The sequence below is a fragment of the Xenopus laevis genome, chromosome 6L (genome assembly GCF_017654675.1).
Source record: "Xenopus laevis strain J_2021 chromosome 6L, Xenopus_laevis_v10.1, whole genome shotgun sequence".
Lineage (NCBI taxonomy): Eukaryota > Metazoa > Chordata > Amphibia > Anura > Pipidae > Xenopus > Xenopus laevis.
In genome coordinates, this window is record NC_054381.1 from 68,462,593 (window position 1) to 68,606,771 (window position 144,179).

General features: G+C 38.3%; 4 protein-coding genes across 4 annotated transcripts; 3 read left to right on the forward strand and 1 right to left on the reverse strand.

Moving 5' to 3' along the window:
* The first annotated feature begins 9,815 nt into the window (after positions 1–9,815).
* Positions 9,816–14,401, forward strand: yae1.L (YAE1, ABCE1 maturation factor L homeolog). The gene is made up of 3 exons (XM_018267604.2): positions 9,816–10,112; positions 12,374–12,495; positions 13,373–14,401. Exons 1-3 carry the CDS (start codon positions 9,984–9,986, stop codon positions 13,794–13,796), a joined length of 675 nt encoding a protein of 224 aa, XP_018123093.1. The 5' UTR covers positions 9,816–9,983; the 3' UTR covers positions 13,797–14,401.
* A 5,312-nt stretch (positions 14,402–19,713) lies between these two features.
* On the reverse strand, positions 19,714–59,592 carry med1l.L (mediator complex subunit 1 like L homeolog). Its single transcript, XM_041566143.1, has 17 exons — positions 59,426–59,592; positions 56,144–56,244; positions 55,035–55,119; positions 54,354–54,408; positions 53,350–53,482; positions 49,017–49,045; positions 42,107–42,178; positions 39,232–39,306; positions 37,877–37,950; positions 35,128–35,193; positions 32,667–32,772; positions 31,470–31,594; positions 30,364–30,473; positions 28,468–28,666; positions 26,828–26,923; positions 23,594–23,702; positions 19,714–20,390 (listed from the first exon to the last, which is right to left on the reverse strand). Exons 1-17 carry the CDS (start codon positions 59,475–59,477, stop codon positions 19,799–19,801), a joined length of 2,079 nt encoding a protein of 692 aa, XP_041422077.1. The 5' UTR covers positions 59,478–59,592; the 3' UTR covers positions 19,714–19,798.
* A 2,987-nt stretch (positions 59,593–62,579) lies between these two features.
* On the forward strand, positions 62,580–82,472 carry rala.L (v-ral simian leukemia viral oncogene homolog A (ras related) L homeolog). The gene is given in 5 exon segments (NM_001090769.1): positions 62,580–62,719; positions 70,889–71,023; positions 72,924–73,132; positions 78,782–78,956; positions 80,730–82,472. Coding segments are annotated over 4 exon segments (621 nt in total). The 5' UTR covers positions 62,580–62,719; positions 70,889–70,909; the 3' UTR covers positions 80,853–82,472.
* Positions 82,473–106,250: 23,778 nt separating this feature from the next.
* cdk13.L (cyclin-dependent kinase 13 L homeolog) lies at positions 106,251–140,865 on the forward strand. The gene is made up of 14 exons (XM_018267606.2): positions 106,251–108,325; positions 110,517–111,095; positions 115,992–116,162; positions 116,726–116,865; positions 120,295–120,465; positions 121,330–121,519; positions 123,216–123,272; positions 124,533–124,634; positions 131,068–131,145; positions 131,722–131,838; positions 134,113–134,244; positions 135,021–135,226; positions 136,807–137,247; positions 139,429–140,865. The coding sequence occupies exons 1-14, from the start codon at positions 107,355–107,357 to the stop codon at positions 140,247–140,249; spliced, it is 4,176 nt and encodes a 1,391-aa protein (XP_018123095.1). The 5' UTR covers positions 106,251–107,354; the 3' UTR covers positions 140,250–140,865.
* Positions 140,866–144,179: the final 3,314 nt, after the last annotated feature.

A 144,179-nucleotide genomic window follows, 5' to 3' on the forward strand; every position in this document is an offset into this window, starting at 1 on the left:
CAGCCTAAGGGTAAAGAAGAATACTATTTATTCCCCTTAGAAAATAATTCTTAATTCATAAAGGAAGTAAATAAAATTTTGGGAAATAAAGAAGCACCATCCTTCATCTGATAAGCAGGAACTTTTATTCTTCTCTGAGAAAAAAGCCTCAAATTTTTCCATACATCAAACGTCTCATTAAGCAAGAATTGCAAAATCCGGGAAAAAACTTGATTGCTCTAAGAAATTTAAATTGATGTTTCCTATGGAAGCTAAGAAGGCGCCTTGGGAAGAAACACCTTAAGGTGGATGTTTTCAGACAACAATTCCAGTAGAAGAATCAGCCATAAAAGATCCGATGGATAAGAGAGCTGGTTGTGCTTTACTTTACTTTAGCTCTCATATAACAGGGGCAGCTCTATAGCAGCTGTCTCGGTGTCAGCATCATTAAAATACTGGACTAACTCATTAGAGGAAGATATTGATACCGGCACCTCTAGAGATGATATTTTGGATATGTTATCACCAATTGACTTATCAATTGACAAATTAAGATTTGGAAATTGTACCATGGCCTTATCCAATCACATTCTCTACATCTGTTGTTTTCCTTCCCATCATTTGGAGCTTTCTGTATAACAGATCCCATACCAGTACTAATAAAACACAGCAGCAGCGGCTCTGTTATCCAGAAAGCTCCAAATTATGGGAAGGAACACAGCAGCAGCAGAGAATGTGGATGGAGAGAATGAAAGTGTTTTACATAGACATGTGACCAACAATAAACTGTAAAATATGGGTTTTACTCATTAGTACAGGTATGGGATCTGTTATCCAGAAAGCTCCAAATTATGGAAAGGAATAGAGCAGCAGCAGAGAATTTGGATGGAGAGAGAATGAGAGTGTTTTACATAGACAGGGGACCAGAGATAAACTTTTAAATGTGTGGTTTACTCATTATTACAGGTATGGGACCTGTTATCCAGAAAGCTCCAAATTATGGGAATGAAACAGCAGCAGCAGACAATGTGGATCGAGAATGAGAGTGTTTTACATAGACAGGACTCCAGAGATAAACTGTAAAATGTGGGTTTTACTCATTATTACAGGTATGAAATCTGTTATCCAGAAAGCTCCAAATTATGGGAAGGAACACAGTAGCAGCAGAGAATGTGAATGGAAAGAGAATGAGAGTGTTTTATATAGACAGGGGACTAGCGATAAATTGTAAAATGTGGGTTTTACTCTTTAGTACAGGTTTGGGATCTGTTATCCAGAAAGCTCCAAATTATGGAAAGGAACACAGCAGCAGCAGCAGTGAATGTGAATAGAGAGAGAATGAGAGTGTTTTACATAGACAGGGAACCAGCGATAAACTGTAAAATGTGGGTTTTACTCATTAGTACAGATATAGATCTGTTATCCAGAAAGCTCCAAATTATGGGAAGGAACACAGCAGCAGCAGAGAATGTGGATGGAGAGAATGAAAGTGTTTTACATAGACAGGGGACCAACAATAAACTGTAAAATATGGGTTTTACTCATTAGTACAGGTATGGGATCTGTTATCCAGAAAGCTCCTAATTATGGAAAGGAATACAGCAGCAGCAGAGAATTTGGATGGAGAGAGAATGACAGTGTTTTACATAGACAGGGGACCAGAGATAAACTTTTAAATGTGGGGTTTACTCATTATTACAGGTATGGGATCTGTTATCCAGAAAGCTCCAAATTATGGGAATGAACACAGCAGCAGCAGACAATGTGGATGGAGAATGAGAGTGTTTTACATAGACAGGACTCCAGAGATAAACTGTAAAATGTGGGTTTTACTCATTATTAAAGGTATGAAATCTGTTATCCAGAAAGCTCCAAATTATGGGAAGGAACACAGTAGCAGCAGAGAATGTGAATGGAAAGAGAATGAGAGTGTTTTATATAGACAGGGGACCAGCGATAAATTGTAAAATGTGGGTTTTACTCTTTAGTACAGGTTTGGGATCTGTTATCCAGAAAGCTCCAAATTATGGAAAGGAACACAGCAGCAGCAGTGAATGTGAATAGAGAGAGAATGAGAGTGTTTTACATAGACAGGGAACCAGCGATAAACTGTAAAATGTGGGTTTTACTCATTAGTACAGATATAGATCTGTTATCCAGAAAGCTCCAAATTATGGAAAGGAACACAGCAGCAGCAGAGAATGTGGATGGAGAGAATGAAAGTGTTTTACATAGACAGGGGACCAATAATAAACTGTAAAATATGGGTTTTACTCATTAGTACAGGTATGGGATCTGTTATCCAGAAAGCTCCTAATTATGGAAAGGAATACAGCAGCAGCAGCAGAGAATTTGGATGGAGAGAGAATGAGAGTGTTTTACATAGACAGGGGACCAGAGATAAACTTTTAAATGTGTGGTTTACTCATTATTACAGGTATGGGACCTGTTATCCAGAAAGCTCCAAATTATGGGAATGAAACAGCAGCAGCAGACAATGTGGATCGAGAATGAGAGTGTTTTACATAGACAGGACTCCAGAGATAAACTGTAAAATGTGGGTTTTACTCATTATTACAGGTATGAAATCTGTTATCCAGAAAGCTCCAAATTATGGGAAGGAACACAGTAGCAGCAGAGAATGTGAATGGAAAGAGAATGAGAGTGTTTTATATAGACAGGGGACCAGCGATAAATTGTAAAATGTGGGTTTTACTCTTTAGTACAGGTTTGGGATCTGTTATCCAGAAAGCTCCAAATTATGGAAAGGAACACAGCAGCAGCAGTGAATGTGAATAGAGAGAGAATGAGAGTGTTTTACATAGACAGGGAACCAGCGATAAACTGTAAAATGTGGGTTTTACTCATTAGTACAGATATAGATCTGTTATCCAGAAAGCTCCAAATTATGGGAAGGAACACAGCAGCAGCAAAGAATGTGGATGGAGAATGAGAGTGTTTTACATAGACAGGGGACCAGCGATAAATTGTAAAATGTGGGTTTTACTCAATAGTACAGGTACGGGATCTGTTGTCCAGAAAACCCCAAATTATGGGAAGGAACACAGCAGCAGAGAATGTGAAAGGAGAGAAAATGAGAGTGTTTTATGTAGATAGGGAACCAGCAATAAACTGTAAAATGTGGGTTTTACTCATTAATACAGGTATAGGATCTGTTATCCAGAAAGCTCGAAATTATGAAAAGGAACACAGCAGCAGCAGAAAATGTGGATAAAGAGACAATTGGAGTGTTTTACATAGACAGGGGACAAGCGAGAAACTAAAATGTGGGTTTTACTCATTAATACAGGTATGGGATCTGTTATCCAGAAAAGCTCCAAATTTTGGGAAGGCAGTCTCCCATAGACTCTATTTTAACCAAATAATCCAAATATTTTAAATTATTAAATTTTTCTCTGTAATAATAAAACAGTAGCTTGTACTTGATCCCAACTAAAGGTGGCCATACATGCAGAGATCCGCTCATTTGGCGATGTCGCCAAACGAGCGGATCTCCCTCCGATATGCCCACCTTGAGGTGGGCAATATCGGGCTGATCGTGGGCCCTAGGGCCCAACTATCGGATCCTAGCGAACGCAGACAGGAGGTCGGATCGCGGGACCGCAACAACGAACAGATGCGGCCGCGATCCGACGGGATTTTTAGTCCCATCCGATCGAGATCTGGCCGACTTTCGGCCAGATCTCGATAGGGGAAGCCTGTCGGGGGCCCCCATACACGGGCCAATAAGCTGCTGACTTGGTCTGTTGGCAGCTTTTATCGGCCCGTGTATGGCCACCTTAAGATACAATTAATCCTTATTGGAAGCAAAATAAACCTATTGGGTTTATTTAATGTTGGTTTTCTAGTAGACTTAAGGTATGAAGATCCAAATCTTGGAAAGATTCAAAATCTAGAAAACCCCAAGTCCTGAACATTGTAGATAACAGGTCCCATACTAGTAACATTTCATGACAGGGTTTACATGTACCCCCTGAGGGCCAACAGGGCAAAAGGGGGAGAGCAGAAGAAAGGAAGAAGGGAAAAAGAAATGGAGGAGAAAGATGAAGACTAAAAGAAAGAAGTGAATGGGGAGGTCTGGAGTGGAGAGAAAAATGTGGAAAGAGGGATGGAAAAGAGGATTGAGAGAATCACATGGATAGGCATTTGAAGAATATAAAGGGGTAGAATAAGATAAAGAATTGGAGAGAAAGGAAGAAGATTAAAGAGAAAAACAGAAAGACTGGAAAGAGAATAGTAGAGAACATGGCACAGAAGAAGAGAATGTGAGATCACTTTACTCTGTGCCCCCTGTACATACTGTATCTAGTGGGATAATGTAATATTCTGAATCCGTTTTCTGCAGTGATCTAATGCAGTACTCAATATTCTGCAGTGATCTTACCAGTTGCAGGCTCGTAAGGATAATGTACCCCCTACTGTAAATGCTAAGGATATTAGAAGTCACTGATGGGTTCTGTGACCATATAAAGGCACAATGCTGCAGGCTGAATTATATAGGGAATTCTGAGTATCACATGTATATAAGTGATAATGTAACCCCTACTCAAAATGCTAAGGATATTAGAAGTCACTGAGGGGTTCTGTAGCCATATAAAGGCACAAGACTGCAGGCTGAGTTATACAGGGAATTCTGAGTATCACCTGTATTATAAGGGATAATGTACCCCTACTGTAAATGCTCAGGATATTAGAAGTCACTGAGGGGTTCTGTGAACATACAGTATAAAGACACAAGACAGCAGGCTGAGTTATACAGGGAACTTTGAGTATCACTCATGTATTGTAAGGGATAATGTACCCCTACTGTAAATGATAAGGATATTAGAAGTCACTGAGGGGTTATGTGACCATATAACGGCACAAGACTGCAGGCTGAATTATATCGGGAATTCTGAGTATCACTTATAAGAGATAATGTACCTCCTACTGTAAAGAACACCCTCAGTGACTTCTAATATCCTTATCATTTACAGTAGGGGGGACATTATCACTTATAACAAACGAGTGATACTCAGCGTTCCCTGTAAAATTCAGCCTAAGGCTGCAGGCTGAGTTATACAGGGAACTCTTAGTGGGACCCGACTTAGCATGAAGTGAGTTGTGAATATAAATATGTAACTTAAGAAAATAAAAACATGACTTGATTCAGAGTTTGACACACAGGAAAGCTTTATCTTCAATTGTCTAAATCCCCTGATCTATAGTATTCAGTTCACTAGCAGCAGGCAGCAAAGTCAAACAAAATGTTCTTCATATGCCTGTTTCACCTTCTTATTCAAACAGAATTATACAAGTAAATAACTGGAGCTTTTTTCCCCAGAATATATGGCTTACTAAACAGAATCTGTAAACACAGCAGGTCTGTGTTCATCAGAATTCTATAGGGCTCCCCAATCCTGCACTCACATGTTTCCAGGAAACCACTGCCTGTGCCAGGAGACATGTGCCACTTCCTATTCATGCCAATGGAATGGAATCCACAGCGGCTATTTAATCAAAACCAGAAGTCGCAATAATCAAAGCTTGCCATGTGCCATAGCCCCTCCCATAAACAAAAGCAACAGCTTTAGCACAAACACACCTCCCAACATTTGTGACATAGAAAGAGGAACAAAAACATCTAGCGCACATAGCGAGGCGACATTTTTTGACCACCCCCCATTTTTGTGACCACACCCCCTATTTACCATGTTTATATTACAAAATTTATCAGGTTATGAAAGTCTGAACACATTTCTGTGGTTTTTATGTTATTACAGTTTGGATAATGAAGGTGAATTGCCCTTTAAGCTGAAAGCAGGCCTGGACTGGCAATCTGTGGGTTCCGGCAAATGCCAGAGGGACTGCTGTATGATGCCATAGGAAGTGACTATTAAGTGGGCTGTTTGGGCCTCTGTGTACTAGGAATGGCTGGGTCTATTTTGAATCCCAGTCCAGTCCTGGCTGCAAGTCACAATTTCTCCAAGAGACATGCTTGTCTTAAATTGTTACAGTTGTCAATTCGCTTGTCTTAAATTGTTACAAAAGTATCCAAGTGCACCTGCTACTTACTTTGGGCTTTCCAATTAAGTTAATTGAGTTTCAGAAACTTTGTATCTTTTTCTGGCTGTTCAGTTCAGTAGATTAAAGAGAAAGTCAGACTGACCCATGAAAAAAGGACAGTTGGGAGGTATGGCACAAGTGTGCCAGCACTCTAATAGAAATATCTGATTGTATTGTGTTGGAATATCGTGTTGTGTGAAGCAAGCAATGCAAACTCCTTTATACCTAGGGAGATAAACAACAAAACCTTCATGCATCGCAAGCAATAAATCACAGAGGTTTGTTACAGACATTGAGTTCCTGCTGAAACCTTTACTCATGGCCAGAACATTTCTATATTCATATACTATATATTTATAATACTGTATAATATTATACAGTGTTATAGATTGGCAGCATATTTGCAATATAACTACATTATAACCTGGTTGACTAGCACTGCAGGTTAAAGCTAGACATCTATGTTCAAATCTGTCAGTTCCCAAATGTATTGTAGAAATGTCAATCAAGTGTGACCCCCGCAAAGTAAATCCGCCAATTAAAACTGGCCCAACTGCTGCCATATTTGCTGCTGGGGTTCATCCCTATAATCCACATGTTGCATGGCTGTGGATGACATGAAATAATCCACCCACAAGGGCACATTGCACTTTCTGGTTTTGGTTTTCTATTAAAGGGGTTGTTCACCTTCAAATTAAAGGGATTCTGTCATGATTTGTATAATGTAGTTTTTATTTCTAAATTACACTGTTTACACTGCAAATAATTTTCTCTAACATATAAATTTTAATTTCTAACCCAACAAGTGTATTTTTTTGTTATTGTAATATTGGTGTGTAGACGCCATCTTAGGTCATTTTGTCTGGTCATGTGCTTTCAGAAAGAGCCAGTGCTGCACTATGGAATTGCTTTCTGGCAGGCTGTTATCCTACTCAATGTAACTGAAGAAGTCACTGTGGGACCTGGATTTTTATTATTAAGTGATGTTCTAATATCTACCAGGGAGCTAATATCTGGTTACCTTCCTATTGTTCTTCTGATGGGCTGCTTTGGGTGGGGGGGAAAAGGGAGGGGGGTGATATCACTACAACTGGCAGTATAGCAGTAAAGGGAGCATGAAGTTTATCAGAGCACAAGTCACATGACTGGGGGCACCTGGGAAAGTGACAATATGTCTAGCTATAACAAACAAGGGAAAGTTGTGCTCACCACTAATTTTTAAAAGACATTAGGTGGGGGTGCAATGAGGCTGTGACCACAAAATACAAATAGACAAATACAAGAGTCCTCTGCACTCAACCCATTATCAATATATTTAAGACAGAGACATTTTGTGCATACTGCTACTGAAAATGCCTTACCCTTTAAACAAAATAGGGATTGTTTGTCCATATATTGCAATATATTTAAGCTGGCCAACTATGTCAAAGTCATCCCATATCTGGCCAGTCCTATGCTCAATTTTATCTGATTCATTAAGAATTCTATTGCTTCATTATACATTTTACAAAGGGACTAAGTTTTACCTGCAACTTACTAGCTGCTTTCAAAGTAAAACTCCCAAACTTCGGACTAAAGAAAAGGAAGATTTCAGGTAAGTATACATTTTTGATATTCTGTTCTGTTTGATTGCAAGAACCTCCTGGTGCTAATTTCTTTGTTGGTTAAAGCACAGTAGCCTGTGGGAGTTGTAGTTTCACTACACCGCACCTTCATTTCTTCCATTTTGTGAAAGGCCCTGCTTTAAGTGTTAGAGTCCAGTGTAACCCATGCTCTAGTTTACTAGCAGGTGATAACCTCGTTGGCCTGTATAGTCCAAAAACATGTTACAATAGTATAAAGAGCATATTTTAGGCTGAATACCACAATGTTCCATTGGATCAGGGAAACATACCAACGAAACCAAAGCAACCTTCAGTGTGTAGATATAGATGGAAAATGAAAGGAAAGCATTCTTTAAATCCCACCAAGAACTAGGATAGTGGGAAGTCCTTCAGTCCTTCTCTTTTGATTTATTTTGTTTAACAGATGTTCAGAGCTTTTACATTTTTGACTAAAAAGATATCTATATTGCTTCTTTATTTGGAAGTGTGGTCTTACCCATCAAGGCATGTTAATCAAAGTGTGATACTAGTGCTCACCACAATGAAATTCCACCACTTTCTATGCATTTTTGTGGGATTTTGGAAGGCATATTTATCAATGGGTGAAAGTGAGAGTTCAACCTCACATAGAAAATTAACATAGTGCAGTGGCATTTCATTCTGACTGTGGTTTCTCTCTTTTAATAAATATGCTAGTGTATAGGGTTGCCACCTGGTCTGTATTTTACTGGTCTGGCCAGTTATAATGATGGTTGATCCCAATGTTATTAATAGGAAAAACAGATAAATATATAGTAAAGACGGTATTCTTTTCTAGAAAAGGTGGCAACCCTATCCGTTCATGAATTGTGTTTGGTAAAACCTTCTGGAGGGGCAAGTAAGGAAAAATACCACTATGTTTAACTATAAAAGGCAGGGGTAGGCAACCCGCGGCTCCGGAGCCTCATGCGGCTCTTCATCCTGCTTGCTGTGGCTCAGTCTTGCGGCTTTGCCTGTCACGTCGTCTATACAGCCCACATCTGCTGGCGGCTTCTTAAGCTAACCGCTATCTTACCGTGGTCGCACACTCAGGAAGCCGCCAGCAGGTGTGAGGGCTGTAAAGATGTTCCAGGAGTGACAGGCAAGACTGAGCCGCAGCAAGATGATTCCTCATGGACCTTACCGCGGTCACACACGCAAGACAAGAGAATGAAGATCAGCATGGAGCTTCAGAAACAAAAGTCACATTAAACAGATAAGAACACTAGCATTTAATAGGGCTATTCAGTGTTTAATTTATTTCATAGTAGGCCTACACATACACATTTCTGTTTGTTGTATTCTGTTGTTGTAACGGTTAAAATTAAAAAAAGGTTAAAACGTTTAAAAGTTTATAAGCTGTGCTATGTTTTGCGGCTCCAGACTAATTTTCTTTAGTGGAAGAGATGGCAAAATGGCTCTTTTGATAGTAAAGTTTGCTGACCCCTGATATAAGGGAACCATATAATAAACTGTCTCATGCTTTAACTGCAAGTAGGTCATTCCAGCAGACACAAAATCGTCCATACAGTTTAGAAGAAAGGAGGTTGCATCGTAAGCGGTGAAAAGGCGTGAGACAAAAATGAAGTGGTGGAATTCTCTCCCAGCATTGGTTGTACTGGGAGATACATTGTTGGACGTGTGTCTTCTCTCAAAATAAATTGCTATGTTACGATTTTTTTTGCTGGCGGTTGTTTGCCTTGTAGGTTAACTCTGGCCATTTGAAAATAACTCCTTTCTCACCAGAAACATAAGAGACTCCCTCGGACACAGATTTTGTTAGCTTTTGGTTGTGCTGGAATCAGTTGAGTGAGATCTGCTAGGAAAGGGGGCCCAGGAGGAACAAATAGTTTCCTTTGACAGATGGTAATCCTGGTTTAGAGCAAAAGTCAGGCTGCTTTTGTCTTTTGGAGTCTCTAGAATTCCCACCATTTAACATACACCTTTCTTTCTTTTCCTTTATGAAAAATGTCTTCCTAAGAATGGAAGTCCTGTCAAGCACTAATATAACACAAGATGGCGCTAACGTACCAGGAAACACTATTGGGAGCGCTTTGTGTTGCTTTTTATTCCTACACCCAAACAACCATCTTGGTTTATAAGCCGCTAACATGGCTTCAGAAAATGGCGCATAAAACAGAGTTCCCGTCTATCGATGGGGGCGGGCTTGTAACTAATTTCAACTTCCGGTGCGAAGTCAGTATCGGACATTTGCGTTTTGGGCACGGAAGAGGGGAGTATTTAGGTGTCAGCGTTAGAGCAGGCTGCTTCCTGCAGGTAGCGTATTAGAGCTGGATATCGCGCTCCGGCTGTGAAATGGCATGGCTACGCACAGCTTTGGAAAAGCAGCAGCATGGAGGGGAGGCTGAAGTGTTCGATGAAGATGGTGAAGAGATGCTCCTTTTGCAGCAGGACTGGAAGATCTCCATGGAGAAGAGAATTAAGGTATTTGCGACATAACTAAACGTAGCGATGTTGCGAACCCACAACTAATAAGTAATTTCCAGTTTTGTGCTGTTGGCAGGGCCGGACTGGTGGTAAAAAGCATGAAAGCAGCCCACATGTAAACGTATGATCTAGTAAATGGGGCCTCTTCTGTGCAGTCGGTAAAAGCCTGAGCTAAGCAGCACCTGTTACCCTACCTCCAAGCAGCATGTGCATAGAGTACCAGGGCCATGAGGAACAATGTAACATAATATATAGTAACATAGTAAGTAGAGTTGAAAAAAGACACACGTCCATCAAGTTCAACCTTTTAGGATTTTTTTGTTTTTTCTTTGACGGGGTAGGCAGGAGGAACAGGTCACAAGCCCCCAGCGGGAGTGGGGCCAGGCAGCACACAGCGGAGTACATCATATAGATATACATATAGATATACATATAGATACATATAGATATATATAGATATATAGCTATATATATAGATATAGATAGATAGATATAGATAGATATATAGATATATATATATAGATATAGATAGATAGATATAGATATATATATATATTAGTTAGAAGAACAAACCGCACCAACCAGGGCTTAATATAAAGACAAAGTGTCAAAATTTATTTTTGAAAATACATTTTGACACTTTGTCTTTATATTAAGCCCTGGTTGGTGCGGTTTGTTCTTCTAACTATTATTATTGTTTTGAACCAGCACACAGGCATGTGATCTTTTCACCGTGTGCACCAGCCACACACTGTATATATATATATATATATATATATATATATATATATATATATATATATATATATATATATATATATATATATATAAAAAAAAATGTGGAGTGAAGCCCCACTTTTCCCGTGTGAGCCACTAGCAGGGCACCTAGAAGCCTGGGCATTGAGCAGTGGCGTAAAGAAGGCACCTGGTGACTCTGCAATGCAGAGGTGATCCCGGGATCCCCTTCAGGACAGGAATGCCTCTCACCCCAATGCTGATCATGCTGGGACGCTCACACAGCAGGTAGCAGCAGCCGTAGCAGCGCGACAACGGAGGAGAGGAGTGGGAGGGGCAGAGCCAGAATGGGAGATACGACGGAGGAGCGGTCCTAAAGCCCTCAGGATGCACTGAAGCTGAAAAAACTTCGGAGGCAATTAGCGCAGTGTTCCAGGTGAGAAGCGGCCCACTTCAACAAAATATGGGCGACCCCTCGGGTATTTGCCCGAAACTACAGATTGTCAGTCCAGGCCTAGCTGATGGTAACCTACCCCTATACATACACAGGGAAGCAAATGTTCTCTGAATTAAATTACCGTAGGTCAGAGTCAGGTCTGGTATTTACAGAGTTTGCTAAACCTGGGACGCGGCTTTAACTTCAGTTTGTTATGGAGATCGTTTTGGTCTATGAATTTGCATCTAGGTTGTGATGTTTGTCGCATAAAACACCAATTGTTATAAAGATAATGTACCTGCATTGTTCTGAGCTTAACTGGTTGGATCACAAATACTTTCCCTGCGGAAATTCTTCTATCCATTATCTAGAGTCCAAAGTACCAGAAGTGATCTTTTGTTTATGGTTATGCCTTGCCTTTTTTAACAGCCTGTTTGACATTTGAAGTTTTGCAATTTGCAATGCATCCCCACATATATATCTGTTTTAGACCCAACTGACCTTTAATTGCCAATATGTATATGCCTCTGATATACTCTATTATTATGGGAAAGCCTGTCATTTCAGAGGTTCAATAAGAGATGTAAAACAGCAACTTAATTTCAAAAAAGATAAATTATTTTCAGGCATTTCAGATTGATCCATAGAAGGGAAATGCAGCCTAAAACCGTACATCAAATCAACAATATATTGATAGAATAAAGATTTACACTTCTTCACACTGTCCAGTTCTACAAGCTGCCTCAATGCCCAGCTTTGCACAGACAGTGCTATTGCAGGGCATTTTGTCACCCCAGTGGTTTTTAACTTGTGGGAAAGCAGAATGACTGTTTTCAGAACCATATGTGTCCTTACTCAAGTAGTTGTCGAGTAACTTGATTATTGATTGACCAAGTTACACTAACTACTTCCATGTCCTGACACACCTACATAACAGTAAAAATAGCAACATTATACCAAATACGCAAAAATAATATCTATTGTGGAAAGGGGATGTAGTAGGCATTACATTCTAGTTTTTATCTCTAACCTGTTTTCATTTTGTGGAATGCTTGCTCGGTTTGAATTATTTGTCTTGTATTCTTAGGAGGGCTACATTGATGGAATAGAGGCTGGGAAAGAAAATTCTTTACAGACTGGGTTTAATTTCGGATATAAAATTGGAGTGAACCTGCTAAAGCCATATGGAGAGCTTAAAGGGGCATTAAGGTAAGTTGTATAGTAATTGTTTTCAAATCACCAGCTATTTAAAGTTCACCCAGCTTGATATCTTTCCTTTAAGACAAACTTGCCCCTATGGCAATACCATATTTTCAAGCAAGTATTCTTTGTGAACCATAAACTCAAAGACAAAAAAATCTTATAGCTTGGTTGTCATTGGTTATGTAACATGTTGTCTTGACCACTGAGACAAAGTATTTGTCATACACATAACTGGAACCTTGGCAGTACTGCTGCTTTTGGGTAATAGCACTATATTAACTCCCCATGCATGAATTTGTTTAAAAAAATGCAAATGAATTAAACTCCTGTATTGTTTTCACTATTTTCGTGTATTAACTGAACATGTATGAATTATAATTCTTGTAAGTTTTATTTTACTTATATTAATGCCCTGCTATATTTTACACTACATAACTAGTAGCACCTTAAGTTAACTATTTTACCCACTTGTTTATAAAAGCCTAAAGGGAAACTATAATGCACTATATTTGTGTGTAGTTTATGACAAAGCAGTCATTGTTCACATTTCTAAATACAGCAGTAGTGTGGTTTTTATTTTATTTTTTTCTAAATTGTGTATTCTGCATTCCAAAATTACCCAGTTTGGGCATCACTGAAATTTAATTTTACTATTCATAAACTCTTAAAAATGTTTTTAAATAAATAAAATCCCTCAAAAGTAATGTTTAGTGGCTACAAACGTATTCTAGAAGAATAAGTTGAATAGAAAGCAGAAAATTTTGTCAAAGTTTAGCTGTAGCTGACAATAAACTTGATGTATCATCAGGAATTGCCAGTGCTTTTAGAAGGGTTGTCAATTATCACGGTCATTTATTTATGATGCTTTTTGTGTTTGTTGTAGTGCACTCCTGACATGGTGCCAACAGAACAAGACAAAAGATGCAGCTTCTGAAAAACTAAATGAGCTTCTGACTTCACTAGATCAGTGTGAGGAACAAATTGTAAAAGATCTGCCTTCCTTTTATAAAGGTGCACAACCATCAGATTTATTGCAATTTGTGGAGGACATGGATCTCATCAGTCATGAGCAGAAATGTGAACAGAATGAGCCAGGCTCCTGTGCAGACAACAAAAACTGTTGCAGAAGCCCTGACTTTAATGGATCATTAACTTTCAGTTGCAGGAATACCAGCTATATCAGCGATGCAACCAAAAAAGAACTTTGTAAGATTTTTAAAGAGACTCTCTTAGTGGGTGAACAGCTTGATATTTCAACAGAACTACTTTGCTATATTCAAACACTAAATAACAAACATGTCTTTTGAGTCACCTGTTACAATTTTACCAGGAAACAAAATATCTGACATTGGCATTTAAAACACAATGGAAGATGCCCATTTTTCAAAGTGACAACTTTATGGGGACATTATTAAGATATTTAAAATCAGATTTTATATTGGTTTATTTGATTAAAAGTAACAGTAACTTAACTTGTTTTTTTTTTCTTTTACTCCTGTAGTTTTGGAAATACAATATCAAAACCCTTACCTTTTTTCAGCAGTGCATTGTGTGTGCCAAAATCTGTATCATGAGTATTGTATTGGGGTTAAATCCTGTCTTCTACAAATCGAGTCTATTTTAAATTGTTACTTGGGAGGGGGAGGCAACTGTCAAAGTTCTATCCCTCTTGATGATCTCCCTGGTTTTATATATAAAAAAAAATGTCACGACGGTAGTGAGACTTTTATTTATTGCTGGTAACTTTGAATGTATCCAAGCTTTAGCGTGCATCCGCTTTACATGGCAATGGCCTTTGGTACCAAGAGACTATTTAAATGTGATTTGTATGTACTGCACTGTTTGTTTCCCTGACAAAGGTTCCGGTTAGGAACCGAAACGTAGGATTTATTAAACCTCCACTTTTGCTTCATACTGTTGCTGTGTTGTTAAAATTCCTAGGAGTGCCGTCGCTTGATGTAAATTTATTATATATATCGATCTATCTATCTCAGACATGGTGCTGAACATCTCAAGCCAGAATCAAACTCAGGCAGCACCCCACTGAACTATCATGTAATCCCTGGATATTATGCCTGTCCAAGCACTTTTTTTATTTATATTTGCACCAAAAAGATATGAAACATGCCTTACAGTCATGAGTAGGGTTACATATATAAATTGTAGTAGATCTGCACACATTTTTCGACCTACCCCACTGGTCAAATTACACAGTAATCATCTGGACCCTAAACATTTAAAGGGTTACACTTCCCTCTCCTCCTGGAGCCACTCCCATTGCATCAGAAAAACTATTAGGCCCCTCTATAGATATTCTCATTTAGTTAAGTTCCTATTGTTAAAGGGCTTCTCCCCTCCAACTCCTCAGACATATACTAAGTGGTGAACGAGAATACATATAAAATTTCTTGTTGTCTCATAGGAGATAATGTTTGCACATATTTTGACCAAGTGGCAAAAAAGGTTGTGACTTGACGTTCTCTATTAAGAGTGGTTTCCAACCAATCCATATCACATATCAAGTTTAGTGAGCTTCATTTCAACTGATGGGAGCAGATGTGATATCCAGCAATTAAATATAGATTTTCTACTGACAACAGAAACAATATTTGTTAATTTCTTATCTACCTTTGGAACTTTTGTGTTTTCTAAAAATTGCCCAAAGAGGTGTGGGATGTGTGACAGGATTATAGACAGTGGTAAATATCTGCTTTTAAAACCCCGCGCTTTGAACAGGCATCAGAATCGGACCAGAATAATTGTCAGAGTCAGAATAATTCAGTAGTTTCATTATCACCGGCTGAGGGCGGTTATCTGAAGACTTCTCCGCACCAATATGGTGGAAATGTTCAATTGTGAGAGACAAAATGTCCTCAAGGCTCAAAGCCTCTGGTAGTTGTATTGTGAAGGTGGCCATACACGGCCAATAAAAGCTGCCGACAGACCAAATCGGCAGCTTATTGGCCCGTGTATGGGTCCCCCCGATGGGCTTCCCCGATCGAGATCTGCCGCATCTGTTTGTTGATGCAGTCCTGCGATCCGACCCCCGTTTCCCATGCGTTAAGATGCGATCGTTGGGCCCTAGGGCCCATGATCGGATCAGCCCTATATTGCCCACCTCAAGGTGGGCATATCGGAGAGAGATCCACTTGTTTGGCGACATCGCCAAACGAGTGGATCTCTGTGTATGGCCATCTTTAGAAAGTGTTCCAGTTGGTTACCTTTGATTGATTCAGGAATACCAATTATCCTCAAGAGAATCAGGTAGGGGACCCTAGGATAAGTGAGTGGGGCACTAACCCATCTAAATGCAAATGCTCTGTAAGGCTTCACGTGTATTGTTATTGCTAGTTTAATTACTTATCTTTCTATTCAGGCCCTCTCCTGTTCATATTCCAGTCTTTAATCTAAGCATGCTTTCTAGGGTAATGTGGACCGTAGCAACCAGTTTCCAGAAATTGCTGGCGAGCAGCTGAATAAAAAGCTACATAACTAAAGAATCACAAATAATGAAAAACAGTTGCAAACTGACTCAAAGTATTACTCTATACAGCTTACTAAAAGTTAAAACATCATGGGAGTATCCATTCATCATGGCCACTGCACATGACTCATTTATTTGCCCCTACAAAACATGCCAATTGCATTAGTTATTTAACTTGCACAATAACATGATACCAGGGAGGAGAAGAGAATAGTGTAATTCATCAATATATGTATGATTTAAACGTAATCATAATCTACTGTGCCTACTTAATAAATTTATATATTTAGCAGCCCACTCGCACACGAATCTGTTTACAAGTGGGAAATACAGCAGTGAAAACAAGTATTGAACATGCCAATGTTTTTCTCAGTAAATATATTTCTAATGGGGCTATTGACATGAATTTTTACAAATAAATCATAACAAACAAGTCCATAAATTATGTGGAATAACCCCGGGATATAAGTATTGAACACATGAAGAAAAGGAGGTGCAAAGAGGCATGGAAAGCCAAGAACCCTGCTGAAGTTTGCTGTACAACATTTGGACAAGCCAATGAAATTGTGCGAGAATATAGTCTGGTCAAATGAGACTAAAATTTAACTCTCTGGGTGTCATTGCACACACCATGGGGCAAATGTATTATATATAACAACTCTATTTCATTTTATGAAAAAGATCCTGTCATTGGAAAACATGTTTTTTTTCAAAACACATCAGTTAATAGTGCTACTCCAGCAGAATTCTGCACTGAAATCCAATTTTCAAAAGAGCAAACAATTTTTTTATATTCAATTTTAAAATCTGACATGGGGCTAGACATTTTGTCAATTTCCCAGCTGCCCAGCATAAGGTACTGGAAGAATTCATAAAATTGAAGGAAGGATGAATGGAGAAATGTACCCAGACATTCGTCATAAGAATCTGCTGCAATCTACCAGGATCCTGAAGATGAAACAAGGGTGGACATTTCAGCAAGACAATGATTCCAGACACAAAGCCAAGGAAACTCTCAACTGGTTTCAGAGAAAGAAAATAAAGCTGCAAAAATGGCCCAGTCCAGTTGAATCCAATTGAAAATCTATGGAAAGAACTGAAGATCAGGGCCAAAATCATACCCGAGCAATGCATGCGACTAGTTTCTCCATACAGGAGGCATTTGAAGCTGTCAGTACCAACAAAGACTTTTCTAATAAGTATTAAATACATTTCAGTAAGCGTGTTCAATATTTATTCACAATGTAATTCAACTTTATTGCACATAATTTATAAACTTATTTGTTTTGATTTCTTTGTATGTGTGGATTACTTGGGTTGTTACGGACATCTGTAAATTTCAATAGCCCCATTAGATAGATATATATATATATATATATATATATATATATATATACATACTGAGAAAACCATTGACGTGTTCAATATTTATATTCTCTGCTGTATGTACAGGTATGGGATCCTTTATCTGGAAACCCACTATCCAGAAAGCTCTGATTTACACATGCCCATCTCCCATATACTATTTTACCCAAATTGAAATGTGTAAGTGAAAAGGTATGAAGATTCAAATTACAGAAAGATCAGAAACACCAGGTCCCAAGTATTCTGGATAACAGGTCCCATACCTGTATTTAAATAAATTAAATCCCACAAATTAGTGACTCCGTATACCTCATAGCAACTCCATCTTACATTACTCAACCTACAATTGTGAATAAATTGTTAAATGGGCCAAGCCACAAATAGTGCATGACTTAAAATCTTACATTAAATATATTATTTAACACTATTTGAATCTGATAGACATTTCCCTAATATAATACTTTATGTACTAGCACAGATGATAGGATCTGAACTCTACTTGATACATGTTTAAAAAACAACTCCGTGAAGAAAAATATCAAATGAATGTTTTAAAACACTACAATACAATACCATTTGGACACACGGGCAGATTTGTAAAAATGGAACCCATGTTCTTTTCATTCTTATGGGATTTTTAGAATTGGATTTATCAATGCGCGAACGTTAAAACCATTTCATAAATACAGTTCTAAAAATCTCATAAAAATTAATATAATGTGGATGAGTTTTCATTTCTTAAGCTCTAAACACTTTGATAATTCTGCCCCACAATGTTGAGCCAGTATATCCATAGTATATCTACAAATCACAAGACAGAAGCAGCCACTGCAATCCCCAATACTGCATCTTTCAATATGAAAGCATAACTGAATCTACTGATCCTCTGAAGGAATTACCTTTGACCATATATGGCACACTGATCACCCTAAAAATTGCCCACTATATCCGTATTGATCTAATCAGACCCCTAAGTTTCACCAGGTAGAACAGTGGCAACCAACATATCTCGTAAGCTGGGTGATCCTCACTCAGTATGGACCACCACTGTTCCGAGACCCATTAAGTGACCTGCCAATTACTTGATTAGTTTGTAATAAAACATATTTATTCCTGACTTCCTGGGTCCTGAAGTTCATATATTAATTGATTCTTTCTGTATGCCTGACCCTAACATGGAGGAGTACTCCCATACAAAAGTTTCAGCTTGTCTGGGTGAGGATGAAGCAATATGTAAAAGGAACACAGCACCACACTCGACTAACAAATTGTTGTATAATCAACAGAAACATCTATTATGTGTGCACCCATACACAGAATATAGATACACTGAAATGCACAGAGCACCCCCATTTGGAAAGTATGACAACAGAAATTATGTTTAAATGATATTTAGAGTAAAAGTACATTAGATTTAACTCTAGTGGACCCAGCACTGGCCCAATAATTACCCTAAAGAATCATCATTGGTTATGTAATCATAAAGCATAATATTAGCATAACCATGCATTCCAAGGTTTTTATGGGTCACAATAACCCTAGAAGATAAAAATGACATTTTATGAGAATTGTGTACCAGCAGAGGGTTTTAGCTGGTCACTTGTGAATGTGGCCTACACCAATCCAGGTGTTTGTCAACCATGAAAATCTTTATACACGGTTCATATTTTAGAGTTTCTACATGCTGCACAGTTGGATAATTTTACAGCACATGTAGCATCCAGTTATTTTAGTTAAGTTTTGCATTTTGACAAATCATTAAATCAACGAAAAATGCAAAATCTTGTATTTACTCATATGTTATTCATCAAAACCTTGTTTAAAATGTTTTGGTTTACCATTAGAAGCTTCTGCAACCCATAAAACACAGGCTTTGTGTTTTGTTTGTAAGGGTTGATGTGTCAGTCCCATAACCTGAAAATAACATGCATGATTTGTACATCTGAGTGATACTTCTGAAATTGGGTTTGTCCATCAAGAGCCAACATCTAATATAATGCAGGTTAATAGGTATGCAACCTTATTTATGGCAGAATTTGGAGAAACTGCATCCTGTTTCTTTTAATCCAAACAGGCTAGATTTGCTGAACGGTCATTGCACCATTCATGGAGCACAACAAGAATAATCCTTCTTAATAAAATCACATTTATATAATCACAATTATATGTAACAACACACAGATTTGTCATTGTGGTGCTCCGTGAATGGTGCTAGGACTGTCGAAATTTCTTGCTTGTTCTGGAGGTGTTGGTCACTAGTGGTCTGGCGATATGTTCTGGGTGAGCTCTCTTTTTGGGTTTTTCAACATAGGTTTGCTGAACTGCCACAATACATACTGGGTTGTTATAAGGAAAATAACAGCACACACAGTGTGTAACCAAAACAAAATATATTCACAGGTTTATTTTACCATTTATATTTATGAAAAGACAACAAAGAAAATATAGATTTTACAACATTCAGTAGGAGTCTTCTATTTTTTTCTCTGGAATGACTGAAGAAACCATGAAACTGGAAACATTTAGGTTGAGTTCTTCTGTAATACTTGTACTGAGGTCACCTGTAAAGCTTGAACTGTGTTCTGTCATACTAGAGCTGGGTTCCTCTGACAAGACAGGACTTTGAACTTCCAATATGATAGAACTGGGGCCATCCAACATAACCTGATCAGGCACTTCTGCCATGAGTGCCCCAGGGCCCTCTGCCATTATAGGACTGGACTCCTTGGCAAAACTGGTACTAAACCGAGCAGCAAAGCTGTAAGGCTCTATTGCAAAGGTAGAATTTTGTTCATCTGATTGCATGGCCATTTTATGACCCAAATTGTCATTTACCGTTTTATGTTTGTTTTGCCCCAAAACTTTATTTTCAGGACTGTTTATTTGCTCCATGTCGTGGTCCAAAGCCATTGAAACATCTCTTTCAAAGCCCTCTGTAGTTAAAGGATGCACCGACTTCTCAGTTGCAGAATAAGTTTCCACCTTGGAGACAGCTCCCAACTTCTTTGACCGCTTTAGAATAGCTCTCATAGTGATGGGTATGGACATGCAACTGAAAGAGGAAGGCAAAGAGAAAAAGGTTCTAGATTAGCCACTAATGTTTATGTAATTTAGATGCATTACGGTATAATTAATTTTAAAGCACAAGAAACTGTTGAATAAATGTGTTAAAGGTATGGCATCTCTTATCCAGAAACAATTTAGAGAAAGTTACAAATTATTGGCCATCTCCCACAGAGTCAATTATAAACAAATAATTTAAACTTTTTAAAATGATTTCCTTTTTCTCCTTAAAATACCTTGTACTTGATGGTAACTAATCAAGTAGGTTTTGAGGTAACAGTGAGTTAGGTTGAAAAAAAAAAAAAAACATGTCCATCAATTTCAACCTTTTAAGTCTATATAAAACCTGCATAACTGCTAGTTTTTCTTCAAATTTTTGCCCCTTTTAATATAGCTCAAACCCTTGTTTGCCCTTGAAGCTGCTGACTGGCTTTGCTTGCTACATTCAAATGTATTACCTACAACAGTGATGTCCATTTTCTATGGTATCAAGGGCTGGAATTTTTTCGGCCTACATGGTGGAGGGCCGATAATGGAAGCCAGTGTTGGCCACATTACCAAAAAACTTTTAAGTCCATGTCCACATTAATGGTGGTAGCACACCAAAAGTCCAAATGGTTGGTGCTCACTGCAGGGATATCACTCATCACTCATATGTAAAAAAATGTAAGTCATATTAAAACATACCCTTAAATCCCTATGCCTCCTCCTCCCCTGTGGATAACACAGCACCCCCAGCACATGATTGTGTGCCCTTAACAACAATTTCCAAATGCTAACAAACCCTCATAACAAAATTGTCAGTAGAAGCAGAAAAAGCATTTGAAACGGCTTTTCTTGGACAGGGTCAGACTGGGCCTGTGAAACTGTGAAAAAACCAGTGGGGCCCACCAACCCAGACCCGCTGATGACATGATAGCCACTCTCCCATACCTGCCTCGGCTGTGGCCGCAAGGAAAAATAACAAGGTACTGGTGGGGGAGTATGGGGTTTGATGCGCCAACAAGTGGAGGACTCCACAACTGAGGCAAGGGGCCTGGGGGTATGTGGGGGCACCTGAGGTGGCAGCCCCGGTACGCCCAGGACCCCTCAGTCGACTATTCTCTGAAAAATCTTTGAAACAAATGTAACAGATTAATGGGGGAATGTAATATCAGTAACAGAAAAAATATTTGTAATGTGAAAAGTTATGCCTTTGTGTGAACAAATTTTGCTTTGAGCAAATTTAATATAGCTTTTGCAAACGCGGAAACTGTTTAGCGACCACTTCCAACAGTGGAAGAAGGTTTGTGAATTTTATAGTTTGCTCCAGTGTGCAGTGAATGTAATAAAACTTCTTGCTGAAAAAGTTGTTATGTTTGCGCCAAAAGACTACAACATCTTCAAACACTTCTTAAAAGTGGGCAATTCTCAATTAAAATTCACAATGCATAATTAAAATTCGTTTAAAGGAAGTATATCACATTGCAAATACTAGTTTTTTTTCTTATTTGTGCAAATTGTTTTGCTCTTTGCGACTTTTATTACATCCGCCCATAAGTGCCCAACACAAAAATTCACAGTAAATAAAATAACAACCTGAAAAATAAACTATGGGACAAGGCAAGATTCTACACTATCTTTTCGCAATATAATGCTTGAGCAATGCAATCCAAAATATTTAGGACATATGGATCCCAAGATAGCTAGTTATGTAGACGATTCACTCTTTTTTTTTTTTTTTTAACTATATTACAAGCCACACATCTCTGTTCTCTCACACATAGGAGATGGAATGGAGGAGATGGAATGGAGGAGAGAGTGACAGAGTGGTGGAGGGGAGCAAACTCGAACTAGAGGTAGGCAGAAGTCCCATTAACAGGTAGCTGCCCAGCGCCCTAGGCAAGTGCCTCTTCTGCCTTCCCCTAGTTCAGGCCCTGGTCACCATGACGTCAATCTTGGTTACAAAGGATTAAATTAGAAAAAGTGAACAACCCTCCCCCATTCTTCTAAGCAACAATGAATAATAGATTGTGTTTGTCTCGCCCTGGACTTCAACTGATCATTAACTTAAACATTTCCCCTTTATTGGAATGCCATATAGATCTGCTATGGTACCCGTCAGTGTTTGAATTAGGATTGGGCCTGTCCGAACGGTCCCAGAAACATATTATGAGGGGGGGATAGCAAATCACAAACCTGCAGTCACACAAGCAAAGGCAGGCTTCAGTTCCCTATCAGGTCATCCTAGCTGTTCATTGGTTCCTATCTTACAGTGCAGTGTGCTGAGTTCTGACAGCTCCCCTGAACATCCAGAGAATTCAGCTAGCAGAAAGTGGAACCCATGAGTGGGACTAGTAGAGTTTGGGACAAAATGTTCAATAAATCAACCGAAAACAATACTTTCAGCATGTTCCTTTTAGATTTAGTGTATAATGCACTGGCACATTCTTGTTTTTCATACAACATGTCTCCTTTAACACTACTATCAAAATGAATGTCCAGTAACTTACCTGGTGTGCACCAGGCCCCCCTGCAAAAAAGTCACCAGCAGGGTCTGGTGTACAGAAATTCGTACCTGCCCACTTCCCAACCCCCTACTCGCTGCCTTGAGCCAGGCCTCTCCCAACCCTGCCTGTCAACAGGTCCGGATTTGTGGCAAGGCCACAAAGACCTGGCCTATGGCGGCAAGATTTTAAATTAACAATTTAATTGGAAGCACCGGGGACGCTTGTGGGGGGGGGGAGTGGGTGTTTGACTCTCCGGGCTAGGGGCAGGCCAAACAGAAATCCGGCCCTGCCTGTCAATTCAGATCCCTTCCTGTGTCCTCTCTCCCCGGAGTCCCCACTCAAAAGCAGGCATGCGGCTAAGGAGGGAGGAATTCTTCAGATCTATACAGGAAGTGGACCTAGTGATCTACTTCCTCTTTAATTAGGCCACTGTGAATGTTCTTTGGATACTTTTCTATATTTTAGATAATTCCCATTTGGATTCTAGTCTCTTAATTAAATACAATAAAAAGTATTAAATGTTAGTGATCTAAATGAAGATGCATGCAGAATAGATGCCATAAAGGTGTTGACTTACAAAATGTAAATTTTTTAACATTATATTTTGTTGAACCAAATCTTCACAAAGGGTCTGAAAACACAGGCATATATATGAAGAAAATAAAATAGTGAGTTTCATCTTTTGAATTAGTTTTATTTTTACCTTTCCAACACTTTTGTTATAAACTCGCTGTTGCAGGGAAATGAAGGGTCCACAGCATCCTTGTATAGTGTACAGTTTAATTGTCTAGAGCTCAAGACGTCAACAGCAACTAAAATAAGACAAAACAAGGACATTTCATGTAATATGAAGTGTACTAAAGAGGGACAGTTATAATGGCATTTAAGACTGAAGGTGTAGTGCGGAAAGTACAATGTTTTTTTTTAACAGAATAAAGTATCTCGCTCATAATTCCAGTGTTATTGTGGCTGCAAGAGAAAGTTGTGGTTGGCACAATTCTGTTTGATGCAATTGAATTTCGATATGAATGAGTCCAGATTATGTCATTCCTGGTACTTGTCGTCTCTTGCATGTTCTGACTCCGGCAGCAGTGGGAACTTGCCCAGTTGGCACAATTGGCACATTGAACACTATTCAGTGGAGGCGGAGCTGACTATCAGGGCACAAAGTGTGCAAGTTCATGAAGTGGTTTTGAATGCAAGTACTTTTTTTTCAAATTTGTTTTTATTAACATTTTCAATACACACACAAAAGTACAGAAAGAAACATTGAAATGTCTTACAATCGTCAATCGTGGGTATTCACATGGATACAACCAAGCACAACTGAACCGTTTACATGCATACACTTACCAGGAAACATTTCACCCAGACGTAGGAATGCAAGTACTTTTAATGAACTAGGTCAATGTGCACAACTGCATACGTTTTACCTTCACTGCAACTGCACATGTGGCTGTAATAAACCCTTCTGAAATACTTTGGAGCTTCTTAAAATTCATTTTTTATTTAAGTGTTTTCAAATGTAGAAGAAACAAAGGACTAAAACCTCATGGACTGGTTAACTAGATTCTGCAATCTGTCGAGAGCAGTTATGCAGTAAGTAAACCATAAGCAAATCAATTGGTGGTCAACTGAGATCATGCATTATATCTTTAAATAGGAGAACAACTGTAACCAGATAGTGTGTACATCTTCAGATAATAATTCAATTAATATTTTAGTGATATAGCACAACCCTACATTTTTTTCTTGCTGCAACTGGCTGTTTCATTAAAAGGAGCATGGTTTTAGTCTCTCTCTATTTTAATAAGCTAATGTCAGCATGAGTCAGGATTATTTAAAATGCCCAGCAGCTAAACAATTACTGAAGTTTTTAGTGCATTAAGTGTGTCAGGCAGTGATATCAACTAACTCCACATCATGTATAAATCCATATTCCACAAATAGTAGCATGGAATAAGGTATTAAAATGGGAACTATAACGAAAATGTAATATAATCTTTATCACACTGAAACAAGAAACTTAGTCTATTAGATTAACTAATTAAACTAAATATAACCAATTAAAAATTCTGTACTGTTTCTGAAATAATCACGTTTATCTGCACTATCCCTCTCTTAGCGTTTATCTTCATTCTGTCTTCATGCAAGAGATGAGTGTAAAATTTTTATTGACAGATCTAATATATCTTTTAGGGAGGGGGGCTCTCTTTCCTAGCAGATTTATTAGAGCTAACTAAAATAACCAACTCCAGCAAAAGCAAAATGTAACAAAATAACTGACAGGCACAAACCTTGCGTAAAGGGAAACACGATTTCTGGTAATTTTTAACAAGTTAGCCCAAATAGATCTTCTAGGCAAAATGAGCCCCCAAAAGCTGTATTGGACTAAACTTTCATTAAAAAAAAAAAAACAAATCAGACTCCCAGAATTTTTAATTGATTATATTTAGAAAATTTCTTATTTTAAAATGATAAAGCTTATAATGAATTTTCATTTTCACAAGTTCCCCTTTAAGATGTTAGAAGCAGACTTATGCAACTTATGACATGGCATTAGTCAATGACTTTGAAGAGGCACAAACTATTCAATACAATTTATAAAGGTTATGTACACATAAGAAAAAACTTTCACAGCAGTTTAGGTGACTTTTGACCTTTCAATTTATTTTGAAGTCTTTCAAATGAGCAATGGAAGACCAGACTTTCATTGCAAGTTTTACTTTGCTAATTACTATGACAAAGTCATAGTCATAAAGCCATGAGTCGGATAGGCATCTCATAAAAAACATTAGTCCACCCAAATCACTAGTGATTAAAAAGTTAGTCTAATTTAGTACATATACATCTGGCTCCCCTAAGCCCCCCCCCCCCCATTACAACCATAAAACCACTCAGAATCTCTGGTCCCTCTACTCAGTAGAAGGTATAATAGCTAATAGTTGCATAAGCCTTAAATAACTAAAGAAGTAGGCTAGAAATGTACCAACTCAAGGCAACTACAAACCTTTAGCAGGGACGATCTGTGCCCCCAGTAGCTTCCCATCTTCTTTTCTGATTCACTGCACATGCTCTGTGCTGCTGTCAGTTACTAAGCTTAGGGACTGACTCAAAATATATAGTACACGTAGAATATAAATGTCACAATATAAGGCCGATTAGTAATTATTACAGATAATTTCTACATGACAGCAAAGAAACGAGTGCAACTAGAATAAGGATTTAATAATCAGCCTTGTGTATATTGCAGGCCAGACTTATTCTCTGCTTGATAATTTGCGACAACCTCTAAGCTTAGCTTCTCAATAGCTGTTCAGAGTGTTGCAGATACTTTAAAAGATGGTGACCCCATGTGACAAGTTTGAAGTCCTGGATCATTGATGCTATTGAGATGTTAAAACTTTAGGCTGGTACAAAAAGTTCATTATATAAAATATGGCATTTTAGCCATATTAATTTTTAGGGTTTAGTGCTCCATTAAAAGGGGTTGTTCATTTTCCAGACTTAATCATTTATATGTGTGTGTATCTAAGAGTGTGTATATATGTGCACTGGTTTATTTGAAGGGCTTGATGGACCTTGGTCTTTTTTTAAACCAAACTTCACAATATAACTATGGATGTAAACAAATACAATTTTTCTTGATTCATTTTCTGATTAAATAATTTAATGTAGGTAATAGAAAGATACATAGTAAGCAGCAATACAATTATAGCCTCGCATAACAGAGGAGGTTTTTGGCTGCCAGGGTCAGTAACTGGCTAGAAAGGAGAGGAAGGCAATAAAAAAACTATGAAAAATGCTAAAAATGGGGCATTCTAGAACATATTAAAACTTAAAAGTGAACACCCTTTTAAGCCATATTAGTAGCCATCGCAAATTTAATTTTACATCTTATCCCACCAGTTTGGTTCAACGATTGTAAAGTACCTACCACATGAAAGACTGACACCACTTGGATGTTGAAATGAAATGCAGATTCTGCAGTTTCTTTGCAAGGAGATTTCAAAGTGAGTCATATCTGTATATTCTGTAAAAAAAAAAAAAAAAAAAAAAAAAGTGTTATCAGCATTATTAAAACAATTGTTTTTGCAGAGAGTAGATTTGTCTTTTAAAAGCCTATTCTACTAACTATACAATGTACTATACAAACAAAATGCAGACACTCAAATATTACACATTCATTCGTTACATATACCTGTATTCTATTATCTACAAGTGCAAATCTCTTGCTGTATAGTACATCATACTTCAGCTCTTGCAATAGTTATTAAAATATATTGGATATTCTAGTTGGTGCTTTGTATCCTTTAATACTGCATGGGCTTAGGACACATATTAAAGTGTTGTGTGCAATCACATTGGAAAAGTTTTACAAGACCATTAACATCATAGTATATAAGGTAAAAGAGGTAAAAAGTATAAAAAGAACTGCAGTGTGTGGGAAAAATAAAAAGAATCAGTATTTCCTTGTTCATGTGATGAAAAGCCACATGATCTTAAGATTCAGTTTACCCAGATACTTGGATTTGACGGATCCTGGATTTAGTGCATCCCTAGTATATACGTATAATCACGTCACCAGAGTTGCAGAACCCTATCCATGTGCCATCAAAGCTTGAAGGATTTTCAGGTATAGCAGCACAGGTCTGCACAAATAATATTATTGCTGCCATATGCAGTCATAACTGCCATACTTTATGCCTGCTTTCAGCTAGAGATGCACAGCTGGAACAGTGCACACCCAGAGGACACATAGGCCTTTAACCTATATGGTTTCTGTACAATGGAGCTTGTAAAGTTAGTTGCAAATAAAATTCAGTTTATAAATCTACCGTATATACTCGAGTATAAGCCGAGTTTTTTTAGCAGCCAAAATAAGCTGAAAAAGTCTACCTCGGCTTATACTCGGATCATTACGGTACCTAGTTGATTCACGCGACGTTCCCCCGGCAGCTCGCACACTTCCTGATTATGCGCATCATCACTCCGCCATCAGCCGCACGTCAGGGTCATTACGGTACCTAGTTGATTCACGCGACGTTCCCCCGGCAGCTCGCACACTTCCTGATTATGCGCATCATCACTGCTGGATTCATTGCAGTCATCTCCTGGAAAGCCTACACCGTGCCCTCACCTCCCTCCCTTTCCTCTACTGCATGGATGTAAGTTATTCCCCTTATTGTATTCTCCCTTGCTGTGAACTGCTGGAGCAGGCATCCTCACCCTATGGCCTATATGTACTACAACTCTCAGCACTGTGTAATCTGTCTGTGCCACTGCTTTGGCCTCAGTCTTTTGGGCTGTGTGTAGAATAAAGTGCATGGAATTGCTATTTAAATATATATGGAGAGGACTGCTTGTTTTTCCATATGGAGCATGGGATGGAAATTACCAGTAGCTGCTGCATTTCTCACCCTCGGCTTATACAAGAGTCAATAAGTTTTCCCAGTTTTTGTAGGTAAAATTAGGTACCTCGGCTTATACTCGGGACGGCTTATACACGAGTATATACGGTATTTGAGCCTATAGTTATGCTTAAAATAATATATTTCATGAATTACATTTACTTGCCTATTGTTTTTCTGGTACTGGAGATGCAGCTGTTGATAAGAGTGCTATAAGCAGCCTGATGGCGAAGCACTTCCAATGTTGCTGGAACTTGGCTTGGATGAGTAAAGGGTATTTTATCCACCAAGATACCCATAAGAGCTTGTTCATTATCGGATACACTGGTGATGGCATAGCAGTGATCTCTGCAATCTGGAATACTCTTAAAAACGAGGATATATTTACTGCTTGTTTAATTACAAAGAAAATATATATTTCATGTCTGAGTTCTGATTCTAGTAGTAAATAACAATTTATTGTAAATGAGGACTAATCTGTCGGAGCCCTAAAGTGAAGATGGCCCTTCAATAGTCAAATAGAAACAGGCGACTTCGCAAAACGAAGCAATGCGAGTGCCATCCCACTGGCGATTTTTCATTATAGCCGGTGGGAAGGCAGTTTGGGGAGATTGTCCCCCAGAAGAAGAGGTGATTAGTCGCCGGGCGACTAAATCTCTCTGTGTGACCTTACCCTAAGGAAGTTTAATTATCTTGCTCTGGTAGCAATACCCAAGGGTGGCAAACTGTTTGTAGCAAAAGCTACCAAAGAAGAGTAGAGTATAAATATCTATCTTTTAAATCCCTTGCCACTCATATAAAAACATTTACCATTCAACACAGGAAAGTCACAGAGACAAAGAACAGGAAAACTGACAGTATCTAAAGCTTCATAAACATGAGAAACTGTTCTAACAATCCACTGTAACAGAAGCTTCCATTGCCTCAAGGTAAAGCCTTTCTAATGTCTAACTCAAGGGTTATAAAACTATTCCCCCAGGCCTCATGAGAGAGTCAGTCTCTCTCTCTCCTTGATTTTTAAAACCTAAACAAAAGTGCACTAACTGGTTTCAAGACAATTCTTTATATGAAATATTACAGTTCAAACAAGTTAAAAAAAAAATAGGTTACATTAAGCTGCCCAGCAAAACAATATTCTTTCATGGTGTTAAAAAGTTCCTGCCTTTAAAGGGCCATTATACCTTCTGTTCTCATTAGAAAGGTAAAGTCATCTCTAAATATATATTACTGTGATCAATGTAATTTAAGACATTTCGCTGAATATGCCACCAATCAGGTCCGGACTGAGAATTAAAATAGGCCCTGGCATTTCAGGTACACAGATACCCAATAAGCCCACATAGAGGCCCCCTGGCATTTGCCAGAACCCACAGATTGCCAGTCCAGGCCTGCCCCCTATGCCATCCTATTCTGCAAGAACTCTCTTACTTAGCAGCAGTAGTCATGTTCTATTAGTCCAGTCATTTAGATCTGAAGTCACAGGGAGTTATGGGTATGTCCAAGCACAAAATACATATTCTGATCCTGCCTATGGCATTGTTGCAGGAGGCACAATGCACTCAGAGATTCCCTGCAGGAAATTCTATAGTTGGCAATACAATGGTGGACAGACTAGGCTGCCAGCTTATTGGACTGTATACAATTTTGTTCTTGGCCAACTCTATTGAAACATTGAATTGTATTTGGTATAACTGTCCTGCTAAAATGTTGATTTTTGCCAGGTCATTCTTTACTTAAAACTAGTTCTCTTGCAATATTTTTCCAAGATGCTCAGTGTCTGCTGGTGCAACTAGCCCCCTATTGTGAAAAAATAGGTTTAATTGCACCCCATAGAGATGCACCTTTCTCTTCTACTGTGGGACCTGCTGCTGCACAAATGATCTAACCTCAACTAAGGCCTTGGTTTATAAGTTTTCCAGCTGGTATCATCCATCCAACTAAGTTTATACATGCATGCATTCTTTTTGTCACTACTTCTGGCTAACACTCCCACCTTCCCGACTGTATAGTAAAGTTAAATAGCCCCAAAAATATTCAGCCTCTTCCAGAAAACGCTGCCTACCAATATGAACTGAGCATCTGTACTGGCGCCATCAGTCTTGCAGCAATTATTTTCTAGGTGAATAATTAGTTCATGAAATGGAGCTTGCTTGATTCCAGCAACAGGAAGCCCTTAAAAGCAAACATTTTCAATTATTTCTTCCATACAGTAATGTATATATGAAAGAGATGAAGATGTGATAATCTTTCTTAAAATAGCAAGAAGTATGTACAACAACAGTGTAACAATACCCTAAAGCTAATATGCATTAATATTTGAGCACACGTCATATTTGGAATGCCAGCATCAGTTTCCATTGCTACTTAGAGGCATTTTGACACTTACTAACTGCCCACAGCCTAGCATTAGCTGTTAACACTTATCAGTTAAGGATCAATCTGGTTTCTAACATATTGGCATACCAAAATCCTGTGAAACCGAAACACAGATATGGAGCTTTGTCACCCGTGGATGGCAAAGCGTTAAAAATATCAAAAATACCTTTCCATCTGGGTTCAGTGAAATTTTTGCATTTAAAACACTGAATGTGGGTGGAGCCCAGGTAGTCACACAAAAATTAGGAAAAAGTCATTTTTGAATGATTACCCACAATCGCTTTAGTTACTGTGTTTTACATGTAGCAATTTCAATTGAACCGAAAGGAAAGGTATTGTCATTGATGTAATTGAACCGAAAGGAAAGGTATTGTCATTGATGTAATTATCAGGATTTCTTATTCCAGACAAGCCAAAATGACTCATTTGACATCTCAAATTCATTAAAAAGCTATAGGCAATAATCATTTTTAAAAAAAAAATCCTATTAAATTTAATTAATATTAACCAATGCAGATATAGGATATATTATCTGGAACGCTTGGGACCTAGAGTTTTCATTATGTAATTCGGATCACAGTACCGTAATACCACAGACTAAAAACATCTACAAAGTTTTATTCTAAAGGCAAAGTAGGAATAAATATAAAATAGGCGTTGCCATACAGTTTAGACAGAACGCAGTTTAGACAGAACGCAGTTCCAGAGGAATCAATTAATTACACACATGAAAGTTGCTTTTTTAGAATCATTTTAAATTCCATGTTGACATTCTTAATATTTAATTCATACCTGTAATACACTGGATTTTCTGAACAAAAGGTAGAAGTAATGGTAGAGGATCAGTGAACATGAAGCAAAAGCAAGCAGGTAAATCCATGCTGCATTCATCATTAAGCAAAGAAAACAAAGGGATGCTGAAAGAATGGAAACCAGATTAAATAAAGCAAGCATAACACTGCCTATCAATTTGTACATATGTAGGATTAGTTTTTTAAACTAAATTGAAATAACCATGTACGGAGATAAACGAAAATGCTTGAGGCGCTGCCAGCATAGATTGGTACGGATTAACTGAAATAAGATTATCTAAAACTCTAAAATCCTAAAACATTTCATTTGCTGTATTGAAAAGCCTGAGATAATCCAAGTCCACTACTGCTAACATACAAAATGTTCTTTAAATTTAAAAAGAAGAGCGCCCACCTGTACACAATACCTCAATGTCGTCCTTGTAACCAGTTACTTTTGGCTGCATGCCTCCACCACTGGTACATGGACTCTGCAATAATTTTATAGTATCTTATTAAAAACTTTGAATAGTGGGAACAGCTCTATAATCCTCTATAATATTGTCATTTAGGATGTCACAATTTTTAAAAAGCGTAAAATCTTTTAGGCGCATCTTCCATAAAATCACTGTTAATATTCTTGGTGTCATTAGTTCTGGTAAAAATTTTGAATGCTACCTCTGAATTTTTCACCCACTATCGCTGTAATTCATTCTCTGTAGGAATGTACTTCCTGAAAAAGTACCTGGAATATTTTTGTAGGGATGCACCAAATCCACTATTTTGGATTCGGCCAAACTCCCAAATCCATTGTCAAAGATTCGGCTGAATATCGAACCGAATCCTAATGTGCAAATTCGGATTCAGATTCGGTTCAGCTGGGCAGAAGGATTTGGCTGAATCCTGCTGAAAAAGGCGGAATTCTGGCCGAATCCCAAACCGAATCCTGGATTCAGTGCATCCCTATATTTTTTCATTTTCTTAAATAGGTTTATTAAATATGTTAATAAGTACAATGGATACAAAGAGGGCAGTGATGAAGATTAAAATAAAGAGAAGGCTAAATGGGAGGGAAAAGGGGAGGCTTGTCAGTTATTAATTGTCAAGAGTAGTTAGATGCTGCCTTGATGTGGAGAATAAAGCAAACAGTGCCAGAGATTCTAGTGTATGACAAGATTTAACATACATAGAAACATACTTGCTATCTTGCTGAAGACCACTAAACAGTGGAGAACTTGGAAGCCGGAACCAGTTGTTTGTACCCATGATACTCAGATAAGCTTTAAATCCAACCACCAGTGATCCTGCATTTGGTTAAATAATGTACTGTTAGGCACAACCAGTGAAATAACAAATATTCCATCTAAGCTGTGCACACTACAAGTTGTGCTGCACACACAGAATTGTGTGTGACACACCATTTAATATTTATTTGGACAAAGCTGCATCTTTGCACACACAGTTAATAATGGGCATAAAGAGATTAACAACATAAATTTGAGGTAACATTGGGAGTAACTATAAAGTAGAGCATACCCTACAACCTACAGGCAACTGGCAAGAGAGGGAGGCCTAGTGAATCTGCATTGCTTATAAACCCCACCCCACTTATGCTTTCAGGGAAGGAAGGGAATCACTACTAAGACTTCGTACGGGATATTGCTTAAAATGTATTTTAAGGGAATGGCTTGATATATAGGGAGGGATCAATCAGTAATATTTGGTAAAAATTCAGTATGCAAGTAAAACCACACTAAGCTTTAAGTCTCACAAAGGCAATCTATATGAAGATAGGAAATATTTTACTCAAAGTTATCAGCTGTGCAAAATAATTCATCCCCTTGACCAGTGCTACAGGGGCTTGTGAAGATAGGGGAAGCAGAAACCCCTCTTTATCTAGAGTTCTCTTCTTTAGCAAGAATCCCTATATAGAAAATGTAGGACATTGATTATGGGCTTTTTACTGTTACTAGTATTATTTTAATGGAATATGGTCATGATTTTTATGGTGTAAATAATTCACTCCTTATACCATTTAAAATAGTTTTTCTGAACCAAGTATATATTTTTTTTTTTACTTGTAATATTGGTCATTTTGCAGGATTCTGTGCTTTCAGAAAGAGCCAGCACTTGATGACGGAATTGCTTTCAGACAGGCTATTGTTTCTCCAACTCAATTTGGTATAGCAGTGGGACTTGGATTTTTACTATCGAGTGCTATTTTCACATGTACCAAGGAGTTGTTATTTTGTGTCTGGGAGCTGTTATCTTGTCACATTCCCATTGTTCTGTTGATGGGCTGCTGGGGGGAAAGGGAGAGGGGTGATATCACTCCAACTTGCAATGCAGCAGTAAAGAGCGACTACAGTTTTTCAGAGCACAAGTGAGGAAACCTGACAACATGTCTAGCCCAATGTCAAATTTCAAAATTAAATTTAAAAAATCTGTTTGCTCTTTTGAAAAACGGATGGGTTGTTTTCCCATTACAGAATCCCTTTTGTAAACTGTAGGTTATTAAACAGTATGGTTGTATTTCAGTGAACATTAAAGTGCAACCCTACTTAAGTTGCTTCCAGCACCCCAGAAAAACAGACACCTAGGTGGTTATTTATCAAAGGTTGAATTTTAGAGCTTTTTTTTTATACCTCGAATGAACTCACAATTCGAATGGTTTCTTATTTAACAAGAAACCTGAATTGATCTTGTTTTCGAGTGAAACCCACCAAAAAAACATCATGAAGGCTATTAACATCTTCAAATATTTCATGGGACCTCTGCCATTGACTCCTACATGACCTCAACAGGTTTTAGATGGTGTATTTTCGGATTTTAACTATTTTCAGGGCTGGGGTATTATAAATGTAAAACTTGAGGGGTTTTTTTGAAACCGAAAAATAGATTTTTGATTAAAGAAAAATAACCTTGAAAATCTAATATTTTGTGGAAATCACAACTCGATCCTTAATAAATTTGCCTGTTACTGTTCTGCCTGTCAAGTTCAACATGTACAAGAAGTTAGAAACACCATCTTTGTGCTTCAATAGGATGAACAATACAAGCAATATAACACGAAAATAGCTATGTTCCTTGTATCTACGGCACTTAGCAATTGAACATGCTGACTCACCTACTATACAAAATTATTATTATAGTAGTATTACATTAAATAAATGTTTGCATTGTAGTAAAAAAGTGATATAGAATTTATGAAGTATAACATAAGAGCAACCATCTAATGTGACATTAGAAGCATCTTTCAAGGGGGTGTTCCCCCTACCACGTGTCATCTTGGAATCCAAATACTCTAACTTTCTTATATGAAATGGAACTTATTTCATTGTTTAACAAAAAAAAATATATATATATACATTCCTAAAAGCATATTGCAGAACTGAAGGCAGAATAGATTTACAACTGTAAGATTATGCCAGAATAATTGAAGTCAACTCTTCATGGTTTATACAGTAAGAAAGTGAAGCAGTTACATTTTCTTCTTACTAAAAGTAGAATAAAGACTGAAATGCAATAACAAAATACAACAGAAAAATATGAAAAAGTTAAAAAAAAAAAAAGAACACCAGTGTGGCTTAATATTCTCTCCTGATCTATTGGTTATCCACGTAACTACCAAGTTTTATATTTCAGTATTGAAACTTTACCTGGCTTTAGCTTTTCTTCTAAAAGCTGACATGGCGAAACATAATATTCAATACCCATTGGAGTTCCTAAAAGAAAAACTCTAGTTTTAATGACATAATGCATACATTATAATTATGCGCATAGGGTTAAAATTGTCTTTTCCAAATAGAAATAGAGAGAGAGGTTGTAAAGTAACAATTGTTTTTTATAAGTCATGTTAGAAAGAGAGTCTCTGATGCATAGCACTAGTTGTAGTCCTGCACTCTAGCTCATTTAGAAATTTAGCAACACTTGTAGAATAGTCAGCACATAGTTAGCTTGGTGTTTTAAAGTGCAGGCCCCACAGCAGCCAGTTTGGCTGGGTTGGAGCATGCTCTATTTTCACTCTTTAATAAATATGACCCAAAGTATCTCTACCTACAAGCTCCTATAATGTAAACGTGTTCCTGTTCAGTAAGACTGGTTACATTGTTAGTTAAATTGGGTTGAAAAAAACACCAAAGTCCATCAAGTTCAGTGCCTATTTTGTTTACTATTAGACTGGTTTCTTTGTAACAGAGGGATCTCCTTAGCTCGTGTGCCCCTGCCCTCACACCTCCCCCCTTTCTAATGCCACTGCCTAGTAGCCAGTCTTTTCCACTAGCACAGTGGACTCCGTCCTTCCATTGAGGTGCAATTCATCACAGCTATATAGATTGGGGTGACCCAATCTATATAGCTGTGTAAAGAACACCAATGGGATGTGGGAGTCCACATCTCTGATGACCTCACCTGGACCACCAACACCACCTCCATCACCAAAAAGGCTCAGCAGCGTCTTCACTTCCTAAGATGACTGAAACGGGCCAGCCTTCCGCCTCCCACCCTCACAGTGTTCTACAGGGGCACCATAGAGAGCGTCCTGACGAGCTGCATCTCCACTTGGTACAGTAGTGCCAGCTCTGCTGACCGGAAAAGTCTACAGCAGACTGTCAGAGCAGCTGGCAACATCATTGGAGCGGCTCTTCCATCACTGCAGGACATCTTCCACAAGCGCTGTGTAAGAAAGGCCTCCTGCATTGCACTGGACTCCACACACCCCTCACATGGACTGTTCACGCTGCTCCCATCCGACAGATGCTTTCGCAGTATTAAAGCCCGAACAACCAGGCTGCGCGAAAGCTTTATTCCGCAAGCTATCAGACTCCTCAACTCACTGCCTGTCCTCCCACTACATTCCAGACACACCTGAACTATGAACTTTGTGAATTGTTAATTTATTTGCACAATTCTAAAAGGTTTACACATGTATATATCCAATTTCTGCCTATATATTGCACATTTCATGTTTACATATTTATTGTGTATTTTTAAAGGTGGCCATACATGGAGAGATCCGCTCGTTTGGCGATGTCGCCAAACGAGCGGATCTCCCTCCGATATGCCCACCTTGAGGTGGGCAATATCGGACTGATCCGATCGTGGGCCCTAGGGCCCAACGATCGGATCCTAGCAAACGCAAACGGGCGGATCGCGGGACCACATCAACGAACAGATGCGGCCGCGATCCGACGGGATTTTTAGTCCCATCCGGTCGAGATCTGGCCGATCGGTCTGTCGGCAGCTTTTATCGGCCCGTGTATGGCCGTTAAGTGCCTTTTTGTGATATGTACTATCTGGAGCCTCGTCGTCTCGTCTCACTGTATATTATTATACTGCTGAGATGACAATAAAGTTTACTTTGACTTTGAAATGCCCTAATTTTAACATGGGAATATTGTAAAGTACCTATATTTGAAAAGTGTAATTTAAAAAATCTTTTAAAATGTTTTTATATTCAAAATTTATGTTTAAGGTGCATTCATACGGTGTCCCAAAGTCATCCTATAGTGGGCCTTCTGCCTCAGTTTGTTTATAGATAAGAGAACAATCCTCTGCATTAATGCTATTAACAGTGCCTTGCTGAAAAGTAACTGTTGGGTATGTAATACTTATGATGGTGGCAGCATCATGCTGTGGGGATGTTTTTCAGCAGCAGGGACTGGGAAACTGGTCCAAGTCGAGGGAAAGATGGATGGTGCTAAATACAGGGATATTTTTGAGCAAAATCTGTGTCAGTCTGCCTGTGATTTGAGACTTGGACGGAGGTTCACCTTCCAGCAAGACAATGACCCAAAGCATACTGCTAAAGCAAAACTCGGGTGGTTTAAGGGGAAACATTTATATGTGCTGAAACGGCCTAGTCAAAGTCTAGACCTCAATCCAATTGACAATCTGTGGTCAGACTTGAAGATTAGTGTTCTCAAGTTAAAACCATACAACATGAAAGAGCTGGAGCAGTTTTTTGCCTTGAGGAATGGGCAAAAATCCCAATGGCAAGCTCATAGAGACTTATTCAAAGCGACTTGCAGCTGTAATTGCCGCAAAAGGTGGCTCTACAAAGTACTGACGTTAGGGGGGTGAACAGTGAAGATTTCTGTTATTTTGTCCTATTTGTGGTTTGCTTCACTTCTTCAAAGTTGTAGGCATGTTCTGTAAATGAAATGGTACAAACTCTCAAACAATCCATTTTAATTCCAGGTTGTGAGGCAACATAACTTGAAAAATGCCAAGGGGGGGTAACGGCTTTTGCAAGGCACTGTTTATTTTGTTATACCAAGATGTAGATCATAATATGGTTTCACATTTAATATTTCTTTGTTTTTGATGCAATTTTCTCTGTTAATATTTATGCTTTCATTATTTAAAATTATACCTGCAGAGATACATTTGTTGAGAAAAAAAACTCACCTCCACATCTAGGGGAGAGAAAACCCACTTGTCCATGCAAAATTGCAGATTCCCTTTTGTCGGTACTTTTAGAGCTAAAAAACAAAATAATTGAAAGCATACATGAGTCACAGTGGCGTTATTTGCAAATAGACATAAAACTCTGTTTAAATAAACTGATAATTTAACAATAAACAAATTTAAAACATTTTAAATATTAGTTGATGTCAAAATGTTTAGTGTAAAGCAATAGTGAATGCAGTTGTTTTAAAACAGATAAAAGTAAAAGGGTCAGGTGTGGCAATGGAAAGAATAAACTTCCCCCACCGGTTATCAATCACCGATATTGCTTGTAAACAAAACACTTATTCTGAGAAGTGATGAGCGAACTTTTTGAGAAACTACAGAATAATTTATGAAAATGTCTGCATTGGAGTCAATGGAAAGGAGAAATTAAAATGCTCTGTAACATCATAAACATTGCCCTACTTTCTTAGAGAATCTTTTTTTCAACTATGCTGTTCTTCATAGAAATACATAAACTGTTCCCATGTTGTCAAATCCATCCAAACATTGTGCCTGGATAAGATTCGTAGACATATAGGGGGAGTGTTACGGAGGACTTCAATCTGAAAGGTCCATTTGGCACCAAAAGCATTTCCAGTGGCTGTATCACAGGTTTCCCCTGAGATCACCGAGATGACAGGGAAGCAGCAAGATAGTGTGATGCTGAAGTATGTGAGCAAGAGCAGATTGAAGTGTATATGATGCTTGTTGTGTGTGAGGGGGGGTAGAAAAAGAAGTCTGGTAGGTCAAGAAACTGTAATCAGTGCTATTGATATATTGTCGTTCAAAATGGTTAAATTGTACACTTTAAGATCTTTCACAATAATAATTCTTTGAATAATAGTCCCACGCCCAATTCATGTGCATAGACTACAGTCCCACAAATGAATACAAAAAGCAGCTATTACACTTTCATGAAAGAAATCAGTATGACAAATATCAAGAGGGAAACACTATTACAAGTCTAAATAGAAGCTATTTTAAGCAACATAATTACCCCCATCCAATTTCTTTTAGAGAGCACCGGTATAAAAAACAAGCTTTTAAACCCCAGTCAAACAAAGTTGTTTCACTGGTCTGGTGCTCCTCTTTGGAGAAAACTGCACCACTGTTCTGCATCAACAAAGACAAGGCACTGGCTTATATTACAGCAAAAGTTAAATCAGTCAAAAACAGGAATACCATCTTTTTATTACCTTTTATTAGTAAAGGAATACAGGAAGGGACCCACATAAATACATTTCATGTTTTATATTTTTATAGGCTAAGCATATAACTGAAATGTAGGACAACACAAACATGTATGGTACCTGAAAATATTAAATATTCCACTCAGATCTGCTTCTAAGGACCTCAAGGCAACATATACCTTAGCTTTTATTTCACTATAAAACAGAAAAGGTAAATTATATATTGAAGAAGTTTAAGATGTTAAAAAACAAAACATTCTTAAAACAAACACCCATTGTAAATAGCCCCCCCCCCCAGACTTGTGTCTCACAGACACTTTCTGAAAACAATAGTGCTTTATTGCACCCCCTGGTAGTTAGTTATGCCACTGTTCAAACAGAGTAATAGTGATAAGTTCAAAGAATTTTAGTATTAGTGGTAAGGCTGTCTGACATGTCTGTCAGCAATAAACATGCAGGCTTAATTCCGCTTGCAAGACACTCGTCCTGCTGGTTTCCCTTCAAATTGCTGAACCAGTTGCTACCTAAGTGTGTTGCTGGGTGAAAAGCAGACAGGGATGTAGTATTTGTTAAAAATCCTTTTTCCGACATCGTCACCCCAGTTTCATATGGGAATACCAAGTTCTTTAGCCTGTCCCATTTTCCACCTTCACCTGTAGTCTTGGAGTTATTGCTTCTGTTTTTAGATAGTTCACCAGAACCAAGTTTCATTAAAGGGGAACTCAGGCTTCGAAACCAAAATTTGATAAAGAGGCCCACATTACACAGAAACCCCTAATATACCCATCTATTTCTTCAAAAAGTATGAACAAATGCCATTTTCTATGCTGCATTTCTGCTGGATAACAGTTCTTCTCTTTCTTTATCATTAGAAATCCTGGCAAGGAAGGAAGGAAGGAAGGACTAAACACTGATGTTAAAAATTGTAACAACTACTCCACTGTTTACAGACAGCATGCAGGGACTACATAACCCACAATACATTGCACTATGATGTTCCCTTAATTATTGAAATCACGTGTGCAGGAATTGTGGGGTTTGGTGGATGCAGTATAATGACAGCTGGCTGTTGATACAAAGTAACAGTCAGCCAGCTCAGCAAAGTAATCAGAAAGATCAGCAGAAAAGCAGGGGGCTAGGCTTAGGGAACTGTCAGAAACCATTAAAAATCATAAAAAAGTCTGCATAATTTTTAATTGATGTATATTGCAAAGTTGCTTGAAATTATGTTATTTTCAAAAAGCTTCAGTAATGTTTTTGTGGAGTTCCCCTTTAAAGGCAGCTGTACTAATTGATAGAATAGTTGCCAATATTCCACAGATGCTGATATATGTATCAACTAATGCAGCAAATTGTAACAGTTCCAAAGAGATGATTCACGACATAGATTGAACTACGCATGCTCTTTCAAGATCCGTTTCATTGCTTTACAGAAGAGGGTCAGACGACAGACAGAAGATGGTGCCTTTGAACTCCACTGCACAACCCTGCAAATTTATAGCAGGTCAGCAGAAGGAAGATTTTTTTTTTTTTAAAATTAAGAATTTGTTCCTCTCTCCACCACAAGCATATAACGTCACAGTGGTTTGGGTATGAGAACAATATATTATAAATTAATAAAAATACAAAATTAAATAAAGTAATACTGATGCTAAAATAAATGCAGATATTCTATTTGGTCAGGTTATTCTTTACCACATCTGCATTTATAAAATATAAATTATTTCATGTAGAATGTATAATTAAACCATAGAATTCTTAATGAATCAGATGAAAATTGAGTATAGGACTGGCCAGATATGGGATGACTTTGACGTAGTTGGCCAGCTTAAATATATTGCAATATATGGACAAACAATCCCTGTTTTGTTTAAAGGGTAAGGCATTTTTCAGTAGCAGTATGCACAAAATGTCGCTGTCTTAAATATATTGATAATGGGTTGAGTACAGAGGAATCTTGTATTTGTCTATATGTATTTTGTGGTCACAGCCTCATTGCACCCCCGCCTAATGATTTTAAAAACTAGTGGTGAGCACAACTTTCCCCTGTTTGTTATAGTTATACAGGAGCAGTGACCAGCTCCATGTTGTAGCTCCCACCCCCTCCAACTATAGTCAGGTGATCCCACTGGTGTCTAATAAAAGGGCAGCCAAGTTTGGGAGTTTTACTTTGAAAGCAGCTAGTAAGTTGCAGGTAAAACGTATTCGTCCCTTTTATAAAATGTATAATTAAACCATAGAATTCTTAATGAATCAGATGAAAATTGAGCATAGGACTGGCCAGATATGGGATGACTTTGACGTAGTTGGCCAGCTTAAATATATTGCAATATATGGACAAACAATCCCTGTTTTGTTTAAAGGGTAAGGCATTTTTCAGTAGCAGTATGCACAAAATGTCGCTGTCTTAAATATATTGATAATGGGTTGAGTGCAGAGGAATCTTGTATTTGTCTATATATATATATATATATATATATATATATATATATATATATATATATATATATATATATATATATATATATATATATATATATATATATATATATATATAGTCCAGAGGTTCTTAACGCACACCGTAATGCATGATTCTGAGTCGATACCTGGGTGCTATCTTCAAGGGCAAAATTATCCAAATGTCGAACGAAAAAAAGATGCACACCAGGGTTTGTGTACAAAAGATTAAAAATCCATGTTTATTAAATTACATTAAAAAATTCGGCCAACATTTCGGTCTGCTCCTAAGACCTTTATCAAGACCATGATATATATATATATATATAAATATAACCAGTGGGGTAGTACAGCTTGGATGGACAGAGTAATAGTCGTTTTTCCCTAACTACAGACAAAATTTAAAAAACAGCTCAACAAAGAGCAACATTGAAACATTTATAGTATAGCGTAAACGTGTCTGCAGGTGTTAAAGTATACACTTGGTATGTGGGGTTCTAAGAATAAACAGCATACAAGTTTTCTATTTACACTCTACCTGTTTCCTGGAATGTTGTATAAACGTAGTAGTCCTTCCAAACTTTGACCAAAAGATTCAAAATCCTTTGCCCTGCAAAAGACATATTGAAGAATTAGAAGCAGACATTTATTCTTACATACAAGTAGTTTTGTGAAGAGTTTGAAAAGTATGCTCCATAGTGGGTAAATTACCACTCAAAGGGTTAAAAAGTTCAAAACTCTCCCCAGAGTGAAATCCGCAGTTCCCTATTGCATAAGAGTTATCCCATGGTAAACTGTTCTTTCACCCACTGATAAATATCTAACATGTATAAAAAAAAAACCCATCTCCTAGAATAGCAGTTAAACACCTTTTTTATACTAGTGATCAGTTTTCCCCCCCTTATTTTCTACCTTATATTATCAGTAGCTGGCCTGTACTAATCAGCACTTTGTCCACTCATGGATGATGCTTGGAAGAGGATGTGAGCATCAAAAGTGCTCATGGTACATTTTTCTAGATCTACAGTTAGGCCCATAAATATTTGGACAGAGATCTTCTTCCTGCTGTGAACGGCGTTTTGGCGCATGCGCAGTAGGATCATTTCGCTGGTACGGATCTACTGCGCATGCGCCAAAAGTCACGCGCATGCTCAGTAGATCGTACCGGCGAAATGATCCTACTGCGCATGCGCCGTTCACAGCAGGAAGAAGATCGCGTGGAAGAAGATGTCGTCCGTGAACTCCCTGGACTGGACCTGCGCAGAAGGGTAAGTAACAAGTTAGGGGCATTTGCCCAGCGGGACGGGTAGGCCAGGGGGTAGGAGGGAGGGTGGGCAACAAACGGGAGGGGGGGTGGGGGGTTTGCGCCAACTAGGTTTCCTTCCCCTTTAAGAATGGAAAGGCTAGATTGGACTTTGCTAAAAAATAAAAATAAAATCTAAAAAAGCCAGCAAAATTCTGGAAAAACATTCTTTGGCAAGAAAAAAGTATGAAGGAGGCGTGGAACAGCTCATGACCGTAAAGCATACCACATCTCTATAAAACATGGTGGAGCAGCGTCATGGCTTGGGCGTGCATGGCTGCCAGTGGCACTGGGAAACTAGTGTTATCGATGATGTGACACAGGACAGAAGCAGCCAAATGAATTCGGAGGTGTTCAGACACGGTCTGCTCAAATCCAGCTAAATGCAGTCAAATTTATTGGGAGGTGTTTCATAATACAGACTGACAATGACCCAAAACATACAGCCAAAGCAACCCAGGAGTTTATTAAAGCAAAGAAGTGGAATATTCTTGAATGGCCAAGTCAGTCACCTGATCTGAACCCAATTGAGCATGCATTTCACTTGAAGACTAAACTACAGACAGAAAGGCCCACAAACAAACAGCAATTGAAAGCTGCTGCAGTAAAGGCCTGGCAGAGCATTAAAAAGGAGGGAACCCTGAATCTGGTGATGTCCACAAGTTCAAGACTTTAGGCTGTCATTGCCAGCAAAGGGTTTTCAACCAAGTATTAGAAATGAACATTTTATTTTCAGTTTTTTAATTTGTCCAATTACTTGTGAGCCCCTGAAATGAAGAGATTGTGTTAAAAAAAAGGTTTTAGCTCCTCACATTTTTATGCAATCTTTGTTCAACCCACTGAATTAAAGCTGAAAGTCTGCAGTTCAACTGCATCTGAGTTGTTTTATTTAAAATTCCTCGTGGTAATGTACAGAACCAAAATTAGAAAAGTCTCTGTCCAAATATTTATGGGCCTAACTGTATACCTGGACCAAGTATGTCAAGTTGACTAGAGACTTTCCTCAGTATTGACAGTGTTGGTTATGAGTGGGCAAACATAAATGTACTGAGAAGGTTCAGTGGGCCTATCATGTAAGGTTGCATAGATAATTAAAAGACCATGGGAATGTGGGAAAACCATTCCCAGCCCTTTCGTTACATAGTTGTAATGTTAAGATATAAATCGTGCCTCGGTGCGAACTTCATGGATCAGCAGAAAGGTTGGCTGTGTCAAATAGACCCACATGAGATTTTAAATATGGAAAGTGGCCTGGACTGGCAGCAGTTGGCTGTTACTCACAGGGAAACTTTGGAAAATGTAGTGTTGCATATACTTTCCCACTGATGATTTACTTTATTGCCAGTTGGAAAGCATTTCGGGGAAATCTATTGCCTGCAGTAGCTAAGATTTAAACGTGGGCAGCTAATCTCCCCATGTGCCATTAGCCTTAACCAGAAAGGGGGAAAGCCAACTGCTGTAACAACATAATGAGACAAATGATAATATTCCACTGGGGAGGGGTAGAATTTTCTGAAGCAAAAACATAATATTCTTTCAGTGCCTGGTCAATATAGGTTATACTCCCTTTCTAGTTAATCTATTGTCCATTCTGGACAGCACTACACTTTTTAAAAAATAGTTAGAATGCCTCTATCACATCACGGCACAGACCTCAATGTTTGAGCCCTACTGAGTCAACTACAAGAGGTCCTCTGCACTCAACCCATTATCAATATATTTAAGACAGAGACATTTTGTGCATACTGCTACTAAAAAATGCCTTACCCTTTAAACAACACAGGGATTGTTTGTCCATATATTGCAATATATTTAAGCTGGCCAACTACGTCAAAGTCATCCCATATCTGGCCAGTCCTACGCTTAATTTTCATCGGATTCATTAAGAATTCAATTGCTTATACATTTTACAAAGGGACTAAGTTTTACCTGCAACTTACTAGCTGCTTTCAAAGTAAAACTCCCAAACTTGGCTGCCCTTTTATTAGACACAGTGGGATCACCTGACTATAGCTGGGAGGGGTGGGAGCTACAACATAGAGCTGGTCACTGCTCCTGTATAACTAACAAACAAGGGAAAGTTGTGCTCACCACTATTTTTTAAAACCATTAGGCGGGGGTGCAATGAGGGTGTGACCACAAAATACATATAGTCAACTACAAGAGGTCCTCTGCACTCAACCCATTATCAATATATTTAAGACAGAGACATTTTGTGCATACTGCTACTAAAAAATGCCTTACCCTTTAAACAACACAGGGATTGTTTGTCCATATATTGCAATATATTTAAGCTGGCCAACTACGTCAAAGTCATCCCATATCTGGCCAGTCCTACGCTTAATTTTCATCTGATTCATTAAGAATTTAATTGCTTATACATTTTACAAAGGGACTAAGTTTTACCTGCAACTTACTAGCTGCTTTCAAAGTAAAACTCCCAAACTTGGCTGCCCTTTTATTAGTTTAAAGGGTAAGGCATTTTTTAGTAGCAGTATGCACAAAATGTCTCTGTCTTAAATATATTGATAATGGGTTGAGTGCAGAGGACCTCTTGTAGTTGACTATATGTATTTTGTGGTCACACCCTCATTGCACCCCCGCCTAATGGTTTTAAAAAATAGTGGTGAGCACAACTTTCCCTTGTTTGTTATAGTTATACAGGAGCAGTGACCAGCTCTATGTTGTAGCTCCCACCCCTCCCAGCTATAGTCAGGTGATCCCACTGGTTTCTAATAAAAGGGCAGCCAAGTTTGGGAGTTTTACTTTGAAAGCAGCTAGTAAGTTGCAGGTAAAACTTAGTCCCTTTGTAAAATGTATAAGCAATTGAATTCTTAATGAATCAGATGAAAATTAAGCGTAGGACTGGCCAGATACGGGATGACTTTGACGTAGTTGGCCAGCTTAAATATATTGCAATATATGGACAAACAATCCCTGTGTTGTTTAAAGGGTAAGGCATTTTTTAGTAGCAGTATGCACAAAATGTCTCTGTCTTAAATATATTGATAATGGGTTGAGTGCAGAGGACGTCTTGTAGTTGACTATATGTATTTTGTGGTCACACCCTCATTGCACCCCCGCCTAATGGTTTTAAAAAATAGTGGTGAGCACAACTTTCCCTTGTCAGCCCTACTGAGCCAATCTAAGAACAAATGCTCAATTTTGCAAGATACAGTCTGGTTAACAGTGCCTCCTTATTATCATACATATAACATTTCACAAAAAAAGATTACTTAAAGTGATACTGACACAAAAAAATTATTCAAAATATCAATGTACATCAAAAGTTACCTATTGGCCATGTTGATCGTTTTTCACTCATAAGGCTGCTTTTGTAAGTAATTGTTACTTGAAGTTCCTAAACCTGACTGTTTTGCCAACCTGACTGTCCCTTCTCAACATGTCAGTTAGAGTTTCTAATGCCAAGACTGCTGAAGCTCAAATATGGCAGCACCCTCAGAGAGGAACATCGGGGGTTCAGATGGCTAATGTAAAAGCATCTGTAAATACTGTTATGGCAAAATTATAGCTAGCATGTGAAGACAATATTATGATAGATGTAAAAAAAAAGTTTAATTTCTGGTGTCAATATTACTTTAAACATGTCTGTTACATCAGGTGCAGTTGTATTACAGTTTTACTGAACAGAAGAGTAAACCTATTTTTTTTGACAAATCTTTATATTCATGGACAGGCAACCCTAACTGGAAATACAAAATAATGACAAATAGACTGGTATATCATTCCATTCACTGCATGTGGCTGCACAAGTATAGTGTCTGCAAATTGTTAGACATACCCTTTCTGAGATGTTAAATAAGTTAAATAAATGTTAAATAAGTCCCTTTAATACAATTGTAGCAACAATTGCTCATACAACATACATAAGTGCAATCTTTTGTAAAGCATGCATGCACTCAAAGTTTTTGCAGGGCCCGAAAATCTCACCAATATCTAACCCAAAGCCGACTTTACATTGAACCCAAAGAACCCATATTTCACCTTTTTTAAAGGCCATGCACAGGAGATTGTTAAATTCCTCTATGATATGCAAGTTACTAATTAAAATGGATCAATAGTTCCTTAAAATATTCAAAATGGATGCTTAACATATTATACTGATTTTAGCCTGGTTAAATTAAATAAGCAAAACTTACCTACTTATAGGTAAGCCTTTTATTTTAAAATAAAATTACAGTCTCCCAAATAACATACCTTTCTCGCTCCCTTTAGTTTATTTTGTTTTTCTAATACAAGCAGCTGTCCCTGAGCTCTCCTTATCTCTCTCCAACTAGGATGACGTCAAAGAGGTGCCTACTGGGCATGCTCACTGCCTCTGCTCTATTTGAAATAAATTAGGCATGTGCAATAGGCACTTCTTTGAAGTCTGGCAAACACATAAAAACTCAAACATATACAACCCTTTCCACCTCACCCCTCAATGATTGGTCTCATAACTTGCACATTTTAGGCAATGAAGGGGTGGGATGTGCCCCTGGAATTCTGTTGCTGGGACAGTGCCTAGAAAAGATTTCAAGTTGAGTGTTTAAGGTCTCAGTGAGGTATAATGTGGCCCTCATTTTGCATCTCTTTAGAGGAACTGACCCATAGCCATCAATTTGTGCCGGTCGTCTTCTTCCATTGGCATGGAAAAGTGAGCCCAGTAGCTTGAGGCAGGCAGGGTACTGCATGCTGTAGGCCAAGTGGATTTCTCAGAGATGACCTAGATGAACACTGTTGTTTTTGATGCAAGGATAGAATGTGGGTTTAGTGAAACTATGGTTCCTTCAAATTGTAATGAGCTATTGATAAGGGTCACATGCCCATCATGGAAATGTAGCAGCTTGAGCAGGAAAGTGGGCCCTTTCCATAATATATGAATTTTTAAATAAAGATGTTTGTACCTAGCATTTCTTTGATCCATTTTTCAATAAAGGTCTCCCATCCTCCCTTTTTGGGTAAACCCACTATGCAATTATATCAAGGAAAGGGCATCCCAGATCTCCTCTAGTGTTCTGACTAGGCCATAGTCTTGGTTCTTTTTGCAAGTGTTTTTCCACGAAAGAGATATAGAAGATATTAGTGAGGTGGATGGAGAGAAGAGAACCACAAAGCAATGCCAGACAACACATCTGGTCAGAGCACCATCTTGGACACCCTGCCACCCCACTTTAATATATGAGCCATGTGGCCAAAACTTGTGTGCAACTTTAAAAATCATTGTGTGCACAGAGGTGGTGACTCAGAAGTGGTTTATACACAAACATGATTTCCCCCTTTTTACTCCTTATGACAAGCAATAAATTAACAGTATCTGTCCTCTCTGAAAGTAGCAAAACAGCTAAATAGATCTAAACATTTACAAAAAACGGAGTCTGTCCCAGAATATTTACACAATTATAAATGTGTTCATTCACAATTCAGGGTTACTAGCCATTCTGCTTTGCAGCATGAGGTCCTGCGTTCAAATCCAGCCTTAGCACTACATGTAGGCAGATTGCATGTTCAGAAACACACAGACAGGTTAATTGGCTTCTGATTAAATGTACCCTTGTGTTGAATATCATAAGGATCTTAAATTGTAAACTCCTCAGGGCAGGGACTGATGTATTAAGCAATCTGTATAAAGCAATGTGTGTAAGGGCTCTTACTCACGAGCGTTTTTACCTGCGCTCCGTTTTTCGGCGTTCAGCCGCAGGGGAGCGCAGGAATAGACGCATTTCATTATTTCAAATGGGGCTGTACTCACACAGGCGCGTGTAGGCGCCGAACGCAGGTTGAGACGCAACATGCTGCATTTTGCCTGTGTGAGTACAGCCCCATTTGAAATAATGAAATGCATCTATTCCTGCGCTCCCCTGCGGCTGAACGCCGAAAAACGGAGCGCAGGTAAAAACGCTCTTGAGTAAAAGCCCTAAAGGTGTCAGTATTATGCAATTAACATTTATACATGAATTTCTAGTCTGCTAAATTTAACCGAGGTTATACTATATAAAAATAATACTTTTACAGCAACTGTAAGTTAGCATGTGTCACATCTCTTTTGCTTTAGAAGTATCAGAACTAGAATCCATCATAGCAGCATGCATGTAAAACAAGTGCTTTCATTAAAAAGGAAAAAAAAAAAAAAAAAACTATTTACCTGAGGAACTGGAGCAGCTCATTACAGACCTTTAAAAACAAACACATCACAAAATTAGAATTGGAAGGCCCAATTTGACAGATTTAATGCTTAATTATCAAATCTTTATTACACTGTGTACAGAGTATATATACACAATTAGGCCCATAAATCTTTAGACAGACAACTTTTTTCTAATTTTGGTTCTGTACATTACTACAATGAATTTTAAATGAAAATTCAGATGCAGTTGAACTGCAGACTTTCAGCTTTAATTCAGCTGGTTGAACAAAAAGATTGCATAAAAATGCATAAAAATGTGAGGAACTAAAGCCTTTTTTTTTTTTCTTCTCCATTTCAGGGGCTCAAAAGAAATTGGACAAATAAAAAAATGAGAATAAAATGTTCATTTCTAATACTTGGTTGAAACCCCTTTGCTGGCAATGACAGCCTGAAGTCTTAAAGGGGTTGTTCACCTTCGAGTTAACTGTTAGTATGATGTAGAGAGTGATATTCTGAGACAAATTGCAATCGGTTTCCATTTTTTTAATATTTGTGGTTTTTAAGTTATTTAGCTTTTTATTCAGCAGCTTTGCAGTTTGCAATTTCAGGCATCTGGTAGCTATGGTCCAAATTACGTTAGTAACCGTGCATTTATTTAAATAAGAGACTGGAATATGAATAGGAGAGGCCTGAATAGAAAGATGAGTAATAAGTAGTAATAACAGTAAATTTGTAGCCTTAGAAAGCATTTGTTTTTAGATAGGGTCAGTGACCCCCACTTGAAAGCTGGAAAATGATAAACTTAAAAATAATTTTAAATTATTTAAAATTAAAATAATTTAAAAACTATAAAAAATAAATGGCAACCAACTAAAAAGTTACTTAAAATTGGTTATTTTTATACTTTAAACTCATGGACATCACCAGATTCTGGGTTTCCTCCTTCCTGCCTTTACTGCAGTGGCTTTCAGTTGCTGTTTGTTTGTGGGCCTTTCTGTATGAAGTTTAGTCTTCAACAAGTGAAATGCATGCTCAATTGGGTTCAGATCAGATGACTGACTTGGCCATTCATGAATGGATTCCACTTCTTTGCTTTAATAAACTCTTGGGTTGCTTTGGCTGTATGTTGTGGGTCATTGTCCATCTGTATTATGAAACGCCTCCCAATCAATTTGGCTGCATTTAGCTGTATTTGAGCAGACAGTGTCTCTGGACACCTCAGAATTCATTTGACTGCTTCGGTCCTGTGTCACAACATTGATTCTATTCTTGATGCTTATGAGTGGTTTGCACCTTGCAGTGTACCATCTGTATTTACTTTCATGTAGTCTTCTCTTTTTGGTAAACTTGGGTATCGATACACCGACCTCCAAGTGTTGTTCACTTGTTTGGCTGTTGTGAAGGGGTTTCTCTTCACCACAGAAATGATTCTGCGATCATCCGCCACTGTTGTCTTCCAGGTCTTTTTGCGTTGCCAAGTTCACCGGTGCTTTCTTTCTCAGGATGTACCAAACTGTAGATTTTGCCACTCCTAATATTGTAGCTTTTATTTGCTTCATTGATAATGAAATAAAGGAATTGCCCACACCCCATAAAATAACCTTTGAGTCAATTGTCCAATTTCTTTTGAGCCCCTGAAATTAAGTCATTGTATTAAAAAAGGGCTTTAGTTCCTCACATTTTATGCAATCTTTTTGCTCAACCCACTGAATTAAAGCTGAAAGTCTGCAGTTCATTGTGGTAATGTACAGAACCAAAATTAGAAAAAAGTTGTCTCTGTTCAAAGATTTATGGGCCTAACTGTACAAGGAGAGGAAAAAAAGGGTACTCATGTAATATATAAAGACTGGTTATTATAACTCTGCTACATTCTGTATTTTTATTTCCTTTACCCATTTTTTCATGCTGCTTTCCTCATCTGCCTTCCACTCTTAACTTCACTCTTTTCTCAAATTCCTCACTCTCTCCTCTTGCTTCTGCAAAGCCCCTTTTATTATGCTATTATACTATTCTCCTGCACTATCTCCAGTTTGAAGAGGGCACAATCCACAGTGCTGCTGTGAATAATTTTTCCTACCAGTTTGGGGGCAAAGGGATCATTATAGCATTGCTCTCAGCTGCAGTAACACTATATTGTTTAATCCCCTTACTACAAATTAGCAGATCTGGATTGGATTGTGCACATCTCTACATGCAGCTCTAATCACTGTGGTGCTATTGGAAAATCAGCATGAAATTCAGTTTTTAACCCACCACTGACCTCCCAGTCCTGCTGCACTGCATGTGTCAGCAGCTGGGGCTTTAAAGGAGACGTGCCAGTCATATTTTTAACGTATTTTCGCTTCAATAATGTGTAGTGATCAATAAAACCACTTTTTAAAGCATTTTACTTCTTAATGTATTAAATAAAAGAGTTGCATAGATCCTGTCTCTTTAGTGTACAGGTAGAGATGGCTGGACATTTGTTAATTCTTCCACAGCAGTCATGACAATGAATGGCAGACAGATTTCTGCAGTAGCGGCTAAATCCCCAAGTGTGTCTGCTTCCAGTGTGCCCCTACCTGTTCTTATGTTGACTGCTTTTCATAGTGGAGCTGTGAACTTCTTACAATAAAGTGTAAATTTATGACCTTTCTCCATTATGTATTCTACTTCATTTTTATAAAATCATTTTTACAAAATTAATTCTGAACGAATCCCTGCTTTCATGGGTGCAACAGAAACTAGACTAAAGCTGGCCATAGACGCAAAGATCTGATCGTACGAATCGAGGATTCGTACGTTTTTCAGAACGTGTGTGGAGAGTCCCGTCATTTTTTGTCCAGCAGAGAACGGACGTTTTCTACTTTATTTGATTGGAATGGTTAGTGGCCGGTCGGGAGAGGGGAAAGTCCGATCGTACGATGGTCAGCTTAATCCCCTGGACTTAGCTATTGGATGACTTTGTCTGCATATTTGTTAAAGGAGAAAGAGCTGCCTTGGAATCAGACAGGAAACAAGGTGTAAGTCACAGAAGGGGGCAGCACTTGAGAGTATTTAGGCCTATTTTATTTTACAAAATCAAAATGTTAGTAACGGTGTTGTTTTCAATTTTAGGATATATATGATCTGTAGAAAAAGACGAAAGGTATGCGTCACCTTTAAGGTATGTGGACTGTAATCTTTCTTGTGGACAGTTTTCTCCTAGGGACCAAGGTCCTAAAAATAGCTTGTTCTTGGGAAACAGTATGCGAGCCTTGAATTATCCTTTTGTCCTACCCTAGGCTAAATAAATACGGCTCTTTTACAAATATAACCACAAGGGCAAAAAGCTAAAGTTGATGGAAAATTGTCTGCATTAACCCTATTCATAAAAATGTACTTGCACCCATACATGCTTGTTGCACTTGCAGGGAGTACCACAGAGCATGACTAGCCTACTCTGCTGAATACTGTCCAAGCGGGCTTACACAAGGGAACCCTGGAATTACTAGCAGTATGGACATGTCAGCAGTTTCAGGGTCCCACTAGTTGCATTAAAGGCCTCAAGTGACTTTGCAACTCATGTTTTGTTTAACACACATAGCAAAATTGATGTTATTCTAATGCAAAAGCATGTAGAAATTGCATCCATCGCATCTTTATGAAACCTACACTCCCTGTGTGTCAATATTGCTACATCAGGCACAACTGCACCTTTGATTGTAACTTCATGCACATCATTAATAATGCTAGAACTCTTGGAAAAAAATACTGTGGGGAAAAAATATAACAATTTGCTTAAAATATAGCAATATAGCAATATATTACAGTGTAATTTTACCTACTGCTTTTAAAATAAAGTTACCCGTTGGTGCAACTATAGATTTTACTATGTATTTGTACCTGATCTTATTTCATTTCTGACAAAAGCTTCTGATTTTAGGCCTCTTCAGGAAGTCATTTAGGCTCCCTCTTAAAGTCATTACCTGAATCCGCTATCACATCATCATCCAACAAGGCATTCCAAAGCCTCGCCATCTTAATGTTGACGAACCATTCATCAGCTACAGATAAATTATCTTCCTCAAGTATATTAAATGTCCAAAGTTGGGGGCCAATTGAGGCCCATTTTCAAATTTACACCGGCCCTCAGCCTCCGTCATGAAATTAATAATAATGCGGCCCTCCGGCACAGTGCAATCAGGAATCACGTAGCAATATTTGGGCACATTAGCTAAATCTGGCCCTCGTTACTAAAAGTTTGGACAACCCTGGTTTAGGTCATAATGTCTCTTAAGATTGACATGCAAACAGCACACAATATAATATTAGTGCATTACCATTTTTTCAGTGATGAATGTTAGGATGTATAAAAAAAAAATCAAGTTACCATAGGTGTTTCTCCATGATGAGCTAGTTTGACAGAAGATACATTCCCATTTTTCTTAACCTGCACTTCTATGTAAAACATTTCTGAGGTGATATAGCAAATTCTTTCATTAGGACCAAGGTGGGATTCCAGCCTAATTGAATAAAGAGTATATCATATTTTTTTTTTTCTTCCTTTAAGTTTGCATTTGTACAAATATCAATCAAACTCACATTGCCATGAAAAAACAAGTTTTTTTCTTTTGAGTTCTGCACCTATGCAACAGAACAAATAGCATTCTACAAGGCAATAATTTAGGGGATCTTTACTTAAACCAATCGTTAAGAACTGTGTGCTCAAAAACAATCCTAAAAATACATTTTAGCACTGTTTTACAACCGTTTCATTCTTAGTTTGCATGCAACAATATGTGGGGGGCAGGGCATGAATAGTAAAAGCTTATATGGATGTTTGGGACCCAGAAGTGTCAGTTTGTATATTGAACTGCATGCATTCCAATAGAATGTTCCATAATATGGCCCTGTACTCCAAATACCCTCACTCCCTTCTAACATAACCTATGGTGCATACAGGCAACTCACAGCACATGAATGAAACCTGTAGCAGACTCTGATGAGCTCTTAAAAGGACCAAGTACATAGGATCTACATGCTTAGCACTTAAGAGTCTAATGTAAGTAAAGCATTTATTCACTGGTAGGTACCAATTTGTTTAACACTTCCAGGAAATATTGTCACCTTTAATGTGAGCACTGTTCCATCTTCCTTGTTCAGTCCCTCCAGGGGTTTCATAGACAGCACATGCTCACAAAGTGTATTCCTGTGCATCTAATCTGGTGGTCCAGAAAATGCTCATGCAAAATATTGTAAAATATCTGACCAATCTACAGCATATGAGCCAGTGCTGAAACATCCATACAAACTGCCACCCCCTCAGTAATTGGCACTTTCTTGTCCTTAACCATTTCAAAATGTAATTTTCAGTAACAAAAACAAAAGACTTACCCTTTTTGTTTGGATATACATTCTATACGGGACAAAATTACAGACAGGGATTTTGCTGGAAACCAGAGATAAAGAGAAAAACAAAAAAATAGTTGACATTTTCTTATCTTTGTGTGAAAAAGAACATACACCCATGGACAACAGACATTTTGATTGTTGAACTGTGTATCATCATCATGCCTAGATTGAACGATCTCTCTGAGATATAGATGCCTATGAGGTTTTTAAAGGTATTTAAAAAGATCAACAAATATTTGGGGATCAAATATTCCCCTGATAGTGGAGATTTGCCAACTGTGAACTTGCACAGGCCATCCCATCAAGTTCGCCCATGAGCAGAACATTTATAACCTATAAGTACTGATGTCAAACAACATGAGTGTGCTATATGAATGAGGCTATGCAAATTAAATCTACATGGGAGGTGTTGGTAAAAAAACTATTGCAGTTCACAAAGAACTTGAATTCAGTATAAAGTGTACCCATGAACACCCAGGCAAAATTCAACACTTGCACAATGTGCTCTATACAGATTTAGTCCCAGTAACAGACATGTTTGGCAAAAACCAAAAACAACTTTTTACCAGAAATAATTAAACCATCTGTAAAGCTTGGTAGTGGAAATGTTAAAGAAATGCCTAACTAGCTTTCTGAGTTACATTTCCGGATCAGGTTTCCTACCTTGCAATGCTTCTTGTAGCATGTTCTGACATTGCAACACTGGATGATACAGCACACTCTTCAAAGCATTTCCAACAGGTTTGTCCTAACAAATATATAACAGGTATAGTTAAGCTGTATGAACATGTACATACATTAAAATTAGCCCTTGGGTAAGACAGAGTGAGCCAACAGAGTGGGGTTGTGAACACATTTTTTTATGGAACACATAAAACATAAGTTAAAAAGAAATTAAATCAGTTGTTTAAATATCACTTTACCAGAGCAATTAATGGGATAATATTTTGTTTGTTTTTTGTTTTCGTGTATGTTTCCACTAGGAGAGTAATGTCTGGGGAGTACAAACTAAACTGCTTCGCCTAGCTAGGGCCCTTAGGCTTCATCTCTCTTACACCCCTTAGGGTGTACTATGACAGGGTCTAATTAACTGACCATGGTTCACTCTTAGCGAAGCATATTTGAGCGCAGCTAAATGCATTAGCTAATTGATTCCATTATATTCTGCCTGGTTGTACTCATGAGCGTTCACAGTTGCATTTCATTGCATTCACATTTAATTGTGTTTTTATAAAGGCAACATGCTACGTTTTTGTGTTTGAAGACTAAGTAGAATAAAAGGATGCATTTGGAACTCCCGTGTGTAAGAGGTCTAGAATTGAGTAATATTTTACAGTTCTAACGAAAATGTTCAACTATCAGCTGCATATGGATAACATACCATACTTATTTTGTAAGTTTGGATGTACCTGGACTTGTTTTAAGTACCAGTGGCACCTAGTCTCTTCTGTAGTTCTACTGATGCCGCATATGAGTATTAAAGTACAACTACAGCACTCTTACCACCGTGAGGGACCATCCGAGTAAAAAAAGTCTCATGCAATGTATACTGTCAGGCTTTGCTGAGCAACATGTAACAAGGAAGTGTGCTAAATCAGAGTTATAGCACCAATGAAAAATAAAAAAAAAAGGTTATTTCCTTATATTTGTAATGCTCTCTGGCAGAAGACATCAGTTCTATCTTGCTTTATGATTTAAATTATTATACAGACTCATGGTAAGTACAAAAAGTAATGGGTATTGTAACAAGGGACTATGTATTTATGCATTACCAAACACAGTCTAGTTAGTTTAATTGTTTCATTCCATGGCTTCTGGGAGTATTTCCGATGCAGCTTTTCCAAAAGGCTTTTCTCCTGATGCTTCATGTGAACTGTAAGAAAAGTAAAAAGCTTGGCATCACCTTAGATAATATAGTGAATAAAGTACCCCCTCTTGTAAAATATAAGGATATTATTAGTTACTGAGGAGTTTCATGACCATATAAAAACACGAGGCCGAAGGCCGAGTGTTTTTATACAGGTCATGGAACTCCGAGGTAACTTCTAATATCCTCATATTTTACAACTGGGGGTACTTTATTTATTATAATACACAAATTTTAGTAAGTCATGTGACAGAAATGACATCACTACTCACCGTTTATAACTGATGACATCACTACTCACCGTTTATAAGGATATAATTTACAGGATATTCATGGCTTTTGTGTATTATATACTACTTTTGCACTACCCATGGAGCAAAGTCTAGATTCAAATGGCAAAACATGTCCAACTACAGGTATGGGACCTGTTATCCAGAATGCTTGGGACCTGGGGTTTTCCGGATAACGGATCTTTCTGTAATTTGGGTCTTCGTGCCTTAAGTCTACTAGAAATTCATTTAAACATTAAATAAACTCAATAGGCTGGTTTTGCTTCCAATAAGGATTAGTTATATCTTAGTTGGGATCAAGTACAAGCTACTGTTTTATTATTACAGAGAAAAAGGAAATCGTTTTAAAAAATTTGGATTATTTGGATAAAATGAGTCTATGGGAGACAGCCATTACGTAATTTGGAGCTTTCTGGATATCGGGTTTCCGGATAAGGGATCCTATACCTGTATTAGTCACACATTTTCCATTAAAAATGATGTTGACACGTTGCATGTGTAACATCTGAGTATTATAACCCTTTTCCCGCCAGCCAATTTGAAGAGTTTGTACACACTACTTCCCATGCCTCTACTTTGTGCACTGTTAACATTTCTCCATAATCAAGATACATTTTTTTATTTAATGTATGGCTAACCTCTTATCTCACAGAAACAGAATGAAACATTTAGGAATGTTTTGCAAGCTTATCAAAACAATATTTTTTGTGATTAAAGCAGTGTTTTAAGGAAAGAAACCTGATGTCAAGGCCCCTCATTTTTTCTTACAGAGAAAAAGATTATTACCATGTTTAAAATTCTGCTATTCAAATGTTATTTCTTAATACATTCAAGCAAGCACTGTACTGCTTTCAGAACAATGTACCTTCTAAACTACAGGATTACTAGAATTAACATTTAGAGTTAATACAGAAGGGTATATAAATGCAGCAAACACTGATTGATACAAGCGGGCCCAGCTCAATAGATTTTTAAAATTAATATAATTCTATTCCACTGCAGTCTATGGAAAATATATTTTATACATAAATGTGTTATCTCTGGTCCCCAGATCTGAACTGCAACCCCAACTGTTCTGCAAAATATAACGGGGGTTAAATGATCAGGTATCAGAGTGGGTACAGTTTTAGAGACAGACTCCAGAAACCCAAAAAATGCTTCTGACTCCACAGCTCTGTTGTAAACAAACAACACCATCCCAACTTTTTTTGAGCAGCAGAGCCAGGCCAGACCCGACAGGCGCCCTAGGCAACCAGGCCGTGCCGGCTGAGCGTGCCCATACTGGTATTTCTGCGTGCATGTGCAAGGTGGCACCTGTGTGCGCGCAGAAGCACATGGGGAGAGATGCGACAGAGCATGTACATGCCTGGCGCCCCCCCAGCTTTGCACCCTAGGCACGTGCCTACTCTGCCTACCCCGGCTGAGCAGACTTTACATTCTAACGAAAAAGGGGGGGGTCCGATTTTGTAGCATTCTACAAAATCTTAAGCAGTTGCATGGTGTTGTGTTGGATGGCTATATGGTTGCCAGGGCCCAAATTACCCTAGCAACCAAACAATAAATTGAATGAGAATGTGAATATAGAATAGAAATACAAAGAAGACAAGTAACAATAACACTGTAGCCTCACAGAGCAATAGTTTTAGCCTGCTGGGGTCAATAACCCCAATTTCCAAACTAGAAAAGAATCAGAAAATATAGGCGCATAATTTAAGAAAAGACCAACTGAAAATGTGCAAAGAATTGGTCATTCTATAACATACTGAAAGTTAAGATAAGTTAAGTTAAGGTGAAATATCTCTTTAAATAAACCTATATAAACATTATACATGTATTTTAATGCTTCAACATGCATTACAAATGCCCTAAACAGATAGTGTTACAATACCTTGACATTTAATGCAAACATTAGGGAAACTTGGAAATGAAAAGGGTACATATAAGCTGAACATGCAGTTGGACAATACTCTTTGTGACTTCAGTTTGCAACAATATAACTACTAGCATGCACATCTTAATCTATTTTTGTGTTTCTGAGGCATTATAGTCTCAGCAACTCTCTTTTTTCAGTGTACTACTAACCCCGATTCCACTTTATATTTATAAGACATACAAAAGCAGCTGGACTTTCAACAGTACATGCACTAATGAAATGTTGGTAATGTTTGCATTCCTGCAGACAAGGGGAAGAACACAAACTCATGTGTAAGGTTGCACTAGTACAGTAACTTGTAGCAACCATATACTTCGAAATGGGCCTGGCAGCAGAGTTTGGGCATTATTAGGCAAGATGAAGAGGCACAAACATTTTAGTATTTATCAAGACTGCACTAGACCAATCTAAATTTGTTGTAATTGGTTACAGCAGGTGCATTTTTTTCTCCCATAGTTACATGGGTCCATTAAAAGTGATTAAGCAATGCAAAATATGTACACCAACTGGCCATGATCCCATGTTTACCTTTAAAGTCATGTTTGCTTTTGGTAAACTTTATAACAGCTATATATTTAGCAATATATTCTGAGAACTGCACTAAATTCTAAACTTTAAACGTATTTCTTGTTTTACATTTATGATTAGGGGGCCACAAAGTTCAGGACGTCTAACCAAACTCTGGAACCTGAGATGGCTTCTATAGCACTGAGAATATTTCCCTGCAGGAAAGACAGGGCAGGTGGACTTCTAGTTAAACAATATTATTATAGTATCAGAAACATGATGATTCCAACAAATCAGTGCCAACTATAATCCAAGCATTATTTTTTTAAAGCAATGGCTTGAAATTTTACATGTATGTATTCAAATTAAAATGCATTCTTTACAATTTAACTACTAAAAGGCAAAGACAAAAATAGCATGTTTACAATATTGTATTGCAAATCAATGTTTTTTTTACCCAGTCCAATTACTTCACTTTCCCGTTGCGCAGGAAGTAAAGAGAATTCCATGGTGATGGCTTTTTTTCAGATTCAGCTGAAGTGACTTTATCCTCAAAACATTCATGAAATAAAACTCTCACACTCACAAGTTCTGTGATTTGCCACACCCCATAACAACCAATCATCCAATCTAAATGCTCCTTTTTTTGTTAACTCATTCTGCCTCAACACATACAATAGAGTAAAACATATCATTAGAATTAAAATGTAGTTAAAAGAAAGCAAAATTCATTAAAGTCTTGCTCCTTTTAATGGATACAATGGTTTAATATGGAGTACCTAATTTCTCCAACACAAATCTACAGTACAATTTACCTCAGTATGATTTTTTTAGATATCTACTGCATTTTGCTGAAACTAATAATATCACATTCAGAAAAATAGAGTTAAACTGGCGAAATTACTTTACTCCTACTTTTTGCTGAAAAAAAACTTTGGCATAGGGTGGCTTTAAAAAAAGTTGGCATTCAGGTGATTGTGAAGTTTAATGATTTTTTGGCATAAACAAACATTTTACTCCAAGTTAACACTAAATTAGTCCCCCCACCATGGACACGGCTTAACTCCTGACCCTTAACATATAATTATGAATTCATTCAGAGTATTGCAGCAAAGTTTTTCATTTTACTACACCAAGTCACTAAAGGGCAAGTAACATCTAAAAGTGAACTTTTAGATATTTGTCCAGCTGCAATTGCAATATTTCTCAGCTTTTCATCCCAGGTAGCCATGAATGATATTTAAAAACTATTGTATTCAAAATAGCTTGTCTGTCATCTGCTATACAATTGTAGTCTTAACACCATTTTGAACCTTTAGGGCAATGACAGACAAGCCCTTTTTCACCCATCAGAAACTGCACTACACCCTGGTGTCAAAGTGCCCAAAAATACCTTTTATGCTTATGGGAATCTCCACAGGTAAAATACTTCAATAGTGTAATTGCAAGAAAAATTCTTGTCTAATTTCACGCGACTACACCATTTAAGTGTTTTACCCACATCGTTTCCCCTTAAAATAAAAAAATCTTGCCCTTAATAGTACATTATAAGTATTTTTGGTGTTACTGACCTTTAATTCCTACTTAACCATTCAGAATATGGTTATTATGTATACCTGCTCCAGGCCAGTGCAGTTTTCTGCTAATAGGAGCACCTGCCTGGGTTCTTCCGGCAAGCACCACAGAGTGATCATCTTCTTCTGCTTCTTCTTTCATCTTCTTCTGCTTCTTCTTTCGTCAAATTTCCTGTGGCAGACGCATGCACAATACATTGAAATATACTTTTTTTTCTCCTTTAAATGCCAGTAGGTATTCCTGTACATAGTTTAAAGCTCTGCTGGGAATTGAGCACTGGGTCTTGTGATTGCCACTTAACCAGAAGAGTAACCAGCAAGTTCTCATCTCTCATCATCTTTTCACATGGCTTTTCCTTAAAACTTCAGCTGCCCTATTTGTCATGTAGGTTCAGCCAATCAGAGCCAGCTGTGCTCTATCTAAGCCCCTGTTTGACCTTCTTTTCCTGAACATTAGCTTCTTGTAGCTTGGGAACTGTGACTAGCCCTTAGCTCTTGCTCACAACCATCTTTCTTGTTCCTGCCTCCATCCCGCTCCTGCCTCTATGCCTGCTCTGTCCTGCCCCTACACCCACTCCTACATCCATGCCAGCTCCATCCTGCTCCTACTTCCATCAAGCGCCTGCCTCTATGCCCGCTTCCCTGTCCTGCTTCTGCCTCTATGCACCACTCTGTCACGCTGCTGCCTCATCTCATTCCTGCCTCAATGCCCACTGTGCCCTGCTTCTGCCTCTGTCTCATTCCTGTTTGTTACTTGCCAGACATATGTAAGGGTACACAGCAGAGGAAAGCTTACTACTCATTAGTTTATGGCCACATCTTGGCTACAGAGCAAACAGCTAGAGCTTTCTTCACAAAGAAAAACTAAAACAAAAAGATTATTAATTGTTATTAGAAGAACAATTTTTGTGATTATTTTTGTATGCTGTGTAAGAACAAATGATGAAACTTTGAAGTTTGTGTAAGTTTTTTTATTGTATTACTTTTTTGAATTTGTTGTTAGGATTTTCTAATTTGTACATACTTTGCAATTCAACTAATCACCATATGGGCTAATGCCACACCTTGATAAAGTTACAGTATACAGTAACTGTATATATCAAATATTAGAGCAAATGTTAGAGAACATTCATAAAATATAGAATATGATTGCACCCAGACAAACTGGTCTATGTTTCACACTAGCATGCCTTCTTGGGAAGTAATGGTGGGACACCCATCTTCATATCTAATAACTTAAATATTAAATAAACCAGATAGAATTAGTTTGCCTCTAATAAGGATTAATTTTATCATAGTTGGGATCAAGTACATGACACTATTTTATTATTACAGAGAAAAAGGAAATAATTTTAATGTTTCTTGATTATTTTATTATAATGGAGTCTATGGGAGATGGTCTTCCCGTAATTCAGAGCTTTCTGGATAACAAGTTTCTGGATAATGGATCCCATAGCAGTACTTAATTTCACCTGGCCCTAGTTTGCACAAAAAATCTCTTTGATGCCACTGTGAAAAAAATAGCCTAACAGCGCAAGATTACTTTTGCTCAATGTCACCTTTGGTCTTGTCCTAAATTAGCCATTGTCCCTAAATTGTGAAAAATGTGGCCCAAAAAAACAACAACTTGGACACCCAAGAGTTACAAAAAAACATACTGGCCCTAGTTTTATCAAAAACCTTAATTCTTGCTATATTGGGAGAAGAGGTTCTGGTGGTATCTATCTGGTACTGGTACTGTTGGCAACAAGGAAAATAGGGAGAGCTGAGGACCTGGTGCCAGTGAGCACGGCTGGCAAGCAACACGTAAAAATGTTTTTTTCTCCAATTGACCGAAAATATAAGCTGCGATCAAAGGTATAATTGTTAACAGACCCTCGTAGCCAGCCAATCCCACCACAAACTAATAGAAGATTATACATGTTAACTCTTCTACACTCCATTCTTTCTCGTCACTTCCCTAAGGCAACGCCACTTTACAGCACCTAAGTATATTTAGTCGCGACGCCACAATCTCGCGAGATGAGATTTGTGACGTCGAGATTAGCTGTCAGGCAGGAGCCAAGGCGCTGGATGTTAATGGCGTTGTGGGGCGTCTAAGCAGCGAACCGGGACTGCGGGTTGTGTAAAGAAAAACGGGACTGGCCCGCGAAAACTATATTTTAACTAGCATAGCGGTATGCGCTGTTTTAACTATATTTCGTTTATTTCCCTTATTAAATGTGTTTGTTAACAATCCTAGTGGTAGTGTATATGTATATGGTGTTACTTGACCTTGTTTTTTACCCATCTTTCTTTCTGGTGGAGGAGTGGAAATCCCACTTCCTAAGGGAACGTGATAATTAGACTATTGTTAAAGAGCTGATCTTATCTTGGTCAATGTGAGGTCAAATAGCTGGGGATGTGGCCACTGCATGTATACATCAGGGCTATCCAAACCGTGGCACTTCTGCTGTTGCTGCGTTACGATTTCTAGTGTTGAGAGCAGCAGTTCAGCTATAGCAAGCAGACTGAACGTTACTCTGTTGTGTCCAGAATTAACAATGTGATGGAACTGTCATTAGTGACAATAAGCATAAATGATATGTATAAGCATGTCCACAAGCATTAATTGTAAATTGCCGAATCCTGATGTTGCATGTGCACTGAAATGAATTGTTGGGCTGCTTTGATGACTCAGAAAAAAATAAGTCTTTGTATCTAGTCTCTTTTGTGGGTGATTCGAAATCAAGTGTTTTGCGCTTTATTTTTTTGGAAAGTGTTTTGGAATGTGGTTTCATGCAGCAAATTGGAATGCCTTATGTTCTGTGACATGCATATCCTGCACCGAAACAAAAAACCTGCTTCACTGTGGGGTGTGGTGCAGCAAAGGCTTCAGGGCCTCTCCAGCAAGTTAGTTTATACAATATATGCTTCTCCTTTTGTATTTGTTATGTTATGTGGCCAATTGAACAAAATACTGATCCGGTAACTTCTGAGGGATTCCCAGCAGTTTTTTTTTTCATTGTTATTGCTGTCCTGCCCATCCTGACATCACCTTTACAATTGATTTGACTGCTTTAAGCAATCATTAATTTCTTTCCAGTGTTGTCTGCTGTAGTTCTCAGACGACACTGAACTATAACATCATACTGGAATCCCCCCCCAAATAAAGTAAGTGATGTGATCAATTTTTTAGCTGTAGAAGTCTGTGGAGGCCTAAAAGGGGTGGTTCACCTTTTCAGATAATTGTTATGTTTATAGAATGGCAAATTTCAATTGGCCTTTATTTTTTATAGTTTTTGAATTATTAGCCTCCTTCTTCTGACTCTTTCCAGAAGAAGTTAATTTAATGGTAAACAACCCCTTTAAATCTTAAAACAAAAAGATACCCCCAAAATGAACATTTAAGCAACAAATAGTTATCAAATTGGAATATATATTTAAGTAAATATTGCCATTTTACATCTCTTGCCTTGAAACACCATTTCGTTATGGTCTGTGTGCTGCCTCAGAGATTTTCTGACCAGAAATACTGCAGCTCTTACTGTAACTGGAAGAAGTGTGGAAGCAAAAGACAGAACTCTGTTAATTGGCTTATGTGACCTAACAAGTAAAGTTTATGTGGTATGTTTGTGTGCATCATGAATCATATGATCTCAGGGGGCAGCCCTTACTTTTTAAAATGGCAGTTTTCTGTTTATGATTACCCAATGGCACATACTACTAAAAAAGTATATTTATTATGAAAATGGTTTATTTACATGAAGCAGGATTTACATTGTTTGAGGGGTATAGTTTTTCTTTAACTGTTATATCGAACTTGGCAAAATATTTAGAAATCTTAAAAGCTCTCTATTAACATTAAAAAAAAAATTTCATTAATGTTAATCCGATTTTGTAAGATCTGAAGAAGTGTTTGAACATGTATGTATATTTTGCTGCTGCAGCTACTTTTAGTTATTATACTGTATATATAATTAATCTTTATTTGATTAATTTGTTGCTACAGCATACACTTCTTGCTGCCCATTGGCAGGCTGTCCTACTTTTGAAAAGTTACAATTTACAAAGGAGAATTTGGTGAATACATTAAAAAATGTAAATAAGTGCTTTGCACGGAAGTTGACTCTTGTACAGAGGTTAGTAAATTCAAATAGCAATGTATAAGGGATAACTAAAGCTTAAAGGGGTGGTTTACCTTTAAGTTAACTTTTAGTATGTTATAGAATGATCAATTCTAAGTAATATTTCAATTGGATGTCGTCATTTATTTTTTATTCTTTTTAAAATATTTGCCGTCTTCAACAGACTTCCACTTTTTTGAAGCTTGCAAATGCTCTGTAAGGCTACATATTTATTGTTATTGCTTCTTTTTATTACACGCCTTTCTATTCAGACTCTCCTTTTCATATTCTAGTCTCCTTTTCAAATCAATGCATGGTTGCTCGGATACTTTGGACCCTAGCAACCAGAGAGATGTTGAATAAAAAGTGAAATAGCTCAAAAACCACAAATAATAAAACGAAAACCAATTGCAAATTGTCCCTGGATATCACCCTCTACATCATACTAAAAGTAAGCTCAGATATGAACAACCCCTTTAATAAAGAATTTAGCTAGAAATACTGTATTTTATGTTTGAGATTCTGTTCCAGTCCAAGGTAACAACAGAGAACATATGTGCTTCCAAATATGTCCCCAGTAGCTCCCTATATGTGTTTCTTCTAAATCACAGCACATACTCTGTGCTACTGTCAGTTACTTGAATTTAGAGACAGACTCACACTATACTGTTTATGTAGACTGTAGGCTGATTCGTAATTTATACAGATAATTACTACATGGCAGCTCAGAAATCAGTGCATTAAGCATCATCATTTAATAATCAGCCCTGTAGCACCAGCATCAATGACATTTTCTGCATTATAATTTGCAAGCTTAGCTTCTCAACAGCTGCCCAACTTTGAAGTCCAGAATCATTGCTGTTATAGAGATTTTAAAACTTTAGTCTAGTGCAGTAAATTTATTATATAAAGCATGGCATTTCTATCCATATTTGTTTACTATTCCTTAACATATTCACATTTGTAGCCCTGCAAATTGTTGAACAATGACATTCCACACTGTGGAATCATTTATATTCTGCTAACCTGCTGGATAGTAAATTGTGTGCATATTGGAATAACATGACCTTCATACAGAATGTCAGTACAGTATTGCAGGAGTGCTACATGGGTAGTTCACCTTTATACAGATACGGTTTTTATAGTAAATAATGTATTTTAAGTGTATTTTTCAATGCACATGCATTACAAATTTTCAATCATTTGTAAGATAGTTACCTGTCCATTTAGCATTTATCTCTGTGACAGGTCTGATTATATGTACCAGAGGAAGGGGGGCACTGAGTCTTCATTGTAGGAGTGTGTGAGGACCATAAATAAAGCAGAATTATGGATAAAGCCAAAAGTATGTTCAATCACCTTTACACCTGTGTTAGTGCTCACTTTCCAATTGGGTCACACCAGTAGTCCAACATTAAAGCTTGAAACAATGTAGAACAGGATGAAGCACGCAATACGCAGACTCTTCTGCAAACTACTTTTATTTTGGTCATAGCACAATTATGGCACTCAAAGAACAAAACTATACTACACGTATGTGTCTTTCAAGTTTAATTGCTTTGCCTTTCTCCAGAACTGCCGGAGTAGTGTCAAATAAAGAAAAAGCATGAGGTGTGAGTCGTTGCATACCCATTTAACCTGCACTGCCAATGTGACAGGCTGAATGGGATGGAGTAACTTAAAATCATAAATGGCTGTCCAGTCATTTAAAAATAAAAATTATATGTTTGTAAATCAGCCCCTTGTGAACGCCATATCTTTTTTTCTATAGGAGTACACTTTGCAGATGCAGAGATTAGCATCTTAAAACAAGAAGCAGCCAGGGCAGTGTGCCTTTAAGCACTAATGAATGTCACCTGGCTCTTCCTTGGGGATTTATATAATCTTGCTTCTAGCCAATACACATAGAATTTGTGTGAGAGGAAGATTGGTATCAATTACACACTGCTGTGAATGCCCATGATGCTACTGAACTCCACCACATCAACATTGAATCATTCTGGCCTACTTGGTGGAGGGCCTTTTTTAAACCACACCCATGTCATCACAAGAAATGTTAAGGCGATACCTACATTAATGGTGGTAGTACGCCTAAAAAACAAATGGTTGGTGGTCACTGCAGAGATCACTCATATATTAAAAAAGTTTCATATTAAGACATAACCTTACAACCATATGCCTTCTCCTCCCTTGTGATAGCACAGCAACTCCCAGCACATGAATGACCTTGGGTACCACCTAACAAATATTTCCAAGTGCTCTCAAACCCACCAGATAACCTCCAGCAGACAGAGAATGGCACACACAGGCAGAACAAGCCGAGTATGGCACGCCCAGGCAGAGTGGGCACGCCCAGGCAAAGTGGGCACGCCCAGGCAGGATATAGCAGGGAAAACTATGAAGACAATTCTAAGATGAGCAATATGTACTGTACCATCTAAAAGGAAACAATGCTCGTGGGCTGCCAGTTGGACAGCACTGTATTAAGCGATTAATTTAGTATCTGTGTGTATTTTTTCTTGGTTTCTCTATCTTTCAAGACTGCAAAAAACCTAAAAGGAGGGTCATTCATGACCACAGGCATGGACACAGCTTGGAAAACTGCAATTTAATGGGAACATTTGTTTTTTTGGTTCTTTCAGGACAACCTAAGCTTTCTAAATGTTTGTGTAATTCAGCTATAACGAATATAGGACTAATATGTTAATTAAAAATATTAAAAATTGTACTATTTTTCACAACCTAGAAAAACTTTTCAGAAATAAAATCAACAAAACTATAACTGATTTGGAACGAACTTTATAGAACTAAAGACCCCATCAACACACTATTGACTATTAGAATGCATTGTGTAATGTTGCTCTAAGCAGATAGCATGCTACTTTTGTATGGCACACATAGCATCAGAATTGATGTCACACAAGCAAGCTCAGTGTTTGGGTGTTATTTAGTTCATAATCATGTTGTGTATGATCTTGGGCCCCTGCCATTGTGCCTGCTTATCACAAAAGGAGTGGAGTTATTTTGCAACGTTGTCCGCTCATTTGTTTGTGACGTCTTGTTTCACTTATGGCTGACACTGTAGTCTTAAAGCAACCGGAATTTAATAGGAAAGCTAAAGAGAAAACCAAAAATAAGGAACCATCGTCTGACTCCCCTAATGAGAGGAAAGCAATTGCTAAAGACCTTTTAAAAAGATCTTTTTTAAGCTGCATGACTATATTCTCTTCAGAGAGATGAATAATTTGCCATGGAAAGTCCTAGAAGCCAGCCTTATGATAAAATATCATGTAGGTGCACATCTTTTTATGGCTTGAGATAATTTTAATAAGCAGAAAAATTGCCATATCCCATAAGACCATGCAAGCTACCTATAAAAAGGCTTGCTGGTATTACACTTCAGATATTTCAAGAACTAGACTGGCAAGATTTGCAAAAGTCCAATCTTCAACCAGTAAAAAGAATACAATTTTCAGCCATTAACTTAGATACAGAAGAAGGCAACGATAACACTTCAACTAGAAGTTATTAAAATCAAGAAACAAGTATGAATTCTTCAAAGACAGAAGACTGCCATACAGAAGGGTCTGTTTTCAGCAGTCATATACTGTATGTGGTACCTTGGGCTCAGGCTACGGTAATATGAAAAGTTTACAGCTGTTTATGAACACAGTCTGGAATCGACAGAAAGCTACCGTAATTCTAAAAATTCAAATACCTCAAGAAATAGAAAGGTACCAAATAAAATTATAAATGTAGCTCCATTCAACTTCTATGATAATGCAATCAAAAGTGGTTAGAATTCCTCCCCCGAAGTTTATTTAAAACAAGGTGCTGTATCCGCAAACCAAACCAAATCCAAAAATTTTGAAAAAATTCACCTATTAGATGTAAAAAGAAGAAATGTTTTGCACCAGAACATACAACCATTTACAATTTCATGTAATGTTTCCTTTTAGTAAACTGAAATAGAAAGCAGCATCAAAATTTCTAGATGGATAAAACAGAAAGACCCAGTTTCTCTATAATTTAAAAGGGGTGGTTCACCTTTACATTAACATTTAGTATGTTCTAGAATGGCCAGTTCTAAGCAACTTTTCAATTGGTCTTCCTTATTTATTTTTTATACTTTTTGAATCGTTTGCCTTTATCAGCGCACTCTTTCCAGCTTTTAAATGGGGGGGTCACTGACCCCATCTAAAAACAAATGCTCTGTAAAGCTACACATTTGTTTTTATCGCTACATTTTATTACTCATCTTTCCATTCAAGCCCTCTTATTCATATTCCAGCGTCTTATTCAAATCACTGCATGTTTGCTAGGGTAATGTGGACCCTAGCAACCATATTGCTGTAATTGCAAACTGGCAAGCTATGGAATACAAAGGTAAATAACTCAAAAACCATAAATAATAAAAAATGAAAACCAATTGCAAATTGTATCAGGATATCACTTAAATGTAATTTAAAGGTAAACAACCCCTTTAAAGCACACTTGACTAGAGTGGTGTCTGCTTCCTGGGCAGAAGGTTCTGGCATTACAATGGACCAGATCTGCAGAATAGTACTGCGGGCAAGTTTCAAAACCTTTTCTTAACCACTACAAAGGGGAAGTTATTTTTGCTTCCGCAATCCTCAGTTCTGTGTCAAAGTGTGTTTTCAGTTTCAGTGCTTACAAGAGATGTAAGGGAAATACTGAATTTCTACTTCAAGTAAATTCATTTTTCCTCTGTCCTCCCAAAGCAGCACCATTATCCCTCCTTTCTTATTAAAATAGTTTTGTGCTTCTTTTGTTTTCTCTGTTGGTTTTTACAATTGTTGGTCATTGTTTTGACCTTACTGCTTCTGTTTTTTCATAAGACACAAGAATATATGGCAAATCCTAAATCTTGTTATTGCCCCTGCGGGCTCGGAAATGTCCATCCACTGCACTTTCCTGTAATGTGCACCGTTTGAAAATAAAAATAAAAAACATTTGGAAAAAAAAACCTTTGTGCCATGAAACCATAACATGCCCAGTGTTCAGACAACTTCAAGTTTATACTGCTCTTCCACAAACCTAATGAATTTTTGAGTTGCTGATGTGGGAAAATGTGTCCCTCACAGTGGAGAAATCCCCTGATTTTAAGTTTAACCTCATTTTACATAGTGTTTTTTTTTTTTTTTTTATACATCTTTTACATTTTCCCGGGGTTTACACCATCTTTCCGGTTTCATGAAAAACATAAAATAGGGGTTCTATTGTATGGTGACATAGTCCAGCTTCATACATATATTTTGTGCTGTGTTTTGTGGTTGTTTTATGATTTCCCTTGTAGTCTATAATGAGGAGGAGGAAATGCATCTTGCACTATATTAAAATATTCCATAATTACAACTACCCTTTTTTTGTTGAATTATGTGAGCCAAAGAAAGTAAGTGTTAGAATAAACTCTTTTTGGCACATATATATATTTACAAGAGTAAAAAAAATTCCAATATGTCTGTCAGTTTTGCTGCTATGAGGTAAATTTGAATTCTTAAAGGCTTATTATACACCACTTTTCAGCATTAGCTGACTAAATATGGCTTGTGCTGAACATAATTCTTTTTCTATTTAAGAAATATTTATAGTTTCTGTTAATTCTGAAGCCAGTTTTACTTTAGCTCATACCGTAATTTCTGTTACTTTCGTTTCCAAAGAACTTCTATTTTTTTTTTTGTCTTTGATGATATTTGTGCTAAAGAGGCCAGATTAGAAGTGAGAGTAGGCCATATTGAGTGCAGGTCAGTGTTTATTTTTTTGTTTTTTGCATAAATGGCAGCTAATGAAATCTGATGCTAGCTATATAATTTCATCCATGACACCCATGCATGGTAAAGGTGATGGTATCTGTGCAAATGTTAGGTTATCATTCAGAATAGACATAACGTTGGCCAGTATGCAAATTTTAAAGGGGTTGTTCACCTTTAAATTTACTTTTTGTATGATGTAGAGGGTGATATTCTGAGATAATTCACAAATGGTTTTCATTTTTTTATTATTTGAGTTATGTAGCTTTTTATTCAGTAGCTCTCCCATTTGCAATTTCATCAATCCAGATTCCAAATTACCCTAGCAACATGCATTGATTTGAATAAGAGACTGGAATATGAATAGGAGAGGCCTGCTGCACTTCATATTGAGAATGACAAATTGGTGTAAGGTCTATTTTCAGCTAATCTTTTATAGATTTTTCTTGTTATATTTTTGCCCCTTCAGAATTTAACATAAACACCGAAGATGGCAGCAAATAAGCCCAAAGGGCAGAATTCATTGGCATTGCACAAAGTGATTATGGTAGGCAGTGGTGGTGTTGGAAAATCGGCTTTAACACTTCAATTTATGTATGATGAGGTAAGCACATTTTTTTTATTGTTTTATTACCAAAGCTTATTTGCAGACAGGTATGGGATCTATTATTTAGATCATCAAATACACGGGTTAGTAAATCCAAAAATAAACCATTAAATAAACGTAATAGGATTATTTTTCAATCAGTGTGGGTCACCAGGCTACTTAGGATCAAACACATGTACTGTTTTATTAAGAAAAAGGAAAAAAAAAATAACATTGCCTGCTTAAAATGGACTCTATGATAAATTACCTCCTTCTAATTTGAAGCTCTGGGTATCTTGTGTCCAGATAAGGGATCTCATACCTGTAGTAAAAAAATAACTGCATTCCCAGCATAAATATACATAAGTAAGCATGAGTAGATGGAGTAGAAAATATAAAATGCAATTGGGAGTGCAGCAGCTTGAATTCTACAGGCCAACAGCCTACTAGGAGGACTTTAGGCTTTAGCAATGATATTTATCTTTATATAGCATTTGTTTCCTTTTACTGAATAGAATACCAGTCCTTTTTGAGCTATCACTCAATTATCCCATATATACAGTTGTTTTTAAAATGTATATCCCAGTAACCCTTAACAAGCAAGGCTATGTGCTACAAGTTGTAGTTCCAAAGCTGCTGTGCTGTAAATCTCAAATCTTAGTTGAAGTTGTAGTTTGGCATCTTTCTTAAAGTGGACCTGTCACCCAGACACAAAAATCTGTATAATAAAAGCCCATTTCAAATTAAACATGAAATCCACTTTCTATTTTTTATTAAATCATTCATAGCTGTTGTAAGCTCATCTCAGCTGTCAATCAAATATTGTCTGCCCCTCCTCTATGCCTTTGGCATAGAGGCAGGGCAGACAATTACTTTCACTTTCCATTCAGCACTTCTCTCCATACATTCCCCCATTCTCTTTACCATTTAATTGTGTAGCCAGGGCATGGGGATGGACTTCGGATCCCCCATTCTGGTGCACAAACAAGATTCTGAGATAATGCAAGGCTTGCCTTAATAACAGTGTACACAAAATGGCTCCTGCCTGCTTGCTTTAATTATGAATTCCCAGACTGAAGCAAACAAGATTCAAATAATTTATATAGTGTAATTAAAGTTCATTTTGCTTGACTAATGTGATGAAAAAGGATTTTGAATAATTGTTGGGGTTGATGGGTCCCCTTTAAGCGTGTTTGTAAATCATTGGCTAACATGACCTCTGGACCTCTAGCTCTTTTAATGTGAAGGAGTTTTTATTTAGTGAATATTTTACAAAGTACCATATCTGACCATGATTTGCAATGCCCTTTTTTCTTTTTATCGAAAGAATTGAGCTGTGCTCCAAACAACATCTTGTCACAGATGATGGCTATCCCAGAGCAAGCTGCAGCATATGTAACCTGTGGCCCACCAACTGCTGGTAGACAGTTTTCACAGCATTTATAGACCTACACCAGCTGTGCTGGAAGTTTGTTTCGTACCAGTGTTTCCATACAGCTATAGGCTGCCAAAAAACTGGTGCATACATTAATATAATTGTTCTTTTACTGCTTCCTGCACCCAGCAATGGTTTGGTCTCAAGCTTATCACAATTAGTAGGGTGTTTGTTTATTAAAATAAGTTACCACATCTGAGCTTTATGTGTGTGGTACTTTTTTTGTTACACACACACACGTTTTATACGTTTTGTGTTCTCACAACACTTAATCATAGGATAAATGATAACCGTTGTAGAAACAAGAACTTATGATTCCCTATGAATACCATGTTGCTTAAGCAACTAGTGTTTAAAATTAAGATTGAATAATCAATGTTATTTAAATATGTATAGTGTAATAAGTGCAATTGTGAACATTCATATAAAAATTACACACCATTCCTGGGAATGTTTCCTTTAAGTTTGTGTTTTGTTAATTAGTTTGTAGAAGACTATGAACCAACCAAAGCAGACAGTTACAGGAAAAAAGTTGTGTTGGATGGAGTGGAAGTCCAGATTGACATCTTGGATACTGCAGGCCAGGAGGACTATGCAGCAATCAGAGATAATTATTTTCGAAGTGGGGAAGGCTTCCTTTGTGTTTTTTCAATCACAGAACAGGAATCTTTTGCTGCAACAGCAGACTTCAGGTGAGTTGCTTTGGACGTACATGTTTTGTTAAAAAAAAGTTTTGTGATCATGTTTTGCAATCAAAAGTTAGGGTATAGCTCAAACTGTAATCCCCAACCGGAATGCTCTATTAGCCCGCACATTTGGTTGGGGGATAACATTTTTACCCAACAGGTGCCCTTTAATGGGGTTGTTCACCCTCCAAACACTTTTTTCAGTTGAGTTGTTTTCATATTGTTCACCTTTTTTTTTAATTGCTTTCCATCTATTATTTTATACCATTTTTACAAAATTTAAGTTAGTTAAAGGGATCCTGTCATCGGAAAACATGTTTTTTTTCAAAACGCATCAGTTAATAGTGCTACTCCAGCAGAATTCTGCACTGAAATCCATTTCTCATAAGAGCAAACAGATTTTTTTATATTCAATTTTGAAATCTGACATGGGGCTAGACATTTTGTCAATTTCCCAGCTGCCCCCAGTCATGTGACTTGTGCCTGCTCTTTAGGAGAGAAATGCTTTCTGGCAGGCTGCTGTTTTTCCTTCTCAATGTAACTGAATGTGTCTCAGTGGGACATGGGTTTTTACTATTGAGTGTTGTTCTTAAATCTACCAGGCAGCTGCTATCTTGTGTTAGGGAGCTGCTATCTGGTTACCTTCCCATTGTTCTTTTGTTTGGCTGCTGGGGGGAAAAAGGGAGGGGGGTGAGATCACTCCAACTTGCAGTAAAGAGTGATTGAAGTTTATCAGAGCACAAGTGACATGACTTGGGGCAGCTGGGAAATTGACAAAATGTCTAGCCCCATGTCAGAGTTCAAAATTGAATATAAAAAAATCTGTTTGCTCTTTTAAAAAATGGATTTCAGTGCCGAATTCTGTTGGAGCAGCACTATTAACTGATTCATTTTGAAAAAAATATTTTTCCCATGACAGTATCCCTTTAAGTTAGTGTTTCAGTCTTACAGCCCATAATTCAGGTGCAGATTCTGAACAGTTACAATTTGCTACATCAGTTGATACATTTCTCATTTAGAATATTAGCAAGTATTGTATCAATTCTAACAGCTGCTATTAATGAAAGGATGGTCTTCCGCTCAGTAGTGACAAAAAAAATAAGAAATGTGTCAATTAAACGTATCAAAACCCTCCCCCCTCCCAGAGCTGCTTTGGAAAGACATAAGAAGGTGAAAAACAAAAATTTGCACTTATAAATAGAAAATTGAAAAGTAATTGGAAAAAGTCTTTATTTCTGGTGACCTATCTGAAAACAACTGAACTAAAAAAAGTGTTGTTCTTCTGCCATGCAAAGCGTTTTTTGTTATGATCAAATAACTAGATTTTTGTCTCATCAGTCCAAAGCACTTTGTTCCAAAATAACTGTGGCTTGTCTAAATGAGCTTTTGCATACAACAAGCGACTCTGTTTGTGGAGTAAGTGCAGAAAGGGCTTCTTTCTCATCACCCTGCCATACAGATGTTCTTTGTGCAAATTGCGCTGAATTGTAGCATGATGTTCTTGCAGTTCTTTGGAGGTGATCTTTGGGTTGTTTGTAACCATTCTCACAATCCTCCGCATATGCCGTTCCTGTATATTTCTTGGCCTGCCAGACCTGGGTTTTACAGCAACTGTGCCTGTGGCCTTCCATTTCCTGATTACATTCCTTACAGTTGAATCTGACAGTTTAAACCTCTGAGATAGCTTTGTGTAGCCTTCCCCTAAACCATGATAGTGAACAATCTTTGTTTTCAGATCTTTTGAGAGTTGGTTTGAGGATCCCATGCTATCACTCTACAGAGGAGAGTCAAACATAAGCACAACTTGCAATTGGCCACCTTAAATACCTTTTCTCATGTTTGGACACACCTGCCTATGAAGTTCAAGGCTTGACGAGCTAATCCAACCAATTTGGTGTTGCCAGTAATCAGTATTGAGCAGTTACATGCATTCAAATTAGCAAAATTACAATTGTACCCAAATTTTTGCACAGCCAGTTTTTTTACATTTGATTTACTGCTTCACTAAAAATCTTTGTTCAGAATATACCCCAGTACTCAGATGTTCCTGTGAAATGAAAGCCATACCAGTGTTCTCTTTTTTGTTGAAAGTGGAGTAAATTATTATGCAGGCTGAGAGGGGTTCCTAAACTGTATATGACTGACAAATTGATGATTTGCGATGAACCCTAAGCTTAGATTATCAACAGCTGTTCAAAGCACACTGAGTATGTACATGTCACAGACACTTCCAGAGGCGGGCCAAGCCGGTCGGGCACCCTAGGCAACCTTGCCGGCCAACTCAAAGCATCCTGCCTCATGCACACGCGCAGTCACAATTGTACATGCTGCTGACCAGCATTCCATGCGAGATTGCTCGCACACACTGACATTGCAGTTGCGCACCACAGGGCTGAGAATAAGCAGCAATTGATCAGGAGACAAGGTCCAGAACAATGGTTGATAGCAGAATAGGTACGTGCATGGGGCCCCCTGCCACTGCACCCTAAGCACACGCCTCTTCTGCCTACCCCTAGTTCTGGCCCTGGACACTCCACTTTTAAGGCCTTGATCATAACTGCTATAGAGATGCTGAACCTATATGCTGGTTTAAAACGTTTTAGGGTTTAGTTCTCCTTTAAACTGATATTTTGGAAAACAGTAAAAAATACAACATGGAAAGCAATTGGAAAAAAGTCTTTATTTCTGGTGAACAATCTGGAAGGTGAAAACAACTGAACTGAAAAAAGTGCTTGGAAGATGAATAACCCCTTTAAACATGCCAGCAGATTAATTCATATCTAATTATTTAACTGTGTGGGTAAATGGGGACTTAATCTTGATTTTAAACAATAAAAAGACACTGAATAGCCCCCAAATGAATTACCTTTCTTTCTGTATTCGGGTGTGCAGGGGCGTAACTACAGAGGAAGCAGACCCTGCACTTGCAGGGGGGCCCAGTAGAATAGGGGGCCCAGTGAGGCCCTAATTAATAGCCAATTTTAATATGTCTGGGTAGAACAGGCCACCTTATCAATATTTTGGGGCCCTAAATTGAATTTGCTGTGGGGCCCAGTGACATATAGTTACGCCACTGCGGGTGTGTTTTCCAACTCGGAAGCATAAACACACATCTTAAACTAAAATCATCCCCTTCCTGATGATCTGAGCTTGTGCAGCTTTTTTCCACTTGCTAAAAGACTGGCTACTCATTCTGGTTCATTTTAAAAGAGCAAGTGCTTGGCTAAGAATCACAAAACTGCCTCTGCTCTAAATCAAACCCTAGGTAAATGTAGCGCCTTACAAAATGCACAAGCAAGCTTTACTCACTGAGTGTGGCTTTGACAACTAGCTAAAATTGAAGAATAAAACAAGCTAGTACATTTACAGGGCAGGAAGGTGAGTGTGCACCTGTCAGATGGCATCTGACCGAACAAAGAACTGCCTCCTGTTGGCATATGTGACTATATATATATATATATATATATATATATATATATATATAATACACAAAAGCCATGAATATCTTGTAAATTATATCCTTATAAACGGTGAGTAGTGATGTCATCAGTTATAAACGGTGAGTAGTGATGTAATTTCTGTCACATGACTCACTAAAACTTGTGTATTATAATTAATAAAGTACCCCCAGTTGTAAAATATGAGGATATTAGAAGTTACCTCGGAGTTCCATGACCTGTATAAAAACACTCGGCCTTCGGCCTCGTGTTTTTATATGGTCATGAAACTCCTCGGTAACTTATAATATCCTTATATTTTACAAGAGGGGGTACTTTATTCACTATATATATATATGACTGTATGACAAAGTATCCTGAAAGATACAACACACGTCAGGCCTTAATGATTTTAATGGGCATAATAAAGTTTGCTTGATTTTATGCTAGTTTCATTTGCCACTTGTGCTCTGGATTGTGCCATCCAGTGAAGTTTGTGTGCAGTATTGAAAAGCAGCACAAAAACTTGTCCATGTATTTTTATATTAACCATTTCCTATCAATCGGTGCAATTTCAGTTTTATAGAAAGGGTATCAACATCTGTAACTTGAAAGAGCAATAGTATTAATAAGAAAAATATTAACCTCCATATGTAATAAAAGGCATTAAGTTTGCCAAGGAGCAGTAACCTATAGAAACCAATACGATGTTTGCTTTTAAACAGTTGATAAGTAAATTCTACCTGCTGATTGGTTGCTATGGGTTACTGCTCCTAGGCAAACTTGGTGCTTTTTATTACATATGGGGGGTAAGCATGGAAATAGCTTTCTTTGTACTTTTCACATGATAATGTGATTCCTGTTCAGCATAAAGTATAGATATTTGTGCCCATGCCATCATCCTTAATGATCCACTTTAACTGTGGTATAGTTTCCCTAGTGAAAATGTCCAATGTTTAGCTGTCCAATGTTTAAAATCCCAGGTGTTTTTACCATAGCACTTTTAAATGCATGTTTTATGGCCAATATATGCCATGGTGCATGGGCTTTTGAGCAAATATTTCATAGTATGTTGTCACAAGTTGCGTAACACTGTAGTGTCACTGGTATCCCTTGTGCAGGGTGCCTTACAACATCACCCTTAAAAGGGAACTATTGTGAAAATAAAAATTTAATATACATTTCAGCACACAGAAATTTGTCTCTTAGGGGGTTATTTAATAAAGTCAGAATGGTAAAAACTCAAAAATTTGAAATATTTTTTTACTATAAAATACAAATTTTTAGTAGGGGGAAAAAAACCTTGAATTTTTGTGGCATTTATTATAACCCGAGGCTGCTAAAAGTCAGAATCCGAAAATACTCCATCTTCAACCTGTCGAGCTCCTGTAGAAGTCATTAGTCCTAATTGACCTATTTGCAGTTTGACTGGGTTTTGTACGATAATCCGAATATTTCAGGCTATTCTGCCAATTTCATGAAAAATTTGGACTTTTCGGGCATCAAATCCGAAAGATTCTATTTTTTCATGCAACACTCCGAAAAAGTTGCAGTTTTTGCCAATCCAAATTTTTGGTGCTTTTTTCTAAAGATAAATAAGGATAAATTGTGGATGCTAGTTTAGTCAGATTTTTTATTTTTTTTTATTAATTAATCAAAAAAAAAAAATCGGATTTTAGTATATAACCCCCCTAAGTTACCAGGAGCAGCATTTTTGCTGCCCCTGGTAACCAGCAGGCCATTGTCACCTGAGACGAGTTTTTCAAGTCACCTCATTGTCACAGCGCCCCTGCTTGATACAAGTAGGAAGCAGTTCAGTGCAAAGAGAACAAAATGTTTTATGAGTTGGTGCTTCTCACTTGACATTATTATTACATTGAATTTGAAATAATAAAAGTGGCTGTCATACAAAAGTGTATTTTCTGACATTGCTAGTAGGAAAAAAGTTAGAGAAGGCTAGAGATTTGCCAGAGATCAGAATTCCTCTTTTTATCTGCTTTTGGATTAGCATTTTATAGGAGTTACAGTGAAATCTTTTTCACATCCCCTAATAGTAAGTTTTCCTGCATTTACATTTAATGCATAATACATATGTCTGATTTTACATTTCCTCTGATTGTGCACCATTATATTTCGTTCCCCCGAGAAATGTAAAATGTATTATTTTTGTTAGCAGCCCATATTGAACATCTCTTACAATTCTTTCTGTCTCATGTAGGGAGCAGATCTTAAGAGTGAAGGAGGATGAGAATGTTCCATTTTTGTTGGTTGGAAACAAGTCTGATTTGGAGGATAAAAGGCAAGTATCTGTGGAAGAGGCAAAAAGCAGAGCTGACCAGTGGAATGTAAACTATGTGGAAACCTCAGCAAAGACAAGAGCCAATGTTGATAAGGTAACTAAATGTTGTAAAAGATTGTAAAGCATTTTTTTTCATAATACACATCAATACATTTAATTATACAGGTATAGGATGAGTTATCCGGAAACCCATTATCCAGAAACGCTCAGAATTAGGGTTGTCTCCCATAGACTACATTTTACCCAAATAATCAAAATTTTTAAGAATGATTTCATTTTTCTCTGTAATTTATGGTTTATTTCATGTTTCAATGATTTTCTAGTTGCGATTCGGGGAGATTTAGTCACCTGGCGACTGTCTGTCTTCTTTGGGGCGACTTATCTCCCCAAATGACTTCCCCTTGTCTTCCGCCGGCTATAATGAAAAATCGCATGTGGCATGGCACACACGGCGCTTCGTATTCCGAAGTTGCCTCACGAGGAACTTTGGTGACTTCAAAATATGAAGCGCCGCGTTTGCCATGCCGCAGGTGATTAAATCTCCCCGAATCGCCAGGTGTGCCCTTACCCATAAGATATGAAGATCCAAATTACTGAAAGATCCATTATCCAGAAAACCCCAGGTCCCATGCCTGTATAGTGGTTATATTTACTACAGTGCAGAACATTTTTGAATATATGATTAACTGGCAAGCTTACAGTGAAAGCCTGGTGGCTCAGTGAGTAGGCCTTCTGCCTTGCAACACTGTGGTCCTCAGTTCAGGTCCAGATTGGGTACTGTCTGCAACGAGATTGTATATGTCGCTGTTGGTTTCTTCTGTGTTCTCCCGTTTCCTTCCACACTCAAAAAATATACAGGTAGGTTAATTAAATTAAATGTTGTTTGTGCTTACTTTTTTGTGTAATTCTGTTTGTTGCGATTATTTAATAAAAAGGATATTGTGTATAGTTTAAATGTGCATAGATTCTTTTCTTCAGAATCCATTGTCCCCTGATAAAATTGATCCTACTGCATTTGACTGTGAGGGGGACTTTGAACTACTGGGAACAGGGACTAATTTCCCATATGGCAATATTCTATATAAATAAAATATGTTATGTATGTATATATATAACATAATAAATACATTTAAATTGTACCATATTATTAGTCCGCTGATCAGTCAATATGCTGATGCTCCATTAGTCATTATTCTGTCTTTTTTTTTTTTTTTTTTTTTTGTGTGGCCAGTCACCTTTGTTTTTCTAGCACCAGTGATTTATATGCAAAGTGAATTGCTTTCAGACACCTCACTACCACATACACGTAGGCGATTAGAAGCTGATGACTGAAAATGTATTTATCTATATGAGATCTTTTTTTGAGGTGCTGTGGCAAATGCTTAAATATAGCAACCAGTCTTTGAAAATTAGCTTCTGAGTGATGGCAAAAAATTTATCTTGAACAGCATAGCAACAACATGTCCACAATGAAATCAAACAGTAAATTTAAGATTGTGTTTGTGTGGGTACCAATAAGTACCTGCACTCTTACTCCAATATTCGTTTGTGGGTGCTCATCAATTTTGGTTATATAATGCTTATAGAGGGACCTGCACTCCAAATTCTTGTCACAGAATTTTTATTCATTCATCACTCGTGCATACAAGGTTTCGGCCCTCGTTGGGGCCTTTATCAAAGAGGGCCGAAACGTTGGATGCACGAGTGATGAATCAATAAAAATTCAGTGACACAAGAATTTGGAGTGCAGGTCCCTCTATAAGATATATATATATATCAGCCTTTTCTCAACACAGTATCCTTTGCACACCCCTAAAACTGACGTGCCAGAACAATGTATATGTTAAAGAATAAACTTTCTTTGCAGGTTTTTTTTGACTTAATGAGAGAAATCCGAGCTCGAAAGATGGAGGACAGCAAAGAAAAGAATGGCAAGAAGAAACGAAAAAGCCTTGCAAAGAGAATAAGGGAGAGATGTTGCATTCTATAAAGGGAAAGCACAAATGTCGCCTTCATCCTTTATTGTTAAGAACCATAAATTGTTAGCATGCCCCAGTAAGTTCAGGAGGATGACTATTCAGTAATATTTTGGAGAAATTATCAAACACTAAAAACGTGATTTGGACGTGCACTGCGATCCAGTATCACATACAGAGGGTAAAAAGGAAAATAAAAGTTCCTGCTGCATCACTTGGGCACATAGTCCTTTTCTGTCATTATAAACTTGCTTATTTTTCCAGTGCTCCTATTTGGACAGAGGCAGCAATAGTTTGTGGATGGTTAAACAGAAGCTAGCCTGTGTTTGTTCTATCACTGCAAGTGTTTCTCATCTTTCCTCTAGTGCAGGCTCCTCAAATAACATGGTTACAAATCAAAATTAAAATGCTCTGTGTTTTGCTGGTATCTATACATTGGCAAATATGGCATCTCCATTATATTATTGTGCCACACGCCAACATGAAAAGTCTAAATATGCCTTAAAACAAGGAACCTGGATTAAAATTAAATTAACAAAGCCACTATGATTAAAGTTTTTAGATTTTCTGTGGAATGTGTCACAATATCCTCTGATCAATGCAAAATGCTGTGCCATGCCCATACAAGTAGTTTATAGTACACATAATCCTTTGGTTAGTTGGTGAGCCAACCTCAGAGGTCAGTTTAGATGATATTTACCTCAGAAAAATGCGTTCAGTATGGATATAGTGTTTACTAAAATGCAATATTGTAGGTACTAATACAAATATGTTAAATAAGCAACTCATTCTAAAAAAATTGCTTTATTTGAAAGTGTTTCTGGTGACAAGTATCCTAGAGTCTCAGAGGCTAGCTAAAACTGTGGTTGTTGGGATGCGGTTTTGGTCCTTATCTAATTTCTGTCTAAATCTGGAAGAAAAAAAATTGTTCTTGCAACTTGGCCTACTACAGCTTATGCAGAAAGTGGGCATATATTTAATACAAATCTGATTAGTAAGTAATCTATGAATGTTAAATGATACTCTTCCATAGAAACTTATTTGCATTTTACTTTTGTGGCACTTTTAAGAGCATGTTTTCTGTATCCGAAACTGTTGATAAGGGATTGAGTCAAAACAATGTTGTGTGCTGTTCAGTTTACTTTGCTGAAACCCCATTATCACCTTTTTCATTTGCCTATAAGCTGTCTCCTTTCTGCCACCTGTTGGGTTCAGTCTTTTTGATAGCAAGGCTGATAAATTCACTAATGAATAGGATGAGGATATTTGAACTCTGAAGAAAAACTGGTATAAAAGGGTAGCGTTCAGAGTTGACTTGCATAAGAAAATTCAGGGGCAGATCCTGGAAAGTGGAGTAAAAAATTGGTAAAATATGTATAATAATAAAAATTTGACACTACTTGAAATAAGACTATTTAATTGTAAATATGCCCTAAAATTGCTTTTTTTTCCTCACCTTGTTTTCATATAAATGTTAAGTAAAACATTCCCTAGCTGTCTTATTTAACTGCTTTTTTAATGAGCAAATTGTGCTTGTGTGTAAAAGGTACTACAAATTTGGCATTTTATCACTTTAACTCTAGATTGTGAGAGTAAGTGAAAAACAGACATTTACAAATAAATATGTAAAGGTTTTGATTCGTTATATTTTTCACATATACACTTTGACATTCTGGGGAAATTAAAAGCTTTCTCATAAAGAAATGTGCACAAAGCCATGTAATTTTTTTTTACAAATATGTCAATTTCTGTTTCAGGTGTTTGTACTAAAACTTTTATTAGAAGATGCTTAGAGTTATGTTGTTAAATTGTGCCCTCTTGCTGTACTTTTATTTTAAAGGGGTTGTTCACCAGAAATTAAGACTTTTTCCCAATGACTTTTTATTTTCTATTTTTCTAATATTGAAGTGTAAAGTTTTGGTTTTAATCTTCTTATGTCTTTTCTAAAGCAGCTCTAGGGGGGGATGTCGACTTTGTAAACTGTTTTAAATTGATAAATTTAATTGATACCTTTCTTTTTTTTTTGCCCCTGCTGAGCAAAATCCCAGAGTTTCATTAAAGGCAGCTGTTAGAATTGATATAATAGTTATATTCTAATATTCTAAAGATATTGATAAAAAAATTATCAACTAAACGGATCAACTAATGTAGCAAATTGCAACAGTTCAGAATCTGTACCTGGATTACTGAGCTGTCAGACTGAAACACCAAAGACGGGAACATTCAACTTTAAACTTAGATTTTGGAAAAAGGGTCAAAAATAAATGATGGAAAGCAAATGAAAAAAGTATTTATTTCTGGTGAACATTATGAAAACAACTCTACTAAATTTCATCATCATGAAAAACATTTGCCCTGTCGTGATTTCCCCTGTTGCACATTTGTCACTCTGATTGGTTTCTGATATTTTAATGAAATGTAAAATGACAAAAGGGACCCTGAGTAAATACACAGCATCTTTTTTAAATCACTACATTTATTTAAGGAACAAAGTTACCCAAAACCACTTCTGTAAAAAAAACACTCCTTTAGCAGTAGCACCCAAAGGCTTTATATAATTTGATATGTCTTTTGCATAGCTGTTGAGGAATTTTTACGTGCTCTTTTGTATGGCTAGTGTAATTCAGACTCATATCCTTATTAAACTTCAATATAAGCTCACGAATAGAGGATCAGATATCCTTCTAGCATGTTCTGGTACAGTGCATTATTTATGATTAATTTAGTAATGATAAGTTGTGCAAGTCCAAAACAAAAGCACTCTCACAACATCACATTACCACCACCATGTTTGTCTTCCTACAATTGTCTTCACCACACACAAAGTTACCTCTATTGTCCAAAGTGCTGCACTTTGGACCTATTTGTTCACAGAATATTATCCCAAGAAACTTGGGGATCATCCAGGTGTTTTTCTGCAAATGTAATGCGAGCATTGATATTAATCTTGGATAGCAGTGAATTCTGTAGCTGAGGCTACAGATGCCTGCAGGTCTTTTTTGGAGTAACTTTGCCAAGCCGGCCACTTCTGGGAAAGAGCGTGACTCTTTCCCAGAAGTGGTCGGCTTGGCAAAGCTACTCTAGTCGCCATTTGGACATATTGGCTCTTGTTATGGTTTGGTGGAATCACTAATTCCAACCTTTTTTGCCCTTGAGCAACATTCAAATGTAAAAAATAGTTGGAGAGCAACACAAATATGCAAAAAGTTCCTGGGGATGCAAATTAAATGTGTTTTTTGAATGCAACTAAAACTTACCCCAAACCAGGAATTAAAAAATAATCATCTGCTTTAGGGCCCTTACACACAGGCGTTTTTACCTGCACCCCCCTCCTGCGTTGCGATTTCTTCTGTTCAGCCGCAGGGGAGCGCAGGAGTAGACGCAGTCAATTATTTTGAAGGGGGCTGTAGTCACACAGACGTTCAAAATAATTGACTGCGTCTACTCCTGCGCTCCCCTGCGGCTGAATGGAAGAAAGGAAAAAACGCCCGTGTTTAAGGGCCCTTAAAGGAATTGTTCAGTGTAAAAATAAAAACTGGGTAAATAGATAGACTGTGCCAAATAAAAAATGTTTCTAATATAGTTAGTTAGCCAAAAATGTAATGTATAAAGGCTGGAGTGATTTGATGTATAACATGTCAGTCAGAACACTACTTCCTGCTTTTCAGCTCTCTTAGTTTACACTGACTGGTTACCCTGGTTACCAGGCAGTAACCAATCAGAGACTTGAGGGGGGGCCAAATGGGTCATATCTGTTGCTTTAGAATCTGAGCTGAATGCTGCGGATCAATTGCAAACTCACTGAACAGAAATGTACCATGTGGCCCCCCCTTCAAGTCGCTGACTAGCTCAGAGTTAGAGAACTGAAAAGCAGGAAGTTGGATTCTGGCTGTTTTATTAGACATCCAGTCACTCCAGCCTTTATACATTACATTTTTGGCTAACTAACTATATTAGAAACATTTTTTATTTTGCACAGCCTATTTATTTACCCAGTTTTTATTTTCACACTGAACTGTTCCTTTAAGGTCACTGGGAGCAACATTCAAGGGCTTGTTGAGCAACATGTTGCCCTCAAACGAATGCTCTACACCGATATATTTCAACACCTTTTTCTTATGTCTTCTGAAATTTCATTTTAAATTGACATAGGGTTGTAATAGAAGCTGTGAGGTGACTACTTTAAATTTTGTTGACTGAATAACTAAGGGGGCAGTTACTTTTTCACACATGTAGGGTGTTATTTATTATCAACCGAGTTCTGTTTTCCGTGCAAATTCGAGTCTTTGAGTTTATTTTTTTAGTCAAAATTCACATTGTCAGATTAAAAAATAAAGATTTTAATCATTGAAAAAAATCTTTCTTTATTATACCCCAAACCTGAAAATACACCATCCAGGTCATGTAGGAGTCCATGGCAGAGGTCCCTTGCACCATTTGAATATGTTAATAGCCTTCATGATGTTCAAAAAAAAATTTGCCCAAAACCTTGATCAATTTGAGTTTTTGGGTTGTTAATCCCGAACTCGCTGATTCGAGTTTTTCCCATTCAAAGTTTTTCTTAAATTAGAAATCATTCAAGTTGTGAGTTCATTCGAGGTATAGAAAAACTCTAAAATTCGACCTTTGATAAATAAACCCCGTAATGTGAGTGTTTGGAAATGTTGTTCCTTAAATGTGTAAAATGTATTTACCTTGTTAAAAGATCAGACACCTTACACTGTGACGAATATGTACCAATAGGGGAAATCAGGTACCGAACAAATACTGCTTGGGAAAAATGTAGGTAATAAGTTCTTAAAGAGAACTAAACTCTTAAGTTTAAAAAACCCCTACCCCCTATCCTTCATAGACCTGCCATCCAAAATCAAACCCGCAGGAACAAAATTTGGCAAACAATATATTGTTCAAATTATGAGAAGCAACAGAGGTTTCTTCTGTTTAACCTGGCATGCATAGCTATACACACTGTAAGCCACATGTAAAATGAGTGCATCAACTGATGTACATCTCTTCATAGAAACTGGAATAGCTCGTTACATTGTGTTATATATGTCATTTTACCAACTACACAAGTTGTAATGCAAGATTTTAAGACTTGCAGTTTTTTCCCCCCAAGTATTTAAATGGACTTTGTCAAGTCCATTAAGGCGTGGTTTTGGTGTATATTCTGATAGAACTATGGCATACATACTTTTGGAATTAACCCCCGAAAAGGAAATCATAGCATTAGCTAGAACAGTTTTTAAACAGGTATTGACTTTTATGGTAAAACTAAACTAGCGTTTTCGGTCTGAAAAAAACGCGCTTCAACAAAACACAGGCGTCAAGTCGGATGCGCCGGAAATAAGGTAATAGAAATGTCGGATGAAGTTGCAGCATGCATACAACGCCACTGTCAAATGCAGCGTCTGCATCCGACAGTCATGTTGTATCGGATGAAAGCTGTGACTTCATTCAAAAAATTTCTATCTCTTACCTCATTTCCGGCGCATCCGACTTGATGCCTGCGTTTTGTCGGAGCGCATCGAAACGGACTGAAAACGCTAGTTTAGTTCTACCCTTATTAATTCAGTGCTTGCTTGGTGTAAAATTAAATACAGGTATGGGATGTCGTATCCAAAACCCCATTATTCAGAAAGTTATGTGAAGGCCATCTCCCACAGTGTTTATTTTAAGAAAATAATTAAAACATTTTTTTAAAAGGTTTTGCTATTCAAATGGGCGTTTGACATTTAAGTTAACTTTAAGTATGTAATAGAATGGCTAATTCTAAGAAACCTTTCTGTTGGCATTCATTTATTCTTTTTGTAGTTAATGAATTGTTTGCCTTCTGACACTTTCCAGCTTTCAAATGACCTGTCTAAAAAAACAAATGCTCTGTAAGGCTGCAAATTTATAGTTATTGATACTTTTTATAACTCATCTTTCTATTCAGCCACTCTCCTATTTTTATTTCAGTCTCCTATTCAAAGCAATAAATGGTTGCTATAGAAAATATGACCCTAGCAACCAGAATGCTGATATTGCAAACTGGAGAGCTACTGAATAAAAAGCTAAATAACTCAAAAACCACAAATAATAAAAAATGAAAATCAATTGCAAATTGTCTAAATTGAATATCACTCTCTACATCATACTAAAAATTATTTTAAAGGTGAACAACCCCTTTAAGCTGCATGAATCCATATTGGTGGCAATATTGTATTAAATTGAGTTTAGCAGACTAAGGCCAAGGGAACAGAGCGTTGGCTCCACTGCTCTCAGCCTCTGTTGTTTTTTTTGCAGGCTGAGAAAAGTGGGTCCGCTCAGTTGCCCAACTCCATTTTCTACACTTAAAAGTAGAACTTCCACTTGCATGCAGACAACCATGTGGAACAGAGGTCAGCCCAAAACCATGAAAGCAAGAATTTTCAGGCCAACTTCTGCTGTGTGTGCCTGAATGCAAACAGAAGCTGTACTTGCATTGCAGAAAATGGAGCTGGGCAATGGGGTGGATCCCCTTTTCTCAGCCTGCAAAAAACAAAAACACAGGCTGAGAGAAAAGTGTGCCCTCCTCCTAAAAGGTATGGTGATCCCAATTATGAAAAGCTCCTGTATCCAGAAAGCACCAGGTCCCAATCATTCCAAATAATGGATCCAAACCTGCAAACCCTTATATAAATAAAGCCCATAGTTTTGATGTGCAGTTAATAGTGTGTTAAAATGTATGTACATAGTAGTTTTTGTTGAGTTTTTCAAACCAGTTATTGTATCCAGTAAACATTTAGGTAAAACAGACCTGTTTTCATCTATTTCTGTAATATGTTCTTTGTGTTAAACCACTAATGCCTTTGTTTTCTTTATTGCTGCACTGGGTGTTGTGGTGTTATGAAGCCAGCATTTTCAGGCTGATTTCACTGCTCAGTTTTTTTAGTTTGCAGTTTGAGCCATTTTCAGACCAATAAACTCAAGTTTTATAATTTTTTTGTTGGAGCCTTTTATTCTATCATATTTCATGCTGCTCTTAACTGTCTGAGGGGTATTAATAGATGACATGTGTAGACCCGAGTCAACATAGAGAAGGCCAAACTATTTTTTCTATGAATGAAACCATAATGAAACCATAAGGCACTAGAAGTGACATCACTATGACATGCTCTATCAAGAACTGAACTGATATGCAACGTTGATATTGCATTACTGTATGTGTGGATGCAATATATACAGTATAAATATATGTATTTTATATATATAGATATATAGATAGATATGTGTGTAATATATATAATATGCTATTTGCATTCAGTATTCGTTAATGTTAAGTTTTAACTTAATAACCCATTTAAAGTAAGCTGTATCAAGCGTAGTATCACAGCCACATTAATTAGACTTTGTTAAATATCTATTTTAGATTATTATTAATTAAGTAAGCTTATCATTTCACACATAGGATGTAGATGGTGCGACAATACATCTAAGGGGTAATTTACTTCAATATTTTTGTGATTAGCTGGAGATGGGGAAAAAATAAACGTGGGCATATTTTCCCTAAATAGTTCATTCAAGTCATATTGTTTTTGTTTTACACTACACCTATTTAATTTGGTCATTTGAAATGTCCAGCTGAAAAAACGAGTTTTTTACAAAATGCATCAGTTAATAGCGATTCTCCAGCAGAATGCTGCACTAAAATATGATCTGAACAGAATGAGCTGAACTTCTGGTGAAATGTGCAGAAACTGCTAATTTCTCAGGAGGAACCTATTGTGGTTGGAAGGACATGCTTCAGCGAGCAGAAGAAACTTTGGAAACCTACTTCTGGGCTAAGTCTCTGCTGTGGTGGTAAATTATGCTTTGCCAACAACTGCCTACTTAAGCAGGAACATGTCAGCACCTGGAGGAAATAGGTGGGGACAATGCTAGGCAGAAAATAGTCCGCTCCCCAAAGAGTCATGCATTGTCTTCTGTACCCTGCTTAGCTTCAGCTAAATTCTAAAATTATCTCTGATAACTATAGACATTAGGTTTGCCAAACTACACAAAAAAACCTTTTGCTTATGTCTGCTCCATTACATGTATTGTCAATAGATGACAGACCACTTAAAGGGGTTGATCACCTTTGAGACAACGATATTCTGAGACTATTCAATTTGCAATTTGTTTTCATCTTTTATTATTTGTGGTTTTTGAGTTATTTAGTTTTTATTCAGCAGCTCTTCAATTTGCATTTTAAGCAATCTGGTAACTAGGGTCCAAAATTTTCCTAGCAACCATGCATCTTAAGCAATCTGGTAACTAGGGCCAAAACTTCCCTAGCAACCATGCACTGATTTGAATAAGAGACTGAATATGAATAGGAGAGGGCCTGAATAGAAGGATCCGTAATAAAAAGTAATAATAATAATACATTTGTAGCCTTACAGAGCATTTGTTTTTTGAAAGCTTCAGAGTCAGAAGAAAAGGAAAATAACTATAAAACCATAAAAAAAAATAATAAAAACCAATTGAATAGTTGTTTAGAATTGGCCTTTCTATAACATAATAAAAGTTACATTAAAGGTGAGCCACCCCTTTAAAACATACTCCTAATCCTTATCGTAATTACTTAATTGTGAATGGCTGCATTTCTGAGGAAAAGGATTTCCTGACACTGATCCTTCCACACTGTAGGTTTTGTGGAGGCGAAATCTAAAAGATCAAACTCCATTTTAAAAGGCATAATATTACCATTTAATTCATGGGGTGCAAAATGCAAAGATTTTTGTTTTAAGAAGTCACACATTGTTAAAAAAAAAAAAACAGGAGAACAGTAGGTATTGTATTGGTAAAAGTTGAAGCAACTCAGATGCAGTTGAACTGCAGACTTTCAGCTTTAATTCAGTGGGTTGAACAAAAAGATTGCATAAAAATGTGAGGAACTAAAGCTTTTTTTTTTAACACAATCACTTCATTTCAGGGGCTCAAAAGTAATTGGACAATTGACTCAAAGGCTATTTCATGGACAGGTGTGGGAAATTCCTTTGTTATTTATCAATGAAGCAGATAAAAGCCCTGAAGTTGATTTGGGGGGGGGTGCTTGTATGTGGATGATTTTGCTGTGAACAGACAACATGCGGTCAAAGGAGCTCTCCATGCAGGTGAAACAAGCCATACTTAAGCTGCAAAAATCGGAAAAAAACATCCGAGATATTGCTATAATTTTAGGAGTGGCAAAATCTACAGTTTGGTACATCCTGACAAAGAAATAAAGCACTGGTGAACTCAGCAATGCAAAAAGACCTGGGTGTCACAGAAGATAACAGTGGTGGATGGTCTCAGAATCCTTTCCATGGTGAAGAGAAACCCGTTTACAACAGCCAAACAAGTGAACAACATTCTCCAGGAGGAAGGCATATTGATATCCAAGTCTACCATAAAGAGAAGACTACATGAAAGTAAATACAGAGGCAAGTCCTTAGTTATGTAATTATCAATGAAGCAGATAAAAGCCCTGGAGTTGATTTGAGGGGGGGGGGGTGCTTGTATGTGGATGATGTTGCTGTGAACAGACAAAATGCGGTCAAAGGAGCTCTCCATGCAGGTGAAACAAGCCATCTTTAAGCTGTAAAAAAAACTCATTTGAAAATTGCTATAATATTAGGAGAGGCAACATCTACAGTTTGGTACATTCTGACCTGAGAAAGAAAGAAATCATTGGTGAACTCAGCAACGCAAAAAGACCTGGATGTCCACGGAAGACAACAGTGGTGGATGATCGCAGAATCATTTCCATGATGAAGAGAACCCCCTTCACAATAGCCAAACAAGTGAACAAAACTCTACAGGAAGTAGGCATATCGATATCCAAGTTTACCATAAAGAGAACTGCATGAAAGTAAATACACAGGGTGCACTGCAAGGTGCAAGCCACTCATAAGCATCAAGAATAGAAAGGCTAGATTGGACTAAAAAAAATCTAAAAAAGCCAGCACAGTTCTGGAAAAATATTCTTTGGATAGATGAAACCAAGATCAACCTCTACCAGAATGATGGCAAGAAAAAAGTATGGAGAAGGCACATCTTTATGAAACATGACGGAGGCAGTGTGATGGCTTGGCCGTGCATGCCTGCCAGTTGCACTGGGACACTAGTGTTTATCCATGATGTGACAGACAAAAGCAGCCGAAGGAATTCTAAGGTTCAGATTCAGCTGAATGCACTCAAATTGATTTGATGACCCAAAACATACAGCCAAAGCAACCCAGGAGTTTATTAAAGCAAAGAAGTGGAATATTCTTCAATGGCCAAGCCAGTCACCTGATCTGAACCCAATTGAGCATTTCACTTGTTGAAGACTAAACTTCGGACACAAAGGCCCACAAACTAACAGCAACTGAAAGCCACTTCAGTAAAGACCTGGCAGAGCATTAAAAATGAGCAACCCCAGAATCTGGTGATGTCCATGAGTTCAAGACTGCAGGCTGTCATTACCAGCAAAGGGTTTTCAACCAAGATTAGAAATGAACATTTTATTTTCAGTTTTTTAATTTATCTAATTACCCTTGAGCCCCTGAAATGAAGTGATTGTGTAAAAAAAAAAGTTTGTTACTCATATTTTTATGCAATCTTTGTTCAACCCACTGAATTAAAGCCGAAAGTCTGAAAGTTGTTTCATTTAAAATTCATTGTGGTAATGTACAGAACCAAAATTAAAAAAAAATTCTCTGTCCAAAAATTTATGGGCCTAACTGTATTTGCCGATCATTTTTACATTCTGTAGGATTATGTTTTCAGTTTTGTCACTGGTGTTATAGCTGCTTTAGGGATCTGCTGTGTTATTAATTCAATTCCTTGTCTATCCCAGTATCTATCCTCAATGGTGTTGCCTCCCAATATTCAGTTTTACCTTCAGCCCAGTGTGACAGAAATTTTAAAATAGATTCAAAAAGTTCAGTAAACAAACCTGCTGTTCCACTACCATCTGGGTCTTCACAAGTGTCTATGAGTTGTGCCTGTAAGCCAGCATGTAAGCAGATTGTTACTCCTTTAGCACTATTAAGTTTATTTGTCATAAAACTGTAGGATATTTTTTTTGATGCAATTTTGGGTATGTCATAGAAAAGTGTGTTTCTTGGAGTTTCCTCCAGTCACCTGCAAAACCCGTAGAAGATCAAAGGGGGCAAACATTATAATCCCAATGCATCTTACCCACCTTTTCCTGAAAAAGAAAGCGAAAAAGAAAGAAAGAAGAAAACAATTGTCTGCCTTTTTTTAAAAAAAAAAAAAAAGTACAGTATTTGGATGACAAACATAGTTCAAGCATGTAGAATAATTATAGCACAGTCAGTCTTCCTCTCCATCAGCAAAATGGTGGTCTTTGGAAAAGTTAATCTGATGAAGTAACAAAAAATATCTTACTGTCGCAAAGATCTTGTCATCATAGTCAATGTTCTTATGGGCCAAAGGGATCAGATAGGAGAAATGTTGTTTTGCAGATAAGTGTTTTTTCCCAGGAATTTTTCGAAAAGGCCTAGTCAAGTGAACAATTCTATACCAATCTGCAGAAAATTAAGCTGATGTGGTCCAACATTATGGAAACAAAAACAGCACCTGATCTTGTGCTGCTGATGTACTGAAGGTAAGTTGTGCAAGATCATTCTGCTTCTAGAGGGTAATTGATTCCAGAATGGTTTCAAATTGTTTATCTTCCTGTTTCAAACAATCCCCTTTGTTGTGCGGCCTGCAGTATTGCCACCTTGGTTTGATAGTAATACAATATTATACTGTACAGTGTTACGTACAGAAGGGCTATATGAATAAAAATATACATCTTATGTTTTGGTAGCCGAGGAAGAGTAGAGTATAACTGTGCTTTATTAGCAGGCTCATGCAGCCATTACACAACAGTAAGCAACTCTAACAACACAAGCTGTATAGAAAGTATGCACAGTATAAGTCTTGAGCACAGTGAAATCTGCAGGCCATTTGTATAAACATCACATATTCCCCCTATAGTAGGAAAGCATTTGGACAACTATAATAAACAGCAACAGTTAAACAGTACGCATTTTAAAACAATATTATACATTCTTCACATCACAAAGTCCTTGGTCCATGCAGATAGTTTTCGGATTCTCTCAGAATGCCTTAAAGTTTCATTTTCTTCAGGCCTATTGCAGTTGACATCAGGAGTAGGAAAATGTCCTTCATCAAATTGAGCTTATCCAAAGTCATATCTAACAGGAGCAAGACGACTTGCATTCAATATGCGTCCATCAGACAGTTCATATGTGTATGGTCCTCGCTGGCATCTCACTTCAAGTGGTGTAGTAAATTTAGATTGTCCTTGTATTCAGTATTCCTGGTTTCTTAATTCTGACTAAAGATCCAGGCTGAAATTGTACTTTTCTTGCACCACATTTTCTGTCAGTATAAGCCTTGCGTTTGGCTTGTTGACGTTTCACAATATCAGCAGTAGATGATTTTGTAGGCACAGTATTTTGCTTGTTTGATGTCTGCAACATGTAACTGTCTGCCATGTAATAATTAAGCTGGAGATGATTGGGTTGTTGCATGGCGCGTTGCTCTGTAGTTATGTAGGAACTAAATACTTTCTGAGATTTCCCAGTAAGATTTGCTGTCTGTAGTGCTTCTTTCTGACTTCTGTTGAATCGCTTGATTTCTCCATTTGCTTGTGGGTAATACACTGAAGATTTCCCATGCACAATATTCCTCTCTCTCAGAAAGAATTCAAACTCAGATGAGACAAACTGTGGTCCGTTGTCTGATATTAACTCCTTTGGATTACCTTCTCTACTGAAGACTGTAGACAGAAATGTTATTACTGTAGCTGATGTTATATGAGAAACAAATGCAATTTCTGCCCATTTACTGTAATAGTCCATAGGAGCATCTGCAAAAGGACCCACAATATCAATAGCAAGTTTTGCCCATGCTGAATCTGGAAATGGTACTGGCTGTGTGGCAGGCACTGGTGCTGTAGTAATGAGACCATCAACTAATTGTAGGGTTACGGCAGCAAAGAGATCCCTTCCAAGTATAGCAGTACCCTTATTCACAATGTAAAAGTCACATTATGCAGTATTTGATTCAAATTGTACAGTCACTGGCAAGCAACCAAGCACAGGGATTGGATCCTTTAAGTAACTGAGCAGTCTCAGGGCAGATGCAACAAGCAGATCTTTTGCAAAGTATTTTGAGAAAACATCCTTTAGTAGTATAGAAACAGCTGAACCTGTATCAAGCATCAGGTTATTGGAGTGTCCCTTGTCAGCAGAAGCAGTATTGACATTGACAGTGCATATAAACTTGTCCAGAATAAATGTACCAGCTTTAGCCAACAAAATGTCCTACCTTTTTGCATTTGCGGCACTGTACAGTTTTTGCAGGACATGTAACATAATTTGCAGTGTGTTGTGTTGAACCACAGTGAAAGCAGTATTTTTTATTTGTGGCACAGTTTTGCAGTGAATCCCTTTCCTTAGCACTGTATCTTGCCTGTGCATTATTAGGCCACAGTGCTGAATACACAGTCTGAACATTCCCAGCAGTTCCCCGACTGACCGTTTTAGCCTATGCCACTGCTGTTTCAATTTGGCTAGAAACTGTTATAGCCTTTGCAAGGGTTAAATCCTGCTCTATGAGCAGTCTCTAATGCGAGGTGAATTTGTTTTTTCCACTATTTGGTCTCTTAGCATTTTGTCTGTTAGGTTACCAAACTCACAGGTAACAACCAGTCCTCTCAAAGCTGCTACAAATGGTTCTTTGGATTCGCCATTACGTTGTCCACGTTGGCGGAATTTATATCTTTCAGCCACCACATTTACTCTTGGCACAAAAAAGTTCTCTATAGCAGTAAGAGCAGTTTCATAAGTCTCATCAGGTAATGGTAATGTATAGAATATACGCTGTCCCTCTGCTCCCAGGCAGTGAATAAGCAAAGCACTCTTTCTAGCAGCAGAAATCTCCCCTTAGTCAGCAATAATGTAATTTTCAAACATACTGATCCAAGCAGTAAAAGGTATGGTAGGCTCACCAGGGTTTGGAAGAAAGGGTGCAGGCTGCTGCAGAGGTAGAAGAGACATCTTGTCGTCAGTCTAAGTTTTGGTAGCTGAGGATGAGTAGAGTATAACAGTGCTTTATTAGCAGGCTCATGCAGCCATTACACAACAGTAAGCAACTCTAACACCACAAGCTGTATAGAAAGTATGCACAGTATAAGTCTTGAGCACAGTGACATCTACAGACCATTTGTATAAACGACACATATCCCTTGTGTATCATTTTCTCTTACAAGACAAAGGCTTCACTGCATCCTGTCACATTCCAGATGTTTTGCAGGTAGGTTTGGGACCAATGAAGTGAAAACTGAGTTTACCACTAATAATAATTGTCACGGCATCACATGGTTATGTTTGGATCTATTATCTGCATCCTCGTATGCAGAGGATCTTGTATTTGGAAACCCTGAATATCCTGCTCATTATCAGTTCTAAGCCCAAACAATCTTGCCTATTTCTGCAGAGATGACCGCAGCTGTAGTTGGTAGTTCTTGATGGCAGGCAATCCGCACTGGCAGGGTTTTTTAACTTAATAAAAAGTGAGGTAGGCAATTAGATCTCATAACCAACTGAAATTCCTTTTTCAAATTATGCTAGTGTTACAAGACAAACCAAAACAATTATAGCCGACAACATATATCCCCTGGTTGTGGCAGATTAACGATATAACAAAGTATTGTATGAGTTTTTTCTATACCCTGCACATACTGTATCCTTTTGTCCACCACATCAATGTTTATTGAACTCATTTATGTTGGGATGAAAAGGAGCTAGACTATCAAGGGACATAATTTGCACCAACAAAAAGAAAGCTAGGCTAGCCGGCCCAAATATTCATATTTACTTCAGAACTATTTTGTTAGACCAAATTTAAGACAGTAGGTACAAAAAGTTTGGTACAAATTGAGCATCTATTGGGCAACCTGCAATTTCCACAAACACTTGTTTTTTTGGTTGGGTTGGTAAATGTATGGTTGTATTGCAAATCTGAGTAAATCTCCATGGGCAGATTTTGCCTGCAGCATTGTGCCTCTCATTAAATGGTTAGTGCCATTTCAAGATGCCCATTGTCTATTTAACCATGTCCTTGAGTGCTGAACTACTATGTAACATCCTGACAGAAATTTCTTATAAGATTGTTTTTGTGTGTTGTGTCATGTAAAAGGTTGTATAATCTCTGTAATTTCTTTGTTCAGGGTTCTGACTCTGTTCAGGAGTAGATAATCCAGGCAGTAAACGTTGCCTACCTTTTACCTCAAGTAGCTGCATTTCCTCAACAACCTATAACCACTAAAATGTCCCTGTTGTTCCAATTGCAATCTCAAACCCCCTGGTTGAACTTGCCTCCCTTCACAGTCTGAAGAGCTGAATACAAGACTTATCATTATCTTTGTGGATACAAGCAGGCCTCAACCAAATACCAACAAAATATGAGACATGTATGATTCCAGTGGCATAAAGCCCTAATTGTGTCTACAGAATAAGTATGGACTCCCCAATAGTCAACTCTATAACTATTTGTGCATCTAACATTTTTCACAAAACAGGCAGCAAATGGCAATAAGCCTCCCCCCCCCAACATTATTTGAGCAAAAATGTGAAAAGCCTTTGGGAACAAGACACACGACCACTATCTATGGGATATTTTGTCAAATATCGAAGTACTCCAAATTTACTAAATCACCAAGAAGCAGCTATTAAACTAATGTACAGATGGTACTGGACTGCAGATAGAATGTATGCAGCATATCCAAATTCATCAAAGCAATGCTGGAAATATCATAAAGAAGTGGGTTTCTTTTTTGACATATTGTGGTCTTGCCCAGTATTACATTTATGGGCAGCATTGGATGGGGGGGGGGGTCTGGGCCCACCAAAGCTGATAACTACAGCACAAACAAACTGTCCTGCAAACAGTATATACTAGTAGATCTCGGGAACTGGAAAAAATCCACATTGCCATGTACAAGCATAAAATGGCACATGTTTTTCTTTACGAGTGACTAAACCTCAGTAAACAACTGTTACTAGCCAGCAACTCTTTAGCTAAGCCCAATATAAAGCAAAAAGGTGGATGTTACTTTGGCTCCTGGATGACATTGAATTCATGGTGAAGCCATCTCGTATCATGTCTCACAGGCACCCCCAAATTTGGATTTTTCTATTTGATCTAACCTCCAGGGGGCAAAATGACTATATAAATGCCTCTCATGCCTCCATAGGAAATTTGTTGGTCGCTTCCCTAGTCTTGAAATCAGCAGTCCTGCCTCCATTCGACTTCCTCAAATAAAACCTGTTGCTTGTGCTGGCTTATTTAAGAAGCCGTTTAAAACTTTGCTATACCAATGCTTGATCCTTTTCCTCTCCTGTTGGGCACCATACATTGGATCATCCATATAGTTATACCTTGCAAAACAAAGAAATAGCCAGAGGTTGGTTTTACTCACTCTGACATACATACATACATGCACATGTATGTTAGCTCAAATGCCACGTCAAGGCCTCTTGCTGTATATGAGTCCTACACTGGCTATTGGTATTGTCTGTAGTGCATTTGAAATGATTATTACCCCAGCAAACATTGTGACTGAGTAGTAAGACCATGTTACACTTCCCTTAACTCAATGGTAGAATGGTAGCTTAAAGTAATATTAGGATTGTTTTACACAAGTAACAGAAAAAAATTGCCAGCACTCAGCCTAACCTACATTGTAACTTTCATCTGCCCACTAGCAGCACCCATATACCAACACTGTGTCTAACCTACAGAATTGGGTTAACTATCTGCTAAAAATGGTAGTTATTCCTTCCCCTTATTTCCGAACTCTTTGACCAACTTAGAGGAGCAAAAAAATTCACTAAGCTTCACCTCCATGACACCTCTTACCCTCTTTGCATACTACATATAGTAAATGTACCATCAAAACTTAATTTTCTGAGGTTGAATATTAATTTAACCAATTATATTCATTTATTTGTATGAAAGATAAAATCAATTTCCTATTCTATAAAATTGTATTAATGTCTTGCTTTGTCAAAACATATAGACCGCTATTGAAAACTATGCTAATGCTCTGATTCTAGGATTTTGTTTTTTGTATCATCTATAGGATTTCCCTTAATATGAATGATGATATAATTATAGGCCAATTATTTTTTATATATATTCAATGCTTCGTGCACTTTAATGCATCATTCACACAAATCACTGCCACAATAAAGCAAACAACTGAATTCCCTGTGGTATTCAAACACACTATGATCATTTCTATCAGTAGACCGTTAACCTGAGGAAACCGATGCAGAAACAGGGAGAACATATAAACTCCTTGCATATAGTGCTATGTCTGGAATTGAAACTAGGACCCAGTACTGCAAGGCTTCAGACTTTGTGACTTTCGATTTTTCTAATCATTAGAACAAAAAAAGACAGGAGCATCTTAAGAAAAGCAGATCTTCGATGATAAAAGGCTGTGACAGCCATGGGCTGGTACAGAATCCCAAAACATAATTTGCAGCTTTTATAGCATATTTGTTTATTAAGCTTTAGTGCTACTGTAAGGAAATATATTGCAACATGATTATTCTAAGTGCAATAGCTTCCTAGCACTGGCATGACCATTGGGGGAGCTGACCCTGCTGTAAGGACCTGTGAACATTCCCCACATCCCGCAGTTCCCATTTCCAACACCCCATTTGTATCTAGCAGTGGTAAGGGGAAGTAGGCTTACCCTGAACATATAGTTGCAAGTTCAAGTTGCACCACTGGCTGTAAAGTAAAAAATAATGACATCAGAGATATAGATTGGCTACCTCCAAGTTCTAGCTTTAAATAACTTTTCTTTTTAATATAGTCAGGGCTTACAGATATGTGACTCTAGGTGAGAATCAATTTTGGTGGTGCTTGGTGCACACTTATTGAAAGCAAGAAGGCTGCATAATTACGGTACATAACATATATATGGGTGTTATGAACAACTATTGGTATATAGTAGGTTCTGCAGGAGAATTTTACTGACAGTCAAATCCCACCACACAATAAGTTGCAAAATGCTTAAAGGAGAAGGAAAGGCTAAAACTATGTAAGCTTTATCAGGAAGGTCTATATAAATACACCAGTAAACCCTCAAAGTAATGCTGCTCTGAGTCCTCTTTCAATAGAAACACAGCATTTTTTTCCTTCTATTGTGTACACATGGGCTTCTGTATCAGACTTCCTGTTTTCATCATACACCTCCAGGGCTAGGGCTTGCGCATGCTCAGTTTGCTCCTCTCCCCCTCTCTCCTCCCCTCCCTACTGTAATCTGAGCCTAGAGCTATGAGTGAGCATGGAGAGACTCAGACAGGAAGTGATGTCACACCAAATTAATATGGCAGCTGCTATCCTAAACAAACAGAGAGCTTCTATAGCTGTTTACTCAGGCATGGTAAAGCATTCTACAGAATAAATAAAGTGTTATAGATTGTACTGTTGTGGCTAATCTATTGGCAATAAACTGCTTCAGTAGTTTAACTTCTCCTTTAAACACCCCCATTATGAATTTTGTGGTAGGAGGGCACAGGTTGATTGCCCACCCAGGTTTCAACACCTACGAAAAAAGGATGATGAAAGTACAGGCAAGTCATAAATAGATTAATTGAATGATATGGTTCCACATGAAGGGGATTGGGAGTTGCAAGATGTAATAAAATGCTACCCTAATCCACATTTTCTAAAACTGTTCAAAACATACTAAGGGTAATACCTAAGGGTATATGAACAGTCGCAGAGGCCAGAGGGTCATTCACAATGCAGTGTGCAAAGTGCAAAAAACGGTTGCAGTCTGCCATTTTTGCACTTGTATACTACATCCTGCATTGTGTAACTTACAGCATGCTTCTGTGCTCCTTTTTGGAGCATAGAGTTAGGTGGTGTCAGGAGGTACAGCCTGCACCGGAGCCCTGTCAAAGAAGGTGGTAAGGACAGGGATGCTGTCCCTCCTGATGCTGTTCTCTGCACCAAATTTTTTATCTAGAGCTCGGTGTGGAGAGCAGCATTCCCTGTATAATAAAAACAACTACTTAAAGTGATACTGACACTAAAAAATGTATTTCAAAATATTAATCTACTTTTGTAAGTAATTGTTACTTGAAGTTCCTGAACCTGTCAACCTGACTGTCCCTTCTCAACTTGTTAGTTAGAGTTTCTAATGCTAACAGACTACTGCTGCTGCATCAGGCATACACTTTTATGGCAAAATTATAAATAGATTCAAAGATAATGTTATGATAGATATTAAAAAAGTTTATTTTTTGGTGTCAGTATCTCTTTAGGTTTCTACTATTAGGGATAGAATCTGGAGAGATCCCATCTTAGCAAATTCACTGAGCTGAGTATTTTTCATTCAAGACACAACAAAAATTGTAGCTAAACAAAGGAACAGTTACCACTGCTGGTTTATACATTGCTAACTTAATTTGAATGTAGAAATTAAGATTTGGATTATTGATTTGTGGTCTAATTAAATATAGAAAATAATGTACCCCTTACTGTAATTTATAGTACGATTTTAAAGTTCCATTGATCACTATCACTAATAGTTTCTGTGCATATTAAACAGGATGAGCTAGTACATTCACTTTACTAACTGCATGACTACGGCTTTTAAGGTTGCCTTTAATATTTGTGTTGTCTCCCACTTTGATCACATACTTCCTAATGGTCCCAGATTTTTTTAGAACAGTCCCACACTGCAGACCCAGAAATGGGTGAAGCTTAATTGTTTTGCCTAGAAATTGGCAAAAGCTAAAGAGGAGATTGACTAATGTCCACAACAAAGAAGAAATGTTCGAGTCCACCCTTCAGATTCTTTACATTACCACAATGAATTTTGAATAAAACAACTATGTGTAAGAAACTTACCCTGGTGGTCTAGTGGGCAGCGGGGTCCACGCGGCGTCCTTGGCGTGGACGCCCGCTGCGCCGCTCCTATCCTGCCCTTGCCGGCGCCATCTTGGATTACTAGGGCGCACGCGGCGCGCCTGCGCGCCTCTTACAGGCGCGCAGGCGTGATTGCGCCAGCACGCAACGGCACAAAATTGCGCACGTTTTGGCGCCAATTGGTTCCCTATTTAAGGCCCATTCAGACCTGTAGCCAGTGCCCGTTATAGGATCATATCCTGAGGTTTCCTGAGCTTTTTGCTACCTGTTTCTGAATTTACTATCCTGACTGATTATCCGTGTTTGACCCAGCCTGTTCCTGACTACTCTGCATTCTGTATCCTGACCCTTGCCTGCCTACGACAACTCTTCCTGCTTAACCTCTTGCTTGATCACCCGGTTTGACCCTTTGCCTGTTTGACGATTCTGATATCCGCCTGCCTCGACCCAGCCTGTCTGACCATCCTTCTGTCTTATCCAGTCTGTCTGTTATCTGCCTGTCCTGATCCGGTCTGTTCCGTTTCCACCTGACGCCTTGTCCTTGACCTTCTGCCCAAAGACTCTTGCTATCCGGCCGTGCCCCTCTGCTAGCCAGAACATCTCGCCTTGTACCCCTCGTTAAGTCCAGGTGGCACCCAAGTAAGCTGAGGGCTCCTCCCGAAGCCCAACGGTGGTCACACTACTGGTGGAGCCAAGCCAAGACCAGGGTACTTGGCACTTGTTCTGGTATTGGGTGCCGGCTGTGACATTATAACGGGCCATGATGGATGAAGAAGGTCAAGTCGCTGCTGCCGAGGCTCCCTCCACCACTGAACTGCTTCTCTCTACTCTGTTGCAGCGTTTGGAGAGTCAGGCGCAAAGACAAGAACACCTGCTCAAGGCTTCCGTGACCCGTCGAATAGAGTGGATGCCACTGAACAGTTGCTAGCGGGTCCTTCTGCAGTGTAAAATCCATGAGCCTAAAATCTCCTTCCCCGACAAAAACAGTGGGGATAGGACCAAATTTTATGTCTTTCAGGAGGCATATAAATTGTATTTAAGTTTTTTCCCACACTCCTTTTCTTCTGGAGAGGATAAAGTGAGGTTTATTATGACCTTATTACAGGGCGACCCACAAATATGGGCGCTAAGGTTATCCCCCTCTGACCCTGCCCGCCTTTCCCTTGAAGCTTTCTTTAATTCTATTGCAATCCTTTATGATGACCCGGATCGTGCCTCCTCTGCCGATGCCGCAATTCATAAACTTCGCCAGGGAAAGAGGGTTGTAGAAGAGTATTGTACAGAGTTTCGCCGGTGGTCAGTGGAGACCGGTTGGAACGATGCGGCTCTTCGCAGCCAATTCCGTTTAGGGCTTTCTGTGTCTGTAAGAGACAGCTTGGTAAATTACCCCTATCAACTAACTTGGATGATCTAATGACTTTAGCCATCCAAGTTGATAGAAGACGAAGGGAGAATAGGGGGGAAAAGGTCACTTATTCTCTTCCCGAGGATATTAGTGTAAAAACTCCTTACCCCTCTGTGTCTCTGCCTCAGGAGGAACCCATACAATTGGGTACTATTCATTTAACTCCTGAGGAAAAGGCTCGCAGACGGTCTCTGCGTCTGTGTATCTATTGTGGGGAGATGGGTCATTTCCTTAACCTGTGTCCTAAGAGGCCAGGAAGCTTCAAAAACCTAGATGAAGGTAGGGAGCTCCATTTGGGTCAAGAAGTTTCCTCTCCCCAGATTTCCTCCAGGATTGTGGTTCCTGTTAATTTAATTTGGCCTGCTGGTTCTGTAAGGGTTTCCACTTTGGTAGATTCTGGGGCGGCGGGGAATTTCTTAAATGCTAACTTTGCAAAGAAGTTTAATATTCCCTTAACACCTCTCATTCCTCCTGTAAGGATTCTGGCCATTGATAAAAACCCTTTGAAGTCTGGGCTGGTAACCCGGAAATCTGTGGCTTTGACTATGTGCATTGACAACTTGCACTCAGAGGAGATATCCTTCCATGCTATCGAGGGTTCTCTATCTTCTCCTCTGATTTTAGGGTTACCATGGCTGCAGGCACACAACCCCCACATTGATTGGGTAACTGGGGAGGTTATTCAGTGGGGTTCTGGGTGTAAAGATTCCTGTTTAGTTTCCACACTTGGGGTGGCAGCTGCTTCCCTCACAAAACTCCCTGGGGAATATCAAGCTTAAAATACCATCTTTTAAGCGGGGGCCCAGGTGTATTGGTCCATACCCCATAGTGGAGATTGTAGACCCAACCTCTGTCCGTCTTGAATTGCCTGATTTATTTTTGTTATCTAATTTATTTCATATTTCTGTTTTGAAACCAGCCATACAGGTCCCTCAGCAATCCTGCCCTTCCCCAGTATTGGCTAAGACTCTGGCCAAATCAGAGGTCAAGGGTAACCATCTTAAGAGACAGTCCCATCCCTGGTCTCCCGGTAAGGTTGAGGGTCCAGTGGCCCCTCTTAGAGGGGGGGGGTAATGTAAGAAACTTACCCTGGTGGTCTAGTGGGCAGCAGGGTCCACGCCGCGTCCTTGGCGTGGACGCCCGCTGTGCCGCTCCTATCCTGCCCTTGTCGGCGCCATCTTGGATTACTAGGGCGCGCGCGGCGCGACTGCTCGCCTCTTAAAGGCGCAGGCGCACTGGCGTGATTGCGCCAGTGTGCAACGGCGCGAAATTGCGCACGTTATACCGCGCCAATTGGTTCCCTATTTAAGGCCCATTCAGACCTGTAGCCAGTGCCCGTTATAGGATCATATCCTGAGGTTTCCTGAGCTTTTTGCTATTGTTTCTGAATTTGCTATCCTGACTGATTATCCGTGTTTGACCCAGCCTGTTCCTGACTACTCTGCATTCTGTATCCTGACCCTTGCCTGCCTACGACAACTCTTCCTGCTTAAACCCTTGCTTGATCACCCGGTTTGACCCTTTGCCTGTTTGACGATTCTGATATCCGCCTGCCTCGACCCAGCCTGTCTGACCATCCTTCTGTCTTATCCAGTCTGTCTGTTATCTGCCTGTCCTGATCCGGTCTGTTCCGTTTCCACCTGACGCCTTGTCCTTGACCTTCTGCCCAAAGACTCTTGCTATCCGGCCGTGCCCCTCTGCTAGCCAGAACATCTCGCCTTGTACCCCTCGTTAAGTCCAGGTGGCACCCAAGTAAGCTGAGGGCTCCTCCCGAAGCCCAACGGTGGTCACACTACTGGTGAAGCCGAGCCGAGACCAGGGTACTTGGCACCTGTTCTGGTGTTGGGTGCCGGCCGTGACACTATGATGCAGTTGAACTGCAGACTTTCAGCTTTAATTCAGTGGGTTGAACAAAAAGATTTCATAAAAATGTGAGGAACTAAAGCCTTTTTTTAAAACAATCACTTCATTTCAGGGGCTCAAAAGTAATTGGACCATTGACTCAAATACTATTTCATGGGCAGGTGTGAGCAATTCCTTCGTTATGTCATTATCAATTAAGCAGATAAAAGCCCTGGAGCTTATTAGAGGGGATTGCTTGTATGTAGATGATTTTGCAAATCCAGCTAAATGCAGTCAAATTGATTGGGAGGCGTTTCATAATGACCCAAAACATACAGCCAAATCAACCCTGGAGTTTATGAAAGCAGAATATTCTTGAATGGCCAAGTCAGTCACCTGATCTGAACCCAATTGAGCATGCATTTCACTTGTTGAAGACTAAACTTCAGACAGAAAGGCCCACAAACAAACAGCAACTGAAAGCAGCTGCAGTAAAGGCCTGGCAGAGCATTAAAAAGGAGGAAACCCAGATGATGTCCATGAGTTTAATACTTCAGGCTGTCATTGCCAGCAAAGGGGTTTCAACCAAGTATTAGAAATTAACATTTTATTTTCAGTTTTTTAATTTGTCCAATTTCTTTTGAGCCCCTGAAATGAAGTGATTGTGTTAAAAAAGGCTTTAGTTCCTCACATTTTTATGCTGCTGCATCTTAGTTGTTTCATTGAAAATTAATTGTGGTAATGTACAGAACCAAAATTAGAAGAAAGTTGTCTTTGTACAACGATTTATGGGCCTAACTGTATAACGCAGGTTAGAAAATCCTATTGTAAAATAACCGCAATGCACATTTATGGGGTCATCTTGTGATCGGACTAGGCCTAGGCATTATGATCTGATCATTGGCTCAGGGGCCAGATTATTAAATTCCCGGATTTGGTACCAAATTGAGCAAATATCAACTCTTTTGGTGATGTCTGTATTGCCGAATATATTAAATATATTTATTCTGAAAAGCTATGTTTTTCTATGGCCTTTACACTTATTTCATTGTAACAATAAACATGACTGAAAATTGTAACGTATGAAAAAAAGAGGCCAAACATTGGCTGAACCAAAACGGTATCTGAACAATCAGTATTGGTCATACAGTAGGACTGATCATACAGAGAGAAGGCCAAATAGATCTGACAGGGGGGGGAAGAGAAGCTGCTGCATCAACCGATGAATTATAGTCCATCGGTAGATGAAATTTTACATTTGGGCAGATTAAATATGATCCCATAGGACTGATAGATGGGCAGTTGAACCTGACCCATGAGCTGATATAAATTGCCAGACTGTTGCACAGTATGGTCAGTATGGTTGACCAAATCTGGGTGTGAACAACAGTTTAACATTGAAATCTTCCACATAATCTGTATTTACCTAGCATATATGGAGTCAACTCATGCTGTTCACTGGGGCTCATTTACCAACACTGGGCAAAACTGCACTAGTGCATTAAATATTGGAAACAAATGGAACTTTTATTTAATTGTAGATGTGTCTTCTGAAAAAAGTGCAGAGTATGTATGCACGAAACACGTTAGTTTTGCACACCCACTGCTGTAATATAATTGATACGTACGCTTAAATAAAGTCAAATCGCTATTAATCTGATTGTTGTCCAAGAGTGTTTTGATCAGTGCTAATGTTAGTAAATGGACCCATACATTTTTCTCTGTAAAATGTTGTAGGTGATAAATTATACAGGGAATAAGGGAAACTCTATTTAAAAAAAAAAAATACAGGGCATGGAACTTCTAAGATTTTAAAGTGCACTTTACTATAACATTTACAATTGTTCTCATACACAAGTTTCACGTGGCATAAGATTACATTACTGGGCACTTTATAAGGCTAGAATTTACAGAATATTAAGAATTTACAGAATAGTCAAGTAGCCATGGTACCTCTCAGTGGCTCCTAATATTCTTAAGCATTATTCCCTATTTAGAATTCCCACAGAGACCTTTCTGTCTTTTTTTTTCGCTTTCTTTTCTAGTTATAACTTTAGTTTCACACAACAAAGGCAGCATCACTCTCATGTATTTTAGATTTTTAGTGAAAGTTTGAAATGAAACGAGTGAAACTGAAACCGCACGCAAAAATCAACAGACCCAAGGAGGAGGAGAATGGGCCGAAGGAGGGACTATGTTAAACTCAAAGTAATCCCTTCCTGGTTAGAAAGCCGGTAAGAAGAGTGCGTATGGGGAAGCTGGAGTGTTTCGTTGCCATCGAAAGCATTGCTCAGGAATATAACCATTGCACTTGTCGTACAATAATATCGGGCCGAAGGAAACCTCTGTTCTTCGCTGACAGGAAAAACAGCGATGCCTCCTCACGTGCTGCATTTTAAGCTTTTCCTTTCCAATATGAAAAGGATTTTTCGTATCTGACCCAACAACCTGCTCTCTGCCATGTGCTGAGGTGGGAGGTGTAAGTTGAAGGGGCAGGAGATCCATATTAACCCCGTAGCATTAGGAACATGGAGCCGATGGCACTTCCGCGTTCATCCTATTTCGGGCCTGTGTGACAGCACTGCAACTGGACCATTGCCTACAAAGCAGCAAATGCCTGGGGACGCAGAGGCACAGGTTCAGTCAGCACCGTGAATGTGGGTTTCCCTTTTTCATCCGGATCAGTCAGGACTTAATTTTGTAGGACTGGTATATTATATATATATATAAGTAGCTTAATTTCTTTCTACGTATCCTTTAGCCTTGCCATGGGCTGACTTTTGAGAAGTATTGAATTCTGAACTACTGATCTTCAACTGAACGTATTTTATTGCAAATTCTACTTTTTCCCCTCAAACCTCATCTTGGATAACCGTTCCAGTAAACCAACAGCTTTCGCTGCTTTATTTTTGTGTGGATTAAGGAAAAAAACGTTGTCTGGCTCTGGGAACTGGTTTATTATCCCTTCGTGTTTTGATTTCTAAATACAGGTATTTGGGGCTACTTTGGGCCAGGCTGGAATGACATTTACACAGCCAAACAACGAAAGTGCGTGCCACGGTACCACATGCGGCAAAGTTCATTTATTTCTGACATAACTGAGGCCAAGTTGATTGCTCGCATTAGAGTTCCACGCACGTGTATATTGTTCAGAACCTTTACTCCGAGCACTTCCTAGATTGTATGCACGAGAGACGAGAAAGAGAATAAAGCAGCTGAAAAGTGGATTCATTATCTGGCAGCCATAGTAAATGGCAGGAGAGAGAAGCAACTAGGCACATTGGGAAGAGACTGGAGACTTTCCCCGATGCCGGGCAGTTCAGACCTTAACCAGCCTGCGGCCCTCTCCTCTGCCTCGTCTTCCGCGGCGTCTTCGGTGTCAGGCCAGCACCGAAGGCCCGGAGACGACTCGAGGAGGAAGAGAAGCCACCATGAGAGAAAAAAGCGGAGGGCCCAACAGCAGGCCATGCTAGACTGTCCGGTGGAGCCGGTCGGACCCACGGATGGACAACAGAGCCAGGTTGCTTCAAGGGAAAAGAGACGCCACAAAATGCACCGTGAGAGAAAGAGACGCCGGAAAGACCGTGGAGGGTCGGGGAAGAGGAGTGGGGTCAGGAAGGACCGAGCCCTTGCTCCTACAGTTGAATACGATGATGTAAGCTCGCTGTCTGACGGTGACCTTTCGGAAGGCGAGCAAGTTCCAACACCGCCACCATTTGCACCTTCGGTTTTGGGGTTAGGCCTTGGTGCATCCCCGGCCTCAGATAGATGTCCCTCGCCCGTAGGGTTGCACCCTCCCCAGCTCAGTCTTCTGCGCCAACGGGGGGACTCGGGGAGAAGCGGTAGAAGGAAAAGTTCTCGCAGGCCCGAGTCTAAGCACCGCCGCCGAGAAGACGCGCAGGATCGGAGGAGAGGGGGAGAAATAGGGGAACTGCTTGTCCCCACACCCCTAATGTTAGCTCCTACATGGAGGCCGCCGTGCGATCTAGGGAAGAAGACAGAGTTCAGGCCTGTGCCCTTGTTTAGGCCGAAAAGAGAGGAGGCTTCGGCCTACAACAAGCAGCCACCAAAGGCATACCGGGACGACAAGGCTTTTAGGTCTTCACTACTGCAGGGGAACCAACGCAAGAAATCGGTCAGTCCCGTCCGCTCCCCTAGTCCAGGGTACAGTGGCCGCCGCCAGAACCGGCGCTCTCCCAGCTTTGGACCCCGCGATAAAAATGACAATTCTCCACCACCTCGTAGAAGATCCCGCAGCCCGTACAGTCCAGCAGGCAGGTGAGTGGCCTCAAGAGTGTTTGTAAGCAATAATAGAAACACAATCGAGGTGCCCCCCCCCCAAACAGGTGTTAAACTTCTAACATCCCATCTGATAAAGAAATGGTAACTAATTAAAGGGTATCCCAGGACTGTAGTCTGATACCATCTGAATGACAGCAGTATGTGTTTTCTCTGGCCTGTACAAAAGTAAAGTTCTGTGGTTCTATTTCCTCTAAATTCCTATAGGCAGCTTGTGAAAAAGGATAGTGTGGCAACTGTTTAACTACAATTGGGGTAATGTGTGTAAACATTGTGAAATTTGTAGCAGGTCTAGTACCCCATGCTATTTGCTTTATGCAGGTTGGTTGCAATGAAATACTAGTTCTGGTGTGAATTTTGTAACTCATGTTATAACCCCCCTATGCCTTCAAGTTACATTTTAGTATGTTATAGAATGACTAATTCTAAGCAACTTTTTAATTGGCCTTCATTTTTATTTTTTATAGTGTTTGAATTATTTGCTGCCTCCTTCTGACTCTTTTCAGCTATCAAATGGGGGTCACTGACCCCATCTATAAAACAAATGCTCTGTAAGGCTACAAATGTATTGTTATTGCTATTTTTTGTGACTTATCTTTCTATTCAGACCTTCTCGTATTCATATTCCAGTCTCTTATTCAAATCGATGTATTGTTGCTAGGGTAATTCCCTATCAACCAGATTGCGGAAATTGCAAACTTGCGAGTTGTTGAATACAAATCTAAACTCAAAAACCCCAAATAATAAAAAATGAAAACCAATTGCAATCACACTAAAAGTTAATTTAAAGGTGAACAATCCTTTAAGGGATTTGGTAACTGCACGATTTGCAGTACACTGCAGCAACCAATAAGATGCGTTTGAACAGGTGACTATTGAATGCTGCTAACTGGTTGCTGTACTTGACTGTGGAACTGTAGCAAACCACCTTTTATTATATAACCTGACATGTGCCTAATGTGGGGAGTCAGAGCAAGTAATGAATTACGTGGAAGGATACAACATTTATTTAACAATTTTATGATTCATTTTGTATACCTGTGTGGTAATGTGTGCAACTTTACTGTTGAAAAGTAATAGTGGAGGATGAATGTGGCGTTGTTTGGTTCCCAGCCTAGACAGTCTAAGTTACATATATATTTATATTACAGAGCTGCGATCAGAGAGCTACAAGTCGGTCTGCTGTGTGTAGACCTGTGACAGAGGTGCCCCAAAAAGCATAAAAGTGTGATTTGCAGGTCATGAAGGGGCAGCCACACATTTTAGGGACTCTTCTGATAAGTCCATGTTACAGGGCTGCACTTGTTTAATTTTCACATCTAGCTGAATTTTCAAGATCGGTTCCTGAACTTATAAAGGGGTGGTTTGCCTTCACGTTAAATTTTAGTATGTTATGTGCTTAATCAGGGCTCCTCCTACCATGAGACTAGTTGAGAACCTTGTTTCACGCGGCAATGTGTGGCAGGTTACCAGGTTTGGCGCAGAGCTTCCCCTTGTATTTTTAAGATAAAGTTCAATTTTTATATGTAAATTTGGCTCCATAGTGCAGCAATGGCAAACCTCAAGAAGAGTACCTAAGGTAGCATCAGGCTTACAATCTCCCCTAATGGGCCTATCTATCATGTGTAAAACAGACAAAAAAAACAACTGTGATGTTGCCCATAGCAACCTATTAGATTTTTGTTTTCAAACTTGTAGGTGACTGTTGAAATCTAATTACTGATTTGTGCTATGGGTAACATCACCTGTAATGTTTTTCTACAATGTTTTGCATGATAAATAGTCCCCATAATATCCATCATTATGGTGTAGACCGTAACATTCTAAGAAAATTCCTGTTAATACAACAAGATTTGTTGTACAGAATTAAATAAGTCTACCAGACTACCAGTAATTTCATAACAAACACGGGCATAGCCACAAAAGCAAGAAAGCATCAACCCTACAAAAAGTGATGGTTTTTCAGTACTTATTTCCTTTATATTTTGTGTGTGCCCTTTCTTTATGGTAACTAGATTTTGGTGCCCGTTTGAAACACTGACTCGAGTGTATGGAAACATTTTATTTGCAAAAGTATGCTTTTTGTGCACTCAGACACAATGTTGTTTTAATATTTTTCTTTACTTACAAAATATTATATATATATTTTTTTGTGTGTTCTGTCCAACAGGCGATCAGCTAGGTCACGGAGTAGAAGTCCTTATAAACCACGCCATTCTAGATCCCGAAGCAGACATAGGGCGTCCAAATCCAGAAGCAGACAGTCCAGTATCTCTCCAAGCACACTGACTCTTAAAAGCAGCCTTGCAGCAGAATTGAACAAGAATAAAAAAGCTAGGGAAGCAGAGGCTGCCAGAGCCCAAGCAAAAGCTGGCAAAGTATCTACCCCTGTTAAGGGACAGTTAGAAGTTGTCGGCAACTCACAGCAAGCAAACCATGCTAAAGAACAAAAGAAAGCAAAAACAGCCCAGGTTCTATCTCCATCCCAGAAAAGTGAGAAAGCCAAAGTTAAAGTACAAAGTCAAGAATCCTGCAGAGAAAATAATCTTACAGCTGAAAAAACTGCCAAGTCTACTGGTAAAGTAAACAAAATAGATTCAGTTAAACAGGAGATATGCACTCCAAAAGAAAAAGCCAAAACACACAAATCGGATGCATCTACCACAGAGAAGATTTCATGTTTGGCACTCCTGTCTTCTGCACTTCCATCACTACCTCTGCCTCCTGTCCTCTCCAGCTATGGTGACAGGTAAGTGTGATATTTATTTTGCCTGACACTTGGGTTTTTGTTTTGTTTGTTTTTTAATTTTATACTATTTGTCTATTTCTGTTAATATGTATAAGTAAAACTATCTTTTAGCTATTAGATTTTGTTGGCTTACCAAATGATTCTGATTGGTTGGCACATGGAATTGGGTGATATACCATTTCCATTTATTTTCATTGATTTGGAGGTCAGTCTTTCAGTGTCTCTGCTTACTGGTTGGATCATCAACTGGATAAGATACAAAGAGAGGGCATGACTGCATTGTGACCCCCCCCCCTCCCATTTCCTTTAGGAGAGTTACCAACAGGAGATGGCAAAGGGCAAACCTCCCTAAGTTGCTTCTTCATCATCATCATCATTTATTTATATAGCGCTGTCAAGATACGCAGTGCTTTTTCTCTGATTATTTTTCCCAAGGGCTAACAAATTATTATACAGGTATGGGACCTGTTATCCAGAATGCTCGGGACCTGGGGTTTTCCAGATAACGGATCTTTCAGTAATTTGGGTCTTCATGCCAAATTCATTTAAACATTAAATAGACCCAATAGGCTGGGTTTGCTTCCAATAAGGATTAATTATATCTTAGTTGGGATCAAATACAAGCTACTGTTTTATTATTATTACAGAGAAAAATGAAATATTTTTTAAAAATTTGGATTATTTGGATAAAATTGAGTCTATGGGAGACAACCATTCCGTAATTCAGAGCTTTCTGGATATCGAATAAGAGATCCTATACCTGCACTTTAAAGGATAAGTGAGCCGTTTTAGTTTAAAAAAAGATGTACAGGTATGGGGGAACCTGTTCTCCAGAATGCTCTGGACCTGTGGTTTTCCAGATGAGGGGCTTTCTAAGGTATGTCCATACCTTAAAGGGATACTGTCATGGGAAAACATGTTTTTTCCAAAACACATCAGTTAATAGTGCTGCTCCAGCAGAATTCTGCACTGAAATCCATTTCTCAAAAGAGCAAACAGATTTTTTTTATATTCAATTTTGAAATCTTACATGGGGCTAGACATATTGTCAGTTTCCCAGTTGCCCCAGTCATGTGACTTGTGCCTGCACTTTAGGATGGAACTACTTTCTGGCAGGCTGTTATTTCTCCTACTTAATGTAACTGAATCAGTCTCAGTGGGACTTGGCTTTTACTATTGAGTGCTGTTCTTAGATCTTTCAGGCAGCTGTTATCTTGTGTTAAGCTGGCCATAGATGTTGAGATTTTTAAAAGATCCGATCGTCATCATGTGACCACGATTATCTCGAAACGATAGTACGAATTGTCCATCAACTAAAAAGACCATTTGCCAGGAAAACAAAGGGTAGCTGCCTGCTTGGCCCTGCAAACATAGATAGATTGCACTGGGACCTACAAAGATTTTTTTGGCCAATCAATTTCCTGACAGATGTCAGCCGAAAAATCGTAAGATGTTTGATTGTTCGAATCCCACTAACCGTACAATAATTTTGAAGGATTGGTTGGACTTCGCTAAAATCGGTTGTGTGGCAATAGAAATCTTTGCATCTATGGGGACCTTTAAGCTGGCCATAGACGAAACAATCCAATCGTGGATTCGTACGATTTTAGGACAGTGTGTGGAGAGTCCCGACATTTTTCATCCGGCCGAGGTCGATCGGACAGGTTAGAAATTTTCTGTCGCCTGTCGATTATATCTCTGCATGTATTGCCGATTGTACAATTTCAGTGGGAGACTGTCACTAGCTTTGTCAGACATAACTATTGTACGATTGCTGTCAGAGGTAGAACATCGGCTGATCTGTTCTTTTGTACTTTATTTGATCTGAATGGTTAGTGGCAGGTCGGGAGATGGGAAAGTCCGATCGTACGTTGATTCGTACGATCGGATCTTTGCGTCTATGGCCAGCTTTAGGGAGATGCTATCTGGTTAGCTTCCCATTGTTCTGTGTTTGGCTGCTGGTGGGGGGAAAGGGAGGGGTGATATCACTCCAACTTGCAGTAAAGAGTGACTGAAGTTTATCAGAGCACAAGTCATATGACTTGGGGCAGCTGGGGAACTGACAATTTGTCTAGCTCAGTGTCAGATTTCAAAATTGAATATAACAAAATCTGTTTGCTCTTTTGAAAAATGGATTTCTGCGCAGAGCAGCACTATTAACTGATGGTTTTTGAAAAAAACATGTTTTCCCATGACCGTATCCCTTAAAGTCTAGTTAAAATAATTTTAAATATTAAATAAACCAAATAGGATTGTTTTGCGTCCAATAAGGATTATTTATATCTTGGTTGGGATCAAGTACAATGTATTGTTTTATTATTACAGAGAGAGGAAAAAAAAAAACATTTTTAAAAATGTGAATTATTTGATTAAAATTTAAGCTATGGAAAATGGCCATGCCATAGTTCTGAGCTTTCTACATAACTGGTTTCTGGATAACTGATCTTATACCTGTATGCATTTTAAACTTTTATTTTGGCTCAACTCAGCCAGCAATCTGAGGGTTAACATAATAAGTTCATAGGCAAGGTTGCTGACACCGTGGGCTTTCAAAAAGAGTTGTTAAGCCAAGATTAATACTCCTAATATGTCAGAAACCACTAGAAAAATAATCTCACAAGTCTGGCCAAGCTCAAGAGTAGTAGGAAGGGAGTATGTAATTAGGAAAAGCGGAGCTGTATAGATAAGGTTGCCACCTTTTGAAAATTTTCTTACTGGCAAGTGGGGGTAGCGACACATGAAGGGGGATACAGTTGAGTGGTGGGGCTATGACGTGAGGGGGCAAGATGATGTTTCTAACCAATGTCAGAGAGAGGCTTCAGGAAGAGGAAGCAAAAGGTATGTTTTTACTGGATAGGAAGCTTAAGGAGGAGGTTTGGGGGTGGACCAGGGGCAGCACTTTAGGGTATTACAAATTTGTAATATCGGCCCTGGCAGGTGATATTCTAGTAGATTTAAGGTAGGAAGATCTAAATTACAGAAAGATCTGTTATCCAGAAATCCCCAGGTCCCGATAATTCTGGATAACCAATCCATACCCGCGTGTGTATGTATATATGTGTGTCATTTTTTTTTCTTTCTTTTTCTGTACCTATTGCTTATAAGTATGCTACAAGGAATAGTACACGGTTACCTAAGTGCATGCATTCAGTGCTGTGTGTATTATTTCCGCATTATCTCTTCTAAACACCAATAAAATCCACATACAGTAGAATGATTGCAGTTCACAGTAGTTGCCACACTAGCTATTGAACAGTATGCTTCAAGACTGCATCAAAAATTGTCATGAAAAATATGTGCATTTTTAAGATACTCTGTGGTGCTTCACTGTCAGGAGTTCTGACAGCTACTGACCTTTACAGCATCAGAAAGTTCATCCTTTTAGACTAGGACTACAGTTTTATAGGACAGGCTTTCAGCCTTTGTATAAATTATCTACTTTACTTAGCCTGCTCCTGATTAAACTTTACAAGTACATTAGAGGACATTATAGACAAATAGCAGGGGACCTTTTTACCCATAAACAGGGGCACCGTACCAGAGGCCACCCCTTCAGACTAGAAGAAAAGAACTTTCATTTGAAGAAACGTAGGGGGTTCTTCACAGTCAGGACAGTGAGGTTGTGGAATGCACTACCGGATGATGTTGCGATGGCTGATTCTATTAATGCCTTTAAGAATGGCTTGGATGATTTCTTGGACAGACATAATATCAAAGGCTATTGTGATACTAAATATCTTTTAGTATAGATATGGGTATATATAAGGGAGGGGTGTGTGTGTTTGGATGCTGGGCTTTCATTTGAAGGGGTTGAACTTGATGGACTTTCTTTTTTCAACCCGATTTAACTATGTAACTATGCTCCTGTGTCTTAAAGGGACCTGTTGAGCAAAAATTTGTCCCCAGCCAAAGGTGCCCCCCGCCAGCGCTAGGACTCTCACCCAAGTAGGGAGCTCCCCGTGCGAGTAGCTATGTCTTACATAGCAAATGCGCATAATATGCTTCTGATGTTACGTGCATGTAAATAATGAGCAAGTTGTGGCATTCGCTCATTACGTAAATGCATGTGTCCCAACATGGCTGTTTATATCAGGAGCTCCCTCCCTGTGCGGGTGGCCTAGCGATGGCAGGTGGCAATTAAAAATAAATAAACAAACTACTGTTGCCCCAACCGGAATGCAGGCTCTGTTAGCCCACACCTTTGGTTGGGGATAATATTTTTGCTCAATGTGTACCCTTTAATCCTCTCCAGTTTGCCTTGGGGATGGGTGAATATTTCTTGTGACTCCCAAGTGGACAATCAAACCAGTCCATTTTTGTACAAAGTTAATTTCAGTATTTGTCCCTTTCTAAAAAGACTTACAATTCAGCCTGTATAACCACGGAACAGATTGCATTTCACATTGTCACAGCTCTCACTGTATGAAATTGTTTTTATGTCTCAATGGATCAGGAAATTCTAGACCCTCTCCAAAGGTCTCCCTCCAAAACGGCACCACACTGGACCCTCAATACTGCCTATTTGCCGTACCTGTTCGGAATGGCAGATTAGTGTCACTGGTTTTGGTAAAGGCTGCTAGGTCTAATTTCCCCAGCAATGGCTATACCTTTCACATAGACTGCGAATGCATGTTGACTACAACTCTGAACCCTGTGCAGAAGAAGAGCAGTAAAATATTTCTCTTTTTACTGTAGAATCCTGTTCATTTTTCAACTTTATACCTGTTAAAATGTTGTGATCTTTATTACAAGAGCTAGGTTCAATCTTTTATTGGAGAAGAAAAATGTAAAGTTTTAAATGTTATAATAGGTTTGTTAGTGGCCATGCAAGAATTGAGATTTTTTTTTAATTTTAAATGCATGTTCTTAATGAGTCTTTTTGTGTTTTACATATAGTTTCAAAGGCTGTGTCCCAGGAAAATCTGTAAAAGAAATGGAAAGAAAACTGCGAACCTTGCTATCTGACTTGCCTCTTCCACCTCTACCAGCAGCTCAGTCTGAAGGTGAAGACATGTCCTGTAGTCCAGAAAGAAAACGAATGCAGTCAAAGAACAAAAGGAGACCAAAGTAAGCCAAACGATGAATTTAACCGATAGGAATATTTTTTTTACATGTTTAGCTCATATATGAGAATTGAACACATGTCTGATGACAGGACACTTTACTTTCCTCTGTTTTAGATGGGTGAGCAGATTTGGAAAGCATTATAGTTGCCCTGTTTAAACGGAAAAGCTTTGTTTTTCTAAGTTTATTATTTGGTAGATGCCCTTTGCTCTGTACAATATTTCAGCAGCCATGCTCTACCTGCTATAATTCTTCCAGTGATTTCATAGCCTCTGTTTACACTTCTCAGGGCAACTAAGTAAACTTGATATAAGCTGCAGTAAAGTATACATTTGGTTAAATTCTTGGTTAACAATTCAATGCTTTTTTAAGTTCTGTATGCAACACACTCAGTTATTTTCATGTAGCCTACACTACAACTTGATTCTTTTGTACTTGCAGAATATGAAGCAACCAAAGTTATGTGCATACTTACAAACATATACAGTATTAATGTACATTTGAATGAAATGCTAGAAGGGATAAGCTGTGCATTTCCTTACCTCTTTCTCTCTGTATTTAAAAAGGATATGTGGTCCACGCTGTGGGGAAATTCTTGAAAAGGATATTGACTGGGGAAAGCGTTGTGTAGATAAATTTGACATCATTGGCATTATAGGGGAAGGCACATATGGACAAGTCTACAAAGCAAGAGATAAAGATACTGGTAAGTAACAAGGCTGTATCTTTTTGTACGGGATACTGGAGGCACTTGCCTAGGGTGGAAGTTTGGGAGCCAGGGAAAGCTGCTTATGTTAAAAACAAAAAATCAGCAGATTTTTATTTCAAAGACTCTTGCATGAGTCCTGTGCATAGTTGAGCATTCACAAAACTGTCCATACACCACAATACTAAACATTTCAATAAGGCTGCATTTGTTTTATGATTTTAAAACCTGTGCCAAGTTGCACACTTTCCGTGCACCATCCCAAACATTTCTCTCTATATACTTTGTACACCATTCACATCTCTCTCTGGTCCCACCCACTCAACAGTTTTATTACACCCAGCCATAACAATTTCACATTTACCACATTAAAAAAATAAAAACTCACCCACCTTCTCCCCAGAGCAGATCAAAACCTCACTTTGATGTGAAGAGAGAGAAATTCTTTTTTTTACAATTTACATTTAGGGAAATTGTGCTTTTTTTTGCTGTTTGAGTGCAGTTTCTTGGGTGGACAAAACACCATGCATGACATGACCACTACTTGCAGAAGTCAGTTTCTGTGCTTATAGGTAATCAATATTGATCAGAATAGATAATGTTTCCATGGATTGGCATATCTCAATAGTGTCTAATAGTGCTCCTGCTTCGGTCAGCTTCTAAGCACTTCAGTAGATCCATAGCCTTAGTTTTCAGAAAAGCGCTTTGTTTGGCACAGAAAAATCCCACAAAAAAATGCTGTTTAACCAAGGCATCACATGCGCAATAGATACACTTCGCAACAGGCGCATTCATCATCATAATCATCATTTATTTATATAGCGCTGTCAAGATACGCAGTGCTTTACTGCAGTTATAGCAAACAGGGAATAAATGGTGGATAACAAACAAGGATTACAGAGTACAATAGGGAAGGACCTAGAGATTAGAGTTTACAAACTAAAGGTTACGGTACAATTGAGACATTAAAGGAGAAGGAAAGCTACGGAGGCATTTTATTGCCAATAGATTAGCTGCAATAGTGCAAGCTAGAATGCTATATTTATTCTGTAGAATGTTTTACCATACCGGAGTAAAAAGCTCTAGAAACTCTCTATTTGTTTAGAATAGGAGCTGCAGTATTAAAATGGTGTGACATCACTTCCTGCCTGAGTCTCTCCCTGCTCTGGGCTCAGATTACAGTAGAGAAGGGAGGGGTGGGGGGAGAGGAGCAAACTGAGCATGCTCTTGCCCAGGGCAATGAGGTTTAAGCTGAAAACAGGAAGTCTGATACAGAAGCCCATGTGTACACAATAGAAGGAAAGAAATGCAGTGTTTCTTTTGACAGGGGACTCAGAGCAGCATTACTTTGAGGGGTTACTGGTATATTTAGATGGACCTTTCTGATAAGGCTTACTTAGTTTTAACCTTTCCTTCTCCTTTAAGATTATATAAACACTTTGTCATTTTTGATACAGCAATGATTAATTAAGGTACATCGAATAAGCCTCTTTAAACAGGTGGGTCTTTAAGTAGCGCTTTAAAGTTTGGAAAGAAGGAGAAAGTCTGACAGCTTGTGGCAGAGAGTTCCAGAGAAAAGCAGAAGCCAGAGAGAAGTCTTGTAGATGAGAATGGGCAGAAGTGATCAGAGGAGAAGTGAGGCGAAGATCAGAAGCCGAGCGAAGGTTTCTTGAAGGAGTGTATTTGGAGATTAGAGATGAAATATAGGGTTTCATTATTAAGGGCCTTGAATGTGAGTGTAAGTAATTTGAATTTGATTCTAGAAGAGATTGGGAGCCAGTGAAGGGACATGCATATGGGAGCAGCTGATGTTGAGCGGCGAGCTAGATGAATGAGTCTAGCGGCCACGTTTAGAACAGATTGGAGTTGTGAAAGGTGACTTGATGGAATACCTGTGAGGAGTAAGTTGCAGTAATCAAGGCAGGAGATGATGAGAGACTGAATCAGTGTTTTAGTTGATTCTGAACTGAGATATGGTCGTATTTGAGCAATGTTGCGCAGTTGAATATGGCAAGATTTTGCAAATGTTTGAATGTGTGGTGAAAAAGACAGATGTGAGTCTAAGATAACTCCTAGGCAGCGTGCCTGTGTGGTGGAATGAAAGGTGGTGTTGTTTACGGTGAGTGATATCTGAGGGACAGGGGAAGATCTTGGAGGAAATATGAGTTCTGTTTTTGAAAGGTTCAGTTTCAGGTGGCGCTGTGACATCCAGGAGGAGACAGCATAGAGACAGTCTGTGACTTGGGAAAGGACAGAATTAGAAAGATCAGGAGTAGACAAGTGGAGTTGGGTGTCATCAGCATAAAGGTGATACTGATGTCCAAATGACTGAATAAGTTTTCCTAGTGAAGTTGTATAGAGCGAGAACAGCAGGGGGCCAAGAACAGAGCCTTGAGGAACTCCAACAGAGAGTGGAAAAGTAGTAGAGTTAGAGAAGGAAACTTTAAAGGAACGGTCAGACAGATAAGAAGATGTAAACCATGAAAGAGCAGTGTCCCGAATGCCAGATGAGTGTAGAATGTTAAGGAGGAGTGTGTGGTCAACTGTGTCAAAGGCTGCAGAGAGATCTAGAAAGATTAGAATGGAATAGTGACTCATTCGCAGAACATCTTCACTGTGCCTGCGTTCTTTTATCAGACCATGATCACTCACATTAATGGACCCAGCAATGCCCGCCCTCTTTAAAACGGGAACCAATCGGAACCACTTAAAGTAGTTGCTATGGTTACCCATGCTGCCAGCTTTTCCACCTAGACCTTTTTAAACCTAGATACTGCTTTTGCATGCTGCTTATGCCCTGGTCCTGCTCTTGCGCTGTTGTTTTCTCATCTATAACAGCCCATGAGAAACTGTTGTGCACAAGGGTGAGCGGGCAGGGAAATGTTCCACATGCGCAGTTCTTCAAAGTCGTACATCTTGATGACATCTGCTCAGGAGAGGAGGATTCTTGAGTAAAGCAGCCAGCTTCATATACACGTTTTCCTAGCCAACCAGGAGAGGAAGGGGTGGCAAAACTTTTAATGAGTTATTGATTGAACAGAACGGTTTCCCTGTTCTTTAAACTGTTAGCTTATTTCTAGGATCAGTGATTTAAGCAGCCAGGTAAGATGTTGATTACTGAGACCGAGAGCTGTAGAGCTAAAAGTTAAAGGGATGCTCTTGCTCCAACTTCAGTTGGATCTATGTTTATCAGTTTCAAGTATTGTTTTGCATCATCATGGTAATAGTAAACAGCTACTATCGCAGATGCATTTATTCCGATGCAACACCAGTTTTGCTTTGTTTCCTCTAAACCAGTTTTAGCTATAAGCATGATGTGGTATGTCTGCAGCAGTTTTAGTTCAATAGATAGGGTATTCTCTTTTTTTTTTAAGTGCATCATAATTCGAATTGCCTTTATGCAAAATATATTTATATTATGAATTCTAGGAGAGATGGTGGCTTTAAAGAAAGTACGATTGGATAATGAGAAAGAAGGATTTCCCATCACAGCAATTCGGGAAATTAAGATCCTGCGCCAGCTTAACCACCAGAGTATTATTAATATGAAGGAAATTGTCACTGATAAGGAAGATGCTCTGGACTTCAAAAAAGATAAAGGTTAGTGTTATTTTTCTTTTCAAACTGATAGATATTTTTTTCCTTTGTTGTTTTGAAGGAGTATTTTGACCATAATTTTTAAAGGAGACCTGTCCAGTACACTAAAACATTTATATAATAAAAGTGCTTTTCAAATTAAACCTGAAACCCACATTCTTTTTTCTATTAAAGCATCTATACCTGTTATAAATGTATTAAAAATCCTTTCACTTTCCATTTTACTAGTCTAGCTGCACTGCTCTCCTCACCCCCCCCCCCACAGTCACTCATTTTTGCATATTTTGGCATGCCAGACAAATTTGCCTTAATAACTGTATTTGTAAATGGTGCCTGCTGGCTGTAATTGTGAATTCAAGACTGAAAGAAACAATATTTAGATAATTAATGTAGTTTATGTATCCAGTGTTTTTGCCTGATTGATATTCAAGACATTAAACCACTTGTTGAAGGCTGCAACTAATATTGCACTGTTGTAGTAGATATGATCTATTTGTATTGTGCCAAACCTTTTGATACAGTACCACATTAAAGACTGCTCTCTAAACAGTCTGTTCTGTTGGTCTTATGATTTTTACACATGGCTAGGAGACTGGCTAAAGGATTGTGTACAGAGAGTTGTCAGTGGTGCATTTTCTGCTTTACATAGTTCTAAGCAGGTATCACCTGGTTCTGCATTTAATTATAATTACATCATTATTGGTGTATGCAGATGACACAATAACTGTGCAACCCAGAATCAAGATTCTGTTTGAAAAATTAGAAATTTTTAAAAAATACAAATCTAGGTAATGGCCTTCCTGTAATTCAGATTTCTGGTTTTCAGATATTCACAGTTACAGTCCATTATTGTTTTTTTATTTTTAGGAGCGTTTTACTTGGTGTTTGAATACATGGACCATGATTTAATGGGCCTCCTGGAATCGGGACTAGTGCACTTCAATGAACATCATATTAAATCCTTCATGAGACAGCTTATGGAAGGTCTGGACTACTGTCATAAGAGGAACTTTTTGCACAGGGATATTAAATGCTCAAACATTCTTCTTAACAACAGGTAAGCATATCTTTTATATATGTTTCTTTTGGGTATATTATATTATATTTCCTTAGAATTTCTTTGTTCTTATTGCATTTAAGACTTAAACAGACTGTATCGCATTCAATATTATTCAATTATCTGCTCGTTTAATCTTTTGTGTAATGTAAACAAATATATTAACATACATTATTGGTTAAAAAAGGCTGTAAATAAAAACTGTATTTAAAAAAAAAAAAATGGTACTTTTCAAGCTTGAGTTGGCATGTTTTTTTTTTTTTTTTCTTTTTTTTTTTGCCAGACAGCAATCAAAACTCCCCTTGTGCTGTTAGCCTAAAATTAAATTGTAGTCTAAATGTTCTATCCTACTAATAAACCAGTATGATGATCTTGTAACACCCTTTTTAGGCTTTCAGCCTAGCATGATAGAAATTCCGAATGCTAGTGTTATTGTCAAAAGAATAGGAGAACCAAAGACTTCATGAATGAAATGTAGTATCACTGGACAGTCCTCCTGGCCAACGCCAAAAAAAGCAAACTCTTGTGTTACATCACAGAAATCCGATGTATGTGCCTAGACCCGGGTCAACACAAAATGCCTGGTAAAGGTACACTTGACATAGCTCAAGCAAGTTGTCAGGGACTCAACACGATGGTATCTAAATGTTTAAGCAAAATTAAAGGATAACTGTACCTTTAGAATAAATACTTTAACAGATTTGCATTATAGTAAGTGACCTGGTAAAGAATCTTACCAAACTCACATACATATCAGTAAATATTGTCCTTTTGTCACTAATTTCTTATGTTATTCTTTATTTAGTGCTGTTTACAGGGATACGGTATAACTGACATCATTTCTTTCCACAGCGTCACTTACAACTTTAGGTCTCTATAGCATTTAAAGGAAAACTATACCCCCCAAACAATGTAGGTCTCTAAAAAAAAGATATTGCATAAAACAGCTCATATGCAAAATCTTGCTTCATGTAAATAAACCATTTTCATAATAATATACTTTTCTAGTAGTATGTGCCATTGGGTAATCATAAATAGAAAATTGTCATTTTAAAAAATAAGGGCCGCCCCCTGGGATCGTAGGATTCACTGTACTCTCAAACATACCAACAAACCATACATTTTAGGTCACACTAGCCAATTAACAGAGTTGTGACAGTGACAGAGTTGTGTCTTTTGCTTCCACACTTCTTCCTGTTACAGTTAGAGTTGAAGTATTTCTGGTCAGGTGATCTCTGAAGCAGCACAGAGACCATCACGAAATGGTGGCTCAAGGCAAGAGATGTAAAAGGGCAATATTTACTTAAATATATATTCCAGTTTGGTAAGATTCTTTAATGTGCCACTTAATATAATATGAACTATCTGTTGCTTTAGTGTTCATTTTGGGGGTATAGTTTTCCTTTAAACATTCTCTGGTCAGTTTTACTAGAAGCCAGTTAAGCTGCCTGCCACGTGAGCCAATTTGAAACCACCTTAGAATGATTTTACTGGTGCCATTTTCACTGGTTTTTTACTTGGCTGCTGCTCTAAACATAAGATTTCAACAGGATTTAGAAAGCAGCTGGAAAAACTGCCCCTTATATATATACTGTTTTAGTACGTAGCTTATTTTAAGGGAGTCCCTAAACGTTTTGGAAGCCTTTACTTTATAATTAAAATATTCATTACTTTTTATGTTTTTTATTTTCACAAGGGGGCAGATCAAGCTTGCAGATTTTGGTCTTGCAAGGTTGTACAGTTCTGAAGAAAGGTGAGTCCTCTTGATGATAAATGTGCCTTCTTCAAATGAATATTTAGTTTTTGTACTGGTATAGCAAAAGGGTACAGTGAATAATTTGTTAAAGCATCTATATATTGAGGGACAGGCCTATTTTTTTCAACCTGCGCTCAGAGCACGACTACTTTTATGAAGGACACATTGTGGGTTAAAAGAATGAGTTCTTTAGCTCATTTGGGGGAGCAATTATTATTAAAAGAAAAAAAAAGCACAAATAATAAATAGGCATTTTAGTGAATTAGTTGATTGAACACAGATGGCTGCTTTTGCTGTGAGGCAAGGTGAGAAGTGGGAAGGGTAGGGGTGGCAGCAGCCCATGGATTGCCACCTGTGCACATGTAATTAATTAAACGCTTTCCTGACCTCGCTAAACATGGCATTCCTTAGCAAGGCTAATACTGCAAGCTGAGCCAGTATTACATTTATCAAAGCTTTGGGAATGGGAAATAATTTAACGTGTAAAAAGTATAAATCAAACTTGGGGGGAAAAAATTTGTGTTGTGTATTTGTAAATGCTGTGTAGCTTCTATTTCATGCAGTGTACCTGGGTACTAAATATAATTGATAACATACCTGTCAATCAATCCAAAAAAAAAAAAAAGTGCTACAAGCACCTTTTACTTTAATGAAGCTATACCCAGACAAGGAAAAAGTTTTTGATCATTGTTGTTCACTTAGGGTTGCTACCTTTTTGAAATTGTGGCATCAGGGCAGGGTAATATGTCAGGGTAGTGCTATGATGCAGTGATTGACTACTTGCTGTGCATTTACTTTAGAGTGCTGTTGAATTTCCTAATTTGGAATTTAATTTATATATTTACATCTATATGTACAGTCTGCTTTCCTTTGAAACAGACCAGTAACTTTTTATCCTTTCCCAACAAATTTGTAAAGTACATATTAAAGGGATAATAGTTTTTATTACAATTACATGTTTTTAAACAGCAATGGAGTTTATTTCTTTGCCTTGAAAAGGGTTTCTACCTTGAAGGGATACAGATGCGCAAAATTAAACCTTTTTTTTTTTTTTTTTTTTAATCTATCATAGTCGCATGTCTTTGCATGCTATTTATAATTCTACTATAAAAGAATTTGCCCTATGGCTTTTACATTACCTATCTGATCCCCCATTTGTCAGTGATAACATAAATCTGGCAAATAAATTAGGGTTATTTTTAACAGTATACAGTTAAATGCATTTTATAATGTATAATATGTATTTTATTTTGTAAGTCGACCATACACCAACAAAGTAATAACTCTGTGGTATCGTCCACCGGAACTGCTGCTTGGAGAGGAGCGGTACACTCCAGCTATTGATGTCTGGAGCTGTGGGTAAGTAGATGTTGCTGTTTTTTTCAGGAGAGGATTGCATAGAGAGGAAATATTGAATTTAAATAGGATAATGAAATAAGTTTTATATCATGTACATACAGTTACTGTTTGGATATTGGGTGGGTCAAGGTTGTCAAATTGCATGAAATTTAGCTGAAGAACCGCCAGCAATTTTCAGTTGGTAGGACATTGTTTAACAGTTTCTGGCACCATCCTTAATAATAGTATTGCCTTTCTGTAGTACTAAAGTAGCTGCAGATAACATAGCTGTCTGTATACCCATAAGAAAATTAGCACTGCAACATAATTATTGTTTACTGGGAAATGCTAGTGCCTTGAATGAATTTCATGCATGAGTATCATTATAATCCCCATATGGTAAAGTCTGACCCGCATTTGAGATTACAAACCTCCATCAACTTCAGATTTGTTGAAACCTATCCAATTTCTAGTTCATCCAAAAGAAACTAAAAAAACAGTTCTGAAGCCAATGCCAGTTTGCTCCAGAAAAGGGAAAAATTCCTTCCAGATTTCAAAAGGACAGTGAAACCTAATGTGAGTGCCACAGAACAGCTCTCTGTAAAAAAAAAAATTATATTCCTCCTTCAGCTCCCCTTCTGTGTAAATAAACTTTTAAAATAAAGAAAATGTGCATACGCTGCCTGATTTGCAGTAAAAAATTACTAATTCAATTAAAGGGAAACCAATGAAAAGAAATGTTAAAAAAAAGCCTAATTCTACTGTGTAATAAGATCTGTATCACAATCAAAAACAAATATATACATACATAGTCATATGAAAAAACAGAGATATTACATCAATACTTAGTTGAGCCTCGTTTTGCAAACTTAGCCTCTAGACGCAGTATTTTTGAACATTCGTCCATACAAAATCTCTCCAGATCAGTTAAATTTGAAAGCTGCCAAGCATTGACAGCCTGCTTCAAATAATGCCATAGATTTTCGATGATATTCAAGTCAGGGAACTTTGGCAGCCATTCCAGACTATTGTACTTCTCCCTCTGCATAAATGTCTTCAAAGTGTGTTTAGGGTCATTGTCTTGTTGGAATACCCAACCCCTGCATAACTTCAAATTTGTGATTAATGCGTGAACATTATCCTGAAGAATTTGTTGATATTGGGTTGAATTCATCCAATCCTCGACTTTAACAAGGGCCCCAGTCCTTGAACTAGCCACACAGCCCCACTGCATGATGGAACCTCCATCAAATTTGACAGTAGGTAGCAGGTGTTTTTCTTTGAATGCGGTGTTCTTCTTCCACCATGTGAAGCATTTTTTGTTATGACCAAATAACTTCCTTTTGTCTCATCAGTCCAAAGCACTTAGTTCCAAAATGACTGTGGCTTGTCTAAATAAACTTTTGCATACAGCAAGCGACTGTTTGTGGTGTGTGTGTGCAGAAAGGGCTTCTTTCTCATCACCCTGACATACATCTTTGTGCAAATTGCGCTGAATTGTAGAACAATGTACAGATAAACCATCTGCAGCAAGATGTTCTTGCAGGTTTTGGAGGTGATCTTTGGGCTGTCTGTAACCATTCTCACAATCCTCTGCATATGCCGCTCCTGTATTTTTCTTGGCCTGCCAGACCTAGCTTTTACAGTAACTGTGCCTGTGGCCTTCTATTTCCTGATTACATTCCTTACAGTTGAAACTGACCGTTTAAACTTCTGAGATGGCTTTTTGTAGCCTTCCCCTAAACCATGATACTGAACAATCTTTGTTTTCAGATCTTTTAGAGATGCTTTCAGGATCCCATGCTGTCACTCTTCATGATTGAACACACCTGCCTATGTAGTTCAAGGCTTAACGAGCTAATCCAACCAATTTGGTGTTATCAGTAATCAGTATTGAGCAGTTACATGCATTCAAATTAGCAAAATGACAAGGCTACCCATATTTTTGTACAGCCAGTTTTTCACATTTGATTTAATTTCATACAACTGAATACTGCTTCACTACAAATCTTTGTTCAGAAAACACCCCAGTACTCGGATGTTCTTGGGAAATGAGACATACCACTGTTATCTTTTTTTTGTTGAAAGTGGAGTAAATTATTATGCAGGCTGAGAAGGATTCCCAAACTTTTGTCATATGTCTAAATATTTACAAGGAACCGCACTCACATGTCTTTTTTGTGAAAAATTCAATGGTTTATTTCAACATTACGGCTCCTGAACTCAAGCCATTACACACAATCAACCCTTTTAAACCCGAAAGGGTGCGGTTCCTTCCTTTTTTTTACCTTTATAGTAATTCACCCAGGCAGTTGTGATCCTTTCATTTTGTTTGCTCCAGCCCAGATAGCTTATATATATATATATATATATATATATATATATATATATATATATATATATATATATATATATATATATATATATATATATATATATATATATATATATATATATATATATATATATATATATATATATATATATATATATGCAATTAGGAGCACTCACGGTTGTAGTGAAAAAGGTATATCTTTTATTGGAGTGTTACAAACTACCCCACATCAACGCGTTTCGGTTCACTCAGAACCGTCGTCAGGATGCACCCAGTGGTCGTCACATGATGTATAAATACAAGCATCCACCAATCAGTGTAAAGTGTCAATTACAAATTCATGTCAGTGAACAAGCTCATCATTTAAATGTTAATCACAATTACAATACTCATTGAAAACATGTACATAAGTGATAAAATCGTATACAAAGTATAAAAACGTGTTCCTAAAATTGTCATAATAAAGCACGTGCTGGTGAACCAACCAAGCCTCATCAACATACGGGCATGTATGCTAAAAAAATTTCCTTATATAACTAAAGATTTTTAAGAAACTGGGTTGTCATGGATGCCTTGGAAGTATAGCCACAATCTAGGATAACAACTTATCGAAAGGTTAACACTTGGAAAGACAATAGTGTCGGTAAAGGCTTAGTTAGCAACAATGCTGCATACAAAGCCCAGCCGACCAACAAATATCCATTTACCTTAAAGTGTGCATCATTGCAAACACAAAATGTCAGTCAAGTGGGTTTGCATCTATATTTATGCTGCATGCAAGATGTAACAAACCAATATTTATAACGAACTTTTTCTTTGAACTTCTAATGGTTATTTAGATTGACATTTGGCTTGGATAGGCCCATTCCTACGGTCATCCACGCAACCCAGTTTCTAATTCAACATTACAAATATAAAGACAATTATCAAAAAAATTTTTGTGACAAGGTGTCACCATTGACAATGCTAGACTCTTATAGAGCCCTCTACTATCCCCGACCCTTTCGAAGTCAGAGGAAGAGAAAAAGTGAAAACTAGAAAATTTAAAAGCTTAAAAAATTGTGCTAACAAAATCGTATAAAAAGTAAAGTTAAAAAAAGAGATTGACTCCTTTTTGAATGCAGCTGTAGGGACAGGGTGGATCAGTGATAAATGTTGTCAATATCTTTCTATGGAATTCCCCAGATGTCCAACTATATACACGTTACCAAAAGTTCACAAGTCTGTCACTGCACCTCCAGGCCGACCCATTATTTCGGCACGCGGGTCTCTATTATCCAATATTGCATGTTATCTAGACACGTTTTTACAGCCACTCTGTTTAAAGATGCCCTCCTATATTGCTGACACCCCGGCTATTCTTCAAATTCTTACCACACTTGGTCCACTTCCTGAGGACACCATTTTTGCTACACTGGATGTGTCCAGTCTCTATACTATTATACCACTTGAACAGGGGGTATCAGCATGTAGGGCGGCTTTGATAAACGGACACACTGGTGTTCCTCCGGTTGAATTTCTTTGTTCTTTGTTGGAATTGGTACTTACCCGGAACTATTTTCGCTTTGAAAACAAGTTTTATTTACAGCTGACGGGCACGGCAATGGGGTCCAACGTGGCCCCCTCTTACGCCAATCTATTCATGGATTGTTTTGAAAAGGAGCATATCCTATCCAGATATGCCGATCAATTATTTCTATACAAGAGGTACATCGATGATGTACTTCTGATTTGGCGGGGGAGCCAGGTTGGACTCCAAAGTTTTGTTGCCGAGCTGAATGCCCTAACCACACCAGTTAAGTTCACACTAACTTTCGACCGGGACACTGTTGATTTTTTGGACATACGAATTTTTCGTATACCCAATGGGGTGGGCACCACACTATATCGTAAAGACACCGACAGGAATACCGTGTTGCATGCGCACAGTTTTCATCCACCCGCGATTTTGAGATCAATACCATACACACAGTTTCTAAGAGTCTTTCGAAACAATTCGGATAGTGAATTGGCAAAGCAACAGGCGCACGAGATGCGTGACAGGTTTCTACAGCGTGGATACCAAAGAGAGTTTCTAGACAGAGAATTGGAGAAAGCGCTAAAAAATGACAAGAGAGGCACATCTGAGTTAACCTCAGGAGTGTTAGATAATGATGAGATCCTGACTTTCGTTTCCAATTTCTCACCCATAAGCAAGGATGTAGGTGCCACCATTAGACAAAATTGGCCCATATTACAAATGGATAATAATTTACCATTTACTAAGGTGAAACCACCGCGATGTGCTTATCGCAAAGGTCGGGCCTTGCGTGACATATTGATGGTCACAGACTTGCAGAGTGATCGAGACACCAGTTCATCACAGTCCTGGCTGAAGTTCAACAAGCTGGGTTGTTTTAGGTGCAGTGGATGTATTACATGCGGGTTTTTGTTAACGGGTTCTCATTTTTCCCATCCACACAGTGGCAGAAGGTATGAAATCAGGCACAGGCTCAATTGCTTGTCGGAATTTGTGGTGTATTGTATTATTTGCCCGTGTGGTTTATATTATGTTGGGAAATGTACCACAACTTTTCGGATCCGCATGAACAACCATAGATCCACTATACGTACTGCCCTGACCTCCGGGAGAGCCGACACTCCACTCGCCAGACATTGTGCAAACCTTAGACATTCACTCCCCTCCATTAAATGTGTATTAATAGATCACGTCCCTCCACTTAAACGGGGAGGTGACAGGGGGAGAATACTATTGCAAAAAGAGGCCATGTGGATCAGGACTCTCGATACAGTTGCCCCGAGGGGCCTTAATGAGATGTATTCATTGGCTTGCTTCATTTAGACAATTTGTTTGTCCATCCTTTATACAGATTTCATCAGTTTTATACGATTTTGTTAGCACAATTTTTTAAGCTTTTAAATTTTCTAGTTTTCACTTTTTCTCTTCCTCTGACTTCGAAAGGGTCGGGGATAGTAGAGGGCTCTATAAGAGTCTAGCATTGTCAATGGTGACACCTTGTCACAAAAATTTTTTTGATAATTGTCTTTATATTTGTAATGTTGAATTAGAAACTGGGTTGCGTGGATGACCGTAGGAATGGGCCTATCCAAGCCAAATGTCAATCTAAATAACCATTAGAAGTTCAAAGAAAAAGTTCGTTATAAATATTGGTTTGTTACATCTTGCATGCAGCATAAATATAGATGCAAACCCACTTGACTGACATTTTGTGTTTGCAATGATGCACACTTTAAGGTAAATGGATATTTGTTGGTCGGCTGGGCTTTGTATGCAGCATTGTTGCTATCCTAAGTTGTTATCCTAGATTGTGGCTATACTTCCAAGGCATCCATGACAACCCAGTTTCTTAAAAATCTTTAGTTATATAAGGAAATTTTTTTAGCATACATGCCCGTATGTTGATGAGGCTTGGTTGGTTCACCAGCACGTGCTTTATTATGACAATTTTAGGAACACATTTTTATACTTTGTATACGATTTTATCACTTATGTACATGTTTTCAATGAGTATTGTAATTGTGATTAACATTTAAATGATGAGCTTGTTCACTGACATGAATTTGTAATTGACACACTGATTGGTGGATGCTTGTATTTATACATCATGTGACGACCACTGGGTGCATCCTGACGACGGTTCTGAGTGAACCGAAACGCGTTGATGTGGGGTAGTTTGTAACACTCCAATAAAAGATATACCTTTTTCACTACAACCGTGAGTGCTCCTAATTGCATCTATTTGTTCTCCTCTGAGGAGCACCCGGGACTTGATAGATTGAGGGTGAGTGCCGGTGAAGCATTTGTGTGTGTGTGTGTATATATATATATATATATATATATATATATATATATTCTAATGATGGGAAACAGTAAGGCATACACGCAGTGGTGTAAATTGATTTATTTTATGACTTCATCACAGAAAATGATACTGTAGCCACTGGTTTCTTAACTAGGAAATCAGTTTTTTGTGTCACAGCATGGATGGGGTTGAACACCATCTCACTGATTAATCACAAATTCTGAGATCTACTATATTAAAATACTAATTTTATGGATGTCACTACTGTTGCTCATTTAAATTTCCCATGTTTCAGCTGCATCCTGGGTGAGCTGTTTACAAAAAAACCAATCTTCCAAGCAAATCAAGAGCTTGCACAGCTTGAACTTATAAGGTGAGTTGTGTAAATGTATATTTATTTCATCTACTATTATTTGACCAAGTAACAGAAAAAAAGTCTCTTTAGGATTTGGGATCCTTAGGACCTGGTGTTTGGCACATGAGCCGTTTACCCAAATTTGGCTCAGGCGTAGAGACTCATTTAAAGTAAATGTAATGTGGCGGCTATGCAGTCCTTTAGAAATTCCCTAGGCCAGAGTATTGTTTTTTCTTAGAAGTGGGCCAGCCAAGACAATAAATATAGAGACTGAACTTCGTGAGGGGTGCGTAATATATTGGCACCCCCAATGAATTTGGCGTTTCTTGTCCTTGTAAGGTTACAGGAAAAATTAAACAAGGCACATTCAATACAGAAAAAAGAATCCTTAAAATGTATTGTTTGCTTAACTGGGACTCTAGAGAAACTGTAATTCCTTTATTTCAGAGGTTTCTGATAATGTCCTATCCCTCTAAGGTTTTCCATCTCATCATCACATCAATAGGTTATACATTATATGTACAGTAAAGCATTCCTATCTTAATCCTGTATGTGGCACTGGTTGCGCTTTAACTACATTTTTTTCTTCATAAGCCGAATGTGTGGAAGTCCTTGTCCTGCTGTATGGCCAGATGTTATAAAGCTACCGTATTTCAACACCATGAAACCAAAGAAACAATATCGTCGAAAACTCAGAGAAGAGTTTGCTTTGTAAGTGTATTTTACTTTCTTTAACAGTCTTAAGTATTTACTATAGTTTTGTAATTCTTCAAATATGCTGATATATAGTGTAGTTGTTAAACTATATCTAAAAATATCCTGCTTCTGGTGATATTTGTCTGGTGCACAGGAGGCCTATAGGTATGATGTAGCATCCAATAGAATGTAATGATTCCTATCATATCAGGCATCTCTTTATAACGCCGTAACAGGCCAGGACACAAATAATCAAACACTGAACATTATATAAAGCTCCCCAAAAAGCTGCTACAAAAAAAAAACTACAGTCTGTGGTTATTTAGAACATTTTAAATCCAATGTTTCATGGCAAAACACCAGCATCCTCCTGCTTGCTGATGGAGTGGTGGGTTGTCCATAGCCATAGGTACGTAAAGAACCTTTGGAATATGTTCCTACTTTGAATTATCACTATCAATCCACAGTCACCGGGGCAGGAGGTTGTGAATTGCTTGGGTATCACAATTGACAAAGGAAACATAAAAAACTCCTCCAAAGCAAATTGAAGCTGTACTATAGCAGTATTAGTGATTTCTGTGACAGAGGACCAAATAAATTGGGGCCAAGTTTACAAGATAGATAAATAATGCATATTTATTATGCTGTGTAAAACAAAATTTGTGGTGGTGTAAAATAAATGGCAAATTTATCAAGGTGTGTTATTTTTTGCTATGGGAACGCCAGATTTGCTGCCGTTATTTGACATTGCTTCTGGCAGAAGTTGCTCTAACATAAAATGTGTATAAAAAAAATAATAATAAAAATATGCTGTTTTTTACAACAATGTGTGGCGAATAATCCTGCTGTTTTTTTACACCATATAATAAATCTGCCCCAAAAACATTGTTTACAAATTCCTAGAAGACAGTTGTTGCATTGCATAGCACATAGAGCAATATTAAGTACTTGTACTTACCATGACTAGGATGTTTACAGTATGTGCCTCTTAAGCCTAATTTTATAAAAATCATTTCCACTTTTAGTTGATAAACTTCATAGTTTGAGGGTAAGGCTAATGGCACACCAGGAAATTAATCACCAGCAATAAATTTCCTCTTCTGTAGGCGACTAAACTGTAAATGCTTTCCAAATGGAAAGCCATGTGTTGCTTCAGTCTTCAAAAATAGTTGAAGTTGCTTCAAAAGGAAACCAAGCGATTCTGGAAGACTGAAGAGTCGCATGGGTTTTACCACCAGTGATTTACTTTATCACGGGTGGGAAAGCATTTACAGGAGATTAGTTGCCCGTTGAAGAGGAGATTTATCACTGATGATTAACCTCCTTGTGGACCATTGCCCTATGAGAGAGAATTGTTATTAGTGATTTGGTTCAGGCTTTGTTGTAATTGATACAAGGCTGGATATCCCAATGCTTTTTCTTCACAAAGTAGAAGCCCGCCACAGCAGGAGAAGATGATTACAAGATAAATGTTTATTGCATATTCTCCATAAAATAACATTTCTTGGTTAAGATAGAAAGAAATAGCATAGATTCAGCCATGAGGGGGCAAAGTACAGGTATGGGATCCGATATCTAGAAAGCTCCGGATTATGGAAAGGCCATCTCCCACAGGCTTCATTTTATCCAAATAATCCAAATTTTTAAAAATTATTTCCATTTTCTCTGTAAAAATAAAAGCGTACCTGGTAGTGATGTGCGGGTCCAGGTTTTCCTGACCCGCATCCGACCCTAACCCGCCCTGCTCCAGCCCGCTCCCGCGCTTCCACGGTCCTTTTATAGACCTGCCCCGCCAATGACATCACAATGACGTCACAAAAGGGACGGGGCGAGCAGACGCAAGACTATAAAACCAGAAGCCGGCATTTGAAGGTGACGGGTGGGGAAAGCAGGAGAAGAGCTCAACCCGCACCTGCGAGGAGTAGTGCGACGTCGACCCGAACCTGCCCAACCCGCGAGTATCTGGTCAGCCCGCACATCACTAGTACCTTGTACCTGAGCCAAACTAAGATGTAATTAATTATTATTGAAAGCAAATCCTGCCCATTGGGTTTATATAATGATTATAGTAGACTTAAGGTATGAACATCCAAATTATTGAAAGAAAACCCCAGGTCCCGTGCATTCTGGATAACCGGTCCCATACCTGTACTATGAAGGTGACGCTTCCCCTCAATGGGCAGTTCTCCAGTAATATTTATGTAGTTAAATCTTAACTGGCTTAACTTAACAGCATTTTACTGTTACTGTTTTAACATTTAACTGTTTTTTTTTTTTTTTCTTCCCAAGCGTCCCCAATGCAGCATTAGATCTTTTTGACCATATGCTGGCTCTAGATCCAAACAAGCGCTGTACAGCAGAACAAGCCTTAGTTTGTGAATTCCTTCGGGATGTAGAACCATCAAAAATGCCACCACCAGAGTAAGTACTAATGGTTTCTCATAATGTGTAAAAATAAATGGCTGGAAATGATGCTAGTGTTTGCTCATTCGTTAATATCTAGCACTGGCCCATAGTATTTGCCCAAATGATAGAATACTGGCTTTGTTACTATTGGTGATGTGCGGGAGGCAAAACAATATGATGTTATCTTGACATACTCAATCTGCGTAATATATTCTATTGTGTTTATGGAAAACTCAATAAAATTATTGAAAACAAAAAAAAACAAAAAAACAATATGATCAAGTACAATGTACTGTTTTATTACTACAGAGAAAAAGGAAATATTTTACAACATGATTCATTTGGTTAAAATGGAGTCTGATAGATGGCCTTATGTAAATATGGTTCAGTGCAATTTCACTATTTGTAGCTCAGAGGGTTCAAATGCATTTAAACAGCAATAATAGCCGTTTTTTAGCATTAGCACAATGAATGAGTCCATACAGATTGGTTATTTGGTAGAGAAATTATCCCTTCTGTATAAACAAATGCCTCCCTACCCCCAGCTGCAGTTAGTTAGGCTTTTATATAAAGAGCAGCTCATTACACAGAGGACTTCAACAGACTAGTTTTGATTGTGCTTGGAAGATCAGAAAGTAGAGTGTGGCTTTCAGCTTTTGCCTTGTTAAGTGCAAGAAATAACAAAAACCCTATTTTTCAATAGGGTTTATTACAAGCCCTACTCATTGAACTAATGTTGAAAAAAGGGTTATATTGCCCGATTCATTAATATTTTTCTCCTTTTATTGCAGCCTACCCCTTTGGCAGGATTGTCATGAGTTGTGGAGTAAAAAACGCAGAAGGCAAAAACAACTTGGAATGGGTGATGATATCACAGTTCCCAAAGTTCCAAGGAAAGATTCATCTTTGGGCATGGATGACAGCAGAAGTAGCACCCCACAAGGCATACAGATATCTTCACAGCTAAAGACTCAGGGATTCCCCAGTGTTGGAGTAGGTGAGTATACAGATTCACTCTTGGTATGCCACCAGCACTGGGAAGGGAGCTCCTGGTGTGGGTAGCCATGTTTCATCACATGCATCCACTTAATGAGAATGCTTGGACAATATGCCTCATTTGTATGCTTGTTTCCCAGCATGGCCACTCCATTAGCCCACATATCTGGTAGGGGAAATGTTTTTTTCCCCAGTAGCTGCCTGTCCTGTGTTCATTCTTTTTAGGGGAAATAAAGCATTGCCAATAATGCCCTCCAATGAACTTGCAAAGAGTAATCATGTCCCATCTCAAGTGTCCAGAGAAACAACCCCAACCTTGACAGTTTACAGTTTAAATCTTCAATCCCTATTACTAGTTTAGTTGCACATCTTTGCACTCTATCCAGCTCATTTATATCCCTCATAAGGAATGGAGCCCAACACTGCACTACATACTCCAGATGAGGCCTTACTAGGGACCTATAAAGAGGCAAAATAATGTTTACATCCCTTTATGCCCTTTTTTATTCAAGGCAGTACTTTATTTGCTTTAGTAGCCACAGAATGACACTGCCTGGAATTTGTTGTCTACAAAATTTACCAGATCCTTATCAATTAAAGAAACACACTGCCATTTAGTGTATAACTCACACTTATATTATTTCTGCCAAAGTGCATAACATTGCAATTATCAGCAATGAACCTCATTTTACAGTTTGCTGACTATTGACCTGTTGTTGAATCGCTCTGCAAAGTGGCAGCATCCTGCTTTGGTTATCATAATCAAAAATGCAAACCGTACTTTCAATGTCCACCTCCAGGTCATTAAGTGGTTGGAGCACTTTACATTTACTTTCAGTATGTTTCCTACCACTGACGTCCGTCAAACCAACCAATAGTTTTGAGGCTGAGAACGAGATTCCTTTCTGAATAGCTTTTTAAAAAAATTTTTTTTTTAGCAATTTGCCAGACTCTCTGCACCATGCCAGACCTCAGTGAACCCTGAAAGATTAAGTAAAGAGGTTTGGCAATCAAAGAGCTAAGCTCGTGTAGTACCCTGGGATGAATGCCATCTGATTCCGGACCATTGTTTACCTTTGCATATTACCTTTTTTGTATGGTTTACCGGATAAGCATTTCAGCTGTCCCAGATAAATTGAATGTCTTAAAAGCACTTTTTTCCTACCCACCTCAACACCAACACTTCTATAAAAACCATAAAGGTATTGCGACTACATTTACCCCATGAAAAGCCTTTCCCAGTTAATATTTAGGACACACTTTTTATACTGGCAAAGTTTGCACATTTAAAATTGTGTTTTAGTTGCCTCTATAACATAATCACAAAGGAGATTGTGTTCACTATTCCCTAAATACGCACAAACGCAAATGCTAGAGAGTCATTCCTAGTATGTACTTGAACGAGCTGAAATAAAAAGTTGTCCTTCAGCATATTTACAAACCTGCTAGCTTTTTCTGTCTTGGCAACCTCATTCCCACCGTCAATATCTACATAATTGAAGAAGGATATATGGGATGTTCAGAATTGCCATACAAATAGTTGCAGTATTGTACATGTAAACAATTTTTTGTGTTCCTTAGGTAATCCAAGTTCTGGCCAGCAGCTGAACCATAATGAAGTGGCTATCCTACTAAATTTACTTCAGTCACAGACAAGTGTGAACATGGCACACTTTGCACAGGTTTTGAACATTAAAGTGAATCCTGAAACACAGCAGCAGCTTAACAACATAAATTTACCCGCTGGTATATTGGCGGCGGGAGACAAGAAAGCAGAACAAAGAGGGGAAATTCAGCCAGCAACCCAGCCAGCGTTGCCTCCTATCCCACATTTGCCTTTGACCAAAACAAATACAGATGTAACTTCAGCAACTGTGCAGAGCACTTTCACTGTTTTGCTGTCTCTCTTATCAAAGGATCAGGAGTTACAGAAAAGCAGTGATGCAGTAACTGGGGAAGTAAAGGAGAACATGAGTGAAATACTGTTGCAACCCAAGAGACCACCAAGTCCATCACCAATTGGTAAGATTTAGGGCCTTGTTTTTTTGACTTTTTCTATCATCTCTATACAGTATAATACGTTAAAGGTACAGTAACACCAAATAATTAGTGTTTTAAAGGAATGACCATATGATGTACTGTTGCCCTGCACTGGTAAAACTTCTGTATTTGCTTCAGAATAACGATTATAATTTATATAAACAAGCTGCTGTGTAGTCATGGGGGCGGTAATTTAAGCACGGGATACACGGTAGATAACAACAGATAATTTCTGAAGAATCTCATTGTGTTCTATAGAGCAGTGATGTCCAACTTCTGTAGTACTGAGGGCCGACATTTTTCTGACCTACGTGGTGGAGGCCCGATAATGGAAGCCAGTGTTGATCACTCCCACTTTAAACCACACCCATGTTACCTCAAGACCATGTCGACTTTAATGGTGGTAGTACACTAAAACAATGTTTGGTGCTCACTGCAGGGATAACACTCATATGTGAAAAATTTTAAGTCATATTAAGACATACCCTTAAATCCACATATTCTCTCCTCCCCTGTGGATAACACAGCACCCCCAGCACATGATTAAACACCTAAGGGCCCTGTAACAACAATTTTCAAATGCTAACAAACTCCCAGAATAAATACCAGGCTTATGTTCCACAAACAGAGCATATACATGGAGCATATGGTGGGAAGAGTATGGCACACATATGGCGGGCAGAATATGGTACATACAGGGGGCATAGGGAAGGAAGAACAGAGCAGGAAACAGGGAAACTATCAGGACCACTATAAGATGTATTCCATATAACGACAGTGCTGGTGCCCCATCAGTATTTTGTGTGAACAGGTGAACAATATGGGCAGTTTCAGTTTGGGTCTCAGGTGTAAACAGTACAGGACTTTCACTCTGTAGTGATGCTTTTGAAAGTTTACACATGGTAAGCAGACACAGCAGGTCGACTTTCATGTGGGGGGCCTCACAAGGGGGGGGGGTGTGGGCTGCCAGTTGGACAACCCTCCTTTTTCAGCTTTGAATGACTGCCCCATGGCTACACAGAAGCTTGTTTATATGAACTATGGTTTTACCAGTGCAGCACAATAGTACTTTCATTTTCATTATTTTAAAACACTTTAATTTTTTGCTGTTACTGTTCCTTTAATTACAGGTATGGTATCTTTTATCCAGAATCCCAATATCTAGAAAGCTTCAAATTCCATTCATACCTTGAGGTTTCCAGAAACGTATTTTGAAAACCCAAACAAGATGTGGGTTGCAGTATTGTGAATCTAATAGCATGTCAATTTCTACAAAATATTGGTTGTAAAGGGCATATTTTGGAAGTCATTGTGGCTTTCAAAATTGTATTTTTAATTCATATGAAAATGTTTATACATTTACTGGATCCATTTTCCAGAAACCTGTTATCCAGAATGCTCTGAATTACCGAAGGTCGTCTCCCATAGAATTCATTATAATGAAATAATCAATATATATAATCCAAATTTATAAAAATGATTTTTTTTTCTCTGTAATAATAAAACAGTAGCTTGTACTTGATCCAAACTAAGACATAACTAATCCTTATTGGAAGCAGAACCAGCTGTTTGGGTTTCTTTAATTTTATATGATTTTCTAGTACACTAAGGGGCAGATTTATCAAGAGGTGAAGTGAACTACAAAGTGTAATTATACACAGGCTAATTAAAAAAAAAAAAAAGCTTTCTGAAAATCTTTTTGTGTATCCAGATGAGCTGTTCTGCAATGATTCATATGCTGGTATTGTTGCATTATTGATTGGGCATTACGGATTCAAGTGTTCGGTACCATTCCTGGACACATTATTGACATGAAGTTTGTCAGTCTCTCAGTAAATATATCCGTAATTCGTTGTTTCCCACCATTTTCTCAAATAAAATTGTATTGTTGACAGGGCCAGAACTAGATTAGTCAGAAGAAGCACATGACTAAGGTGCAAACGGGTGTGGGGATGGGGTGCAAAGCACATACCTCTTCTGCTTTCCTGGTAACCCCTAGTTCCAGCCTGAGCTGCAGTTTCTGAGCAGGGGGTGTAGAATAAGAATGCTGTATAATCATGTTTTCTATTCATCTTTTGGTAATTGGTAGTGCATTCACTGTAGTGTGCATGCATTTGAAATTATAATACTAACATTTCTATTAAATGTTTGTGCTGCTTTTAGATAACCGTGACCTTGGTGATCATGCGGATCAACAGCTACACAATACATCACTACAGCCAGAATATCCTCACATACTGCCACCAGATCAGCGCCCTCCAGAACCACCTGAGCCCCCTCCAGTCTGTGAGGGAGACCTTGATTACCGGCCAGAGAGAAAGCACATGCATAATACCACAGTGTTGGCTGGTGATGCTCATGCAGAAGTAAAAGCTGCTCTGCTACAGCTTCTTGCCCAGCACCAAGCTCAAGGAGAAGACAAAGATGGTTCAGAGTTCCCCACCAGTACATGCTACTCCAAGCCATCAGACTGCACTGAAACGTTTGTGCCCTCTTTTCAAGCAACTTCATATAACAGTGATAGGGCTACTAGTTTGTGCACAAATAATTTGGAAAGACAAACTCAAAACCAGGCTATCAATAACTACAGTAGTGCGTCATCTCAGATTAGTAATAGGCTCACAGCTCCACCTGTTTTCACAGAGCCTTTTTCTCTTCCCATCACCACATATGGGGACAGCTTCCTTAATACTCATTCCATGCTGTTTAGTGGTGATAAGGACCATAGATTTGAATACAGCCATGCCCCAACAAGTCTACTGAGAAATAGCAATCCTCCTCCTGGACTGGAGAATAGTCCGTCTTTGGCAACAAACATGCATAATTATAACTACAGCAGTAACATGCCAGAGCATCCTGGCCTACCTGTTCACATGCATGGACATGATTGGACATCCCCACTTCAAGGACCCCCATTTTCTCAAGGACATAGGGGACATATTGGCACATATGCTAGAGGTCGAGGTAGGGGACTACCATATTAAGACAAATCCATTTTTGTCTTTTTTTTTTTTTTTTTTTGAACAGGCAAAATATTTCTACCTGAAATTGCTTTTTACTTTACTTGTAGCTGCATTTTTCTGCAGCCAAAAGACTTGAATTTGACAGCAGCTTTATTTTTATGTGACAAATTGTCTTGCAGTGTAACAATAAACAAAGTTTTGGTAAATATAATTCATTGTGTGCTTGAAAACTAGGTGAACTAATCTACACGTTGACAAATATTAATTAAGAGATCTTTATTTTGTACTTTATCAAGTTTAAGTTGAATGTTAATTTTAAGGGCATCCTTTAATTTCCCTGACTCTTGCAAGTGTTTTAGAAAAGTTGCACATTTGTGCTATTTTTTTGTACATTTGGACCAATGTTTGGACAAAAAAAATGCAGGGCTCAAATTTCTTTGGTGTCTCTTTCTTTGTACAGAAACTACCTTTTTGTCAAAGGTCAATGTCATTCTGGCCTGCTTTCAGTGTCATTGTGCAAGATGTACCTTGTGCTAATTTTGGACAAAAACATACTCTTTCTCTTCTGATGGAAACGTTTTATCAACTGTTTTTTTTTTTCTTTTATGCATAAGAAAATAAATGTTGATCAAAGCGCTTTGTTTGAATATGTGCCTTATTTCAATATTCTTCTCTCTTCATGAGAAACCTAATCTTCTGATTTGTTTGTTTGCAATGGCCTTCATGAATTACATATTATGATTAGTGACTACAACCAGAACCAGGGCTTTTATTAGAAATCAGAAGGGGTCCATACTACTTAGCAGGGACCTTGTTAATTGCATAATACCTGCCTAGGCCCCCTGAACTATGGCCCCTGCCTACCAAGTAGAATCCTCAATCTCCCTAGCCATGCCCCATTACATTAAAATATAACCTAGATATGCCATCTCCCCACACGCATTGGATTGAAGTCGGGTGATTGACGGCCATTTTAGCAGCTTTGTTTTCTACCTCTGAAACCAATCGAGATTTTCCGTGGCTGTGTGTTTGGGATCATTGTCTTGCTGAAATATCCACCCTTGTTTCATCTTTAGCATCCTGGTAGATGGCAGCAAATTCAAGAATGTCCCGGTACATTTCTCCATTTATCCCTTTAATTATATGAAGTCTGCTATAACCATGCTAAAAAAAACAGCTCCACACCATGATGTTCCCATCACATCAAATGTCACTGTTGGTATGGAGTTTTTGGGGTGATGTGCAGTGCCATTTCTTCTCCAAAAAAGGTGCAATGACATCCAAAGAGTAAAAATTTGGTCTCATCTGACCAGACTATATTCTCCCAGAATTTCATTGGCTTTTCCAAATGTTGTGCAGCAAACTTTAAACAACCTTCAACATGCGTTTTCTTCAACAGTGGAGTCTTGGTCATGGTAAGCATGCATAGAGGCCGCCTTGGTTGAGTTCATTACTTACTGTTTTCTTTGGAACGATTGAACCTGTTGGCTCAAGGTCTTTCTGAAGTTCTCCGCCAGTGATCCTTGGCTCTTGGATAACTCTTCTGAATATTCTTTTGACTCCTGTCAGAAATCTTCAGGAGCACCTGTTTATGGCTGGTGTAGGGTAAAATTATGTTCTTTCCACTTCCGGTTTATGGCCCCACCGGTGCTCACTGGAACATTCAGAAGCTTAAGGTGGCCATCGACGTAACAATTACGATCTTTCTTGGAAAAGATCTTCGTTTATTTCAATACACGTGTAGAGCTTAATTGTCAGATATACAGGTAGAAACAATAGAATTCTACCTTAATCTGATGATTCAGCACTAACCTTGGCCGATGTGTGGGAGCCTTCAAAGGCACCCAATCAAAATTTTCCGTCCAGCCCGATCGACGAGCCGACCGATATTCAAGTCTTCTGCTGATATTGGTCGGCTCTTTTCCCACCATACACGCACCGAATATCATATGAAAATTTTTTTGTACAATATCTGTGTGTCTATGGCCACCTTAAGAATTACGTCTGTAACCAATGGCTGTATGTTTTGCAACAATAAGGTTGCGAAGGTCTTGAGAGAGCTCTTTGCTTTTACCCATCATGAGATGCTTCTTGTGTGATACCTTGGTAACGAGAGATTTTTATAGGCCATTAATTAGGACTAAACCAGCTGATATTAATTTGTACTGATAGAGGGCAGGATTGCTTTATTAATACTGACAGATTTCAGCAGGTTTCTTGGCTTTCCATGCCTTTTTGAGCCTCCTTTTCTTCATGTGTGCAATACTTATTTCCTGAGTCATTCCACTTTATTACATATAACTTAATTTATGCACTTATTTGTCATGATTTCTATGCATGTGTGGATTAATTGGGTTGTTTACAACATCGGGTGTAAGTTTCATGTCAATAGCCCCATTAGAAATATATTTACTGAGGAAAAAAAAAAAACATTGACGTGTTCAATACATATTTTCCCTGCTGTAGGTATATGTAGGCTGAGAGCAGTAGAGACAACTTTCCATGTGCCCTTGGCCTTACTGTAGCCTACACTCATTCAACCATTTTGCAACACTTCAGCAGACCTTTTGTTGTGCAAAATATTTTAAATGCAGCAGGGGGCCTGTTGGCAATATATACCCCTGTGGCCATTTTCTGCAAACCTTGTTTTCATACTTTGTCCTGTTTCCACCTCAGAGGGCTGGCTTTTTGGTTGCCACATTTCCATATAGGTCACTTGTGATATGAGTTCTCTCTGGCCTGTAGATTAGTGTACCAAGGTCCCAATGGTTTCTGCTAGTTCTGAGCTCATAGCAATGCTGAGCATCTTCCACCACCTTTCCACTACTCAATCCATGGATTTGGAGCATTGCATGGTAGAAAGGTGCAGAATATTATTCATTTATTTCTGGGACTGTATCCTTGTATGGATATGGCTCCAGGGCTGTTTGGTTTTATTCACATTTATTTTTCCAATCTCCACTGCCCATCAAGTTACTTCGAAGGTAATTTATCCAATTAAAAAGAAGCAATTGTGTATAATGGATATGATTCTTGCTATTTGGTTTGAAAATTGACTTTGGGCCTTACATTTGTATATGGCACATTTAATTTAGTTTTTTCTTTCCAGTTTGGAATTTCAAAAGCACCTACAGTCTAATTTACCCTAGAAATCAGCAATGGTTTGAATGAGAGACTAGAATATGAATAGCATAGAGCCTGAATGGAGGCATTGGATAACCCTGTATGGAAATTCACTTTAAATTATAAAGCAGTCATTTTTTCCACATATACCTTTAAAATCCAGACTTTCCCATAATTCCTTTAGGCTCCTGCATTGCCTTGATATGCTGCAGTCTTTACTGCTGCCCTGCAAATTGATGTCCGTAATCCCCATTAGCCTGCCTCAGAACAATGGTAACAATAATAACTCTCCTTGACACACCATTGGAAGGCTTCAGCTGCCTAAACTGTTATCGGTTCCATGTGTGTATGACATCTCTGCTCTGCTTCAAGTAACAGCATGATGTGGTGGGGAAACCGTGCAGCTGCCCCTGCCAATTACTTTCACATGGAGGGTTTTGAATGTTGCTGCTGCTGTGATAGATGGCTGGTGAGGGGACAAATGCCAGGACTAGGGGTAGATGACAGACAAGATATGTGACTAGCACCCCCCCCCCCCCCAAATGCCCATATGATGTGTTCATCTATTTAGCAGCAAAACAAACAAATGAAAGCTACGCCTTTCCGTTATATGTCTCACTTAAGCACCATCTTTTTTTTTACTTATCAGAAATAATATCCAAGTCCTTTGCACCACCATACAGTTTAAGCCCTTTATACAATTATACTTCTGGATCAATGCACCAAATAGAAATGTGGCATAGCACTAATGGATGCCTTTCAACTATTGCCCCAGAAACAGCAGCAATCATCCACTCAGCACTCTAGAGCAGCCTTATCAAGAACACT

Bases quoted from the DNA above. Each gene is read 5' to 3' on its own strand.
- yae1.L (XM_018267604.2), top strand. From the start codon at position 9,984: ATGGCATGGCTACGCACAGCTTTGGAAAAGCAGCAGCATGGAGGGGAG. The intron at 10,113-12,373 runs GTATTTGCGACA...TTGTATTCTTAG, and splicing joins CCATGGAGAAGAGAATTAAG to GAGGGCTACATTGATGGAAT. The intron at 12,496-13,372 runs GTAAGTTGTATA...TGTTTGTTGTAG, and splicing joins GAGCTTAAAGGGGCATTAAG to TGCACTCCTGACATGGTGCC.
- med1l.L (XM_041566143.1), bottom strand. From the start codon at position 59,477: ATGGAATTCTCTTTACTTCCTGCGCAACGGGAAAGTGAAGTAATTGGA. The intron at 49,046-53,349 runs GTAACTTGATTT...TTGTTTTTAAAG, and splicing joins ATCATGGAGAAACACCTATG to GTCTGTAATGAGCTGCTCCA. The intron at 42,179-49,016 runs GTAAATAGTTTT...TGTCTTTTGCAG, and splicing joins GAGCTGCTCCAGTTCCTCAG to GGCAAAGGATTTTGAATCTT.
- cdk13.L (XM_018267606.2), top strand. From the start codon at position 107,355: ATGCCGGGCAGTTCAGACCTTAACCAGCCTGCGGCCCTCTCCTCTGCC. The intron at 108,326-110,516 runs GTGAGTGGCCTC...TCTGTCCAACAG, and splicing joins CCGTACAGTCCAGCAGGCAG to GCGATCAGCTAGGTCACGGA. The intron at 111,096-115,991 runs GTAAGTGTGATA...TTTTACATATAG, and splicing joins CTCTCCAGCTATGGTGACAG to TTTCAAAGGCTGTGTCCCAG.